Here is a 144179-nt window from a genome sequence, read left to right as displayed (position 1 = left end):
CACTTTAAATCAAAAGCTAGACATGATGAAGCTTAGCGAGGAAGGCCTGTCGAAAGCCCAGCTGGGCCGAAAGCTGGGCTTCTTGTGCGAGCAGTCAGCCACGCTGTGAAGGCAAAGGACAAGTTCTGGAGGAAATTACCGGTGCTTCTCCAATGAACACACGAATGGTAAGAAAGCAAAACAGGCTTATTGTTGATGTGCAGAAAGTTTCAGTAGTCTGGATAGAAGAACAAACCAGCCACAACATTCCCTTCAGCCAGAGCCTCATCCAAAGCAAGGCCCCAACTCTCTGCAATTCTATAAAGGCTGAGAGAGGGGCAGAAGCTGCAGAGGAAATGTGTGAAGGTAGCAGACTTGGTTCGTGGGGTTTAAGGAAAGAAGCCGTCTCCATAGCATCAAAGTGGAAGGGGAAGCAGCCAGTGCTGATGTAGAAGCTGCAGCAAGTTACCCAGAAGATCTAGCTGAGATAATTGGTGATTTTCAATGTGGATGAAACAGGCTTCATGGGAAGAAGATGCCACCTAGGACTTTCATAGCGAGAGAGAAGTCAGTGCCCGGCTTCAGTGCCTCAGAGGACAGGCAGACTCTCTTGTTAGGGGCTAATGCAGCTGGTGACTTCAAGTTGAACCTAGGACTGAGTTATCATTCCAAAAATCCTAGGACCCCTAAGAATTATGCTAAATTGGCTCTGCTTATGCTCTGTTAATGGAACAACAGAACTTGGGTGACAGCACATCTGTTTACGTGGTTTACTGAATATTTTAAGCCCACTGTTGAGACCTACCGTTCAGAAAAAAAAGATCCCTTTCAAAATGTTACTGCTCACTGACAATGCACTTGGTCACCCAAGAGCTCTGATGGAGTTGGACAATGGGATTAATGTTGTTTTCATGCCTGACAACACAACATCCTTTCTGCAGCCCACAGATCAAGAAGTAATTTGGATTTTCAAGTCTTATTATTTAAGAAATACACTTTGTTAGGTTGTAGCTGCCATAGACAGTGATTCCTCTGATGGATTTGAGCAAAGTAAATTGAAAACCTTCTGGAAAGGATTCACCATTCTAGATGGCATTAAGAACATTTGCGGGACTTCCCTGGCGGTCCGGTGGTTAAGACTGCGTGCTTCCAGTGCAGGGGGCGCGGGTCCGATCCCTGGTCGGGGAACTAAGATCCCACGTGCCTCACGCGCATGGCGTGGCCAATAAAAATTAAGAAAAAAAAAAAGAACACTTGTGATTCATGGGAAGAGGTCAAAATATCCAAATTAAGAGGAGTTTGGAAGAAGCTGATTCCAGCCCTCCTGGATGACTTTGAGGGGTTCGAGACTTCATGGAGGAAGGACTGCAGACGTGGTGGGAACAGCAGGGGAACCAGAACTAGAAGTGGAGCCTGAAGATGGGACTGAATTGCTGCCATCTTGCGATGAAACTTGGGAACGGATGAGGGGCTGCTTCTTATGGATGAGCAAAGAGAGTGGTTTCTTAACACGGAATCTACTCCTAGTGAAGAGGCTGTGAAGATAGTTTCTGACACCCTCTGTACACCCTCGTCTCTTTGACACCAGCACTACAATTAGGATTGCTCAACCATTATTTCACTTCTAGCATGCTTCAGTTTTGCAGTGAGAGAAGAAAAACAAGTCCACGGAGAGTGAGTGAGGTGCATAGTCCCAGGGGCTGTACAAACCCTGCTGCCTGGCCACTTACTGTCTTACTTCGGGGTCCTCCTGGACATCCCTCTTCACCACGTTTCCATCATCCTCCTGGAGGTGTGAGGGCTGAGGCTCACACCCATCGTGTTCATAATGAGGGCACCTCTCGCCAGAATTACCTGGGAAAGAACTTCAACCTTTCTTTCTTCCTTGAGGTGGTCTACCACCATCACTGTATTCTGAAAAGAGGAGCAAAAATACAAGTTTGCAGACACATCTGTGGTCCACTTACCACGTACCATGTTTTAGGCTAACAGCATGGTAGGGCAGGCAAAGTGCCAACCTGGCCTAAGGGACCAGTCCCACAAGCCTCAGAAAGGACACTCTTCTGCCTGCCCAGAGAGGACAGCCTTATCCGACAGATGGCACTATCAGGGGAAGAATCGAGGAGGAGCAGGATGAGGAAGAGGACGACAAGGAGGACAAAGAGGGAGGAGGGAGGAGAGGACAACCACGCTGAAACTTTTAAAACAGTGGAGCAGGACTGATAAAGAACCGAGGTGTATGCGTCCATGGGTTAGACTGGACACCAGTCATATAGATACCAGGAAGGCACCCGAATCTTGCCTTCTCTCAGGACTTTCCAGCAACCACACCAATACCTCTCTCATGCTTCCCAAATCCAATGAGCCACCAAACCGATTCCACTAACAACCAGCAAGCTAGCTGGACTTCCTTTGCCAGTGCACTTGGAGCTTTAATGTCAGGTGGCACTGATGTAACGGGCTCCTGAACTGTCTCCCTCTCTCCAGCCTTGCCCTGAACAATACGCTGTTTGAAAGAGCCAGAGTGAGCTCTCTATTGGGCCAGCCTGAAATGCCTTTCAGCTCAGCAGGCAACTCTTCCTAACTTCAGCCCTTCTATAACAAGGGTGTGAATGATAACCTGGAATGATGTTTCAACCACCATTTCCAAGTGTTTAGGGATTCTTCTTTTTGCTTTCTACAACTGGTTTCTAATTTGATTCCATCGTGGACAGGTAACACTCTGTGAGATTTCAATTCTTCTTTTTTTCTTTTTTATTTTATTTATTTATTTTATTTTTAATTTAATTTTTTTTTTTGCGATACGCGGGCCTCTCACTGTTGTGGCCTCTCCCGTTGTGGAGCACAGGCTCCGGATGCGCAGGCTCAGCATCCATGGTTCACAGGTCCAGCCGGTCCACGGCATGTGGGATCTTCCCGGATTGGGGCACGAACCCGTGTCCCCTGCATTGGCAGGCAGACTCTCAACCACTGGGCCACAAGCGCAGCCCCTATTTTTATATTTTTTAAATAAATTTATTTCTTTATTTATGGCTGCATTGGATCTTTGTTGCTGCACACGGGCTTTCTCTACTTGTGGCTAGCGGGGGCTACTCTTCGTTGCGGTGCACGGGCTTCTTGTTGTGGTGGCTTATCTTATTGCAGAGCATGGGCTCTAGGCATGCGGGCTTCAGTAGTTGTGGCACGTGGGCTCTAGAGCGCAGGCTCAGTAGTTGAGGTGCACGGGCTTAGCTGCTCCACGGCATGTGGGATCTTCTTGACCAGGGCTTGAACGTGTGTTTCCTGCAATGGCAGGCGGATTCTTAACCACTGCGCCACCAGGGAAGTCCCTCAATTCTTTTTGAATTTACTGACGCTTGTCTGATGGTCGAGGAGATGGTCTAACTTGGTGAATGTTACAGAGACCCTCGGGGAAAAAACTGTACTCTGCTGTTGTTGCGCAGACTGTTCTCTTTATGTCATGCAGATCTCATTAGTTTACTGTGTTAATCAGGTCTCCTATATCCTTGCTGATTTTCTCTCTAGTAATTCTGTCACTTGCTAAGGGGGAGGTGGGTGTGGAAGGCCCCCACTATAAATATAGATCTGGCTCTTTCTCCTTTCAGCTCCACCAGTTTTTCCTTCATGTACTTTGAGGCTCTGTTGTTTGGTGCGTACACATTTAGGAACTTTATGTCTCCCTGGTGTCCTGATCCTTTCATCATTCTGTAAGGCCTCTCTTTGGCTCTTGCTCATTTTCTTTACTCTGACATCTACTGTACTGGATACTGAAGCTACAGCCACGCTTAGAAAGTGTCCTGGGTATACCTCACCTTGTATTCACTCCTAGCAGTTGTGTTGCTGTTCACCCCTCCACCCACAAATTCTCCCCTCCAGCATATCTAATTCACCATGTCAAAAGATTTGGAAGTTTTTCCACACCTGCAAAAATAAGATTGTGTCAATTCTCTTCCCCATGGGTGGATTCACTAAGGGTATTTTATTTTTAACGCATTCCACTGAAAGAGTGAACCAGCAGATAATCATACTAGTGGCTTGTGGGGAGGGAGGATTATGGTAATTACACTGTTAGAAACCAGCTTCCGTTGGGTTGTAATACTTAAAGTCCTCTAGGTTTGTGTGCTGTGCCTTTTGTACATTAACTATTCCATGTTGTCTCAGGGCACGCTTATGAGTAAAGATCCGCCCACTGCTGATCACTCCACGATGGACTGATTACGACCAGGCCTCAGATGAACTCCTCTGGGGAGCCCTTGTTTTCCCTGTGTGGCCCGCTGTCAGGGCAATCCTGCTACTCACAACCTTGGGACTTTCCGTGTGTGGCACTGAAAGTGAAAGGAAACACAGATAGGGCATTTGACCCACAAATGCCACTTGCTCAGTCCCCAAACCTCGGAGGGGGCCTGGCGTGCTCTCTTTCTCCCACACTCCACATCCAACTGGTCAGGAGATTCTCTCGGCCCCTCTCTCAAAGTATGTCCAGAAGCCAGCCACTTCTCACCACCTTCATTACCACCACCCTGGCCAAGATACCAACAGCTACCTCCTGGACTGTACTGCTGTCCAGCTGGCCCCTCTGCTTTCATCCTGGCTCCCTTACCTGTCTCTTTTCAACCCAGCAGCAGAGAGCAAATCAAATCATTTCACTCCTCTGCTCAACACCACATAACGATGGTTTGAAGCCCACCAACATGTTCAAAAGCCAGGAGTTCATAATGACACTCATCAACAATAACAACAACAAAGAGGAACCTTACTGGTGACCTTTGGAGAATGCCGGGCAACCAACTCGTTTTCAGGAAAATCCAGCAATGAAAGGGAAAAATTCACATTTTAAAGGGAGCAGTAAGGGCATGTGGTCTACGTACGGTGTATAGGAAGAGTCAGAGTCATTTGTAAGAACCCACTTTCCTTCCGAAATAACGTTGCCGAGGGGAAAGCGTAAAAGGGAGCTATATAACAGCTACCGCAGTCCCCCGGCTGACCAACTACGTCGGGTGCCTGAACAGGGCTAGAGACCTCCCTCATCAAGGTGATTCAGACATAGGAATCTCAGGCATTGCCTTGTTTTGGAACTCTTCCAGGAGAGTGGGTATGTGATCAAAAGCCACAGAGGGGTCATCACACACACACACGCGCCCACACACACGCTCACATGAACACGCATACGTTCACTTACTGAACATTTGCAACTCAGTCTGATTCCTGTCTCACAGTCGTGCTGCCAGAATCAAAGGTGATCTCAGGAGTATTTTAAAGCAACTAGTGCCTTCCGCTCAGGCTGCCTGGGTTGCCCCTCAGCCTCTACCACTTACGCGCTGATCCTCCCACGACGAAATAGTCGTTAGTATCCTTTATGACATCATGTGTATTCATATGGTGACTTCCTGTGTCGTTTTGGAATTCTACCTACATCATGGCTATGCCACTGAGTACATGGCAACAGCATCCCCACTATGGTAGGGAGAGAACACGGTGAGAAGCAAGCCAACACTTGCCCAGCAGCAACCAATGTTTGCTCAGTGATGGGCAGACTCACTAGATTTCTTTGACCTCTTCACAAACACCCCATGACAATTGTATCCACGGTCCCTTCTCAGGCTCACAGGGGTTAGATACAATAAATTTTCCATGATTCTCAGCCAAGTAAGTGGCAGAAGGGGGATTGTGTCCTCACCTATCAGTCTCCCTCCACATCCTAAGTATTCCTCCAGCTACTGCACTGGTTCTCCTTTAGTGGTGAGCTTTCAGGTCTCGGGGACAGATTTCTGTGAGCAGACCTGGGATGATGTTTTGTGACCAGGTGCTAGTTGCTCCTACTTGGGTGGGTCCAGGTACTTCAGACCAAGTGGAGATATCTGTCTTGAAGTAGAGGAGAAATCTCTCTAGATCACAGGGTTTGCAGGTTAGAAATCCCTTTGGGCTGGCAATACCTGGCATAGAATAACAACTAATTAATATCTGTTAAATGAATGTGTGTAATGGCGACTTGTGATCATCAACAAAGCCACATTTGAGAATCTGCAGATCTCAACCATTTCCACCCACATCTATTTATTTCAGACAAAAAAAAAAAGAAAAACTGGGCTGCAAATCTGTTTCATAACCTGCTTGTAAAACTAGCATGTGTTGATTCTTGCTTTTGCAAAATTAATATTTTTCATTCATGTACAGTTAGAAATAGAGCTAAGCCCCTCCCTGTTGACTAACACTAATACTACAGCTTTTCTGATCACAGGAAGGGAGGCTTTTGCAAACAGTGGGGACACAGAAACAAGGAGAAACTTTCCTTGAATCCAGCAGACACAGCTTCTTCCAGAATATCTGGTGGGTGGGGGAAGAAAGTTCCAGACCCACAGGCATGACTGTGGGTGCTCAGCTTTGTGACAGACAGTAAGCATGGCTTATTTCTCAGAGGAAGAGAAAAGTGTGAGTGTGCATGGGTGTGTGTTAACATTTTGCATTATAAGCTTTTATAACTAGGTTACAGATACATGTATTCCAAATCATGTTGGTAAATGCACTGCCCTCCAAACTGGATCCTACTCTACATTTTCTGGATCTCACTGTATTACATATGACCAGTGTTTGCTCCTTGGTCTTAGTCTTAATATGCTCTTTAATGAGTCTTTTCATATTTGTGTTTGACTGATTTCTTTAAATTACGCAAGTACTGTGATAGAGTTCTGTGTACCAAAAAAAAAAAAAAAAAAAGGAACAATACCCATGGGTTGACCAGGGTTATAGAGCATCCCGAGTGGTGGAGCCCAAAGAACCCAGTGGAGCACAGCTTGGGCTTCAGGGTAGGTCCAGGACTTTAGTCCCTGCTCTTCAGCTTCCCAGAAGAACCACACCAATAGTTTTCAATGTAAGACATAGTTTTCTAAGGACGTGTGATGATAGTTACAGCAATATGCCTTTCCGCTAACAGTGTATGAGAGCCAAATTGCCTACAGTATGCTTAAACCATTCAGAAGTCATTCTTATACTTTGACCCAGACATTTCCCTTTTTGAATTTATCATACAAAATATTTCCTGCCTAAATATTTACCTACAGCTACATGGCTGTGCTTTACAGGCTCTTTGGCACAGAAGGACGATGAGACCAGAGTGACTGCTATTGTCAGAAGAGGGGTAGAAATGATTGTCATTGGAATCAAGCACAGGTGGAAAAGAAGGGACGTGAGTACCTGACATACAGAGAGTAAAGGCCAAAGGATGGATGTAGGGGCCAGAAAAATGAGGGTGAGCACTGGGAAGAGAATGAAACACACATGAAAAATGTCTCTAAGGACTGAATTCATCCTGGCCATATGCACACACCCTCTGGAAACCTTCCTTTCTTTCCATGTGTAGCTTGTCTGTCTCTGTTACTTCACCTTCAGTTTGAACACCAGAGAAACAGTTCCCACACAGTCTGAGAAAGGAGAGACAGTACAGGGCAACAGCGTGCAGCGATAGGCCTCTCAGACAGAAGGCTGGAGTTCAGGGCACCTTGGTCCCAGACCCCACACTCATCACTGCCTACCTGACTTTGTGAGTCCCATCCCAGTGCTCATTTCCGTCTGAACACAGAGTCACACATTAATGATTATGGGCAAAAGATTTGAGGTAAGATCGATCAGAGTTTGAATACTGGTGCTAAATTCTATGGTCCAAGGCAAGTAACTTTGACCTTACGGTGACTCAGTTCCTCTGCCCCCCTGCCCCGCCAAAGTGAAGACAGTAATAGTTTCTACCTCATCAGGTAATTGTGAGAATTGAGTTGGTATATGGAAATACATGGAAAGCCCCTGGAGAAGTGCCTGTGACCTAATGAGCACTACAAATAAGTTAGGTATTCCTAGGTCAGGTACTTAACACAGTATCTGGTGTTCAGTAAGGGGTGAATGTGTATGAGTAGCATTTGTTGTTATGAAAAGGAAGATGGACGGCTGTATGGGGGCAGGTTGCAGTGTCAGCTACTAATGTATCTTGTAAAGTGGCAATAGTAAAACCGGGCAGCCCCAGTGGGAAGCAACTTGACATACTGTTTAAGGGGACCAAAATTAAAAGTTCAGAGCCTGAAAAAGGCATGTGGAAGGATTAATGTGGGGGGGGGGGGCTGAAGTTCCCATTTCCAAATGCTGCTCAAAAAAAGAAAAAGCATCATTGTTCAAGAAACAGTTTGGGTTTAAGTGTTAGGTTACAAAAAGCAAGATAGAATATTCCTGACACCGCATGATACAATGTGAAAAAAAAAAGTCAGGGTATAAAACTGTATATTACAGTATGGTTCCTCAGAAGAAGATATTAATGAATGTTAATGTTTTTATGGTTCCTCAGAAGAAGATATTAATGAATGCTTATGTTTTTATGTGTAATTATAAACATTAAGAAGTCAAGGCAAAGGAACGCATGAGAGTGTCAACTATGTTTATAAATGGGTGACTGGAATGCAGAATTGTTATTTGTTCACATGTATGCTTTGCTTGTATAAAAGGATGTTTGTGTCTGGGTCAGCGTCTTCCCAGGTGCTTAGGGTGAAGCACTATACCTGTTGGCTCCTTACGCAGCATAACAAGGACAATTTATCATTGATAAGCAGATATGAGTATCTCCTCACTGATTAATAAGCTGCAACACTTTACATGACTCACCCAACTTTTCCTGATCCGTGGTTCCTTACATGTAAGAATCAGGGGTTAGGGCTAACCGCCAGCTTAATCAAGATATAGAACACATACCACACTCCCTAAAGGTTCCCAGTTAATCTCTTCTTCTTCCTCTGGCCCCATGCAAACTTTGATCTGCTATCCATTTCCATACATTAGCTTTTCCTGCTCTAGAATTCAGTATAAATGGAATCACACATCCTGTACTCCTTTGTGTCTGGCTTCTTTAACTTAGCATAATTTTTTTTCTAGAGATCCACCCGTGTTCTTGCCTTTTTATTGCTGGGTAATATACCATTGTATTGATTTGTTTACCTTTAATGTTGTTTCAATCAAGTTTCAGGAGGTAGTGAAAGTCCAACCTCGTGTTCAATCAGCCATCTTCCTGGTCAGTGTTCTTTTCTTATACAATGGATATAATTTCAACCTTTACCACTCCATTATCTCTCTAGAGAAATACTATCTTTAGGTCTTTTCCAGCCTTTTCTCTTTTTCCTATTCCCTCATTACCAATCACTCCATGTGTTGCGTTTGTTCTGTCCCTTCCACGCTTACCCTGTGTTGTGACCGTCTCCTGAAGAGAAGACTTCACTGTCGAGTCAGCCCTGGGCTCCTGGTTGCTTGGCTTTAACCCATACCTGGCTCTGGGCTCATCAGTGGTTTAGCCTTCCTCCCTGACCCTAGCACTGGGGGCCCCTGCCTTACCGCTGTGTTTTCCCATTCCCTCCCTCCCTCGCTCACTCCCTCCCTCCCTCGTTCCTTCCCTTCCTTCTTTCCTTCCTTGAAGGAGAGCATTCTCTGTTTATTACATGGAAATTCTTATTTCATACTTTCCACCACAGTTATGTATTTATTATGATTGGAATATTCTATGTATTCATTATTGGAATGTTATTTTTCCATAACCACAATTATAAGATTTTTAAACTAAATATTGTAAAATACTTGCACCCTCATCATTTAAATTGTTCAGGCAGTTCTCAACCTCGTTTACACACTAGAGTCACTTGGAAAGATTGAAAAAGTCACTAGCGCCAGCCTACACCCACAACAATTAAAACAAATTTGGGGGCAGAACCAAGCAATCACATTTTTAAAACTCGTCATGTGATTGCAGTGTGCAACCAAGGTTGAAAACCACTATGTTAAAAGGCATCGACTTTGGGGTTATGCTTGGCAGAAGACCTTAGGAATGCCTGCCACCTCACTTTGCTGACTTCCCACTCAGTGCTCTTTTTGGGGACCTAGTGATTCCATTAGCTTACAGTGGGGATTGGTAAACTGTGGTCCACGAGCCTGTTTCTGTATGACCTGCAAGCTAAGAATGTTTTTCCATAGTTGAATGGTTAAAATAATCCAAAGAAGAATGTATTTCCCGGCATGTGAAAAGTATTTGAAATTCACATGTCCCTGTCCGTATATAAAGTTTTATAGGAAGACAGCCATGCTGTGTCTGTGGCAGCTTTTGCTCTACAATGCAGATCTGAATAGCTCCATCGGAAACTGAAAGGCCTGCAAAGCCTCAAATATTGGTCATCTGGCCCTTTCCAGGGAAAGTTTTTTGAGCTCTGGCTTAAGAGCATGTGTCCTTAAAGCAAATGCACAGTAACAGCAGTAAATGGCTGACTGTCCCTTTGGCTAAGCCTGTGAAGAAAATTTACTGTAGCTACTTGCGACTTCACTGTAGGGTCCTTCCTTAGTAGTCCACTCATTCATCGTGTTCTGGGTCAAGTGTGGGAATTGAGTAAGGGACTACCATTCGCCATCACGATAGCTCGAGTCACCAAATCTATAGCTTGATTTATTTATTTTTATATTCTTATATTTTATTATAAATACTTATCTATATTTTATTTATTTTTACACTGATCAAATGCAACTTTGGAGTATGTTCAGATATTTCAAGATCCAAGGGATCTGTTGATCAATTAGCCACCTTCAACGATTGCTGTAGGTCAAACCAATGTGACTACCCTTCCAGCCTTGCTGCTTATTAAGGTAAACAGCACTCACCTTGAGGCAGGAGGTTAAGTGCTCCTACTGGGCCTGCAACTCCAGGACCACAACATCCCCACTGAAATGAGGGGATCTCCCATCTCATCTGTGGCCTACACAAGTCAGCCACTTCAGAACACTTCGAAGATGAAGATGCCCTCTGCACTAATGTGTTTCTCAGTGCTGTGGGGAAGGGAGCATCCTGTGAGTCCCTAACAGCATCTGTTTGGTCCACCGACACATTGACTTCAAAGGCATTTCATTCAAGTGACCACAGGCAACAACTCCTGCAACTGTTTCACCATTGTGTGCCATGGAACACCAATATTTCATCCTCTAATGTCACTTGGATCCTTACTGTCTTCAGATCCACCTAAGCCAAATACCTTTTCTCAGATTCCCACTTCCTTCAGGGCCCTTGGCTTGCAACCAATTTTGGTGTCAAGTACTCTTTCAATCAAAGTTCCCACTTGCCTATGCCAGCTATTCGTTCTAATAGCTATTTTATAAAAATAAGACGCTCTTAATAAAATATATTCCATAGCTGACAAAAACTCTGTGAGGGCCAGAAAAGCCGGCTTGGATGCTATGCAGCCAGGGGAAGTCCACTCACGCTTTGGGACTGCTATAGCTGAAACACCACTGCTGCCTGTGTGCTAACTGACATGTATGCATTCCAGGCACTCTGCTGTGACTGCTCCATAAGAACCAGAGATCCCTCCCATCATACACAGTTGACCATGTCACTGAGCCATACACGGCTCCCATGTCATTCAGTTATGCCTCCAAGTCTCAGGATGGTGCATATGCTTGAAACCACCGATATCCCATTTAGAACCCGAGCTGTAAGGGGTTCTGGTTAATGTGTACACACACACACACACACACACACACACTGGTTTCATGTTTTTAGCTTTTTGGTCACTAAAGAACAGGAAAGCTTATGAGTGTTCATGTATGTCAGAAGAGTTGCCAATGGAATCCGATTCATAGTTGATTTTATAGAACGTTATAATTTTTGCTTCTGTAAATGGTATATTCCGAATGGAAATGGTACTTTCTATTTGTTACAATTATCTTGTGTATATTAGTCTTATACTCAACAAACTTATTAATCTCTATCATTAATCTTAGTTTCCTTAGCGTCTCTTGAATTTGCATGAAGGTAACTATGTTATCTTGACAGCTTTATTTTCCCTTGTACACATTTATTAATTCCCATGTGTATAGATGCATATATACATTCTGGCTCACTGTACTGCCTAGGAGATGTAGTATGATGCTAAAACAAAGTGGTCATGTAAGTCATCTTTGTCTCTCTTCTGATTTTAAAGGGAATGCTTCCAACATTTCGCTATTAAGTATGATGTTTGATGTAGTTTACCCTATTTTTAATATCTGTTGTCAGTCTAAAGAAACATCTTTCAATTTATGAATTGCTGAGAATTCCTGTTATTGTCAGTTTTACTGCTGATTGGTTGTTTCAATTTTTGTAGGCCTTTTTTTACTGAATATTTTGTGATAATCCTCCTTCCTTTATTTCACTAATGGGCTAAATTAACTTCACAGATCTCCTAATGTTAAACCAATGTGGCATGCTTGGGATTAAACACGACTTTGTCATACTGTGTTTCCTGTCTTCGCCGTGGCAGGATTTAGCTTGCTATTAATTTATGTATACGTTTTGCATTTGTGTAACTAACTGAGATTGGCTAATAATTTTGCCTTCTCGTGTATTCTTTGTCAAGAATACGTTTAATAATATTAAGATTTTCTGTTTCTTTAGCATGGAAAATCGTGTTATTCTCTGGGATTGATCTGTTTTCTCTAAATTTTAAATTTATCAGCATATTTTTTCCATAACACTGTTGTATCTTTTGAATCTTTGCTGAAACTGAAAGTGTGGCAGCTTTTCTCATTTCAGAGTGGCTTCTCCGTGCCATATCTCTAATTTTCTTGACCCTTGTTGCCAGATGTTTCCTTATTGTCTTGTCTCTCTAAAGTGCTTGCAGCTGGCATTTTTATATTGTTGTTGGTCTCTGTCATATCTGTTATCAGTTCCGTTCATTTCTGTTCTTATTTTTATTATTTTTCCTTGAAAAGGGTGGAAAGACAGATTAATTTTTATAAAGTAAATGATCCATGAACAGGCTTTTCATCTACCACCATGCTTTATTTTCTAATTTTTATGTTTGAATATAATGAACACTCAAGTATCCAATCCATTCATCTGTTTGAAAGAGGCCCACAGCTTTGCAGTGCTGCCACTGCCACCACGTGTATTCAGTTCCACTGTTGGCACATCAGATGTTTAAGGAAGAGGGAACTGGAGCACTACTGCTAAGCACAGCTGACCCTGGAACAACAGGGTTTGAACTGCGTGGGTCTGCTTATACGTGCATTTTTTTTCAACAAAGGTATAAAAAAGTACTCGTGTAGAACATGGTGTACAAGACAGGTATTGAAGTGGATAGCCTATCCTTACACAGGCATAAGGTGAGTGATATTTAATAAAAAATTAATGACGTGTTAGTTTTCTTACTGTTTTATAACTTTGCTTTCAAAGAATTACATACCAGTGCAGTACGTCTCTCTGTCTCTCTGTCTCTCTCTGTCTCTGTCTCATAATTGGAGAAACTACACATCAGCCTATCATCACCACTGGTATGTGTTTTTTTAGTATAACAATGTTTCCAATGCTGTATCATGAAGATGACTGTGATACTGTATGCCATAAAAGTTTTATAATGATTCATTCATTAGTGTATGGTCTAGGCTAGCATGAAGCAATGGTATCCATCACACTAGACAACCATAAAGCAATCATATTGCTGCTTCTTTGTTATCAATGCACGGATCCCGATACCTGTAAAAAAATATGAATTTCTTTGTCACACGATCTTTCTACTTTTGGTGTCTAGTGTTAGTAGTACGTGTAACATCTACCATGTTTTGTATCACATAAGACAGTATTGATATAGGTACTGACGGACAGACGATTCAATTTGTAAGCAGATGATGCAAACTTACGGTATCAATAAATACAGCACAGTACTGTAAATGTATTTTCTCTTCCTTATGATTTTCTTAATAACATTTTCTTTCCTCTGACTTACTTTATTGCAAGAATACACTATATAACACATATAACACACAAAATATGTGTTAATCCACTGTTTATGTTATCGGGAAGGCTTCCAGTCAACAGTAGGCTATTAGTAGTTACATTTTGGGGGGACTCAAAAGTTATCTGCAGAGTTTTGACTGTGCAGGGGGTCGGCGTCCCCAACCCCCGCGTTTTTCAGGGGTCAAGAGTATACACGTATTTCATTTAAGAGAATAGCATACAATTCAGAAAAGAGTATGTAAAGAACATCGACTTTGAAAACATACCTGCCTGGATTCAAATCCTGCTCTGTCCCATACTGCCCATGTGACTTTACGCAAGTACTCAATCTCTCCGCATTTCAGTTGCGTCATACAGCAGTCAGTGGTCCTGTTTGCCAAGTGTTTCCATTTCTCCCCTGTTCCAGGCCCCTGGAAGAACTGCACTTGTTGCTTTATCCCCTTTGTTTGGGCAGGGCCATAAATGTGAGTAGTTCTGGCTAATGGGTTTGAGTGATATGTGAAATAATTCTGGGCCACAACATATGGTTGTTGGTGTGAGACCTACCTCCAGGCCCAGGGCCCTCTACCCCTCAGGCACAGCGAATGACAACTTTCTAGATGGTGGCTGCTCTGTCGGGTTCAGTCTCCAAGTCATTCTAGTAAGAAGAGATCAGATCTCCGACATCCACCATCCTGTGATGGACGTGCACCTGCCATGGACATGTAGTGGGAGTGAGGAATAAGCCAGTGATATTTGGGGATTGTCTATGATCACAGCATAGCTCAGCCTCTCCTGACTCACGAATCTCATCTGCCAACTGAAATAACACCCTCTCAGAATTTTTCTGAGGGTGAAATGACTTAACTTACATGACGAGGTTATCACAGTGCTTGACATATAATAGGGACTCAAAACATGGCAGCTTTAATTATTACATAATAATAAAACTGTTTTCGAAAACTGTAGGATATTTGTATAAAATGAGAGGTATTGTGTCTGCTTATCCTGACAGGTAAGTTGTACTTTTCTTTCCAGAGCGGGGCAGTATATTTGTTGCTATAGAGAAGACTGCTTAATGATGTGCACTTACGCACTTGTCTTTGCCACCACGCTAGCAGACATATGTTTAGAAATTGAGGTTACCTCTGAAGACTAAAAAGTGAATAGATTTAAGCAGGAGGGAGACTGGCTGATGAGATAAGATAAAATGCATTTCAGAGCAATAAGTAATTTCTTAAAGAGAAGAAGAATAGATTATAATAATTATATACATACATTCTCTTGCTCTTAGTAAGCAAAAGCACAAGGTTTTAAAGTGGTAGGAGATTTAGTGTGGACAGGTCTTCCCAGAATATTTTCTGGCAACACTCGTTCCTCCGATGCTCTGTGGAAAAATGTATCATCCCCGCATAAGTTGGGGAAACTATCCTTGCCTTTGACATTCATATTGCATATTAGCATATTATCTAAAAAACATCCTATGGTATGGAAATTCATTTACCTCTAGTCCTGTATGTTCCACACGTCTCTGAAGTAGAGTCCAATTTCGTTGTTGCTGTTTTTTGTGGCCCTAGTGTTTTGCAGAACAAGCTTGGAAATGCTGAAGTGAGAGAAAAATAAAGTGGATTATTTAAGCATCATGTAATATAAATTATCACAAGTGACAATATTCTTGAGCCATGTATCAAGAAGTATTTCTCCCCAATAAATGTAAACACAATCTCACTATCTGCTCAACTTGACTCATTCAATACCGCTTTCATGACGGACCAGGACCCTGCTGCTGAGAGATGACATCCAAGTCCATGAACCCCAGCCACCCCGTCCACGGCCGCCCCACCCACCCAGGCCAGGCCATTCTCCTCCTCCACTTCACTCTCTACCAGTAGCTGCTCCCGTAAGTCCAGGTTCAGGTCGCACACACCCACAGGCTTTCTCTGCCAGCTGTACAACAGTTAGGCCGTATCCAGAAGCCCCCTCCCGCCCCCCACCTCCGTCCAACACTCTCTCTCGGGCCCTTGGCTCTTTGCCGGACCTCGATCTGACATTGCTTGGGCGCCTCTAAAAGCCCAGTTCCCTGAGTAAACTTCTAGTATCGGCGGGGGCACCTCCTACCCGAGTACCACCCACCGCGGCAGGATATAAAAGTTGGTGGAAAGGTTGGGATCTGAGCCAGAGTCTCCTCAAAGTCCCCCCTCAGCCAGAGCGCCCACCACAGCTCTAAAGGTCTTCTGCTCCTATGGGTCTGACTCTTCTGGAGGTTAAGCCGAACTGCAGTTGAATAGACCCTCCCCACTCTTAAAGAGCAGACCCTCCTGCACGACCGTAGGTGATCACATGATTTTGGGGACCACCTGAACCACCGAACTGAGGAGCCCTCAATCTTCACGTGACTGAGGGGGCTGAGTCTCACGTGACCGCATGCTGGCACATGTCCATAAGGTCCACTTGACCAACAGCGAGTGGTTCAGAAGCTGCAGAGCTGACATGAGTGGAAGAACTTTGGGTGCCACGTGTGGTAGGAGACACACTGTTGCCCATACATGGATATACAGCGTTTAGTAGCCCACAACCTTCACGTGATGGAGATTGCTGAACTTGACATGTACCCTGCTGGGAAGGGTACCAGATCATAGCATCCACATAACCGTAAGCAGTAGATCACATCAGCTGAGGTTACCACATGCTCGTAGCTAGTCAGGGTCACATGAGAGAAGGAGCCACATGACACACAGGGTTCAGGAGTCCACCATGCTCTAGTGACTTGAAGGGCTGGAGCTACCACAGGGTCATGGCGGCAACAGGGCCAAAGAGACCACATGCCCTTTGGGTTTAAGGGCCTAGGGTTCTGACCGGACAGGAAGGGCTGGGCCTGTCAGGTAACTATTGTCCACAGGATGGCAGCAGCCACATGATCCGCAGCTTTAGGATCCCACAAATCTCATGTGCCTGGGAGGGCTGAGTCAGCTTTCTGACAGTAGGGTCCAATGACAGTAGGGTCCAATGACAGTAGGGTTCTACTTGGTCTGCAAGTTTCAGGGGAACATTACCTTCGGGAGAACAGGAGATCTGAGATTGCCCACATTCCTCATCTGCTCTGTGATGTTGGTGCCTCCGAGTGACCTTCTAAGCGCACAAGCTTGGGCTTTACGTACACCCACCCCACTCTAACGTGTTAATTTTATGTGCTTTTTTTCCCGCCCCATAGCACATGAAATTTAACACATAACAAATTAACACATGAGGATGAAATAAGTCCTCCCCCAAACCACAGTCCTGGGCATGCTGTAGAAAGTACTGTTAAGAGCCTAAGCAGTGGGTACAGGTAAGCGCTGTTGACTTCCGTTTCAGGCAGGGCTAAAGGAAATTAAACCAAATCTAATGAGTTGTAGTTGTTAATTTCGGAGGCAAAGTGTATAGTGATTACTGCGGGCCATGCACTTGAGAAGGATAACTCATTTAAGAGAGGTAACTCTATAGATTACGTACTGTTACAGAACTTTCCAGATGCGAACACTGAAGTCCAGAGGTATTAAATCAATCACCTGACTAAGAGGTCACGGATATTGCAGGTGGCACACCAGGACTGGCCCACAGGCCGTCTGGCTCCAGACTCTGTGTTCTGCTCACCCACCAGGTTCCTCACCAGAAGGTAACATTGGGTACACCCTAACTACTTCAGAAAATCTGGCAAATCAGCCCCACTTACTGAAAAGTTGAGATCTTGAGAGAGCTCTTTGGGATGCCACGCTAATTAGACCCAGTCAAATTTGAGTCTATTTCATGGCCTCTATTTAAGGTTTGTGTATAGATATAAACGTATCTCTAATATGTGAAATATGTGTATATGAGTTGTTTATGAATTGCTTGATGATAGCTGAAAACATTTCCTTCTTTTAAATAAACACTGAAAAGAAGGTATCATAAAGTTTAGTCACCATACTCCCCGTGCCTGAATTACAACAATTACAAATGAGTGGAATCTGAATTCATTAGATTTTACAGTGCATATTCCGTCTGTGTCTCCACAGAAAGAACAGAGAAAGGAGGACAATATATATCGTAGGGGTTTTTTTAATTGCAAATCCAGAAACACCTATTTTGCTGATTTGTGTGGGAAGCTGCAGGATCATCAGTATGTCCAAAATAAGTGTGATCTGATCTTTCTGGTTTGCTGGCCTCGGTAAACGATGCTTTACATTGTTTGGATTATTTTGCTAGGTTCCTGCAATGTGGCATGGATGCATAAATAAGCTGAAGAAAATGCAACAGGTCAAATTTTCCACTGTGGTTAAAGTTGAGGTATTAAGAAAGACAAGAGACTCTGTGGTTCTAGGCCTACTGAAAAATGTCCTAGTTTGGTGTAAAGAATTGTAAGAGAAGACAGTTATTCGTGCAGGTCACTGTGTCTCATGTAACTGTGGAGAATTATTTGTGGGACACATAAATTCAAGAGACAAAAAAGGAGGCATATCTTTATTTAAAATAGAGCCTATTATGAAACTTTACGCTGGATTTAGGAAACATCTCCATGTAGTCATAGGATGGAATCTGATACCAAGACCTGATATAGTTGTTATAATTAGATACAGATGAGCAGATCAACAGTGCAAGATGCAGAACAATTTTATCGAGCCTATCTATGCTCACCTGATGGTGATTGGGGTCAACTTTTTTGACCAAAAGTCCAATTCTGGCCTCCTCATTATCCCTCTTAAGTCAGATTTTGCTCCTGTCAGACCTGATAACTCAAATCAATCATTCTTTCTCTGAGATGACGATCCGGAGTTCCTCAGGACCTTTTGAAAACATTTAGCTACATCAGTGGGGCCCTGTCACCACGCTCTACTATATATCACGGGGGCGGGGAAGAAACTCTATGGTTAAAGGTCTGTGTATCTGGGGTCCAGTTTAGGCATTACATTTATCAGGCACTGTGTTTAGGCAGCATGATAAACCATTTCTCTTGCATGTGATTTGGCAGGATTTCACGGGAACAAATTTTCCTTCTTTTATCTTTTTTGTTTTGAGGTGGCCACTTTGGGAGTTGGTGCCAGTGGTTTTAGGAGGAGGAGTGGCTTTATCTAACACAGAGAATTGGGAAAGGGGAGCAACAGAACAGTTGTGATGCTGTTTACCTAAAGGTAAATACTCAAATTCTTCTTGTTCTAACACACATATGTACAACTAAACTAGATGTCGTATGTGACTTTACTTTCAGAAAGCAAAGTTGACTTACCTAGCAACAGTACACAGGAGATAGCGTCAGATGGGGCTGTATCATTATGGAAACTGCATTCAGAACCTCTTTTTCTTTGTTTCTTTGTGAAATTCGTTAAGATATATGGACGTAAGTTTACTGTCAGTGGTTTTTTTGTTTGTTTTTTTAACATCTTTATTGGAGCACAGTTGCTTTAGAATGGTGTGCCAGCCTCCGCCCTACAACAAGGTGAACCAGCCACACATACAAACACGTTCCCATATCTCCTCCCTCTTTTGTCTCCCTCCCTCCCACCCTCCCTATCCCACCCCTCCAGGCAGTCACAAAGCACGGAGCTGATCTCCCTGTGCTATGTGGCTGCTTCCCACTAGCTAGCTATTTTACGTTTGGTAGTGTATATATGTCCATGCCACTCTCTCACTTTGTCACAGCTTACCCTTCCCCCTCCCCATATCTTCGAGTCCATTCTCTAGTAGGTCTGTGTCTTTATTCTCATCTTACCTGTAGGTCCTTCATGACGTTTTTTTTTTTTCTTAATTCCATATATATGTGTTAGCATACGGTATTTGTTTTTCTCTTTCTGACTTACTTCACTCTGTATGACAGACTCTAGGTCCATCCACCTCGAAAGAAGAGAAACGGTTGCAGTTACTGTGCTGTGGCGTAGAGTTGAATATCCCTACCCACCAACCATCATGATGTAAAATTCTACAGCCCTAGGTTGAATATAATAGGTCGAATAAGAGGCTTATCCTGTGAGGATTACCATAGCATGGAAATAGGAAATTACATCCACAATTAAAATTTCTTCTGGGCAAAGGATGGAGAGAAGTGAGAAGATAAGGATTCTGTACAGGGTGCTTATTCATAAGCTGTGTCTTTTGTCATGATATGACTCTCCAGTACAATTCGGAAGCCCCATCCACGTGAAAACCATTGAAAATAAAATTGTGGTTCATAGATTTTCATAGTCCTAGTCGAGAATGAACTTTTTCCTGGGCTGCTTCTTTTTATCCACTCAAACATTTTTCCATTCAAATCATAGTTCTAGAGTGTGACGTCAGGAAGTTGGCAGAATAGGAGTCTCCAAGTAAACATTTTGCCTAATCAGCCATGGGTGAGAGTGTTTTTGTGGGAGCCCCAGTATCAAGTGAGGAAGCCCCAACACCCTGATCCTTTAAAAAAAAATTCCAAGAACAGACACGTTGAAGAGAGTAGGAAGAACAGCTTCACCCTACCAATATCAAACTTCCCGCAAGGCTACACATATGAATGCCTAGATAGATGCACTAGGCCTGCAATTCCTCCCATGGGAGATAATGAGAATGTGGTGAGCATCTGAATACCCAGTGGTGCTAGACGCTGCCCAGGAATCCCACTTCTTTCTTGCCCAAACCCAGAACCCAGAGGTGATGAGCATGGCTGAATAGTCTTGGGATAGCAAGGAGAAGGGGAAAGGGCAAAGGCTCACAGCAAACAGGGCACCAAGCTCAAGAAAGGGCTGCAGTTCTACTAACTGCCTCACAGACTGTACCTTACAAACCTCATAGGACCCATCACCTACAGAAGCCTCAGTTTGCCCACGAGCACATCCAGCACTCTATATGCCGGTCCCCCTCAGAACCGGCATTCCGTGGACACCCCTGCAGAAGGTGCACTCATGCCTCAACAGATCATGCACATGTGCATAAAGAGAACTGGCACCACTCTGCTGGATGGTGAGAACAGACATACCTTAAACACTTCAGGGTACCGAAATGGGGAAAATAAACAGGAGGCTGTCAGCATGTGTCCTGGCTTTGTGCAATTGAGAAAAGGCGTGTATCATCCAAACACTTCCTTCACAAGATGGAGCAAGAGGGGCAGAGCTGGTGAATCCACAGAAAAGGCCTCAGGGAACCCCCAGTATCCCTAGCTTGGCTGAGTGTTGCAGGTGTTTCTCTCCTCATAAAGGTCAGTAAAGGCTGATGGAGGAGATTCCTTCCTTAAATGTGAAGACACCAACACGAGATTTTCAGGGGCAGGAAAAATATAGGAAGCCCAATACCCCACAAATGATACAAGATAATTTCCCAGTAACTGACCCCATAGAAATGGAGGTCCATGAATTGCCTGACAAGGAATTCAACATGATTGTTTTAAAGATGCCCAGCCAGCTACAATACAACTCAATGAAATCAGAAAAGCAATACCTGAACAAAATAAAAAAGTCAACAAGGATAGAGAACTCATGAAAAGGAGCCAAAAGGAAATTATGGAGCTGAAGAATACAATGGATGAATTTAGAAATATAACAGAGAGCTATAACAACAGACTTCATCAAGCAGAAGAAAAAAATGTATGAACTCAAAAAGAAGTAATTTGAAGTTATCTAATCAGAGGAGAAAAAAAAAGAATGAAAAATATTGGGGAAAATCTATGGGATTTTTAAAACACCATTAAGTGGACTCATATATGGATGATGGGGACCCTGGAGGAGGAGGAAGGGAGAGAGAGAGAGGCGGGGGGGATTTTATTTATAGAAATAATGGCTGAAAACCACCCAACTTGTGGGAGCAACATGGACCCCCAAGTTCACGAAACTCAAAAGTCCTCGAACAGTTTCATCTCATAGGAGGTTATATGAAGACACATTATAATAAAAATATCAAAGACAAGGAAAGAATTGTTTTTCTTTTCTTAACTGTCTTTATATTTTACTTATTTATTTTGAATACTTACAACAATCTAGAATTTTTGTCATTTCTATTAAAAGTTAATTTTTATTGGAGTATAGTTGCTTTACAATATTGTGTTAATTTCTGCTCAACAACAAAGTGAATCAGCCATATATATATATATACACACACATACATATATCCCCTCTCTTGTGGATGTCTTTCCTATTTGGGTCACCACAGAGCATTGAGTAGAGTTCCCTGAGCTATACAGTAGGTTCTCATTCGTTATCTATTTTATATATAGTAGTGTATATATGTCAATCCCAATCTCCCATTTCAACCCACCCCCCCTTCCCACCCTGGTATCCATATGACTGTCCTCTACATCCGTGTCTCTATTTCTGCTTTGCAAATAAGTTCATCTGTATCATTTTTCTAGATTCCACATATAAGGTATATATTATGATATTTGTTTTTCTCTTTCTGAATTACTTCACTCTGTATGACAGTCTCTAGGTCCATCCACATCTGTGCAAATGGCACAATTTCATTCCTTTTTATGTCTGAGTAATGTTCTATTGTATATGTGTACCACACCTTCTTTATCCATTCTTCTGTTGATGGACATTTAGGTTGCTTCCATGTCCTGGCTCTTGTAAATAGTGCTACAATGAACATTGGGGTGCATGTACTTTTTGAATTATGGTTTTCTCAGGGTATATGCCCAGGTGTGGTGTTGCTGGGTCATATGGTAGTTCTGTTTTTAATTTTTTAAGGAACCTCCATACTTTTCTCCATAGTGGCTGTATCAATTTTCATTCCCACCAACAGTGTAAGAGGGTTCCCTTTTCAAGGAGAGAATTGTAAAGTCTGTAAGAGAAATGCCACTTGTCATATACCAGGGAACAGCATAAGGCTATCAGATTTCTGAAAAGAAACCTTGCAGTCCAGGAAAGAGTGGGATTACACATTCAAAGTGCTGAAAGAAAACAACCGACAACCAAGAATACTCTATTCAGAAAAGCCGTCCTTCAGAAATGAAAGATAGATGATGACATTCCCAGACAAGCAAACGCTGAGGGAGTTATTCACCACTTGACCTGCCTTACAAAAATGCTAAAGAGAGTTCTTTGAGTGAAAACAAAAAATTAACAACATGAAAACCTACGAAAGCATATAACTCATACGTAAAAGTAAGCATATAGTCAAATTCAGAACACTCCAACATTGTAATGGTGGTGGATAAAACACTTTTAACTTTAGTATAAAAACGGAAAGACAAAAGTATTAAAAATAAATACAGTTGCACTAATTCATTAGTGCTCACAATATAAAAGATACAAACTGGGACAACAATAACATAAAATGAGGTGGGAAGAGGTAAAAGTGTAGCGATTTTGCATATGATCAAAGTTAAGCTGTTATCATCTTAAAGCAGACTGGCATAACTAATGATGTTTTATGTAAGCATGGTGCTAACCACCATGGTTAATTAGTTTTCTTTTTTTTTTTTTTTGGTAAGTCTTTGAAATGCAGTGCATTATCTCAATATGTAAGCAATATGAACATATTATTAAATAATTTTGTATTCTTTCTCTTCTTTTAATTGGAATATAGTTGATTTACAATACTATATTAGTTTTAGGTGTACAGCAGAGTGATCCAGCATTTTTTCAGATTATACTCCACTACAAGTTATTATCAGATAATGCCTATAATTCCCTGTGCTATACAGTATATCATTGTTGCTTTCCCATTTTATACATAGTAGTTGTATCTCTTAATCCCATGCCCCTAATTTGATTTGTCCCTCCTACCTTCCCTCTCCCTTTTGGTAACCAAAAATTTGTTTTCTATATCTGCGAGTCTGTTTCCATTGTGCATATGCATTCACTTGTATTAGTTTTTAGATTCCACATACAAGTGGTATCATACAGTATTTGTCTTTCTATATCTGACATTTCACTAAGCATAATATTGTCTAGGTCCATCCATATTGCAGCAAATAGAATTTCATTCTTTTTATGGCTGAGTAATATTCCATTGTGTGTGTATATATGCCATATTTTTCTATCAATTTGTCTGTTGATGGGCACTTGGGTTGCTTCCATATCTTTGTTATTGTAAATAGTGTTGCTATGAACCTTTCAAATCAACACTTTTGTTATTTTTCTGTAAATGTATCCAGGAGTGGAATTGCTGGATCATATGGTAGTTTTATTTTTAGTTTTTAAGGGAGCTCCATATTGTTTTCCATAGTGGCTGCACCAATTTACATTCCCACCAACAGCATACAAAGATTCCCTTTTCTCCACATCCTCTCCAATATTTGTTATTTGTAGACTTTTTGATGATTGCCATTCTGACAGGTGCGAGATGATAAGTCATTGTTGTTGTGATTTGCATTTCTCTAAATATGAGCGATGCTGAGCATCTTTTCATGTGCCTGTTAACCACGTGTACATCTTCTTTGGAAAAATGTCTATTCAGGTCTTCTGCCCATTTATCATTGGGTTGTTTGTTGTTTTGACATTGAGTTCTATGAGCTGTTTATATATTTTGGATATTAACCCCTTGTTGGTCACATCATTTGCAAATATTTTTTCCCAATCTTGGGTTTTCTTTTCATTTTTGTTGATGGTTTCCTTTCCTGTGCAAATGCTTTTAAGTTTAATTAGGTCTCGTTAGATTATTTTTGTTTTTATTCCTTTTGCTTTAGGAGATTTATCCAAAGGAATATTGGTATGATTTTTATCAAAGAGTGTTCTGCTTATGTTCTCTTCTAGGAGTTTTATGTTTTGAGGTCTTTCATTTAGGTGTTTAAACCATTTTATTTTTGTGTATGGTGTGAGGGAATGTTCTAATCTTTGTTTTACATGTAGATGACCAGTTTTCCCAACACCACTGATTGAAGAAACTGCCTTTTCTCCATTGTATATTCTTGCCTCCTTTTCTGTAGATTAATTGACCATACGTGCATGGGTTTATTTCTGGACTGTCTATTCTATTCCATTGATCGATGTGTCTGTTTTTGCGCCAGGCCCATGCTGTTTTGATTAGCTTTGTTTCATAGTCCGAAGTCTGGGAGGGTTATACCTCCAGCTTCATTCCTTTTTTTTCTCAAGATTGCTTTGGCAATTTGGGGTCTTTTGTGGTTCCATATGAATTTTTGGATTCTTGGTTCTAGTTCTGTGAAAAATGGCATGGGTATATGATAGTGATTGCATTAAATCTGTAGATTACTTTGGGAAGTATGGACATTTTAACAATATTAATTCTTCCAATCCCACAGCATGGGATCTCTTTCCATTTCTTTGTTCATCTTCAGTTTCCTGCATCAGTGTTTCATAGTTTTCAGATAGGACTTTCACGTCCCTGGTTAGGTTTACTCCTAGGTGTTTTATTCTTTTCAATGTGATTTTAAACTGAGTTTAGACTTGAGGATATGGGGAGGGGGAAGGGTAAACTGTGACACCACATAGCACAGGGAGATCAGCTCGGTGCCTGGTGACCACCTAGAAGGGTGGGATAGGGAGGGTGGGATAGGGAGGATAGGGAGACGCAAGAGGGAAGAGATATGGGAACATATGTATATGTATAACGGATTCACTTTGTTAGAAAGCAGAAAGTAACACACCATTGTAAAGCAATTATACTCCAATAAAAATGAAAAAGAAAAACTTTCATTTTGTGATATTTCATTATTAGTGTATAGAAATGCAACAGATTTCTGTATGTTAATCTTGGATCCTGAAAGTTTGCTTAATTCATTCATTAGTTCTAATAGTTTTTGAGTGGAGGCTTTAGAACTTTCTATACAAAGTATCATGTCATCCGCAAAGAGTAACAGTTTTACCTTGTCCCTTCCAGTGTGGGTACCTTTTATTTCTTTTTTCATCTGATTGCTGTGGTTAGGACTTCCAATACTATGTTAAATATAAGTGGTGAGAGTGGGCATCCTTACCTTGTTCCTGAATTTAGTGGAAAGTCTTTCAGCTTTTCGCCATTCACTATGATGTTGGCTGTGGGTTTGTCGTAAATGCCCTTATCATGTTGGGACATGTTCCCTCTATACACACTTTGTTGAGAGTTGTTGTCATGAATGGATGTTCAATTGTGTCAAAAGAGTTTCCTGCCTCTATTGAGATAATCATGTGATTTTTATCTTTCATTTTGTTGATGTGGTGTCTCACACTGATTGATTGGCAAATGTTGAATCTTCCTTGTGACCCTGGAATAAATCCTACGTGATTTATGGTGTATGGTCCTTTTGATATACTGTTGGATTTGTTTTGCTAATATTTTGTCCAGGACCTTTTCATTTGTATTAATCGAAGATATTGCCCTCTCATTTCCTTTTTCTGTAGTGTCTTTGTCTGGCTTTGGTGTCAGGGTATTGGTGGCCTTGTTGCATTCTTATTTTATGATGTCTTTGAAATGCCATGTGTTATCATTTCAACAAAGCAACAACATATACAATTCATTTAACATGTTTATCTTTCTAAGTCAGAAATGCAGTAGCAAAATGGAAGTAACAACAAGTCATTAACTATTTTTATTAATTATTAATTAAGTTTTACATTATTTTCTCTGTTTTTGAAATGCAGTTTATCACTTCAACATGTAAGCAATAAGAAAAAATAATTGTAAAAAATTTTTTACTGAGTCTTTAAAATGTGTGTGTTATCATTTCAACAAGGAAACAATGTAAACAACACTCATTACTTTTACATTCTTCTTTCTTACTAAGTCTTTAAACTACAATCTGTTTTCACATCAACAATGAAAATGCAATCTGTTTTCATTTCAACAAGGAAACACTATACACAAAATACTGATTATTTTTTCCATTCTTTTCTGTTATCGTTGACATTTTCTATGTTACCATTTCAACATATAAACAGTAGGAACAACCTATTAATTAACTTTATTTTCTCTCAATTAGTCTTTGGAATGCAATGTTTTATCACGTTGATATGTAAACATATAAACACGTAATTATTATAACATTTTTCTTACTAAGTCTTTGAAATATAATGCTATCATTCTAACATGTAAGTATATAAAGAATTTAATTTACATTCTTTTATCTTTACTGTCTTTGATATGGAGTATGTTATTATTTCATCATGTAAACAATACACGTAAATTATCAATTAGTTATTCTACATCCTTTGTTTCTTACTAACTCTTGGATACACAGAGTGCATTCAACACCTAGGGTACATCACATTTGAGATTAGCCAAATTTCTAGAGTTCAGAAGCCACATATGGTTAGTGGGCACCATACTGAGCAGTGCAACTCTAGTGGAGGGGCAGACGGAGCAAATACATATGCAACAATGTGTACCATGAAGGAAATATACATGGTACCTTAAGCAAAAGCAGCAGCAGAATAAATCTGCTTAAATGGGGAAGTAAGAGAAAACCTATCTGAGGAGGTAACATTTAAGCCATGACCTGAGGCCTGAGCAGCTACCCAACAGCATAAAAAGACCAATGTCATTTGAGCAGACTATGTGAGGGGAAAAAGTGAGAAAAATACTGTGTTATGGGGGAATAAATAATTTCCCAAGTATTCCAAGAAAGAGTAGAGAAACTGATAAATCATAGGAATGTCTACACTCTGAGTGAGATCAGGGACTTTATCTTTCTTAGCACCTGGAAAAGTACCTAAATCATAACAGATACTTGCTGAATGTGTGTGGAATAAGGAATAACTGAGCCAGGGGTCTGAGACCTGGGAAATTAGGCAGCAATATGCTGATGAAGATACCAGTAGGTAGTGGGCATAGTTTGTTTCCTTTTAGTTGCATACGGTTTCTCATAAGCCACCTGAGGAAATCAGAAATACAAGAAGTTTGCAGGTCCCTAGAGGGTAAAATTATTCAACAACTACCACCTCTAGGAAGAGTTTCAATTGATCTGACTTGTGTCAAGTGCCCATAAATGGATAAGTGAACCAATCAGTGTGGATAAGGAAATGATGTACCATGACTGGGTCAGCTTACGTCACATACCCAACACTGTGGATAGTAACCAGAAAATGTAGAGGGCAGTGGGCAAGAGATCCAGTGGACATTTCAAATTCCTCTATTTCCTTTTTAAAGTTCCTCTTTTATAGAGATCAGTTTACATATCCAGTGTTCCTAACCCCAGTTTCCTAGAACAGTAGAACTTTATATATGTGTCTCTACAAACTTGGGTTTCAGGGGAAAAAAAAAAAAAAAAGTGAACACTTTCATGGCCACACATCGTGTTGAAACACCTCCCTGTGCTGTGGAAATCACTCTGAACAACTGACCCATTTCATGTCGTTCCTCTGTGCCCCGTGCAGCATCGCTTCCAACTGAGCCTGAACTTCAGCAAGTTTCTGTCGGTCCAAACGGTCATGAAAAATCCATTCCTCGTAGCAATGGACAGGGACAGGATAAATCACATGCTTCAGCTTCATCAAGGAAGTCAAGTGCTGCAGAAGGCTCTTGAGCACAGGCATTGTAATGGGATTGAAGGCAAAGCTAAGGACACGGAGGTGAGTACAGTGGCTCAGGGCTGGGATGACGGCAGAGAGAGTAGAATCAGTTATCATACAATTGTTTATCACCAGATGTTGCAGGGTGCTTGAGACCTTCTCCAGCAGAGCCTGGAAGGGCTCATAAACTTCTGAGAAGATGTGGTTGTTACTGAGACTCAATACCCTTAGGTGGGTGGCCTGAGAGCTCTGGGACAGGACAGTGACATCTCTGTGAGAAAGCTGACAGTGAGGTAGATACAGTGAATCCAACTGAGGTGGCACAACTCTACAGAGAGAAAAATGTAAGGTTATTTCAGAAGAATGAGGGCAATGAGCCCCAAATTTTAGGTACCTAAGGCTCTAGAATAAACTACTGTGTTCATGGTTTGCAATAAGTGGTTAACAATGTGGACTTTGGGATCAGACTTTATAGATTTGTGACCCTGAGAAAGTTACTTTACCACTCTGAGGTACAGGGTTTTAATCTTGAAAACGTGCACAGCAGTCATTATTATACAGAACTGCGGGAAAGATTAAGTGAAGAAATTGCATGCACTTAGTATATACGACATAATCAGTGTTGGATCTGATTCACTTATTTGGCGAGGATGGGTCTGGGAAAACAGCCAACTGAGGGTTTCCTTTGACTAGTACCAGATGACAAGCTCTCCATTCAGGGTGTAAGCCTGGGGGGAAATACAGGAGCAATATTATCTGGCAGTGTTAACTATTGGGGCCCATCCATGGACATGTGCATTAGTCCTATAGCTTAATGCTTCTCCATCTGAATGCCTCCCCTTCCTCTCTAGAGATCTGTAAAGTCCAATAGGAGAAGGACTGAGTCTTTTTCACCAATATATTTACAGACTTCTTTTAGGATCTGCCCACGGTCACTGAATGAATGAATGAATGAATGAGCACAGCTTCCTTTTCTAACCTCATCTGCTGCTCAGCATAAGGTACCCCTCTCTCCCCCAGCTATGTTCAAACTCCCAGCAGTGCCTATGCTGAGGCAAAGAGAGAAATGGGTTACAAGGAGCTTAGGAAGATCCAAGCATGGTCTCTTCTGTGTTAACAATGAGGTGATCAGGAAACCCAGGTTCCTCCCCACCCCCTCACCTGAGCAGTTTGTGCAGTTGATCTGTGAGGCAGAAGAAAGACAAGCTGAGCTCCTGGAGATGGTCCAGCCGCCCAAGGCAGAGGAGAAAAGATCTGAATTTCCTTCTATTATAAGTTTTAAAGGGGATGTTACACAGAGTAAGGCTGTTCAGGTGGATCACCTGAGCCAAAAGGGTGATGACTTCACTCAGATTAGCCTGATCCACTTCCAGGTTCTCAATGCACCCCAGATCCAGAAACTGCAGGATACTTTTGTGCCCAGACATTCTATCGATTTGCAAATCTCTGCAGCAGACGTGCAAGGACCCAACATTCTGCTGAATCTTACTACAAAGGAAAGAGAGGAATTGTTCTGTTCTCAAGGTACTATTGAGGGAAATATCCACTAGTAATTCCATGGGTTCCTGAGCTGACTGAGGCTCAGACCCGGAATTACCAATCCTGAGGCACCTGACTCTATGCTGAGCTTCTATCTTAAGGATAGAGTGCTGAGAGTAAATGCATGACTGAAAACAGAAAGGGAATGCGGTCCCAATCTCAGAGCATATTGTCTTACAGACCAGATCACTCCTTAAATCTAGGATCCTCAGTTTGGGCCCCCTGTAAGGAAAGGAAGAGACAGAACACATGAGAGATAGCTGATTTTAATATAACCCAGCAAGATCAATGATGAGAAGCAGGGACAGAACACTTTAACCCTGGTTTTCACTTCATTGCCATTCACCAAGAAGTTCTTTCCACACAAATGCAGCGTCTTTCATCCTTTCCCCACCCCCTCCTTCACCTCCGGTCTTTCCCTGTCTCAATGCCCATACTCCACTTCTGTGTAATCGCACTCAAATCCATTCATAGTATCCTCAAACACCTCTACTCTATAATCAACTCTATAAGGCAATAGAGTCCCGAAGGACCAACAGCTCTGCAAAGACTGCAGTATTCACCACTGGCTACTATTGGGAGACTGTTAGGTATTCCCCTGCCCCAGGCTACAGCATACACTCCTGCTGACTCCCTGTGTCTCTACTGGTCATAGTCTTACCAAGAGAAAGAGTTCTGGGCAGGGAGGATCTGCAGACCATCAATCATGGCTTCCAAGATGTCATAGTATGATTCCCGTGTGGTCAATGACCCAATATGGAGACAGCGAAAAGGCCAAACCTTCACCATTGCCTTTAGGATCGTCTTATGCCCACCGGAGAAGGCAGCGTTGAACAATGGAACAAAGAGGTCTCTTGGGATTTCGTCCAGGGCATGGATAGCTGCAGGCTCATTATTCAGCAGACTCTTTGCAGCAAGCTCAAGGAGGGTGACTGTGGTCTTTTGGTCCATCTTCAAAAACCTGCTTCAGAGTGGAGAATTTTTAGAAATCCTGAGAAGGTATCTATAGTCACTTGTTTGCTTCCAGGGTTAGCTGTGGACAAAATACTTATTGAATAAGTATGTGGTGAACCATAGGGCCAACTCAAGTGACCACTACTATAGGAATAGAATGAAAATGGACTTGTGTGCACGCATGCATGCACACACACACACACACACACACAGACACACACTTCCATGAGATAAAATGCCATTAGAAATCAGAGGTAAGTTAGCAGAAGACAATGCTGACCACCTAGCTGCCTTCCTCAAATTATTTCCTCCTGAGGAGCTTCCAGATGGCAGAAGAGTAAGAAGTGGAGATCACCTTCCTGCCCACAAATACATCAGAAATACATCTACATGTGGAACAACTCCTACAGAACACGTACTGAATGCTGCCAGAAGTCCTCAGACCTCCCAAAAGGCAAGAAACTCCCCAAGGACCTGGGTAGGGTAAAAGAAAAAATAAAAAACAGAGACAAAAGGATAGGGATGGGACCTGCAGCAGTGGGAGGGAGCTGTGAAGAAGGAAAGGTTTCCACACACTAGGAAGCCCCTTCGTGGGCGGAGACTGCAGGTGGCGGAGGGGGGAAGCTTTGGAGCCGCAGAGGAGAGCGCAGCAACAGGGGTGTGGAGGGCAAAGCGGAGAGATTCCCACACAGGGGATTGGTGCTGACCAGCACTCACCAGCCTGAGAGGCTTGTCTGCTCACCCGCCGAGGTGGGCGGAGCCTGGGACCTGAGGCTCGGGCTTCAGAGGTCAGATACCAGGGAAAAGACTGGGGTTGGCTACATGAACACAGCCTGAAGGGGGCTAGTGTGCCACGGCTAGCAGAGAGGGACTCCAGGAAAAAGTCTGGAGCTGCCAAAGAGACAAGAGACTTTTTCTTGCCTCTCTGTTTCCTGGTGCACCAGGAGAGGGGATTAAGAGCGCTGCTTAAAGGAGCTCCAGAGAAGGATGTGAGGAAATAGTTAATCAAGTGCAGGAAGCACAGAGAGTCCCATAGAGGATAAATCCAAGGAGAAACACGCCAAGACACATATTAATCAAACTATCAAAAATTAAACACAAAGAAAAAATATTAAAAGCAGCAAGGGAAAAACGACAAGTAACACATAAGGGAATCCCCATAAGATAACCAGCTGATCTTTCAACAGAAACTCTGAAAGACAGAAGGGACTGGCAGGACATATTTAAAGGGATGAAAGAAAAAACCTACAACCAAGATTACTCTAACCAACAAGGATCTCATTCAGATGTGAAGGAGAAATTAAAAGCTTTACAGACAAGCAAAAGCTAAGAGAATTCAGCACCACCAAACAGCTTTACAACAAATGCTAAAAGAACTTCTCTGGGCAAGAAACACAAGAGAGGGAAAAGACCTACAATAAAAAAAACCCCAAAACAATTAACAAAATGGTAACAGGAACATACATATCGATAATTACCTTAAATGTAAATGGATTAAATGCTCCAACCAAAAGACATAGATTGGCTGAATGGATGTAAAAACAAGACCCATATATATGCTGTCTACAAGAGACCCTCTTCAGACCTAGGGACACATACAGACTGAAAGTGAGAGGATGGAAAAAGATACTCCATGCAAATGTAAATCAAAAGAAAGTTGGAGTAGCAATTCTCATATCAGACAAAATAGACTTTAAAACAGACTATTACAAGAGACAAAGAAGGACACTACATAATGATCAAGGGATCTATCCAAGAAGAAGATATAACAATTGTAAATATTTACGCACCCAACATAGGAGCACCTCACTACATAAGTCAAATACTAACAGCCATAAAAGGGGAAATCAACAGTAACCCAATCATAGTAGTGAACTTTAACACCCCACTTTCACCAATAGACAGATCATCCAAAATGAAAATAAATAAAGAAAAACAAGCTTTAAATGATATATTAAACAAGATGGACTTAATTGATATTTATAGGACATCCCAACCAAAAACAACAGAATACACATTCTTCTCAAGTGCTCAAGGAAAATTCTCCAGGATAGATCATATCTTGGGTCACAAATCAAGCCTTGGTAAATTTAAGAAATTTAAAATCGTATCAAGTATCTTTTCTGACCACAATGCTATGAGACTAGATAGCAATTACAGAAAAAAATGTGTAAGAAATACAAACACATGGAGGCTAAACAATACACTACTAAATAACCAAGAGATCACTGAAGAAATCAAAGAGGAAATCAAAAATTACCTAGAAACAAATGACAATGGAGACACGACGACCCAAACCTATGGGATGCAGCATACGCAGTTCTAGGAGGGAAGCTTATAGCAATACAATCCTACCTCAAGAAACAAGAAACATCTCAAATAAACAACCTAACCTTACACATAAAGCAATAGAAAAAGAAGAACAAAAAAAATCCCCACAATTAGCAGAAGGAAATAAATCATAAAAATCAGATCAGAAATAAAGGAAAAAGAAATGAAGGAAACGATAGCAAAGATCAATAAAACTAAAAGCTGGTTCTTTGAGAAGATAAACAAAATTGATAAACCATTAGCCAGACCCATCAAGAAAAAAATGGGAGAAGACTCAAATCAATAGAATTAGAAATGAAAAAGGAGAAGTAACAACTGACACTGCAGAAATACAAAGGATCATCAGAGATTACTACAAGCAACTCTATGCCAATAAAATGGACAACCTGGAAGAAATGGACAAATTCTTAGAAATGCACAACGTTCTGAGGCTGAACCAGGAAGAAATAGAAAATATGAACAAACCAATCACAAGCACTGAAATTGAAACTGTGATTAAAAATCTTCCAACAAACAAAAACCCAGGACCGGATGGATTCCCAGGCAAATTATATCAAACATTTAGAGAAGAGCTAACACCTATCCTTCTCAAACTCTTCCAAAATATAGCAGAGGGAGGAACACTCCCAAACTCCTTCTACGAGGCCACCATCACCTTGATACCAAAACCAGACAAGGATGTCACAAAGAAAGAAAACTACAGGCCAATATCACTGATGAACATAGATGCAAAAATCCTCAACAAAATACTAGCAAACAGAATCCAACAGCACATTAAAAGGATCATACACCATGATCAAGTGGGGTTTATTCCAGGAATGCAAGGATTCTTCAATATACGCAAATCTATCAATGTGATAAACCATATTAACAAATTGAAGGAGAAAAACCATATGATCATCTCAATAGATGCAGAGAAAGGTTTCGAGAAAATTCAACACGTATTTATGAAAAAAACCCTCCAGAAAGTAGGCATAGAAGGAACTTTCCTCAACATAACAAAGGCCATATATGACAGATCCACAGCCAACATCGTCCTCAATGGTGAAAAACTGAAAGCATTTCCACTAAGATCAGGAACAAGACAAGGTTGCCCACTCACACCACTATTATTCAACATAGCTTTGGAAGTTTTAGCCATAGCAATCAGAGAAGAAAAAGAAATAAAAGGAATCCAAATTGGAAAAGAAGAAGTAAAGCTGTCACTGTTGGTAGATGACATGATACTATACATAGAGAATCCTAAAGATGCTACCAGAAAACTACTAGAGCTAATCAATGAATTTGGTAAAGTATCAGGATACAAAATGAATGCACAGAAATCTCTGGCATTCCTATACACTAATGATGAAAAATCTGAAAGAGAAATTAATGAAACACTCCTATTTTCCATTGCTACAAAAAGAATAAAATATCTAGGAACAAACCTACCTAAGGAGACAAAAGACTTGTATGCAGAAAATTATAAGACACTGATGAAAGAAATTAAAGATGATAGAAATAGATGGAGAGATATACCATGTTCTTGGATTGGAAGAATCAACATTGTGAAAATGACTCTACTACCCAAAGCAATCTACAGATTCAATGCAATCCCTATCAAACTATCACTGGTATTTTTTACAGAACTAGAACAAAAAACTTCACAATTTGTATGGGAACACAAATGACACCGAATAGCCAAAGCAATCTTGAGAACAAAAATTGGAGCTGGAGGAATCAGGCTCCCTGACTTCAGACTATACTACAGAGCTACAGTAATCAAGACAGTATGGTACTGGCACGAAAACAGAAATATAGATCAATGGAACAGGACCGAAAGCCGAGAGATAAACCCACGCACATATGGTCACCTTATCTTTGATAAAGGAGGCAGGAATGTACAATGTAGAAAGGATAGACTCTTCAATATGTGGTGCTGGGAAAACTGGACAGGTACATGTAAAAGTATGAAATTAGAACACTCCCTAACACAAAAATAAACTCAAAAGGGATTAAAGACTTAAATGTAAGGCCAGAAACTATAAAACAGTTGGGAGAAAATAGGCAGAATGTTCTATGACATACATCACAGCAAGATCCTTTTTGACCCACCTCCTAGAGAAATGGAAATAAAAACAAAAATAAACAAATGGGACCTAATGAAACTTAAAAGCTTTTGCACAGCAAAGGAAACCAAAAACAAGATGAAAAGAGAACCCTCAGAATGGGAGAAAATATTTGCAAATGAAGCAACTGACAAAGGATTAATTTCCAAAATTTACAAGCAGCTCATGCAGCTCAATAACAAAAAAAACCCAATCCAATGCATAAATGGGCAGAAGACCTAAATAGACATTTCTCCAGAGAAGATATACAGATTGCCAACCAACACATGAAAGAATGCTCAACGTCATTAATCATTAGAGAAATGCAAATCAAAACTACAATGTGATATCATCTCACACCGGTCAGAATGGCCATCATCAAAAAATCTACAAACAATAAATGCTGGAGAGGGTGAGGAGGAAAGGGAAAACTCTTGCACTATTGGTGGGAATGAGAAATGATGCAGCCACTATGGAGAACAGTATGGAGGTTCCTTAAAAAACTAAAAATAGAACTACCATACGACCCAGCAATCCCACTACTGGGCATACCCTGAGAAAAGGTCATGAAGTACCTAGGGGTAAGACGGGAATAAAGACACAGACCTACGAGAGCATGGAGTTTAGGATATAGGGAGGGGGAATGGTAAACTGTTACAAAGTGAGAGAATGGCATGGACATATATACTCTACCAAACGTAAAATAGGTAGCTAGTGGGAAGCAGCTGCGTAGCACAGGGAGATCAGCTAGGTGGTCTATGACCACCTAGAGGGGAGGGATAGGGAGGCTGGGAGGGAGAGAGATGCAAGAGGGTAAAGATATGGGAACATATGTATATGTATAACTGATTCACTTTGTTATAAAGCAGAAACTAACACACCATTGTAAAGCAATTGTACTCCAATAAAGATGTTAAAATAAATTTAAAAAAATAAAATAAATTAAAATATAGGGGCAAAACCAGATTTGACACACACAGAAAAGGAAATGTCAATGTGACCACACAGGCAGAGGTTGTTTTGATGTGACCACACGCCAAAGGATGCTGGCAGCCACAAGAAGCTGGAAGAAGCAAGAATGGATTCTCTCCTGGAGCCTCCAGAAGGAAAACAGCCCTGCCAACACATTGATTTCAGCTCAGTGATATTGATTTCAGACTTGGCTTCCAGAGCTATGAAAGAATAAATTTCTGCCATTTTAAGCCACCAAAAAAATATAAAATAAAATAGAAAAAGAAAAAAAAAAGAAAATGGTCAGAGAACCTCGGTGTAAGACGGGAATAAAGATGCAGACCTACTAGAGGCTGGACTTGAGGATACGGGGAGGGGGAAGGGCGAGCTGGGATAAAGTGAATGTCAGGGACATATATACACTACCTAACGTAAAATAGATCGCTAGTTAGAAGCAGCCCTATAGCACAAAGAGATCAGCTCGGCACTTTGTGACCACCTAGAGGGGTGGGATAGGGAGGGTGGGAGGGAGGGAGATGAAAGAGGCAAGAGATATGGGGACATATGTGTATGTATAGCTGATTCACTTCGTTATAAGGCAGAAACTGACAAACCATTGTAAAGCAATTATACTCTAATAAAGACGTTAAAAATATTATTTTCTCCCAAAAGGATACAAACCAATAAGAAGGAAAATGTACATCTACACAAAAGCCACACCCTCATCAGTATTTTAAAATGGAGAAGGCCAAAAATTCAAAAGTATTGTGAGTAAAAAAAGAAAAATCATGAATCCTGGCATAAGATTTGTCACACTCCCATCACTAGGCTTTGTGGAAAACAAAAAGACAGACCAAGAAAAGCTGCCAAGAGAGAGGAAAGATGGAAAAGGGCTGAAAGCTGATCTAAAACTACAGCAGAAGGACTAAGCCCAGAATAAATCTAAAAATACCAAAAATGTGTCCTAGAATATGAGAGCCTGGACTACAGGGAAGGCACTCCAAAATCGGAGCTTATGAAGGGACAGAGATGATTTAAAGTGCAGTCTTTGAAAGATATAACTCTTAGGGAAGAAGAAAGGCAAAGAGTTAGGGAGAAGCATCCGTTGGCGCTTGGGTAATGATGGAGAAAATAAACAAAAGGGGAAAATTAAGGATCTTGCAAGACATAAGAGAACCGCAAAATCAGAGCACTCAGGACTTCTCCCTTCATCACCAAAACAAACAAACAAAATAAAAAAGGATCTGGTCTTTGCTATACTAACAAAATTTCACATTATTAAACTAGGAATCTTGTCGAAAAAACCAGTATCATACAGATGAACAGAATGAAGGGAATTCCATACAAAGCTTTGTAAAAAAAAAAAAAATAGATGAGGGAACAAAAGTGCATACATATTAAACAACCATGAAGGAGAAAAAGAGTGGAAGTCAACACTCCAAACAAAATTAATTATACTCAAGCAAGCATTGGAGGATATGAAACCCACCTTAAATAGAATATTTAAAAAAATCAAAAGACAGAGATTGACTAAAAAGAAAGGCTGAAGCATAGATTTCATAACCAACTTGGGTGTCCTTTAAATATCACAGCCTACAGAAAAAGCTTTTGAACTTGCAGAAACTTAGGAAATTCTGCACCCCTCAGCCCTTCCTAAGGAAGCTACTAGAGCAGGGGTCTGCAAACTGGCCCACTGAACCAAATTCAGCCCACTGCTTGATTTTGTAAATGAAGTTTTATTGGATCAAAGCCATGATCAATCATTTATGTATTGACTATGAATGCTTTTGCACTACAGTAGCAAAGTTGAGTAGAGAGACAGCGACACTGTGACCCAGGAACTTACAATATTTCCTATACTTCTCTTTACAGAATGTTTGCCAAGTAATCTAAAAGAGGAACTGGGATTGTGATCCCACTGCGATGAGAAGGAAAACTTCACCAAAATACCCAATGGTGAGTATTTTACATACAATAGTAAAATGAAGGTGGGGGAAAGGGGAGAAGGCTAATGTACAAAAGTTTTATGCTGTGAAAAAAACCCACAGAAACTCTGCAACTAAAAATGAGAGAAGGTAGAGAAGTAGAAGAAAATACAACAAACTTTTTATCATAATGCAGTAGGTGAGTGTTAAATGATACTGGAGGAAAAAATGCATAGACCAGAGAGTAAAGTTAAGAAAACAGGTGGTTCAGGATGATTTTAAGAAAGCATTAAACGTGACCAAAAACATGTCTTAATGATAAAAGCCAAAACTCACAATGAAGATATAACCCTTAGGAATATTTATGAACCAATAACAAACAAACACCTTTATAAAGCGAAAATGCAAGGAGACGTAGATAAAATAATAATAATAACAGGAAACAGTAACACTAGGAGATTTAATACACCAAACTCAGTCTAAGGCTGATCAAGTCATATAAAAAAAGAGAAAGCTAATCAATAATGTTATATAGGGAATATATTCTTGTCAAAAATGGATCATAATTATCTCACAGAGATTAGATAATTAATTTCTATAAAGTAGAAATAGTACAAACAATCCTCTCTAACCCCAATGCTATAAAAGTTAGTAACAAAAATTGAAAACAGAAAGGCCTTTCCACCTGAAAAAAATTTTTAAAGCTTCTCTTAAAAACTGTTGAATATAAGAAGAGATGCAAACTGAAATTGTAAAGAAATTTTTTAAAAGATTGACTGAAAAACTACATATTGGCATCTATGGGATACATTTAGAGCAGTGATCTGAGGCAAATTCACACAGTAGACACTTTTATAAGTAAAAATGGAAGAATGAAGATTAATTAAAGTATCGCCTCAAAAAATGAAAAAACAAAAGCAACTAGGTAAAAAAGAACAATTAAAGAAAGCAAAACATAAAAGCAGAAATGAATGAGATACAAAATAGAAAAATGAAATCTTGTTTTTCAAAATGGACAAACCCCTAGCTGGCTTGATGAAGGAAGAAAGGGAGAGATCACACATACACAAAATAATAGACAAAGGAGAAATAATCATTGAAACAGAGAAAAGAGGAGATTACTTTGCCAACCTCTATGCAAATAAACTTGAAAATCTATATGAAATAGGTAACTTCCTATATAAATACAAATTACCAAAATTCTGATTCTAGTGTTAGAAAGCTTAAATTAGGCAATTTTCATAGAAGAAATAAAGTTATTACAGCAATACCCTCAAGAAGCACCTTGCTCAGATGGTTTTACAGGTGAATCCTAGTAAACCATCAAAGATCAAATAGTACCAAAGCTCTATGAGTTATGTAAGAACATTAGAAAGGAAGGAAACTTCCCTAACTTCTTATATGAAGCCAGTAGGATGCTAACAGGTAAAAGGTAGATACCAAAATACTAAATAGAATATTAGCAAACATCCAACAATACATTTAGAAACTAATATACTGTGATCAAGTGCAATTTATTCCATTAATACAAGGCTGGCTCTATATTAGGAATTCCATTGATATCATTCACCATCGTCATATAATTAAGGACAAATATCATATGATTAAAACCACAGATGCCAAACAAATCTTTGGGAAACTTCAACACCCATTCATGTTAAGAAAAGAAAAACCTCAAGAAGTGGGAAAGAGGGACGCATTCTTAACATGATAAAAGATATATAATTAATTCCTCATGCAAGTATTTTATTTAGTGGGGGACTACCAGAGGTTTTCCAATAAGCTCAGGAATAAGAAAAGTATGCCCATTATATCATTCCTGTTCAGTCTTCAACTACAAGCATTAGTCAGTTGACTAGAGAAATCAATTAGATTTCTGAGAATGAATAACAAGAAGTAAAGCCACCTCTGTGTGCAGATATTACCGTACACCTGAAAAGCCCTATAGAAACAATGACAGATTGAGTAAAACAATAAGAGAAATCATCAAGGTAGTAGGATATAGAGTTACATACAAAAGTCAATGGTCTTTGTGTGCGCACACACACACAGCTGGAGGACACTTTAGTAGAGAAAATTCCATATACAATAGCAAAAACAAAGCTTAAATGCATAGAAATAAACTTAATAAGAGCAGCTATGCAAGGACAATTTTTAGACACTCCTGAACGACATAGAAGGAAACTTGAATAAGTACAAAGACATTGGTCAATGTTCTTGGATAGAATAACACAACATTAAGAAGATGTCAGTTCTCCCTAAACTAATGTATAAATTTAATATAATCTCAAAAATACCAGCAAATGTTTCTATGGAGTTAGATCAATGGATAATAAAATTAATATATTTTTTAAAAATCATGCAAGAATAGCCAGGATATAAGTGAAAAAGAAAACCTGTAAATGGGGAGTAATGATACCAGACATTAAAGCATGCTATAAAGCCTCGGTAATTATAACACTGTGGTACTGGTACATGAGTAGACAAATAGTCCAGTGAAACAGAATAGAAAACCCAGAAAAACAAGAATAATATATGGAAATTTCAGTATATGATGAAAGGGCATTTAAAATCACTGAGGCAAAGATGGATGTTCAATAAATGATGCTGGAACAACTGAGACATTTGGGAAAAGAATCAGTGTAGATCCATATCACACACCATACACAGAAATAAACTGTAAACGGGTTAGGAATCTAAACAAATGAAACCATAACAAAATCTTTAAGAAAATATGGCAGGACTCTGCTTTAACCTCAGCGTAGGGAAAGGCTTTCTAACTGTGACTCAAATTTCCAGAGGCAATGAAAGAAAACAATGATCTATGTGCCTACGAAGGATTTTTTTAATGTACGGCAAACACATCATAACTAAGTCAAAAGGCAATTGACAAACTGAGATAAAGTGTTTGCACATGCCTCACGGACAAATGAATAATAGTCCAAGTATATACAGAACTCTGAAGTATTGAAGGACAAAAGGCTAATATTTCTACAGAAAAATGGGAAAAGATATGAACAGATAATTCACAAAAAATATATAAAACAGTCCTCAAAATATAGAGTCACACTTTCTCATAATTAGACAAGTGCATACTAAGACAATGCCGAGATATCATTTCTCACCTACCACATCAACAAAGGTCACAAAAGTAGGGCAACATGTTCTGTTAGTGAGTCTGTGGGGAAAGAGTCACAGTAGCTAGTGGGAGTGAAAACCAGTACAACCCTTCTGGAGAGAAATATGGAAATACCTAACAGAAATACACATGCACTTAACTTTTGGCCCAACAATACTACTGCTGGGAATAAAACTTGAAGATCCATTTCCACCAACACAAAAATACTTATGCCTAAGGTTATTCACTGCAGCATTGTTTGTAGTTGCAGAATGTTGAAAACCAGTTAAAAGCCCCTACATATGTCAGCGGAGTCCAATGCAGCTGTATAAAAAGAGAAACAAAAACAAAGAAACAATGAAGCCCTCTATGGCATAAAGAGTTTTTTTATGGGATGCTGTTAACTGAAAAAGGAAAAGTGCAAAGGAGCATTATAAAATGCCATCCTTCATTTAATAAACAAGGGAATATAAGAACACATATATGTATCAGTTCATTTGTGCAGAGTAAATACAGGAAAGATTAAACCAGAAGCTAACGAGATTGGTTATCTACAGGGGGAGTGTGGGAAATAAGTGGCGAATGGGAGGGGCTTAGAAGGCATGAGGAAAGAGTGACACTTGTCTAATAGATGTTTCTGTGCAGCCCTGACTCTTTGAATCACAGTAATATTTCACATACCCCAGAATTAAATAAAAAATTAAAATCAACTAAGATGTGGGGGGGAGGCAAAGTCAAATACAAACACCAACAAATTAACCTAACTATATTACAAATGAATGTCTTAACCACAGCTGAAGAGGTGAGAAAGAAAATAGCTAAGCTAAGCAACTTAGGGAAATAGTAGTTCTTTGACTGCATCCTCTGAGGCCTAAGACATAAAGAACTGTACACAAACACAAGTTATCAAATCTGTTTCTAATAGGCGTATTGGGTAGCCTTTCTGCAAGTACTTCATGTATATATCAGGAATGAACAAGTAAGTAAATATTGAAGATAAGGAGAGCCAGGTGAGACAAAGAAGTACAAACAAGGCTACAATGGATTAAAATAAGAAGTATCAGTATGAGCTCCTGGCTTTCAATATCTATACATATAGGTAGAGAAATTGAGAAGTATCTGTAAGCATGAGTATATACATACAATATATTTCCTTCATTTGTGGATGGAGAGGGAGGACTTAGCAGCAGTGAAACCGCAATAGCAATGAACACACACTGAGATATTGGTTTCTAAATGTCATTTTCCAAGAAAAGGAAACATGGCTCTTTGCAGAAGTGTTTTGATTTCAGGGCCGTGGTGGGGACAAAAACACAAGATGAACAGGAATACCTTACAATGCCAGCAAGGAAGTACACAAAAAAGGATCAGGTCATGCTGAAAGAACACAGACCCCACCAAAAGGAGCTTGCAGTCACCAAAGCTGGAACAATTCAAGAAACTAAATAATGATTTAATTTGATTATAAGTCACAATATAACATAGTTATTCATGATTCAATACTGACAAATAATTTGATTAGCTATTTGATTCAATAATTTGAAATAAAACAAGTTTTATAAACAACTTGAAAATTTATAAATAAATAAATGGGGGAGAAAAGACAGTTCTTCAGAATTCCAGTGAACCAATGTAGTAGGAATAAGGAAATAGAAAGTCACCATTAAGTCATAATTGTTGTAGGCAAGATCAACAGATGGATTTTAAAAGTCGTGAATAACAGTCTGAGAAGAAATAGGATATTTTCATAGTCTGAAAGTATTTCCTACACGATATTTATTACTTACAAATAGGAAAACAGTACTATTACAATGGAGCAACACAGTTGTCCCTACCTTAATCAAGTGTTGCAAATGAATATCATCATTAATACAACATATGGACATCATGTACCCCCTCACATGATGCTTGGAGCAAGGAACAGAATTGCTTTTGCAGCGCCGTGGTATAAGACCTAAAATTAAGGCACAGTGACATGTATGCCTTGACATTTGGGGGAAAACCCAGAGGGTCTCAAATGGACTAACCACAAGTTCCCATTCCCCTTTTGTGCTGCCGGGAAGAAGGTCCCCTAGCCAAAGAACCAGCCTTATCATGGGAACTAGCCACAGTGCCTGCTCGCCCCTGACTATCAGGTTTCAGTTCCCTACCAGCTCACAGAAGTATTCAAACAAGCCAATCACATCCTCCCATGTGAACCAAGGGTCACCTCGTCCTCTTGCTACTACAGACTGCCCCCCACAGCCCCTGCTTGTTCACTCTCTTCCAGAGAATGACTCCTGTGGGGCTCTACCTGGCCAGTGGTGTCCTCCTCCCCAGGCCGTGAGTAAACGTTACTAATAAGCTGCTCTGGATAGTATCTGTCCAGTGTCAGGTGTCGTGTGTTCAGCCACCCCCATAACACTAGGGTGGAAATTCCTCCATCACCAATGGGATGAAGGGGAGGAGAATAAAACAGGTATTGTTGCCAAAAATGTATAAGTTCAATCAAATCACAAGAACACATCAGACAAACCCAAGTTGACACACATTCTATAAAATACCTGACCAGTATCTTCAAAAGCGTCAAGATTGGGAAACACCCAGAAAGCTTAAGGAACTGTCAGCCTGGAGGAGACTAAGGAGAAATGATGGCCAAATGCAATGTGGTATCCAGAATGGGATGCTGGAATAGAAAAATGAGATTACTGGGACAAATGGTGAAATTCAAATAAAGTATGTAGATTAGTTAATAGTACTGCATCAATGTTAATTTCCTAATTTTGATAGTTTTTCTTTGGCTGTATAAGATGTTAACATTAGGGAAATCTGGGTGAAGGCTTTCTATACTATTTGCAAAGTTTCTGTGAACCTAAAATTATTTTAAAATAAAGAATTAAAAAAATCACTGGTTAAAGGAATGGTTATTGTATAAACGACATTGTTTAATAAGAGTTTAACTAATTGAAATACAGTTAGGAGGATGGATAAATGCTCATGCCGCATCATCCATTGAAAAACTATTTAAAACTGCTTTAGAGAGCCCATTAAAATAAATAAAAGTGCAGTCATCTCCAAGATGTAGATGAGTATTTATCTGCTCTTCAGAAGATAACCATTTTAAGTATAAAAGAAATGAAATACCATATATATATATACAGAGAGAGAGAGAGAGAGAGACCAGAGAGAGACAGAGAGGTGGGGGAGGGGGGAGAGAGAGACATACATTTCAATACGTACAACTTAAAGTATGGGATATCAAAACAAACCGCAAACAAAACTGAGGTGCAAAGGAGAAATACAATTTTTTTTTTTCCCGGTACGCGGGCCTCTCACTGTTGTGGCCTCTCCAGTCACAGAGTACAGGCTCCGGACGTGCCGGCTCAGCGGCCATGGCTCACGGGCCCAGCCGCTCCATGGCATGTGGGATCTTCCCTGACCGGGACACGAACCCCTGTGCCCTGCATCGGCAGGCGGACTCTCAACCACTGCGCCACCAGGGAAGCCCCAACTTTTTTTTTAAGAAGCAGAAGGCTGATCGAGGGAGTTTAAACAGAGAGCAGGAAATGATTAGCCACACAACTGAAGCGAATCACACCTGAGGAAAGAGGAACGCACGGAGAATGGACAGGACAGTGGACCCAGCAATCCGTTCGATTGCCTGTCTTATTAACCCCCAAACCTTGATCCTGGGTAATTTAATTTAGGTCAATAGAGGCGTAATTTATAGAAAGAATGCTGTTGTAATTTACCTGATTGGAACAAGAGTTGGAAAAAACTTGAGCTGTCCAAGACCCCAGCAGTAGGAGCAGGTTCCTCCCTCTCCAGAGCTCGGAGCGGAGAAGCCTCAGTGTTTCCGGAACTGGGCGTCTTAACGGTTCCCTCTCAACGTTAAGCTCACCGGAAGAGGACTTGGATTGGTGCAGCTCAGGTCACGTGACCCCCTATCACTCAATCTACTCTGTACTGGGAGGAGGGGCCAGATTCCCGACCCCACCCAGAGGGCCGAGGGGAGAGAGCCTTATGCAGGAGAGGGTTCCTCTCAGGCGCCAGCGCCACCCTCCTACATCTCCTTGGCACAGTGTCTCTCTTTGTCACCTGGGCACCGCCTGGCCAGGGTTACTGCGAGGCCGGGTCTCAAACCTAGAGAACTGACGTCCAAATTGATAGTCTACACAACAGAGGGTGTGAACTTAAAAACGAGTGGCGGGCTTCCCTTGTGGCGCAGTGGTTGAGAGTCCACCAGCCGATGCAGGGGACATGGGTTCATGCCCTGGTCTGGGAAGATCCCACGTGCCGTGGAGCGGCTGGGCGTGTGAGCCATGGCCGCTGAGCCTGCGCATCCCGAGCCTGTGCTCCGCAGCGGGAGAGGCCACACCACTGAGAGGCCTGCATACCGCAAAAAAAAAAAAAGTAAAAGAAAAAAACACGAGTGGCCAATGATGACAAAAAGCCATCAGACTTTAGTGTCCCTGGGGCTCCACTATATTAAACAAGCAGTCGAGTCCCCACCAAAACATAGGAAAAATGTATTCTTGCCTCTGTGCAGTAAAGCCAGCATAGCATTTACATTGATATTTGACAAAAGCAACGTAATGGAGAAAACTGCCACCCACTAATAACTCTACTATCAATTGCAAGGATAGCTAATAGTATTTGTTTCCAACCCTCTCCCTGGACTCTTGCTTCCACTTCTTCCCTGTCTGCTTCCTTTTCTGATCCCAATTGTTTACCACCTTTTGGAATACAATACACTTTATCCATATGCAATTTTGTAAATTGGCCATCTCACTTGATGGAAAAATATAAATTCCAGGAGGGCAGGAATCTTTGTTGGTTTGTTCATTAACATATCCTAAGTGCCTATAGTAATGCCTGGTTCAGTGGATACTTGAATATTTGTTGAATGAATTTTTCTCCAGCCACACTAGCCTCTTTTCTGTGCCTCTAACCCTAACTCACCAAACATGTTCTCCTACAATTATGTGTTTTCCTGTAACAGCCTGCCCCAGATAGCCCTATAACACCTTCCTTACTAAACTCACATCTCTGTCAACTTATCAGACAAGCCTTACTTTTCTTCATGACACTTAGCATTTGATCATAGCTTTTCTGGGTTTTTCGTTTGTTTATTTGTTTTCTTTTTTGTTTTTATTTTGCTTTTGTTTACTTTTGTTTTTCCTGTTTCCTTTCTTCAACACTTTTTCTTTTTGTTTTAATTTATTTTTGGCTGTGTTGGGTCTTTGGTGCTGCGCGTGGACTCCCTCTAGTTGCAGCAAGTGGGGGCTACTCTGCATTGCGGTGCACAGGTTTATCATTGCAGTGGCTTCTCTTGTTGCGGAGCATGGGCACTAGGTGTGCGGGCTTCAGTAGCTGTGGCACACGGGCTCAGTAATTGTGGCTCACGCGCTCTAGAGCACAGGCTCAGTAGTTGTGTCGCATGGGTTTAGTTGCTCCGTGGCTTTGGGATATTCTCAGACCAGGGCTTGAACCTGTGTCCCCTGCATTGGCAGGCAGATTCTTAACCCTTGCGCCACCAGGGAAGACGAACATTTTTTTCTTATACTCTAATTGTAGATAAAGAATTAGACCAGCCATGGCCATTTTAATTTTTGCAGTACAATGTCATCTGTCAGTAGATGGGGTAATGACATCAAATAACTTAAGACTGGATCCCTGGTTTTATGGCTCTACCACTTAGTGGTACCACAAGTTGCATGACCTTGGCCAGGCACATCAACTCTTCCAAGATTTCATTATCCATATTCAAAAGGGGAACGGCAATATATTTTTTAAAATTTATTTATTTTCAGCAGGTCCTTATTACTTATCTATTTTATACATATCAGTGTATACATGTCAATCCCAATCTCCCAATTCATCCCACGACCACCCACAACGCCCAACCGCACCTTCTCCCCTTGGCGTCCATACATTTGTTCTCTACATCAGTTTCTCTATTTCTGCCTTGCAAACCAGTTCATCTGCATTATTTTTCTAGATTCCGCATATATGTGTTAATCTATGATATTTGTTTTTCACTTTCTGGCTTACTTCACTTTGTATGACAGTCTCTAGGTCCATGTACGTCTCTACAAATGACCCAATTTTGTTCCTTTTTATGGCTGAGTAATATTCCATTGTATATGTGTACCACGTCTTCTTTATCCATTCATCTGTCGATGGGCATTTACGTTGCTTCCATGACCTGGCTGTTGTAAATAGTGCTGCATTGGTGTGCGTGTGTCTTTTTGAATTATGGTTTTCTCTGGGTATATGCCCAGTAGTGGGATTGCGGGGTCATATGGTAATTCTATTTTTAGTTTTTTAAGGAACCTCCATACTGTTCTCCCTAGTGGCTATACCAATTTACATTCGCACCAGCAGTGCAAGAGGGTTCCCTTTTCTCCACACCGTCTCCAGCATTTGTTGTTTGTAGATTTTCTGATGATGCCCATTCTAACTGGTGTGAGGTGATACCTCATTGAAGTTTTGATTTGCATTTCTCTAATAATTAGTGATGTTCAGCAGATTTTCATGTGCCTCTTGGCCATCTGTATGTCTTCTTTGGAGAAATGTCTATTTAGGTCTTCTGCCCATTTCTTAATTGGGTTGTTCCTTTTTTTAATATTGAGCTGCATATGCTGTTTATATATATTGGAGATTGATCCTTTGTCTGTTGATTCGCTTGCAAATACTCTCTCCTATTCTGAGGGTTGTCTTTTTGTCTTGTTTATAGTTTCCTTTGCTGTGCAAAAGCTTTTAGGTTTCATTAGGTCCCATTTGTTTATTTTTGTTTTTATTTCCATTACTGTAGGAGGTGGATAAAAAAGATCTTGTTGTGATTTATGTCAAAGAGTGTTCCTCTGATGTTTTCCTTTAAGAGTTTTATAGTGTTCGGTCTTACATTTAGGTCTCTAATCCATTTTGAGTTTATTTTTGTGTATGGTGTTAGGGAGTGTTCTAATTTCATTCTTTTACATGTAGCTGTCCGGTTCTCCCAGCACAACTTATTGAAGAGACTGTCTTTTCTCCATTGTATATCCTTGCCTCCTTTGGCATACATTAGTTGACCATAGGTGTATGGGTTTATCTCTGGGCTTTCTATCCTCTTCCATCGATCTATATTTCTGTTTTTGTGCCAGTATCATATTGTCTTGACTACTGTAGATTTGTAGTATAGTCTGAAGTCAGGGAGTCTGATTCCTCCAGCTCCGGTTTTTTTCCCTCAGGATTGCACTGACTATTCAGGGTCTTTTTTGTCTCCATATAACTTTTAAGACTTTTTGTTCTAGTTCTGTAAAAAATGCCATTGGTAATTTGTTAGGCATTTCATTGAATCTGTAGATTGCTTACGGTTGTATAATCATTTTCACAATGTTGATTCTTCCAGTCCAAGAACATGGTACATCTCTCCATCTGTTTTTGTTATCTTTGATTTCTTTCATCAATGACTTATAGTCTCTTGAGTATAGGACTTTTACGTCCTTAGGTAGGTTATTCCTAGGTATTTTATTCTTTTTGTTGCAGCGGTAAATGGGAATGTTTCCTTAATTTATCTTTCTGATTTTTGTTGTTAGTGTATAGGAATGCAAGAGATTTCTGTGCATTTATTTTGTATCCTGCTACTTTACCAAATTCATTGATTAGCTCTGGTAGATTTCTGGTGGCATCTTTACGATTATCTATGTAGAGTATCATGTCATCTGCAGACAGTGACAGTTTTACTTCTTCTTTTCCAATTTAGGTTCCATTTATTTCTTTTTCTTCTCTGATTGCCTTGGCTAGGACTTTCAAAACTATGTTGAATAATAGTGGTGAGACTGGACATCCTTGTCTTCTTCCTGATCTTAGAGGAAATGCTTTCAGTTTTTCACCATTGAGAATGATGTTTGTGGTGGGTTTGTCGTATATGGCCTTTATTGTGTTGAGCACATGCCACGGAGCAGCTAAGCCCGTGCACCACAACTACTGGGCCTGCATGACACAACTTATGAAACTCGCGCATCTGGAGCCCATGGTCCGCAAAAAGAAAAGCCACTGCAACGAGAAGTCCGTGCACTGCAAAGAAGAGTAGCCCCCGCTAGCCGCAAGTAGAGAAAACCCATGTGCAGCAACGAAGACCCAACGCAGCCATAAATAAAGAAATAAATATATTAAAAAAATAAAAATAGGGGCTTCCCTGGTGGCCCAGTGGTTGAGAGTCCACCTGCCGATGCAGGGGACTCGGGTTCGTGCCCCAGTCCGGGAAGATCCCACATGCCGTGGACCGGCTGGGCCCGTGAACCATGGCTGCTGAGCCTGCACATCCGGTGCCTGTGCTCCGCAATGGGAGAGGCCACAACAGTGAGAAGCCCGCGTACCGCAAAAAAAAAAAAAAATTAAAAATAAAATAAAGTAATTAATTAAATAAATAAAAAAAGAAGAATTGAAATATTGCAGAGTGTGTTTCCTGGCCACAATGGAATCAAATTAGAAACCAGTAATAGAAAGCAAAAAGAAGAATCCCTAAACACTTCTTCAAGGGCTCTTTAAAAGTCAAGACTCAGTAGCAGGGGCTGGCTGAGCCTTAGGGCTAAGGCAGGCACTGTGGAAAGGTGTTTTTCATTCTTTCTCCTAATGAGAATATACATATCTTTATGAAGGAAGCAAATCTCTCTCTGGTATGCCTTGAGTTCAAAGTTTTAAAGACAGATTTTGCCATTTTACATGCACTCATTTGTGTGTTAGAACGCCTGTGCATAATACTTATATATATCATACCATGCACTTTTACCAGCTATGTAGGTGTTCTAACTATCACCACAAACAAGATCAAAAACTGTTTCATCACCACACATTTCCCTCATGTTAGCCTTTATAGCCACACCCACATACTTCCTGATCCCACATCCCTAAACTCTGTCAAACATTATTATAATTTCCTAAATGTCATAGAAATGGAATCATTTAGGAATGGATTTCTTTCACTCAGCATAGTTCTCCTGAGATCCATCCAAGTTCTAAAGTGTGTCTATCATCTGTTCCCTTTTATTGCTGAATAGGATTCCACGGTGTGAATGTACCACAGTTTGCTTACCCATTCCCCCGATGAAAGACATCTGGGCTATTTCCACTTTTTAACTATTGTGAGTAACACTGTGATGAACTTCATGTAAAGGTTTTTGTGTAAACATAAATTTTCATTTCTCTGGGTAAATTGCCCAGAGTGCAACGGCTGTATCATTTGGTAATCGCATGTTTTGTTTTGAAAAACCTGCCAAATTGTTTTCCAGACGGCCTGTACCATTTTGCATTCCCTTTGGCAATGTGTGAGTGACTCAGTTTATCCAGTGTTGCCTGCATTTGGTTTTGTCACTTTTTTTCAGCCATTCTAATAGGTGGGTTTAAAATTTCATTGTGCTTTTAATTTGCATTTGCATGATGGCTACAGATGTTGAATAGCTTTTCCTAAGCCTATTTGCCCTCTGTTCATGTCTTTCATCCATTTTATAATTGGATTAAGAGGCAAGAAGTTACCTCTAGAGAGCTGCCCTGGCTCTGGCTAACAGGCAGAGTAAGAGAATGTGAGGCCCCTCGAGACTCACTTTTCTTGACAGGGAGGGCAGAAGTGGGGCTGAAGCTATTAAATGTTCCTCAAATTAGGACTGAACTTGGATATGGAACAGGATTAAGAGATGGGGGCATCTCTGGGTCCATCTGTGGAGATCTGGATAGGGCAGAAAAAGAAGGAGGATATGGGGTAGAGGAAAAACAGTGGAAGGAGAGAGATACTGGGGGATGCCTTCTAAATGATGCTAGATTCACCTCTCTCAGCCTGCTCAATGGAGTGCAAAAAACTATTCTCCTAGACATGTGGTTTTCAACTCTGGATATCCATTAGGATCCCCTCGAATGCTCAGATTCAACCAGCTGAATCAGAGCCTCTAGGGATAAGCCTAGTCATCAGTAACTTTAAGGTTCACCCCAGTTGTTTCTAATGAGCTGTCAAACTTGAAAACCTTATCGGATGGTGTATTAGGTTGCTATGGCTGCCATAACAAGACACCACAGGCTGAGTAGCTTAAACAACAGAAATTTATTTCTCACAGTTTTAAAGGTTGGAAGTCCAAGATCCAGGTGTCCACAGGTTTGGTTTCTTCTGAGGCCTCTCTCCTTGGCTTGCAAATGGCCTCCTTCTTACTCCTTCTTCACATGGCTGTCCCTCTGTGCATACACACCCTGGTATCTCTTTATGTGTCCTAAACTCTTCTTATAAGGAAACCAATCATATTGTATTAGTGTCTACCCTAATGGCCTCATTTTAATTTAATCACCTCTTTAAAGGCCCTATCTTCAAACACAGTCACATTCTGAGGTACTGGGGGTAAAGCTTCAGCATATGAATTTGGGTAGGACACAGTTCAGTCCACAACAGATGGTATGAGAAATACCTTGGTCTGAGAAATTCATCTCCCTTTTAGCCACCTTCCTGGAACTACTATACAACACTTCTGCCATCACCTCAATAGGTAGAAGTCGGTCATGTGACCATCCTTGGCTGCAAAGGAGGCTATAAATGTGGTCTTTTACTGGAAACATTACTGTCCCAAACAAATTTGGGATTCTTTTATTAGGAAAGAAGGAGAATAGGTATAGAACATATGCTACACTTTCATACCCAAGGCAGCTAGAAGCACTACCTCAATTATCATGTCCTTTCTACCCAGTTTTCCAACCACAGTTTTCATGGGTTCAAACAAAACTGCTGCTTCAGAGACACCTGAGCTCACTCTCCCATCCTCCCAAATCCCGTGTCCCAGAATATGCCTGAGTCCTCACAACTTAGCATGCTTAATCTACGTCATTCACTCACTCAGTCATTCATTCAACAAATATTTATTGGTTACCAATGATATGTGAGGCACTGTGATAGGCACTGGAGATAAATCAGAGAACCTGACAGACAGGGTCATGGTTCTCATGGAGCTCACATTCTACAGGGGTTGATACACTCAGGATTTGAGAGCCATTAAGAAAATAATATGGGAAAATGTGACAGAGAATGACTAGGGTGGGGAAGGCAAGGAAGGATTTTCTGAAGACGTAACTTAGATTTAATATTGAAATAACAACAAGTACACAGTCAGCAGTGGGAAGATATAGGAGCTGAGCCCTTGAGGCAGAGGGAAGAGCAAGCCGAAAGGCCCTAAGATATGGGCAAGCTTGGCAGTTTTAAGGAACAGTTTGTATGCAGTGTGTATTGGGAGGACAGTGTTAGAAAATGAGGTGAGAATGGTAGGAGGGGCCCAATAACAGAAGGTCCTGTGAGCCATGGGAAGGACTCTGGGTTTTGTTCTTATTATGATGGAGCCATTGGGTGCTTTCTGAAAGGAAGGGAATTATTATTATAATCTACCTCATTAAAGCTCATTCTAAATGTTCCTTGGAGGACAGACGGAAATAGAGCAACTGTAAGATCAAGAGACAAGATTAGGAGGCTACTACACACATGACAGTGAGAGGTTACAGTCTCGTAGACCACAGTCATAGCAATGGAAGGGGTGAGATGGGGTTTGAAATGAGATGTATCTTGGAAGTACTGAACTTGTTGATGAAGTCCACGTTTGTGGTAAGGATAGAGAGGAATTAAGTGTGTCTCTTGGAATGTGGATTTTTGCAGCTGGGTTAGGGCGGTTTTCTTCGATGGGGAAATGAATGGAGGACCAGCTTTGGTGCAATGCCAGGAAACTAACCGTTCAGTTTTGACCATGTCGTTTGTGGAGCCTATGAAAAATCTGGGTGGGGAGCATGTGGTTGGATGTATAAGTCAGGAGATCCTGAGAATATTCTTGGCTGTGGCAAAAAAACCCCAAAAGAAACAAAAAAAACAAGCATGCAAGCAAGCAAACGAAAAACCCAACTGTACAGTTCAATCTGAAAATACAGGTTGATTCCACATATGAGCATGACACAGCTCTAGATTCTGGAAGGGATACAAAGACATATTAAATCCAACTTCACTGAGCTATAATTTGTGTTCAACATAATGCATCCATCTCTTTTTATTATTTTATTTTTTGGCTGTGCTGCCTGGCTTGCAGGATCTCAGTTCCCCATCCGGGAATCGAACCTGGGCCCCTTGCAGTGAGAGCACCGAGTCCTAACCACTGGACTTAGTTGTAAGCCTAAGGCTCTGACCTGCCAGGGGCTACGAACTGTCAGACAAGAAAGATATATGTGTGGAATATAAATATCATTCATCCACCTATTCATTCATTCATGTACCTAGTGCATGTCAAGCGAAGTGCTAAGAAGGGAAGATAGGACCAGGAAAAAATTCAGACAGTGTCTCTGTCTTCTGGAAGATTAGGAGTCAAAATAGGGAACTGCACGTGGCTCTGGTTGCTAAATAGTAAGGGAGGTATTTGGTGAGATAATTGGGGCCCCAAAAGGTCTAACCCCAGTGCACAGACGCAACTCTTCCCCTTCTGCATGTCTCATTGACAATGCTGTGGCATGACCTAGAACATAGAGCTGTTAGAATAGAATGAGCCTGAACATTCTGTGCATAAATGGCTGAGGAAACAGCTTTCCAAACCTTCCACCCAGCAATCAGCCCTGATTATGTGCAGAAGTAGATCTCAATTTCATTTAATTCTCACAGTTGGAGTTGTATGACTAATTATTTTGTCTCTGTATCTAATTAAGAAGCTGAGGATAAGAAGGGTGAACTATCTTGAAAGAAAATAGCAGATCTATTGATAGGAAATCTAGGAAAGTGTTAGATTTTATGCTGTGAGCTATTAACAAGTGTGGAATACTAGTTCCCATCCTTTAGGTCCAGGCTGAGGTAGTAGCAATGCAAATTTCTCAGTCAAATGCCTGGGATTCATTGGCCATTCGAGAATTTTAGGAACTGGAGAAGCTATAGGAAAATGAAAGCCTAACATACCATCCTCCTGCCTGCTCCACATCATTGTTCCTGCCTCTGCTCTCTTGTTTTCTATGATAACATCATCTTAACATTAGGTTTTGTTATTGACTGAACTGTGTTCTCCCAAAATTCATATCCTGAAGCCCTAATTACCAGTGCCTCAGAATGTGACTGGATTTGGAGATAGGGCCTTTAAACGGTGATTAAGTGAATTTAAGGCTGTTAGGGGATACATTAATCCCATCTGACTGGTGTGCTTATAAGAAGAGGAGTTTAGGACACACAGAGAGACAGCAGAAGTGTGTATACAAAGAGGGACAACAAATTTCTGTTGTTAAGCCACTTAGTCTGTGGTATTTTTGTTGTGGCAGTCTAAACAGTCTAATACAGGCATTATGAACGTGTTTCAGTAGTTCATGAAGCAGGTAGAGTAGACTGTCAGAAAGGATGAAAATAAAGTGATGGTAAAAAATACCAATGATCAGTAAAACTGAAAGAAACGTGGTTAATTTGTATTACTATCAGGCAAAATAGACATCAAGCGATTGCAACCAAGAAGGCTACTATCAAATCATAAAAGAAAATGTATTAAGAAGATAACAAATTCTGAACTTACATTCACCTGATAACATATCTTCAAAAACATATATAGCAGTAAGTAACAAAGTTACAAGTAATAGAAAGTAAAATCCACTTTTGTGTATACGATAAGGAAAGATACTTGCTTATATAACTGAGAGCCCAGAGGTAGAGGAGACTTTAGGTTAGTTGATCCAGTGGCTCAAAGATATAAAGACTCAGGCCCAATCTTGAACCAATGACTGTGACTAGGGACATAGGATTATTGCGTGAGATCTAGAGTAACTCTGGTCTCACCCTTGGAACTAGCAGGCAAATTCCCCCCAAACATGTGACTGTATGAGGGAGGAAATGCACTAATGAAAGTTTGAGACCACTTAGGAAGATGAGGAATGTATATTGCGTAGGTAAAGAAAAATATTCACCTTCAGGCACCATTTGAAAGCACAATTATCAGTATGAGCATAATACCCACAGTACTCAAGCTCAAATGGTTTTCAACTACTATGTCTTTCCAGGTAACAAATACTTCTATTCAGGAAATACCTACATTGAATTAGCGAATGGGTAGCTACAAAGCACTAGAGCTCTCACCCCTGCAGTAAGTTTAGGAAGGACCACAAAGGCATCCATGGTAGCGTACTGAAATCTCTTTTTCTTTCTCAAATTTTTGGCAAAGCTTTCTCTTTACTATCGTACTTTGATATTATTGTGTCAGGATAGCTTGACTAGAAGGGAATGGATTCTTTATAGTTACAATTTCATCAAGTATTACCATTCTGTACACATACAACACAGAGTTCATAAAGGTATGAAAGGTGAGAAGCAAGAAAATTGTCAACATTTATGATCAGCAACAATTTTCTTTAAAGAGCACCATTAAATTTCAATATGGAATATCTTTAAAAGCTTCAAGCTTTTAGAAGAAATTCAGTCTCATGAAAATGTAATAAAATTAAAGAACATCTTCTGTTAATGTACATATTTGTAAATATGCAAAAAGGAATATTCCTCTGGGAACACTAGCCCAAGAACCACCGCAGCCCTGCCGCCTGGCATTCCAGGACCCAGCCCATAACACCAACAGGCTGGCACCAGCTCTTCACGTGTAAGTGGTCTTCACGTGGATGGGATTTTCAAAGTGTATCAGAGAATCATACCATCACAAATGACATAGTTTATGAGCAAAAACCCTGTAAGGAATCCCTGCCTTCTCGCCCCTTTCCATTCTTTGTCCTCAAAAGAAGTTTTCACGGTGGATGTAATTTTCTGTTTCCAGGCTGTGGTACTCCCCAGGAATGGGCTCATCACCTAGAGCTGTTAAAATTTACACTGTGCTGGGGGAAGGGAGCACACTGAGTACTCTGACAGGGAGCACTACCTACAATTGTTTCTCTTCTTTCCCATTGCTTGACACTGACAGTAAAGTCACTTCTGGTTAATTAATGAGCTTCTTAAAGGAACAAAGAAAAACATGTTTCGATTACCATTTCTATAAAGGCACAGCAATATCTCATAAGTTCTCTTGGATAATGTTACCAGATTAAGTCAATTTTACTTTCTGAAAGTAAATTCACATAGGATCTCTACTTGAGTTGTACATATTTGTGTTTGAACCAAAAGCATTTGAGTATTTGTGTTTAATTTAGCAGCATCACAAATGTCTGCTATTCTCTTTTCCCAAGTCTCTGTGTTAAACAAAGCCACTAGCACTGACCTCCAAAACGTCCACCCCAAAACAGAAATATAAAAGAGTAAAAGTTGTTCCCAGTAAACCTTGCCAAACAACATTCAAGAAGAATAGCTTATCAGCCTGACTCACCTAAACAGACACAGCACCTGATACATGCAGTGAGTGCCGAAACTGCCTAGCTCACATAAGCTGTGTTCATACAGGTGTTTACCCATAGCCTTAGCGTCCCTTCCCCAATGTATGTTATAAAGAGCTGACAGGCACCCACTGGTGTAACTAAATATATTTTTTAATCCTAAAATAACGCCTGGTAATCATCGCAGGGAAAGAATAAATGATACGACCATTAGTTCTGGCAGGAGAATATCTGACCCTTCCCAAGAAAAGTTATAATTAGAACTCCAGGGTTTGCCTTTTGGTTAAAGAAGTTGACCTCAATCACCATTAGTGGATTTGTCCATTAGAGAAACTACAGTTGGGACAGACATCAGGTCTTGATGTCGGATTCCATCCAGTGATTGTATACAGATGCTTCCTAAATGCATCTTGAGGTTTCATAATAGGCTCTACTGTAAACACGTGGCTCCATTTTCATACCGTGTATTTACATGTGTCCCATAAATAATTTTCCAAAATTATCCAAGTAACAGCAATGTGCCCAAACAGAGTCACTCCAAAAAATCACTACTTCCTTCAACAGGCTTAGAACTACAAACACAGTCTGTTATCGTTACTAGTATATTCAAATTTAACGATGGTGCAAAATTTGGTCTGCTGTATTTTCTTCAGGTTATTTATGTAGCCATGCCACGTTGCAGGGTGCCGGCATAATAATCCCACTGCTTGTATAGCATTAAGTTTGCCTAAGCCAGCAAATGGGCAAGATCACATCAAATCTCTTTTGGATATACAGACAGATCTTCAGTTTTCCGCACCAATCAGCAAAAGAGGCGTTTCTAAAACTGCAATTAAAAAAAAACCCTAAAACTATATTGTATATTCTCCTTTCTCTGTCCTTTCTAGGAAGATTCAAACAAAATATAAGTGCAGTAATATCTAATTCAGATTCTGCTCATTTTTGACCTTTGAATTCCGTTAAGAGCCATAAAGTCTGCAATATTTCTCTTAGAATGTTTAAAAATAAAAGAAGGAAATGTTTTCAAAAAACGTATAACATTTTATACCACCTTTTATATACACAAATACTTCACTTATTAAGGATAAGTTTATATTTATACCTTAAAATGAATCCGAGGGCCTTAACTGGCTTCTGCTTTGATTAGTGAAAACTGGAATAATAATCATAGTAACTAGTCTATAGAATTGCCAGTATTAAAGGAGTTGATGTTTTAAAGTGCCTGACACATAGTAATCATTATATACATTTGTTTTTCAAATTAACAGCTAAAATTCACTTATTGAGTTTGCTTTCATTTCTCTTAGACTTGCATGAAATTACGGCAACAAAGCTTACCTGTACCCACCGCTTAGGTTTTTGAAGCGGTCCCTAAAATATGGCAATGGTTATGGATTTAGGGAGGACCTAGTCCATTGCTATGTGTTAATTTATGTGTTAAATTTCACGTGTTATAGGGAAACAGAATTAGCACACGAAAGAAGCACATTAGCACATTAAAAGGGGGCTGGGGCAGGTGAAGCCAGCCTGTGTTCTGAGGAAGATCATCGGGAGGCACCACCATCAACGGGAAGCCCAGGAATGTGGGCAATCTCAGGTCTCCAGGTCTCGTGAAGAGAACGGCCTCCTGAAACATGCAGCCGGGAGAACCCTGCTGTCACTATCCTACACTCAGGAGGCTGACCCAGCTTTTGAGCACCGTGGGCTCCTAAGGCTATGGTCACGCGGATGCGGCCATCAAGTGGCAGGCCCTGACAGATATGTGGCAGGCCCAGACCTACTGGCCATGTCAGCACCATGAGCCCTTAAACCCTGAGCTCGTGTAGTCTCTCTGGACCTATTGCCACTATGATCATGTGGTAGATCCAGCTTTTCAAGTCGCTAGAGCATGGCAGACTCCTAAACCCTGCCCATCATGTGGATTCATCCTGTCATGTGGCCCTCACTAGCTAGTGGCATGTGGAAGCCTCAGCCCTCCAAGTCACACAGGTGACCTGCTTCTGAGAGTCGTATGGATGCTATGGTCAGTCACACATCCCCCTTGGTCACACATCAGGCTCAGCCATCTCTGTCTCGTGAAGATTGCTGGCTACCAGAATCTTCAGATCCCTGAGTCAACACGGATGTGGCCGCTACCATCACATGGCAGGCAAAGCGCCTGCCGTCATGTGAACACCGCACCTACCCTTCGGCTGTTGGTTGTGTATATTCTACGGTCATGGGACATGCTGTGGTCTCCTGAGGCTCACTTCTCTCGGTCACAGTTCACGATAGAGGGCTCCTGAACCCTGAGGTCACCTGCGTCCTTCTACTCTGTGGCCTCCGCCAGCCAAGCCCCTGGAAGTCAGGTAGGGCCCCACAGCGGCGCGTTGCGTTACGTTACGTCAGTCCCGCAGTCACGTGACGCCGTAAGGTCGCGACCGAGGGGGGCGCCCTTTCAGCGTGTGGAGAGCCTGCCGAACGGTGGGTAGCTCGGCTTAGCCTTCTGAGGAGTCAGACCGAGAGGTGAAGAAGACCTTTAGAATTAAGGTACTTGTCCTGGCTGAGGGGGAACTTTGATGAGGCTCTGGCTCCGATGCCAACCTTTCCACTGACTTTCATATTCTGCCACGGTAGGCGGTAGACGGTAGGCGGTAGTCGGGGAGGAGGGGCGCCCGTCGGTACTAGAGGTTTACTCAGAATTGGCGGGACAGCGGGCGGCAGGCGTTCATGGGCTGCTCTCGGCAGCTAGGCTCGGGAAACTGGGTGGACCCCTCCCTTCCCCCTTCCTTCCCAACCCCCACATTAAAGCCCTACTCTTATCTCTCTTCCATATTCGTATTCACTGCCTGCCATGTGATGGCGTCCTCTGCGCTCCTCAGACCACGTTTGTTATTAGGGACACCAGAGAACTCCTAGATGCCAGTTCGTATCAATGATTTAAAATCTGATCTGAATTTCTGTCTCTTAATTTGTTCTGTAGAGAGAGGCAAGGAGAGAGACTTTGTTTAATTTGATATTTTTTCAGTAAAAGTGTGAAAGTAGCCAGCACGTTAAGGTTCAGAATTTGTTTTCTGTCTTTACTTTGCCGATCAGTAGCTTTGCAAAGTGTGTGGGGGGTGGGATGCCATAATCTTTTTCTGCTTGGACTCTCTAAATGGCTTAAATTAGTCCAGCCAGACACTATTGGCTTCTGATTTTCCTCCTGATTTTCTAACCCTTCCTTGTTACATTCCTTGAAAGCTCTCCCCTTTCCTTCATGTGGGAAAAAACAGTGAATTTATTTAAGAAAACCATATTAAGTAAAATTATAGATGATACATTTCATAAAAATCACGTAGATGGTACTTAATGAGTAAAATGCAGCAAGTAAAAGATGGTGTTTACATTTGTGAGGGGTTTAAATATGGTTTGAGAGATAGTTAAAGGGGTGATATATATATTTTTTCTTATATAATATCCATTTCTTTCCTCTCATTTCAGCACTTTCAGGTTTGCTCTACAAGACACTATGTCTGAGAGACAGCAGCAACAAAAATGTTTTTATCCATTGAAGAAATATGGGACATACAATAATGAAGGTACAAAGGATTTCTGTATTGTCATATTTTTAAGATAATATGCCACTTGAATCTGAAAGAATAGGGTAGTGTCTTAGCTTGTTCAGGCTGCTGTAGTAGAACACCATGGACCGGGTGGCTTACAAATTACAAGAATTTATTTTTCATGGTTCTGGAGTCTGTGAAGTCCAAAATCAAGGCACCAGTAGGTTCAGTGTCTGGTGAGAGCCTGCTTCCTGGTTCATAAAGGGCTGTCTTCACGCTGTATCCTCACATGGCAGAAAGGGCAAGGGAGCTCTCTGGGTCCTCTTTTGTAAAGGCACTAATCCCATTCATGACAGCACCTCCCTCATGACCTAATCACCTACCAAAGACTTTACCTGCAAATACTGTCACCTTGGAGACTAGGTTGGTACATAAACATTCAGTCTGTAGCAGGTAGTTTCCTTAAGCTATATGGGAATGGAACATTTTTCAACAGACCACTGTGGAAAGTACTAGTGTTCCTCAGGAAACATTTTGGGAAAGCCTGTTCAAAGTAAATCTCTTCTGCCACATTAATACCTTGTACCTTTGTTTACTAAGAAGAATGTATGCTTACTAATAATTATAATCTGTTCTTCTCATTAAGAAACCACTTATTGCTAACTCATTTTATCTTATGTCATTAGTCATTCTCTCTTTTGCTTAATCTTTCCAGTTTTTCATTCTTTACATATAACCTCAATTTATGTTTCTGATATCATGACGGCAAGCAATAAGTGCATATGTGCTAGTCATTAGGAAGTCTTAAAAATAAAATAAAATGCCCCACTCTTGAAGCGATGACACAACTTACCCGTAAGGATGAGTGGATGAAATAGCTCTCATTTTATACCAATTTTCCACACTTTTTCAAAACTAGTTTGTTATTATTATTTAATCATTATAGCTGCCATTTTTTGAGTTCCTGTTTTATGTCAAGCACTGTGGCAACCTTGTCATACCAGTTTTCTCATTTAATCCTCAGAAAAATCCTGAGAGGATGTTATTTTAATTCACAGATAAGATACAAGAGTCAAGATAGGCTAGATTATGCTGTGGTAATAGACAGTCCCCGTATCTCAGGGGCTTATTCCTCACTTCGACTACATGTCCATGGCAGGTGCATGCCCCTCACAGGATGGTGGACTTTGGGGGTCTGAGCCATTCTTACTGGAATGACTTGGAGACCCAAACTGACAGAGCAGCCATCATCTAGAAAGTTGTCAGTCTCTGTGCCTGAGGGGAAGAGGACCCTGCAAGGTCTCAATCCAACAAGCATATGTTCTGGCCCAGAAATAGCACATGTCACTCACAACCCATTAGCCAGAACCAGTCACATACACAGCCCTGCCCAAACAAAGGAGGTCAAGAAGTACAGCTCTTCCAGGTCGCCGGAACAGGGACAAATGGAAACACATGGCAAACAGCACTACCGCACGATGGAACTGAGGCTCAGAGAGGTAAAATACTCGCCTAAAATCACATACGCAGTAAGTGACAGAGCTTCACTGGATTATTCTATCAAATACTTGACAAGTCGATGTCTGAGATTGCTTGTGTTTGAATCACCTTGATGAGGGAGGTCTCTAGCCCTGTTCAGGCACCCGACGTAGTTGGTCAGCCGGGGGACTGCGGTAGCTGTTATATAGCTCCCTTTTACGCTTTCCCCTCGGCAACGTTACTTCGGAAGGAAAGTGGGTTCTTACAAATGACTCTGACTCTTCCTATACACCGTACGTAGACCACATGCCCTTACTGCTCCCTTTAAAATGTGAATTTTTCCCTTTCATTGCTGGATTTTCCTGAAAACGCGTTGGTTGCCCGGCATTCTCCAAAGGTCACCAGTAAGGGTCCTCTTTGTTGTTGTTATTGTTGATGAGTGTCATTATGAACTCCTGGCTTTTGAACATGTTGGTGGGCTTCAAACCATCGTTATGTGGTGTTGAGCAGAGGAGTGAAATGATTTGACTTGCTGTCTGCTGCTGGGTTGAAAAGAGACAGGTAAGGGAGCCAGGATGAAAGCAGAGGGGCCAGCTGGACAGCAGTACAGTCCAGGAGGTAGCTGTTGGTATCTTGGCCAGGGTGGTGGTAATGAAGGTGGTGAGAAGTGGCCGGCTTCTGGACATACTTTGAGAGAGGGGCCGAGAGAATCTCCTGACCAGTTGGATGTGGAGTGTGGGAGAAAGAGAGCACGCCAGGCCCCCTCCGAGGTTTGGGGACTGAGCAAGTGGCATTTGTGGGTCAAATGCCCTATCTGTGTTTCCTTTCACTTCCAGTGCCACACAGGGAAAGTCCCAAGGTTGTGAGTAGCAGGATTGTCCTGACAGCGGGCCACACAGGGAAAGCAAGGGCTCCCCAGAGGAGTTCATCTGAGGCCTGGTCGTAATCAGTCCATCGTGGAGTGATCAGCAGTGGGCGGATCTTTACTCATAAGCGTGCCCTGAGACAACATGGAATAGTTAATGTACAAAAGGCACAGCACACAAACCTAGAGAACCTTAAGTATTACAACCCAACGGAAGCTGGTTTCTAACAGTGTAATTACCATAATCCTCCCTCCCCACAAGCCACTAGTATGATTATCTGCTGGTTCACTGTTTCAGTGGAATGTGTTAAAAATAAAATACCCTTAGTGAATCCACCCATGGGGAAGAGAATTGACACGATCTTATTTTGCAGGTGCGGAAAAACTTCCAAATCTTTTGACATGGTGAATTAGATATGCTGGAGGGGAGAATTTGTGGGTGGAGGGGTGAACAGCAACACAACTGCTAGGAGTGAATACAAGGTGAGGTATACCCAGGACACTTTCTAAGCGTGGCTGTAGCTTCAGTATCCAGTACAGTAGATGTCAGAGTAAAGAAAATGAGCAAGAGCCAAAGAGAGGCCTTACAGAATGATGAAAGGATCAGGACACCAGGGAGACATAAAGATCCTAAATGTGTACGCACCAAACAACAGAGCCTCAAAGTACACGAAGGAAAAACTGGTGGAGCTGAAAGGAGAAAGAGCCAGATCTGTATTTATAGTGGGGGCCTTCCACACCCACCTCCTCCTTAGCAAGTGACAGAATTACTAGAGAGAAAATCAGCAAGGATATAGGAGTCCTGAATAACACAGTAAACTAACGAGATCTGCATGACATAAAGAGAACAGTCCGCCCACCAACAGCAGAGAAGAGGTTTTTCCCCGAGGGTCTCTGTAACATTCACCAAGTTAGACCATCTCCTCGACCATCAGACAAGCATCAGTAAACTCAGAAAGAATTGAGGGACTTCCCTGGTGGTGTGCTGGTTAAGAATCTGCCTGCCAGTGCAGGGGACAGAGGTTCGAGTCCCGGTCAGGAAGATCCCACATGCCGCGGAGCAGCTAAGCCCGTGCACTTCAACTACTGAACCTGCGCTCTAGAGCCCTCGAGCCACAACTACTGAGCCCGCGTGCCACAACTACTGAAGCCCGCGTGCCTAGAGCCCAAGCTCCGCAACAAGAGAAGCCGCCGCAACGGGAAGCCCGTGCGCCACAACGAAGAGTAACCCCCGCTCGCCGCAAGTAGAGAAAACCCGTGTGCAGCAACGAAGACCCAACGAAGCCATAAATAAAGAAATAAAATTATTAAAAAAAAAAAAAACAACACTTGAAATCTCCCAGAGTGTGTTCCCTGGCCATGATGGAATCAAATTAGCCACCAGTAATAGAAAGCCAAAAGAAGAATCCCTAAACACTGGGAAATGGTGGTTGACACATCATTCCAGGTTATCATTCACACCCTTGTTATAAAAGGGCTGAAGTTAGGAAGAGTTGCCTGCTGAGCTGAAAGGCATTTCAGGCTGGCCCAATAGAGAGGTCACTCTGGCTCTTTCCAACAGAGTATTGTTCAGGGCAAGGCTGGAGGGAGGGAGACAGTTCAGGAGGCCGTTACATCAGTGCCACCTGACATTAAAGCTCCAAGTGCACTGGCAAAGGAAGTCCAGCTAGCTTGCTGGTTGTTAGTGGAATCGGTTTGGTGGCTCATTGGATTTGGGAAGCACGAGAGAGGTATTGGTGTGGTTGCTGGAAAGTCCTCAGAGAAGGCAAGATTCGGGTGCCTTCCTGGTATATATGACTGGTGTCCAGTCTAGCCCATGGACACATACACCTCGGTTCTTTATCAGTCCTGCTCCACTGTTTTAAAAGTTTCAGTGCAGTTGTCCTCTCCTCCTTCCTCCCTCTTTGTCCTCCTTGTCGTCCTCTTCCTCATCCTGCTCCTCCTCGATTCTTCCCCTGATAGTGCCATCTGTCGAATAAGGCTGTCCTCTCTGGACAGGCAGAAAAGTGTCCTTTCTGAGGCTTGTGGGACTGGTCCCTTAGGCCACGTTGGCACTTTGCCTGCCCTACCATGCTGTTAGCCTAAGACATGGTACGTGGTAAGTGGACCACAGATGTGTCTGCAAACTTGTATTTTTGTTCCTCTTTTCAGAATACAGTGATGGTGGTAGATCACCTCAAGGAAGAAAGAAAGGTTGGAGTTCTTTCCCAGGTAATTCTGGCGAGAGGAGCCCTCGTTATGAACACGATGGGTGTGAGCCTCAGCCCTCACACCTCCAGAAGGATGATGGAAACGTGGTGAAGAGGGATGTCCAGGAGGACCCCGAAGTAAGACAGTAAGTGGCCAGGCAGCAGGGTTTGTGCACAGCAGTCCCTGGGACTATGCACCTCTCTCACGCTCCGTGGACTTGTTTTTCTTCTCTCACTGCAAAACTGAAGCATGCTAGAAGTGAAATAATGGTTGAGCAATCCTAATTGTAGTGCTGGTGTCAAAGAGACGAGGGTGTACAGAAGACTTTCTTAGCACTTATGGCCACTCACCGTCCTTCTCTCCACATCCCCCCTGCAGCTCTCCCTGTACCATCCGAGGCAACAAGAGAGGAGTGAGATGGCACAGTGAAGGCCACATGCATACTACTGTGTGGAGAAACAGAAAACCTCTGGAGAGAGAAATGGGGGAGAACACACAAGGAGGAACCCCAGGGAGCTGGTTCAGGGTCACAGTGAGTATCCTGAAAAATGTATGGAATGTGCAGGAGAGAAAACGCAGGGGGAGCTGTGTTGGTCTCATGTAGAGATGCTGGTTTCTTTCACTGGGGACAGTTTGTAATCTGTCCTTTTTATTACCAGGAGTTAACAGTCTTGTTCATCTAAGGGCAGGTTCAGAGAAGCAATGTACAGGGAGCAGGCTGACCGTGAGGAGAACGGAGGAGCCTGTCTCAAAGCAAAGATGGAAACTACTGCCAAGGATATGGAGCGACTCCACATTGGAGGTCTCAGCTTGGCAAGCTGAGTGTGGGAGACAGAGGGTCGAGCCTCTGGAGACCTTGTCTGAGGGGCAAGCAGTGTGTGCGCTGGGTAGGATCTCCTGGAAATTGATAAAAGGAAGATCATCTCTGACACCTTGATTATGTGGAAGAGAGTTTGACTGGAGAGAAAGAGTACTTAGGAAATCCATATTACGCACACCCGTAAGAAATCATGCCAGTGGTCCCTTCTTTACAAGCCCTTTCAAGCTCAGTAGAAGGCCGGGAAAGAACAGGAAAAGGTTCGTCCTCCAGCCTAAATTCCCTGTTGTCTGTCCTCTCTCCCATGCCTTCTTTTCATCCTTAGATTCCTTGTGGGATAAAGTATGACAAGACATGGCTAATGAAGTCAATCCAGAGCCATTGCAGTGTCCCGTTCACTCCAGTGGACGTAAGAGAGGATGCCGAAGCCAGACGCGTGGGCACAGGGAAGGGGGAGAGAGAGACCTGGTTCAGCAGGGTCTGTTGGCTTCTGATTCTATTGCTGTTGTATTCAATCCCTGTAGTTCCACTTTATGCAAAATGGGGCTCGGTTCTTTGTCCAGGAAGCTAGCACTGCCTCTGCATTGATGGATGTCAGCTACAAGATTCGTGACGAGGAGAGCCGAAAGGTGTGTGTCGAGGGCGTTACGTGTACCTCATCCTGAGGAAGGAGTACAGGCCAGGGGCTGGTTGTCTTCTTTGGAACTAGAGTTCCTGGTGCTTACCCCACCTCTTCTTCCTGCAGATACCTGTCTTTGTCAGCCCCTCCGCTGTTCCCTACTCTGTGCGGGATAAGTTGAAGCCAGAAGAAATGGAGCAACTAAAGGTAATGGAGACTCACGGCGAGTAGTGTGCCAGCGCTCAGACCCACCTCTCCTTCTTCCAGTCCCCCGTCCTGCTCGCCCCCGATTTCCCTGCCACCACCACAGCCTCAGAGCGGCTCTCTCCATCTCTCTCTCCGCAGCTGACCTTGAGCAAACGATTTGATGTCTCCCAGCAAGCTCTTGACCTCCAGAGGCTCCGCCTTGACCCAGGTACGGCTGACAGCAGTAATTCTAGGGCGGGTGAGGGCAGAGGGGTCTTCCTGGAGGGAGAACTTAGGGATGGTAACATGGGGAGGGGCCGGTGCTGGCCCCACACCCCACTCAGCCATCCTATTCCCTCCCCTCTCCTTCCTGAAGACTTGGTGGGCTATGATATTGATATATTTCTGAATCGAAGAAGCTGCATGGCTGCCACCCTGCAGGTCATCGAAAAGTATTTCCCTGAGGTAAGGCTGTAGGCCCAGTGCTGGTATTAGGGTAGGGGGTGGAACAGATGGGGAGGAGGGCAGATTTGTCTCCAAGGTCCTAGATAGTAACCTTCACTCTACCTCTTCTTGCCCCAAAGCTGTTGTCCTTGAACTTGAGCAGCAACAAACTGTACCAGCTGGATGGCCTGTCTGACATTATACAGATGGCCCCCACGGTCAAGATCCTGAACCTCTCCAAAAATGAGGTGAGAAGAGGGAGCCAGGTCAAAGTTGGGTTGAGAGTGGGGGGTGGGGCATGTTAGTGGCCATCAGAGTGATGACAGGAGGCAAGTGAAGGTACCTGTGTGGGAGGGAGGGGTCTGGGGGTGCAGGGATCCAGATGTCCCTCTTTCCCTGGGATTCCTTTTCCCACTTCTGCCCCATATTTCTCAGCTGACGTCTGTGTGGGAGTTGAACAAGATGCAAGGGCTGAAGCTTGAAGAGCTGTGGCTGCAAGGGAACCCATTGTGTGACACTTTCCCAGACCAGTCCACCTATGTAAGGTCAGTGTGAACACCCTGTCACCCTTCTTGGTGACCTTCACCCATGGGAGCCTAGACTATCTGTGACAGTGCCCCTTTGCCAAAGGTGGCAGCCCTGGTCTTCTGGGAGGATCACAGGCCCCACCTTCTGCTTTCTCTGTGCCTATCACCGGTGAGGAGTTTCCTTCCCCTGACCTGCTCACCTCTGCAGGCGCTCTGGGGTCTGTTTCCAGCTCTCTGTGCCCAGATATATTCCAGCAAGACCTCCCAAGAGTGTGCCCCAGGAAGCAGGGCTTCTCCTCCTCACCAGGACCAGGAGCGACCATCCTTGATCCAGATGCTGGCGCCCTGGACTGAGAAGGGTCCTCCAGTCCAGGGCCTCTTGCTGAGAGAAGCCTTCCTTCTTCGTGCTGAGATGGGGTTTGCCTCCCCCGTTCTGAGAGGGGCCCTCTTCCTCTTCCTCCAAAGGGATCCCCCCTCCTCTCCCATGTTGACATGGGGGCTTTCCTGTGCCATGCTGAGGGCTGAGGCCATGGGTGGCTGCTGTCATGTCATCCATTCTGCTGGCCCAGTGCCAGGAGCTGGACCCTCCTTGGGAAAAAGCAGGGCTCCCTGAGTCAGGGGCCAGACGTGGGCCCCCGCCAGTGATCAGAGGGCTTCCTGAGGCAGGAGTGGAAGGCAGAGGGCAGAGGTGGTAGAGGAGACCGAAGGACAGGCCTCTGAGGGGCACTTCCCATCCCTCCCTGCACACGTCACATCATCCCGCCTGGTCCTTCACAAGAGCCCTGGGCAGCCTGAGACAGGTATGATTCCTCAGATAAAGAACCAACTCAGAGAGGTGCAGGGGTCATCGGGAGAGAAGACGGTGATCATCAGAGGGGGCCACGGATCCTCAGCCCCATACTGAGCTGGGACCTGACCCTTTCCTCTTTCTGGGGAAGATCTGCCCCCATGGCTGCTCGGTTTCCCATGCCCAAGTCTGGCTGAGCTCACACAGGTGACAGAGTTTCAGCCAGCATCCAGTGGGCCCCCAGCCCAACACGTGCATATTTTCCATTCCTACCTGGTGTGTCTGGGCGATTCTGGGGCAGGTGAAGAGCCGCAACAAGTGTGCCGTTTCCCCTTTCTTCTCTCTTCTTCCCGGACCCCGACCACGGGAGAGCTTCTTTCCCTTCCCTTTGTTGTCTCTCTCTCCCCGTCTCTGTGCCCCTATGTCTCTCTCATCTCTCCCTTCCTACCTTCACTCCCTTTCTGTCTTCATCCCCTCCATCTCCCTCCCTGAGCCCCACCTCACTCACCTCGCTGGCCCAGCATCCTGGGCCATCCCTGGGGGGTGTCGGGGTCTTGCCAGAGTGCTGGACCCCCAGTGAGGTAGCAGAGCCCCGGGCTCCCACTCCATCCCCTCTTCTCCCCACAGCCTTCAGTGGGGCCCTGGAGGAAGGGAGGGAGGAGAAGGAAGCCCTGCAGCATGGGTTTGAAATGCTGGTCCCTGTGGCACTGGAGAAGGGAGTCCGAGTAGTCTGGGTGGGAGCTACCTAGGCGAAGGAGAGGAAGGGAGGGAGGGAAGGAATATTAAAGTGAAGGTACTGAGAGAGATGAGGAGACAGTGCCTTTCAGACAGTAAGATGACAGATGCTCAGTGCTCAACAGGCAAGTGGACCGAAAACCCTTAAAATCAGGAGCAGAGGTGGGCAAAGGGTGCTGCTGGATTGGCCAGAACACACTGATCTCTGTTTATGGTATTACTGTTTTAACTCAAAGGAAGCATTGCAACCTTGAACTATCAACCACCTCTTCTCTATTTTTGGTTTTGGACAGGGCCATCAGAGAATGTTTCCCGAAGTTGTTACGCCTGGTAAGTGCCTACGTAAATCATTGTCTCTTACGAATGTCGGTGGCCTCTGCACCTGCCCTCAAGCCCTTTGGGTCTTGCCTAGATCACATATTAGCATCAGAACCTTAACCATTTTGGGGGACATGGACTCCTGAAAATGACATGGATATACTTGCTGGAAAAATGCCCATAAATACACACACGCATGCACACAAGTTGAATATAACACTAGAGACTTCCAGGACCTCATGATGAAGACATCCACTGTAAGCTTTCCCATGGAATTTCCAGGGCCCTTTCACACCTGACCTCTGACCCTTACCCTCCTGGGCCCATCCTTTTCCCGGATCATCCAGGGCCACTCCCCTGGTCTCCACTCCTGACTTCCTCTTCCCTTCTCCAGGATGGCCAGGAGTTACAGTCACCAGTGACCGTTGACGTTGACACTCCCTACATAGTAAAGCTCTGCAAGGTGAGGAAAAGGATCAAACAACATTTGGGGTGTTGCAGGGAGGCTTTATCTACTGCATAGTCTCAAGTGCCATTTGATTCCAGGGAAGCTACTTTGGATCTGATGAGCTGAAGAGCCTAGTCCTGCAATTCCTGCAGCAGTAAGTACCTCAGGGAAGCTGAGCAACGGGGGGAGGGCTAGGACAGGTGAGGCCACCTGAGCACAGGTCTGCTCAGGGGAGTTTTCAAGTCTCATTTGAGGTCCAGACCACAGAGATAGACTGTCTTCATTGCTCCTCCTTAGGTACTACTTGATCCATGACTATGGAGACAGACAGGTTCTCGCGGGTGCTTATCACGAGGAGGCCTGCTTCTCCCTGACGATTCCCTTCCACCCCGAGGACCCAGCCCCGTGAGTATCACAGCACAGGCTGTGCTCCTGGGCTGTGTGGCTCCCCAGCAGACACAGGCAGCTCCTGCAAACACCCACCACCCACTGTTGCTCTTTGTCTCCTAGAAGCAGCTTGTGCGAGTATTTCAAGGACAGCAGGAATATGAAGAAGCTCAAGGACCCCTGTGAGTGTGTGATGGGAAGACTGGGTGGGAAAGGGCGGTGAAGGGGTCAATCATAGGGCCCAGGGCGTGGCAGCCCCTGACCTTCGCTCGCTTCCCCTCCCCTCACAGATCTGCGGGTCCAGCTGCTGAAGCCCACAAAACGTGTCATTGTGCACACTCTCTGTGTGTTGCCCAATACTCAGCATGACTTCAGCTCCTTAGTGGTGGACACGTGGTTCCAGACGGTGAGCGCCTGCTTTCTCCCTCGGGCGGGCCCAGGAAGCCGCAGGTGGGTGGGAGGTGGAGGTGGTGACTGGGCGCCTGGGCTCTTCCCTTTCAGGAAACGATGCTCTGCTTCTCCGTCAGTGGGGTGTTCGAGGCAGGTGAGTGTGTGTAGACCCCCAGCGCAGATGCCCCACTGCTGCCTCCCCCTGGCCAGGCTCACTCCCAGAACCACCTAGCTTCCCTGACCCCTTCCCTTCCCTTCCCCCTCTCTTCTCTTCCCTTCCCCTCCCCCTCCTGTCCCTTCCCTTCCCTTCCCTGCATTCCACCCCTCCCCTCCCCACCTGCCCTCCCCCACCTCCCCTCCCCTCCTCTCCCCTCCCCTTCCCCACTGTGTTCTCCTGCCCTCAGGCTTCCCACAGACAACCCAGGTCTGAGCTGTGTCCATGCCTGTCTGCCCTGCACACCCTGGGCGTTGGGGACACAGGCTGTGAATTTTGGTGGCTCTCATCCCAGATCCTTACTCTGAGAACTTGGGCCATTACTGAACCTCTCGGTTTCCTCATTTGCAAAACAGGGTAGTAGTATCCACCTCCTGGGCGGCTGTGAAAAATGCATCCCGTGAACTTGGGCAGTGGTCGTCAGGGGTCCTGTCACTGGGTGCAGACTGCTCCTATAGTTGCCCTCCCCATTCCCGACACCCTGGCCCCCGTGAACAACTGCCCTCTCAGCATGAGTGTCCAGTCACACCCTGACTGGGGACCGCTGTGTGAGCGTGTACAGCACGTGCAGCTGTAAGGGGTACTGTTGTTTGTTTGCTGTTGAAGTGGAAGGAAGTTCTCAGCGCTGTGTGCGTTCCTTCGCCCGGACCTTCATCGCTACCCCTGCCCACGACTGCAGGTGAGAGCCCTGTTGTGGGTGGGAATGCCCATCCCCGCCTGGGCTCAGGGGCGTGGGAATGTGGTGGCAAAGACCTTAGGTTTACTTAGTATTGTGGAAAGCCAGCAGGGAGATCCCAGGAGCAGTGTAGCCTAGTGGTTAAGAAGAGTATGGGCCTGGAATTGGCCTATGCGTTCACTCCTTGACCCAACACTCACTCGCTGTGTGACCTTGGTCACTTCCCATGACCTCAGTGTCTTCTTCTGAGAATGGGGATCAGACTGTCCACCCCTTGCACTGTGGTAAATGGTAAATGCGAAATTGCCCCTGGGTTGGGGATGAACCTATAAATCAAGTGAAGGTGGTAGACAGTCTCTCCAAAGGTGGGCTCTGTAGGGAGGGGCAGAGGTACCAGTCAAGGAACCTGGGAGACAGACACAGGAGGGACGTGGAAGGAATCTGGTTGCTGAGTGCCAGTGGGAGCAGAGTCAGTTTTGGGGGTGTGGGTGTGCATCCACCAGTTGTCTGAGGGCCCATTTTTCCTTCAGTCTGTGCATCGTGAATGACGAGCTGTTTGTGAGGGATGCCGACCCCAGTGAGACCCAGAGTTTGTTCTCCATCCCACTGTCTACACCCACCTCCAGCTCCATGCACCCCTCTCCCAGCAGCAGCAGGACATCATGCAGGCATCCTCCACCCCATCTGAGGTGAACCTCTAGTGGTCTCAGAAGTGAGTGCTGGGGTTGCATGGGGATAGGAGGGAGCTGGGAGGAGTAGAGGAGTGATTAATGGGAATTTTCAGGTAATTATTTTAAATCTATTTTTTCTTACAAACGTTTACTTGTGAGAAATACCCTAATTTCATACTAATACATTTCCATGTATTATAAAATACAGGTATCCTATCTTATATACTGTTTTGAAACTTCTTTTATTATTAGTGCCAGCATAGTTTCTTCTCAGTATATGTGACGCTACATTATTCTTTCTAAGATCAATATATTAAACAATTGAATTCCAGGAAGCCATAAGCTATTATTGATAGGCATTTAGCTTTTCGCCTCTTTTTCAGCATTACATGCAGTGGCATCTGCTCATTCTGGTACATACATGTTGGTAAACTTGAAGGCTTGCTGTTGCAGCATAGATGTAGCAGTGAAGTTGTGTGGTCAAGTGTCTCCAGTTTGGTCCTAAGGGAGGTCATCTATCCTCCCCCACTAGAGGTGCTTTCAGTACAATGACTAGACTATACCAGAACTAAAAATTTCTTTACTCATCAAAAAGTGAATTCTGAGAATTCAGAGATAAGAAGAAATAGACCTCTAGGCTTTCAGGAAGGTGAAGGTGGACAGAAGTCAGGTGCCCTGGGGTTGACACTCACGGCTGCTGGCTCTGCTGACATCCCAATTCTTTCTCTTTACTTTCTTCAGTCCACGGGCAAAATTCCACATGTGACCCTCATCCACTGACCTGGGATCTTGAGAACAAAACTCTGCAAATGAGCCTTTAGATGTCATTTTCATCCTCATCATATTTGTCACCTCTCTTCTCTTAACTGAAGCCATATCCATGACTAAGCTTGCAGTCCAGCTAATCAGGAAGCCGAAGTTTACCGTGTAGGCCTGCCCGTTGTTTTATATTTTTCCAACGCATGATCCTTGTTTATCTTTATATTAAAGAGTAACATTGCACATTGCATGTTGTGTGTCTTGGATTGCTCTTCCCTTGACCCAACCATGAGTTAGTGGGGCCAGGACCAAAAGGTCCCATCTCCCACATCATCCCTGGTAGTCTCTAGCATTTATATCCGACCTACACAGTGCTTGAAAATTATAGAGTAAGGACTCCATTCCTGGACAACCCTAAAATCCAAGCTTTGCCTCCCGATAACCTTCTCCCCACCACTTCAGTATTCACAAGTTGCGACCGTTCTGATGTTCACTTCTATAAACAAATATAACGTATTTAGCAAGTAAAGTACCATATTTACTCCATTAATTATGGATTTCTTAATTATTTAACAGGTCTAAAACTGTGTTAACATATTTATTAGGTTCTTAGGTTCTGTACCTAAGAGTATTTTCCCCACAACTCCAGTGTTTGTTTAACTATTTTATTTTGAAATAATTATTGATTTACCAAAAGTTGCAAAAAAATGTGTAGAGAGGTCATGTATACCCATCACTCACCTTCTCCTAATGATAACACCTTGTATTACTTTAGTACAGCGTCGAAACTAAGAAATGGACATTGGTACAATCCACTGAGCTTACCACAGTTTCGCCATTTTACATGCACTCATTTGTGTGTTAGAACACTTGTGTACACTTATATATATAATTTCATGCACTTTTACCAGCAGTGTAGGTGTTCTAACTATCACCACAAACAAGATCAAAAACTGTTTCATCACCACACGTTTCCCTCATGTTAGCCTTTATAGCCACACCCACCTTCTTCCTGATCCCACATCCCTAAACTCTGTCAAACACTATTATAATTTCCTAAATGTCATAGAAATGGAATCATATAGTACACTACTGTTAGGAATGGATTTCTTTCACTCAGCATAATTCTCCTGAGATCCATCCAAGTTGTAAAGTGTGTCTATCGTCTGTTCCTTTTTATTGCTGAATAGGATTCCACGGTGTGAATGTACCACAGTTTGCTTACCCATCCCCCCGCTGAAAGACATCTGGGCTATTTCCAATTTTTACCTATTGTGAGTAAAACTGTGATGAACTCCATGTAAAGGTTTTTGTGTAAACATAAATTTTCATTTCTGTGGGTAAATTGCCCAGAGTGCAACTGCTGTATCATTTGGTAATCTCATGTTTCGTTTTGAAAAACCTGCCAAATTGTTTTCCAGACGGCCTGTACCATTTTACATTCCCTTTAGCAATGTGTGAGTGACTCAGTTTATCCAGTGTTGCCTACATTTGGTTTTGTCCATTTTTTTCAGCCATTCTGATAGGTGGGTTTAACATTTCAAGGTGCCTTTAATTTGCATTTGCATGATGGCTAAAGATGTTGAATAGCTTTTCCTAAGCCTGTTTGCCCTTTGTTCATGTCTTTCATCCATTTTATAATTGGATTAAGAGGCAAGAAGTTACCTCTAGAGAGCTGCCCTGGCTCTGGCTAACAGGCAGAGTAAGAGAATGTGAGGCCCCTCGAGACTCACTTTTCTTGACAGGGAGGGCAGAAGTGGGGCTGAAGCTATTAAATGTTCCTTAAATTAGGACTGAACTTGGATATGGAACAGGATTAAGAGGTGGGGGCATCTCTGGGTCCATCTGTGGAGATCTGGATAGGGCAGAAGAAGAAGGGGGGTATGGGGTAGAGGAAAAACAGTGGAAGGAGGGAGATACGGGGGGATGCCTTCTAAATGATGCTAGATTCATCACTCTCAGCCTGCTCAATGGAGTGCAAAAAACTATTCTCCTAGACGTGTGGTTTTCAACTCTGGATATCCATTAGGATCCCCTCTAATGCTCAGATTCAACCAACTGAATCAGAGCCTCTAGGGATAAGCCCAGTCATCAGTATCTTTAAGGTTCACCTCAGTTGTTTCTAATGAGCTGTCAAACTTGAAAACCTTATCGGATGGTGTATTAGGTTGCTATGGCTGCCATAACAAGACACCACAGGCTGAGTAGCTTAAACAACAGAAATTTATTTCTCACAGTTTTAAAGGTTGGAAGTCCAAGATCCAGGTGTCCACAGGTTTGGTTTCTTCTGAGGCCTCTCTCCTTGGCTTGCAAATGGCCTCCTTCTTACTCCTTCTTCACATGGCTGTCCCTCTGTGCACACACCCTGGTATCTCTTTATGTGTCCTAAACTCCTCTTATAAGGAAACCAATCATATTGGATTAGTGTCTACCCTAACAGCCTCATTTTAATTTAATCACCTCTTTAAAGGCCCTATCTTCAAACACAGTCACATTCTGAGGTACTGGGGGTTAAAGCTTCAACATATGAATTTGGGTAGGACACAGTTCAGTCCACAACAGATGGTATGAGAAATACCTTGGTCTGAGAAATTCATCTCCCTTTTAGCCACCTTCCTGGAACTACTATACAACACTTCTGCCATCACCTCAATAGGTAGAAGTCGGTCATGTGACCATCCTTGGCTGCAAAGGAGGCTATAAATGTCGTCTTTTACTGGAAACATTACTGTCGCAAATAAATTTGGGATTCTTTTATTAGGAAAGAAGGAGAATAGGTATAGAACATATGCTACACTTTCATACCCAAGGCAGCTAGAAGCACTACCTCAATTATCATGTCCTTTCTACCCAGTTTTCCAACCACAGTTTTCATGGGTTTAAACAAAACTGCTGCTTCAGAGACACCTGAGCTCACTCTCCCATCCTCCCAAATCCCATGTCCCAGACTATGCCTGAGTCCTCACTACTTAGCATACTTAATCTACATCATTCACTCACTCAGTCATTCATTCAACAAATATTTATTGGTTACCAGTGATATGTGAGGCACTGTGATAGGCACTGGAGATAAATCAGAGAACCTGACAGACAGGGTCATGGTTCTCATGGAGCTCACATTCTACAGGGGTTGATACACTCAAGATTTGAGAGCCATTAAGAAAATAATATGGGAAAATGTGACAGAGAATGACTAGGGTGGGGAAGGCAAGGAAGGATTTTCTGAAGACGTAACTTAGATTTAATATTGAAATAACAACAAGTACACAGTCAGCAGTGGGAAGATATAGGAGCTGAGCCCTTGAGGCAGAGGGAAGAGCAAGACGAAAGGCCCTAAGATATGGGCAACCTTGGCAGTTTTAAGGAACAGTTTGTATGCCAGTGTGTATTGGGAGGACAGTGTTAGAAAATGAGGTGAGAATGGTAGGAGGGGCCCAATAACAGAAGGTCCTGTGGGCCATGGGAAGGACTCTGGGTTTTGTTCTTATTATGATGGAGCCACTGGGTGCTTTCTGAAAGGAAGGGAATTATTATTATAATCTACCTCATTAAAGCTCATTCTAAATGTTCCTTGGAGGACAGACGGAAATAGAGCAACTGTAAGATCAAGAGACAAGATTAGGAGGCTACTACACACATGACAGTGAGAGGTTACAGTCTCGTAGACCACAGTCATAGCAATGGAAGGGGTGAGATGGGGTTTGAAATGAGATGTATCTTGGAAGTACTGAACTTGTTGATGAAGTCCACGTTTGTGGTAAGGATAGAGAGGAATTAAGTGTGTCTCTTGGAATGTGGATTTTTGCAGCTGGGTTAGGGCGGTTTTCTTCGATGGGGAAATGAATGGAGGACCAGCTTCGGTGTAATGCCAGGAAACTGACCGTTCTGTTTTGACCATGTCGTTTGTGGAGCCTATGAAAAATCTGGGTGGGGAGCATGTGGTTGGATGTATAAGTCAGGAGATCCTGAGAATATTCTTGGCTGTGGCAAAAAAAAAACCCAAAAGAAACAAAAAAAACAAGCATGCAAGCAAGCAAACGAAAAACCCAACTGTACAGTTCAATCTGAAAATACAGGTTGATTCCACATATGAGCATGACACAGCTCTAGATTCTGGAAGGGATACAAAGACATATTAAACACCAACTTCACTGAGCTATAATTTGTGTTCAACATAATGCATCCATCTTTTTTTCTTTTTTTTTTTGGCTGTGCTGCGCACCTTGCAGGATCTTAGTTCCCCAACCGGGGATCGAATCTAGGCCCCTTGCAGTGAGAGCACCGAGTCCTAACCACTGGACTTAGCTGTAAGCCTAAGGCTCTGACCTGCCAGGGGCTACGAACTGTCAGACAAGAAAGATATATGTGTGGAATATAACTATCATTCATCCACTTATTCATTCATTCATGCACCTAGTGCATGTCAAGCGAAGTGCTAAGAAGGGAAGATAGGACCATGAACAAATTCAGACAATATCTCTGTCTTAATGGAAGATTAGGAGTCGAAATAGGGAACTGCACGTGGCTCTGGTTGCTAAATAGTAAGGGAGGTATTTGGAGATAATTGGGGCCCCAAAAGGTCTAACCCCAGTGCACAGACGCAACTCTTCCCCTTCTGCATGTCTCATTGACAATGCTGTGGCATGACCTAGAATATAAAGCTGTTAGAATAGAATGAGCCTGAATATTCTGTGCATAAATGGCTGAGGAATCAGCTTTCCAAACCTTCCACCCAGCAATCAGCCCTGATTATGTGCAGAAGTAGATCTCAATTTCATTTAATTCTCACAGTTGGAGTTGTATGACTAATTATTTTGTCTCTGTATCTAATTAAGAAGCTGAGGATAAGAAGGGTGAAGTATCTTGGAAGAAAATAGCAGATCTATTGATAATAGGAAAGTGTTAGATTTTAAGCTGTGAGCTACTAGCTACTGTGGAATACTAGTTCCCATCCTTTAGGTCCAGGCTGAGGTAGTAGCAATGCAAATTTCTCAGTCAAATGCCTGGGATTCATTGGCCATTCGAGAATTTTAGGAACTGGAGAAGCTATAGGAAAATGAAAGCCTAACATACAGTCCTCGTGCTTCCTCCGCATCATTGTTCCTGCCTCTGCTCTCTTGTTTTCTATGATAACGTCATCTTAATATTAGGTTTTGTTATTGACTGAACTGTGTTCTCCCAAAATTCATATCCTGAAGCCCTAATTACCAGTGCCTCAGAATGTGACTGGATTTGGAGATAGGGCTTTTAAACGGTGATTAAGTGAATTTAAGGCTGTTAGGGGATACGTTAATCCCACCTGACTGGTGTGCTTATAAGAAGAGGAGTATAGGACACACAGAGAGACAGCAGAAGTGTGTATACAAAGAGGGACAACCATGTGAAAAAGCAGCAAGAAGATGGCCATCTCCAAGCCAAGGAGAGAGGCCTTAGAAGAAATCACCCCTGCTCACACCTTGATCTTGTACTTCTAGCCTCCAGCACTGTGAGAAACAAATTTCTGTTGTTAAGCCACTTAGTCTGTGGTATTTTTGTTGTGGCAGTCTGAACAGTCTAATACAGGCATTATGAACGTGTTTCAGTAGTTCATGAAGCAGGTAGAGTAGACTGTCAGAAAGGATGAAAATAAAGTGATGGTAAAAAATACCAATGATCAGTAAAACTGAAAGAAACGTGGTTAATTTGTATTACTATCAGGCAAAATAGACATCAAGCGATTGCAACCAAGAAGGCTACTATCAAATCATAAAAGAAAATGTATTAAGAAGATAACAAATTCTGAACTTACATTCACCTGATAACATATCTTCAAAAACATATATAGCAGTAAGTAACAAAGTTACAAGTAATAGAAAGTAAAATCCACTTTTGTGTATACGATAAGGAAAGATACTGGCTTATATAACTGAGAGCCCAGAGGTAGAGGAGACTTTAGGTTAGTTGATCCAGTGGCTCAAAGATATAAAGACTCAGGCCCAATCTTGAACCAATGACTGTGACTAGGGACATAGGATTATTGCGTGAGATCTAGAGTAACTCTGGTCTCACCCTTGGAACTAGCAGGCAAATTCCCCCCAAACATGTGACTGTATGAGGGAGGAAATGCACTAATGAAAGTTTGAGACCACTTAGGAATGTATATTGCATAGGTAAAGAAAAATATTCACCTTCAGGCACCATTTGAAAGCACAATTATCAGTATGAGCATAATACCCACAGTACTCAAGCTCAAATGGTTTTCAACTACTATGTCTTTCCAGGTAACAAATACTTCTATTCAGGAAATACCTACATTGAATTAGCGAATGGGTAGCTACAAAGCACTAGAGCTCTCACCCCTGCAGTAAGTTTAGGAAGGACCACAAAGGCATCCATGGTAGCGTACTGAAATCTCTTTTTCTTTCTCAAATTTTTGGCAAAGCTTTCTCTTTACTATCTTACTTTGGTATTATTGTGTCAGGATAGTTTGACTAGAAGGGAATGGATTCTTTATAGTTACAATTTTATCAAGTATTACCATTCTGTACACATACAACACAGAGTTCATAAAGGTATGAAAGGTGAGAAGCAAGAAAATTGTCAACATTTATGATCAGCAACAATTTTCTTTAAAGAGCACCATTAAATTTCAATATGGAATATCTTTAAAAGCTTCAAGCTTTTAGAAGAAATTCAGTCTCATGAAAATGTAATAAAATTAAAGAACATCTTCTGTTAATGTACATATTTGTAAATATGCAAAAAGGAATATTCCTCTGGGAACACTAGCCCAAGAACCACCGCAGCCCTGCCGCCTGGCATACCAGGACCCAGCCCATAACACCAACAGGCTGGCACCAGCTCTGGGACACATTGGGCCCCTCACCCAGCTGCTCCTGGATCTGGCCCCACTCACCAGTGGGATGGTGCCAGCTTTGGGACACCCCATACCCAGCCATGTCAGGAACTGGCCCCACACACCAGCAAACCGGCACTAGCTTCAGGACTCCAAGGCCCTGCAGCCAGAGACCCAGGGACCTGGCTCTGCCCACCAGCGAGCCAGCACTAGCTCCAGGACTCCCTGGGCCACAGCCCCACCCACCAGCAGGCCAACACCAGTTCCAAGACACCCCTCAGCCAGCTGTCCTGGGATCCAGCCCCACTCAACAGTGGGCCAACACCAGCTTTTGGACACCCCCAAACCCGGAAGCCAGCCATGTGGAGCTGGCCCTGCCCACCAGCAGGCTGACACTAGATACAGGACCTCTAGCCCCACCACCACCCACTGCAGAGCCTAGCACCACCCACCAGTGGGCCAGCGCTAATCCCAGGACTTCATGGGGCACTTCAGCCAGCAGCCTCATGACCCAGCCTCACTCGCCAGTGGCCACCAGCCTCTGCACAAGGCAGGGCCTGGCAACCCACTGGACCAGGGGCCAGCCACACCTACCACACCACCCACAGTAGTGTGCCGGTCACAACAGAAGGACACATGCAGCCCTAACAGGGGGCACCCTTAGAGCATATAGCTCTGGTGACCAGAGAGGAGAGCTCGGCTGGGACACACAGCACGTCTCCTACAACAAGCCACTTCTCTACGGTTGGGAAATGGAGCCAACCTAACAGACACAGAGAAATAAAATAGCAAATTGGACAAAATGAGGCAACAGAGGAATCTATTCCAAACAAAGGAACATGATAAAACCCCAGAAGAAGAACAAAGTGAAGTGGAGATAGGCGATCTACCTGATAAAGAGTTCAGGGTAATGATCATAAAGATGTTCAAAGAACTCAGGAGATGATTGGATGAACAGAGTGAGAAGTTTTTAACAAAGATTTAGAAAATATGAAGAAGAACCACACAGAGAAGAATACAATAACAGAAATGAAAAATACACTACACGGAATCAACAGTAAATGAAATGATGCAGAGGAATGGACGAGCAAGCTGGAAGACTGAGTAGTAGATATAACTGAAGCAGAATTGGAATAAAGAAAAAAGAGAAAAAGAAATAGGACAGTTTAAGAGACCTCTGGGACAACAGCAAGTGTACTAACATTTGCATTATAGGGGTCTGAGAAGGAGAAGAGAAAGAGAAAGAGAAAGAGAAAGGAGCAGAGAACATATTTGAAGACGTGATAGCTGAAAACATCCCTAACCTGGGAAAGGAAAGAGATATCCAGGTTTAGTAAGCACAGAGAGTCCCAAACAGGGTCAAGCCAAAGGAGACCACACCAAGACACACTGTAGTTAAAATGGCAAAAATTAAAGGTATCAGAGCAATTGGAATGAATCCAACTGGATCACAGAGTATGATCCTTTTTAATGTAGCGTTGGATTCAGTTTGCTAATATGTGGCTGAGGATTTTTGCATCTATATTCTTCACAGATATTGGCCTGTAATTATCTTTTTTGGTAGTATCTTTGTCTGCTTTTGGTATCACGGTGATGGTGCCTTCATGGAATGAATTTGGGACTGTTCCCTCCTCTTCAATCTTTTGGAAGAGTTTGAGAAGTATAGGTGTAATTTCTATGTATGTTTGGTAGAATTTACTTGTGAAGCTGTCTGGTACTGGACTTTTGTTTGCAGTGAGGTTTTTTTGTTTTGTTTTAATAACAGATTCTATTTCACTTCTAGTGATTGGTCTGTTCAAATTATCTGTTTCTTCTTGACTCAAATTTGGCAGGCTGTATATTTCTAGACACTTGTCCATTTCTTCTTGGTTGTCTAATTTGTTGGCATGACACTGTTCATAGTATTCTCTTATGTGTTTTGGTTTTTGTGGCTTTTTTTTTGTTTTTTTGTGGTATTGGTTGTTGCTTCTGTTTCATTTCTTATTTTGTTTATTTGGGCCCTTTCTCTTATTTTCTTGGTGAGCCTGGCTAGAAGTTTGTCGATTTTGTTTGTCTTTTCAAAAATCTAGCCCTTGGTTTTATTGATCTTTTCTATTTTTATCTCTATTTTATTTCTTTCCCTCTGATCTTTCCCAAAGAAGTGACTTTGGGATTTTTTTGGTTCTTCCTTTTCTAATTCTTTTTCTCTTTCTGTTTATTTGAGATTTTTCTTGTTCCTTGAGGAAGGCCTGAATCGCCATGTACTTCCCTATGAGAACTGCTTTTGCTGCATCACATAGATTTTGGACGGTTGTGTTTTCATTGTCATTTGTTTTGAGGTATTTCCTGATTTCTTTGATTTCATCATTGACCCACTGGTTTTTTGGTGGCATGTTGTGCAGTCTCCATGTATTCGTTGTTTTCCCATTTGTCTTTCTGTGGTTGATTTCTAGTTTCATAACACTGTGGTTATAAAAGATGCTTGAAGTCATTTCTATCCTCTTAATTGTGTTGAGGTTTGTTTTTTGACCTAGTATGTGGCCTCTCCTAGAGATCGTTCCTTGAACGCTTGAAAAGAATGTGTATTCTGTTTATGGGGGTGATGTAGTGTCCTGTAGATATAAATTAAGTCCAAGTGGTCTACTGTGTCATTTAGGGTCTCTGTTGCTGTGTTGATTTTCTGTCTGGAAGATGTGTCCATTGATGTCAGTGAGGTGTTAAAGTCTCCTAGTATCATAGTATTCCTGTTAATTTCTCCCTTTATGTTTGTAACTATTTGTTTTATATATTTAGGTGCTCCTATATTGGCTGTATATATGCCAACTAGTGTAATATCCTCTTCTTTATTGATCCCTTTATCATTATATAATGTCCTTCTTTGTCTTTGTTTTAAGTCTATTTTGTCTGATATCTGTACTGCTAAGCCCGCTTTCTTGTTTCCATTTGCATGAAATAGCTTTCCATCTCCTCACTTTCAATGTGTCTGTGCCTTGTGCCCTGAAGTGAGTCTCTTATAGGCAGCATATTGTACATTCTTGTTTTGTTTTGTTTTTTTATCCATTCAGCCACTCTGTCTTTTGATGGGAGCACTTAGTCCACTGATATTTAAAGTAATTATTGATAAGTATGTACTTACTGCCATTTTAAACCTTGTTTTCCAGTTGACTTTGTAGTTCTCTATATCTTTCACTTTGGCCATTTTAATTATGCTACGTCTTGGTGTCACTCTATTTGGGTTCTTCTTGTGTGGGACCCTCTGTGCTTCCTGTACCTGGATATCGGTTTTCTTCTTTAGGTTTGGGAAGTTTTCAGCCATAATTTCTTCAAATACTTTTTCTATCCCCTTTGCTCTCTCCTCTTCTTCTGGTACCCCTATTATGCATAGGACTGTGCACATTATGCATATGATTATGCATATTACGCATGCTTTATATTATCCTATAGATCTCATATGTTTTCTTCATTTTTTAAAATTTGTCTTTCTGTCTGCTGTTCTGATTTGGTGATTTCCATTATTCTGTCTTCCAGATCACTTATTTATTCTTCTGCTTTGGTTAGTCTGCTATTTATTGCTTTTAGTTTGTTTTTTATCTCGGCAATTGAGTTGTCTAGTTTTGATTGATTTCTCTTTAGAGTTTCTAGTTCCTTGTTGCAGGGATCTGCATTTCTATCAATAATCTTTCTTAATTTCTTTAGCCTTTTTCTTACCTCCTTTCTGAATCTGGGGACTAGTAGACTGGTGAGGTCTCTTTCATTATTTGTTCCTTCAGGGGATTTCTCTTGTTCTTTTTGTTGGGAAGAGTTCTCTGTTTTTCATTCCACTTAACTTTCTTTCTCTCTGAATTTAGGAGAAGCATGAATCTACTGTGTTCTTGAAGGGGTGTTTTTAGGTTGGAGGATCCCTGTGTAGACGGTATGAGTCCAATATTTTTTGTGCAAGGGCTGGTTTTGGTGTGGGTGCGTGCCATGTATTTCCTTAAAGTGTGCTGGCCCTTGTTCCCTTGATAGAGGGTGTGTTTGAAGTTGTGTTGACCAGAGCCTGCACTGGTTGTTGGCTGGGGCCTCCTCTTTGCTCGATGGGTGTCACAGCCCTGTTGGGGCTGGGGTCTGCTTCCCAGCTGTTGGAGTAGAAGCCCTGAGGTTCAGGTTCAGTCAGGTTCCCTTGCCCCTGAGCACATGCCCTGATGCAAAGAGGTGACCACTGAAGCTAATGAGGTCCGTGTGGTCACCGCAAACCTATGTGCCTCCCCTGCAGGCATCTATCTATGGTCCTGCCCAGAAGCAGCCCAAGGTTGCATCCCTTTCTCTGTTGTGTTTTCATCCCAGACCTAGTGCTGGGCTGTGGTGTGGAGTAGGCTGGTGCTGGCGGCCGCGGCCCTGTGGCTGCAGGAATTGAGGTGGTTGTGCCGCTGCCTGGAACCTGGGCTGCCTCTGTGGCAGACCTCTCCCAGGACCTGTCAGCTCCAGATCTGGCTCCAAGCTATGGTGTAGTGTGAGCGGAGCCAGTGTGCTCCCACCGTGAAATGAACGGCTGCATACTCCTGCACAGAGCCCGTCCAACCGAGATGCAGTGCCCAGCTGCTGTGCCGTTCCATGGTGCCATCTGGTGCATGTGCTGGCAAAGTCCACCACGGCCAGACCTGCCCCCACTGTGTGCACACTGACAATGGGCACTGTGGCAGGACCTGCCCCCACTATGTGCGGGCTCACCATGGGCTCCTTGGTTGGCCCAGACTGTACCCCAGGCCCTCCGGGCTGTCTCCACACATCTAGATCAAGTCCTCTCCCTGGACCTGTGTACCTAAGATTCAATGCTCAGCTGCTGTGTGCATCTGAGGCCCCACCACCTTGTGTGTGCTTTGGGTTGGGAAGTGCAGCAAGGCAACAGCCGCCAGTGCCAGTCTCTCTCTGCCCTGATTGTTAGCAAGCCAGCATCCATGCATTCCTTGTGAGTAGAATTTAGGCTTTTGCAGCCCTTCCAACTACCCCAGCGGCTTTTCCAGCAGGCAAGGGGGATCCCCAGGGCAAGTGTCTGCCTATGTGTATCTTTCCTCCTTTACAGATCTCTCCCAGGGGTGCCAGGACCGTCCTCATGCCTTTAAAATTATTTTCTGTCCTTCCTGGATACGTAGAGATATTCCTTGCAGCTTTGGTTGTGTAGGAGATCTTCTGCCAGTTTCCAGTTGGCTTTCTGTGAGAACTGCCTCACGTGTAGGGGTATTTTTATTGCGTTTGTGGGGAGAGGTGAGCTCCACATACTCCTACTCCACCATCTTGATACCCCTCCCTATTTGGGAGACTTTGAATTGCATCAAAGTGTCCCATATAAAAACAGATACACTAGACTAAATTAGAATTTCAGAATCCAGTGATAGTCAACTATTGCAAGTGCCTGTCAGTTTTTAGAGAGCACAGGATATGCCATGTTTTTCCAGATTTTGTGGGGGAAAAAAGGTAGAGCATCATGTACATTTTAGATTATCACTGGCCCCAAACAGGCTACATGAAGTAGATAATTAAAAATCATCTGGTGATGTTATGGAAATGCAAAGTTCATTGATAGAACTTAGTCCTCAAAGCCTGCTTTTATTCTAAAGAAAACTGGCAAAGGTCACTCATTTACATCATATGGGAACATATCCACCAGCAGTAGATGGCAGTGTGATATCGTAACAAGAAAACAATGTGGCTGTTTATGTAAAAACCCATCTCACAATACTTTCAAAGACTATAGTTAGAATTATTTTGGGGGTTTGGAAAAAATAGTTACAATGAGTGGATAACAAGAGCCAAGCTAGGACCACTTCAATTCTCCCTGTCTAATGATTTTTAAAGCCTTGAAACACACTTATTTAATTTTTAAGTGGTCTTCACGCGGATGCGATTTTCAAACTGTACCAGAGAATCATACCATCACAAATGACATAGTTTATGAGCAAAAATCGTGTAAGGAATCCCTGTCTTCTCGCCCCTTTTCATTCTTTGTCCTCAAAAGAAGTTTTCACGGTGGATGTAATTTTCTGTTTCCAGGCTGTGGTAGTCCCCAGGAATGGGCTCATCACCTAGAGCTGCTAAAATTTACACTGTGCTGGGGGAAGGGAGCACACTGAGTACTCTGACAGGGAGCACTACCTACAATTGTTTCTCTTCTTTCCCATTGCTTGACACTGACAGTAAAGTCACTTCTAGTTAATTAATGAGCTTCTTAAAGGAACAAAGAAAAACATGTTTCGATTACCATTTCTATAAAGGCACAGCAATATCTCATAAGTTCTCTTGGATAATGTTACCAGATTAAGTCAATTTTACTTTCTGAAAGTAAATTCACATAGGATCTCTACTTGAGTTGTACATATTTGTGTTTGAACCAAAAGCATTTGAGTATTTGTGTTTAATTTAGCAGCATCACAAATGTCTGTTATTCTCCTTTCCCATTTCTCTGTGTTAAACAAAGCCACTAGCACTGACCTCCTAACCGTCCACCCCAAAACAGAAATATAAAAGAAGTAAAAGTTGTTCCCAGTAAACCTTGCCAAACAACATTCAAGAAGAATAGCTTATCAGCCTGCCTCACCTAAACAGACACAGCACCTGATACATGCAGTGCCTAAACTGCCTAGCTTATATAAGCTGTGTTCATACAGGTGTTTACCCATAGCCTTAGCGTCCCTTCCCCAATGTATGTTACAAAGAGCTGACGGGCACCCACTGGTGTAACTAAATATATTTTTAAATCCTAAAATAACTCCTGGTAATCATCACAGGGAAAGAATAAATGATACGACCTTTAGTTCTGACAGGAGAATATCTGACCCTTCCCAAGTAAAGTTATAATTAGAACTCCAGGGTTTGCCTTTTGGTGAAAGAAGTTGACCTCAATCACCATTAGTGGATTTGTCCATTACAGAAGCTACAGTTGGGACAGACATCAGGTCTTGATGTCGGATTCCATCCAGTGATTGTATACAGATGCTTCCTAAATGCATCTTGAGGTTTCATAATAGGCTCTATTGTAAACACGTGGCTCCGTTTTCATACCCTGCATTTACATGTGTCCCATAAATAATTTTCCAAAATTATCTAAGTAACAGCAATGTGCCCAAACAGAGTCACTCCAAAAAATCACTGCTTCCTTCAACAGGCTTAGAACTACAAACACAGTCTATTATCCTTACTAGTATGTTCAAATTTAACCATGGTACAAAATTTGGTCTGTTGTATTTTCTTCAGGTTATTTATGTAGCCATGCCACGTTGCAGGGTGCCGGCAAAATAATCCCACTGCTTGTATAGCATTAAGTTTGCCTAAGCCAGCAAACAGGCAAGATCACATCAAATCTCTTTTGGATATACAGACAGATCTTCAGTTTTCCGTACAAATCAGCAAAAGAGGTGTTTGTAAAGCTGCAATAAGAAAAAAAACACCAAAACTATATTGTATATTCTCCTTTCCCTTTCGCTGTCCTTTCTAGGAAGATGCAAACAAAATATAAATGCAGTAATATCTAATTCAGATTCTCCTCACTTTTAACTTTTGGAATTCTGTAAAGAGCCATGAAGTCTGCACTTTTTCTCTTTAGAGAAAAAGAGCCATAAAGTCTGCAATATTTCTCTTTAGAGTGTTTAAAAATAAAAGAAGGAAACGTTTTCAACTAACGTCTAGCATTTTATACCAACTTCTAGATACAGAAATACTTCACTTATTAAGGATAAGTTTATATTTATACCTTAAAATGAATTCGAGGGCCTTACCTGGCTTCAGCTTGGATTCGTTCTAATTACTGGTAGTACTGGAAATTATTTAAATGGCACTTTAAAGAGGTCCTCTATGATCTCAACTTTTCAGTAACTGCGGATGGCTTTCCAGTTAGTCTGAATAAGGAAGGCTGAATTATTCTTAATTTTCTTTGGAGACTCTTGTGGGTGATCAAAACACAAAGTCTGGAGCCAGGGTGCCTGGGAGTAAACCCTGGTTTGGCACCTATAGGTTCAGTTACCTCTTAGGCAAGTGACTTAACACATCTGTGCTTCCACTTTCTCATCTTTGAAAACTGGAATAATCATCATAGTACCTCGTTTATAGAATTGCCGGTATTAAAGGAGTTGATGTTTTAAAGTGCCTGACACATAGTAATCATTATATACATTTGTTTTTCAAATTAACAGCTAAAATTCACTTATTGAGTTTGCTTTCATTTCTCTTAGACTTGCATGAAATTACGGCAACAAAGCTTACCTGTACCCACCGCTTAGGTTTTTGAAGCGGTCCCTAAAATATGGCAATGGTTATGGATTTAGGGAGGACCTAGTCCATTGCTATGTGTTAATTTATGTGTTAAATTTCACGTGTTATAGGGAAACAGAATTAGCACACGAAAGAAGCACATTAGCACATTAAAAGGGGGCTGGGGCAGGTGAAGCCAGCCTGTGTTCTGAGGAAGATCATCGGGAGGCACCACCATCAACGGGAAGCCCAGGAATGTGGGCAATCTCAGGTCTCCAGGTCTCGTGAAGAGAACGGCCTCCTGAAACATGCAGCCGGGAGAACCCTGCTGTCACTATCCTACACTCAGGAGGCTGACCCAGCTTTTGAGCACCGTGGGCTCCTAAGGCTATGGTCACGCGGATGCGGCCATCAAGTGGCAGGCCCTGACAGATATGTGGCAGGCCCAGACCTACTGGCCATGTCAGCACCATGAGCCCTTAAACCCTGAGCTCGTGTAGTCTCTCTGGACCTATTGCCACTATGATCATGTGGTAGATCCAGCTTTTCAAGTCGCTAGAGCATGGCAGACTCCTAAACCCTGCCCATCATGTGGATTCATCCTGTCATGTGGCCCTCACTAGCTAGTGGCATGTGGAAGCCTCAGCCCTCCAAGTCACACAGGTGACCTGCTTCTGAGAGTCGTATGGATGCTATGGTCAGTCACACATCCCCCTTGGTCACACATCAGGCTCAGCCATCTCTGTCTCGTGAAGATTGCTGGCTACCAGAATCTTCAGATCCCTGAGTCAACACGGATGTGGCCGCTACCATCACATGGCAGGCAAAGCGCCTGCCGTCATGTGAACACCGCACCTACCCTTCGGCTGTTGGTTGTGTATATTCTACGGTCATGGGACATGCTGTGGTCTCCTGAGGCTCACTTCTCTCGGTCACAGTTCACGATAGAGGGCTCCTGAACCCTGAGGTCACCTGCGTCCTTCTACTCTGTGGCCTCCGCCAGCCAAGCCCCTGGAAGTCAGGTAGGGCCCCACAGCGGCGCGTTGCGTTACGTTACGTCAGTCCCGCAGTCACGTGACGCCGTAAGGTCGCGACCGAGGGGGGCGCCCTTTCAGCGTGTGGAGAGCCTGCCGAACGGTGGGTAGCTCGGCTTAGCCTTCTGAGGAGTCAGACCGAGAGGTGAAGAAGACCTTTAGAATTAAGGTACTTGTCCTGGCTGAGGGGGAACTTTGATGAGGCTCTGGCTCCGATGCCAACCTTTCCACCGACTTTCATATTCTGCCACGGTAGGCGGTAGACGGTAGGCGGTAGTCGGGTAGGAGGGGCACCCGCCGGTACTAGAGGTTTACTCAGAATTGGCGGGACAGCGGGCGGCAGGCGTTCATGGGCTGCTCTCGGCAGCTAGGCTCGGGAAACTGGGTGGACCCCTCCCTTCCCCCTTCCTTCCCAACCCCCACATTAAAGCCCTACTCTTGCTTATCTCTCTTCCATATTCGTATTCACTGCCTGCCATGTGATGGCGTCCTCTGCGCTCCTCAGACCACGTTTGTTATTAGGGACACCGGAGAACTCCTAGATGCCAGTTCGTATCGATGATTTAAAATATGATCTTAACTTCTGTCTCTTAATTTGTTCTGTAGAGAGAGCAAGGGGAGAGACTTTTTCTAATTTGGTATTCTTTCAGTAAAAGTGTGAAAGTAGCCAGCACGTTAAGGTTCAGAATTTGTTTTCTGTATTTACTTTGCCGATCAGTAGCTTTTCAAAGTGTGTGGGGGTTGGGATGCCATAATCTTTTCCTGCTTGGACTCTCTAAACGGCTTAAATTAGTCCAGACAGACACTATTGGCTTCTGATTTTCCTCCTTATTTTCTAACCCTTCCTTGTTACATTCCTTGAAAGCTCTCCCCTTTCCTTCATGTGGGAAAAAACAGTGAATTTATTTAAGAAAACCATATTAAGTAAAATTATAGATGATACATTTCATAAAAATCACGTAGATGGTACTTAATGAGTAAAATGCAGCAAGTAAAAGATGGTGTTTACATTTGTGAGGGATTTAAATATGGTTTGAGAGATGGTTAAAGGGGTGATATGTATATTTTGTCTTATATAATAGCCATTTCTTCCCTCTCATTTCAGCACTTTCAGGTTTGCTCTACAAGACACTATGTCTGAGAGACAGCAACAACAAAAATGTTTTTATCCATTGAAGAAATATGGGACATACAAAAATGAAGGTAAAAAGAATTTCTATATTGTCATATTTTTAAGATAATATGCCACTTGAATCTCAAAGAATAGGGTGGTGTCTTAGCCTGTGGTACTTCTCTCCACATGCTCCCTGCAGCTCTCCCTGTACCATCCGAGGCAACGAGAGAGGAGTGAGATGGCAGAGTGAAGGCCATATGCATACTACTGTTTCAAAGTTTTACAAATTATTAGACAGGGAGAATTGAAGTGGTCCTAGCTTGGCTCTTGTTATCCACTCATTGTAACTATTTTTTTCCAAACCCCCAAAATAATTCTAACTATAGTCTTTGAAAGTATTGTGAGATGGGTTTTTACATAAACAGCCACATTGTTTTCTTGTTACGATATCACACTGCCATCTACTGCTGGTGGATATGTTCCCATATGATGTAAATGAGTGACCTTTGCCAGTTTTCTTTAGAATAAAAGCAGGCTTTGAGGACTAAGTTCTATCAATGAACTTTGCATTTCCATAACATCACCAGATGATTTTTAATTATCTACTTCATGTAGCCTGTTTGGGGCCAGTGATAATCTAAAATGTACATGATGCTCTACCTTTTTTCCCCCACAAAATCTGGAAAAACATGGCATATCCTGTGCTCTCTAAAAACTGACAGGCACTTGCAATAGTTGACTATCACTGGATTCTGAAATTCTAATTTAGTCTAGTGTATCTGTTTTTATATGGGACACTTTGATGCAATTCAAAGTCTCCCAAATAGGGAGGGGTATCAAGATGGTGGAGTAGGAGTATGTGGAGCTCACCTCTCCCCACAAACGCAATAAAAATACCCCTACACGTGAGGCAGTTCTCACAGAAAGCCAACTGGAAACTGGCAGAAGATCTCCTACACAACCAAAGCTGCAAGGAATATCTCTACGTATCCAGGAAGGACAGAAAATAATTTTAAAGGCATGAGGACGGTCCTGGCACCCCTGGGAGAGATCTGTAAAGGAGGAAAGATACACATAGGCAGACACTTGCCCTGGGGATCCCCCTTGCCTGCTGGAAAAGCCGCTGGGGTAGTTGGAAGGGCTGCAAAAGCCTAAATTCTACTCACAAGGAATGCATGGATGCTGGCTTGCTAACAATCAGGGCAGAGAGAGACTGGCACTGGCGGCTGTTGCCTTGCTGCACTTCCCAACCCAAAGCACACACAAGGTGGTGGGGCCTCAGATGCACACAGCAGCTGAGCATTGAATCTTAGGTACACAGGTCCAGGGAGAGGACTTGATCTAGATGTGTGGAGACAGCCCGGAGGGCCTGGGGTACAGTCTGGGCCAACCAAGGAGCCCATGGTGAGCCCGCACATAGTGGGGGCAGGTCCTGCCACAGTGCCCATTGTCAGTGTGCACACAGTGGGGGCAGGTCTGGCCGTGGTGGACTTTGCCAGCACATGCACCAGATGGCACCATGGAACGGCACAGCAGCTGGGCACTGCATCTCGGTTGGACGGGCTCTGTGCAGGAGTATGCAGCCGTTCATTTCACGGTGGGAGCACACTGGCTCCGCTCACACTACACCATAGCTTGGAGCCAGATCTGGAGCTGACAGGTCCTGGGAGAGGTCTGCCACAGAGGCAGCCCAGGTTCCAGGCAGCGGCACAACCACCTCAATTCCTGCAGCCACAGGGCCGCGGCCGCCAGCACCAGCCTACTCCACACCACAGCCCAGCACTAGGTCTGGGATGAAAACACAACAGAGAAAGGGATGCAACCTTGGGCTGCTTCTGGGCAGGACCATAGATAGATGCCTGCAGGGGAGGCACATAGGTTTGCGGTGACCACACGGACCTCATTAGCTTCAGTGGTCACCTCTTTGCATCAGGGCATGTGCTCAGGGGCAAGGGAACCTGACTGAACCTGAACCTCAGGGCTTCTACTCCAACAGCTGGGAAGCAGACCCCAGCCCCAACAGGGCTGTGACACCCATCGAGCAAAGAGGAGGCCCCAGCCAACAACCAGTGCAGGCTCTGGTCAACACAACTTCAAACACACCCTCTATCAAGGGAACAAGGGCCAGCACACTTTAAGGAAATACATGGCACGCACCCACACCAAAACCAGCCCTTGCACAAAAAATATTGGACTCATACCGTCTACACAGGGATCCTCCAACCTAAAAACACCCCTTCAAGAACACAGTAGATTCATGCTTCTCCTAAATTCAGAGAGAAAGAAAGTTAAGTGGAATGAAAAACAGAGAACTCTTCCCAACAAAAAGAACAAGAGAAATCCCCTGAAGGAACAAATAATGAAAGAGACCTCACCAGTCTACTAGTCCCCAGATTCAGAAAGGAGGTAAGAAAAAGGCTAAAGAAATTAAGAAAGATTATTGATAGAAATGCAGATCCCTGCAACAAGGAACTAGAAACTCTAAAGAGAAATCAATCAAAACTAGACAACTCAATTGCCGAGATAAAAAACAAACTAAAAGCAATAAATAGCAGACTAACCAAAGCAGAAGAATAAATAAGTGATCTGGAAGACAGAATAATGGAAATCACCAAATCAGAACAGCAGACAGAAAGACAAATTTTAAAAAATGAAGAAAACATATGAGATCTATAGGATAATATAAAGCATGCGTAATATGCATAATCATATGCATAATGTGCACAGTCCTATGCATAATAGGGGTACCAGAAGAAGAGGAGAGAGCAAAGGGGATAGAAAAAGTATTTGAAGAAATTATGGCTGAAAACTTCCCAAACCTAAAGAAGAAAACCGATATCCAGGTACAGGAAGCACAGAGGGTCCCACACAAGAAGAACCCAAATAGAGTGACACCAAGACGTAGCATAATTAAAATGGCCAAAGTGAAAGATATAGAGAACTACAAAGTCAACTGGAAAACAAGGTTTAAAATGGCAGTAAGTACATACTTATCAATAATTACTTTAAATATCAGTGGACTAAGTGCTCCCATCAAAAGACAGAGTGGCTGAATGGATAAAAAAACAAAACAAAACAAGAATGTACAATATGCTGCCTATAAGAGACTCACTTCAGGGCACAAGGCACAGACACATTGAAAGTGAGGAGATGGAAAGCTATTTCATGCAAATGGAAACAAGAAAGCGGGCTTAGCAGTACAGATATCAGACAAAATAGACTTAAAACAAAGACAAAGAAGGACATTATATAATGATAAAGGGATCAATAAAGAAGAGGATATTACACTAGTTGGCATATATACAGCCAATATAGGAGCACCTAAATATATAAAACAAATAGTTACAAACATAAAGGGAGAAATTAACAGGAATACTATGATACTAGGAGACTTTAACACCTCACTGACATCAATGGACACATCTTCCAGACAGAAAATCAACACAGCAACAGAGACCCTAAATGACACAGTAGACCACTTGGACTTAATTTATATCTACAGGACACTACATCACCCCCATAAACAGAATACACATTCTTTTCAAGCGTTCAAGGAACGATCTCTAGGAGAGGCCACATACTAGGTCAAAAAACAAACCTCAACACATTTAAGAGGATAGAAATGTCATTCCCAGGTCTGTGTTTTCTGTGTCCTAATCTCCTCCTTTAAGGAGACCAGCTATATTGGTTTAGGGCCCTTCCATATGAACTTATTTTACCTTAATAACCTTTTTAAAGGCCATATCTCCTCAAACAGCCACATTCTGAGGTACTAGGGGTTAGGATTTCAACATGAATTTTGGGGAGATACAATTCAGTCCATAACTCTCTCCTTATAGTCTCCATGTATGCATAAGTAATGCATAGACATTACATTTGGGTCTCATCTATCTGGAGACTCAACATTTGCTAAAGATCATGAAACCAGTAATTAAATGTGCCCAAGTTTTCCCCCCACTCTAACCATTGGGCTATGCAATGTTTTTCTGTTAGGGCTGAGACCAGACAGGGAAAATGATTATCCATGGTCCTGTAGGCAAAAACCAATCTGATATTTGGGACTCAAGTCTCCTGTTTTCAGTCTATTGTACAGCAGACCCATCCTTATACTCCGTTATTGTCCTTTCTCCTTTCTGGGGATTAATGGGAGGCTGCTATTCCAATGTCAAAATGAAAGGTAAAAAAGATCAGCACCCATCAAATAAAAAGTAATGATATCTGATAAGGGGTTAATATCCAAAATATTTAAGCAACTCATACAACTCAACAGCAAAAATATCCCAAACGACCTGATTTAAAAAAAAGGATCTGAAAAGAAAATTTTCCAAAGAAGACATAGAGAAGGTAACAAGTACATGAAAAGATGCTTAGCATCATTAATTATTAAGGAAATGCAAATCAAAACCACAATGATATATCACCTCACACCTGTCAGAATGGCGATTATCAAAAAGACAAGTAATAACAAGTACCGGCGAGGGTGGGAGAAAAGGGAACCCTTGGGTGCTGTTGATGGGAATGTTAATTGGTGCACATACTATGGAAAACATCATGGAAGTTCCTCCAAAAATTAAAAATAGAATTATCACATGTTCCAGCAATTCCACTTTCTTGGGATATTTATCCCAAGAGAATGAACACACTGACTTAAAAAGATATCTGCACTACCATGTTAACCTGCAGTATTATTTACAATACGCAAGACATAGAAACAATCTAAGTGTCCATCGATGGGTGAATGGATAAAGAAACTGTTTACATACAACGGAAAATTACTCAGCTTTAAAAAAGGACGAAATCTTGCCATTTGGGACAAAATTGATAGACCGTGAGGGCATCATGCTGAATGAAATAAATCAGATAGAGAAATACAGATACCATAAGAACTCTGTTATATATGGAATGTGAAAAACAAAAAATGAAAACAAAAAGCAAGCAAACCAACAAACCTGAGCTCATGGATATAGAGAACAGATTGGTGGTTGCCTGAGGTTGGGGGTGGGGATGGGTGAAATGGTTGAAGGGGGTCAAAAGGTACAAACTTTCAGTTGTGAAATAAGTAAGTCAGGGGATGTAATGTACAACATGAAGACTACAGTTAAAAATACTGTATTGCATATTTGAAAGTTGCTAAAGAGAATGGATCTTGAAAGTCCCTATCACAAGAAAAGAAATTGTAACTATGTTCAGTTGATGGATGTTAACTAGACTTATGTTGTGATCATTTCACGATATATATATATATATATATATATATATATATATATATATTGAATCATTATATTGTACATACACACAAAATAATGAGGGGATGATTTGCTTCTTCCTCACCATAATTAGCTAACTCATCTACAAAGAAATGGCACAGAAGCTAATCAATCATATAAATATGTATACATTTCTTTTCCTGCTACTGCAAATCCCAATGATCTCTATGAATTGTTCATGTGTAAGTCATCTCTTTTGTTGGGGGAGAACACAGGAGAAACCATACATACATTTGTTGAAGTTTTACATTAGTATGTGTTAGATATCATCTGTTGGGTTTTTTTTGAAGTATAATTGATTTACATTATTATGTTAGTTTCAGGTGTACATCAAAGTGATTCAGTTATATATATATATATATATATATATATATATATTCTTTTTCTTTACATTCTTTTCCATTACAGGTTATTACAAGATATTGAATATAGTTCCCTGTGCTATACAGTAGGTCTTTGTTGTTTATCTATTTTATATAGAGTAGTGTGTATCTGTATCTGTTAATGCCAAACTCCTACTTGCTTTCTCCCCCCGCTTCCCCTTTGGTAACCACCAGTCTGTTCTCTATGTCTGTGAGTCTGTTTCTGTTTCATAGATAAGTTCATTTGTGTCATATTTTAGATTCCACATATAAGTGATGTTATGTGATATTTGTCTTTGTCTGACTTCACTTACTATGATAATCTCTAGATCATCCATGTTGCCATAAATGGTGTTAATTTATTCGTTTTTATGGCTGAGTAGTATTCCACTGTATATATACCACATTTTTTAACACCTTTATTAGATTATAATTGCTCTACAATGGTGTGTTAGTTTCTGCTTTATAACAAAGTGAATCAGCTATACATGTACATATATCCCCATATCACCTCCCTCTTGTGTCTCCCTCCCACCCTCCCTATCCCACCCCACTAGGTGGTCACAAAGCACTGAGCTGATCTCCCTGTGCTATGAGCCTGCTTCCCACTAGCTATCGGTTTTACGTTTGGTAGTGTATATATGTCCGTGCCACTCTCTCACTTCATCCCAGCTTCCCCTTCCCCTTCCCCATATCCTCAAGTCCATTCTCTAGTAGGTCTGTGTCTTTATTCCCGTCTTGCCCTTAGGTTCTTCATGACAAGAAGGAAATAAAAACAAATAATAATAAAACAACAACAAAACAAACAAAACATTAAAAACTAGTAATAATTTTATTTTCCTGGGGTCTCAGCTGTCAGTATCCTTGCCCCTACCATGAGTCACAGCCACCCTCCACCTCCCTACGAGGCCCTCCAAAACCTCTAGGTAGGTGTCTGGTCCCTCTGTGGGCACTGTAGGGGCAGCTCAGACTCTGACCTGGCCCATCTCCTGTGTGTACTAGTCCCCAAAGCCCACAGCTGCTAGAACTAGACCGGTTTCAGTTTGGGGAACACTCATTGTCCATTCAGATATTCCATAGATGCAGGGTTTACCAAGCTGATCATGGGGATTTAATCTGTGGTTTGTGCAGCTTCATGGAAAGATTTTTGTTCCTCTTCCTTAATCACCCTGCCCCTGGGGCTCAGCTGTGTTTTTTGCCCCACCTCTGCCTGTGGGCTACCCACATTATTCTGCTCCCGAGGCTTCCCTGGAGCACTCAGGTCTGCCCCGGCAAGGGCAGGGTGTGGAGATGGCACAACTGCCTGGGTCGCAGGGGCCCCGGTGGCGACAGCTGCGTGAGAAAGCCAGCGGCCACGTGTGCGAGAGATCCAGCCCTAGTGGGAGCCTTTCCTAGTGCCTGGCAGCAGGTGTGAGAAGGCCCGCCCTGGTGGGAGCTTTTCCTAGCACCTGGGGGGGAGGGGTCGGTGCGTGGAGAAAGAGGCTGCAATGGTGACTCCACCCCCTGCGTGTCATTCAACAGTGGAGCCTTGCTTCTATGGCAGTCTGGGTTTCCTCCACAAGCATTCCCGGTTGTGGATTTCCTCCCTCCCATCCCCTCAGGCTGTCTCCTCACAGGCAACAGCAGTCCTCCCCACAGTTTGCTCTCCAATCCCCAGGTTCCAGCTCTCAGACCCCATGTACGGTGGACACACATCCCAGTCTGGGGCGCACAGGGCTGTGGCACGGACCATCTGTGTAAGTCTCACTCTGTCCTGTCTTCCATAGACCGGCTGTTTCACCCTTCTCCAGCAGCCTCAGATGCTCCCCCTTCTGTCCCAACTGATTTCCCCATTGGTGAGGGGGCTTCCTCGGATGCAGGAACCTCCCCTCTGCTTTAGCTCCCACCCCCCTAGGGGTGCAGATCCCATCCTGCCTCCTCTCCTCTTCTTTTTCCCTTCTTTCTTTCATCTTACCCAGTTATGCAGGGATCTCTCTTGTCCTTTCCAGTGTCCAAGGTCTTTTGCTAGTGTTCAGCTGATGTTCTGTGAGAATTGTTTAATCTGTAGATGTATTCTTGATGCATTTGTGGGGAGAGATGAACTCCACATCCCCCTACTCCTCTGCCATCTTGGTTTCCTTCATGATTACTGTTTTTGATACCATATTTTACACTTAAGTGTTTTGTGTAGCCCTTAACTGCTTATTGTGGATACAGATGATTTTAATACTTTTGTCTTTTAACCTCCCTACTAACTTTGTGTGTGTGGATGATTTCCTACCTTTACTGTATGTTTGCCTTTGCCAGTGAGCTTTTCCATTCCATAATTTTCTTGTTTCTAGTCGTGACCTTTTCTTTTTCACCTAGAGATGTTCCTTTAACATTTGTTATAAAGGTGGTTTGGTGGTACTGAATTATTTTACCTTTTGCTTATCTGTAAAACTTTTGATTTCTTCACTAAATCTGAATGAGTGCCTTGCTGGGTAGAGTATTCTTGGTTGTAGGCTTTCCCTTTCATCACTTTAAATATTGCACCACTCCCTTCTGGCCTGCAGAGTTTCTGCTGAAAAATCAGCTGATAGCCTTATGGGAGTTCCCTTGTATGTTACTTGTGACTTTTCCCTTGCTGCTTTTAGTCTTCTCTCTTTATCTTCAATTTCTGTCATTTTGATTACAATGTGTCTTGTTGTGTTCCTCTTTGGGTTAATCCTGTATGGGCCTCTTTGGGCTTCCAGGACTTGGGTGACTATTTCCTTTCCCAGATTAGGGAGGTTTTTGGCTACTATCTCTTCAAATAGTTTCTTGGGACCTTTCTCTTTCTCTTCTCCTTCTGAAACCCCTATAATGTAAATGTTAGTGTGCTTGATGTTGTCCCAGAGGTCTCTTAAACTGTCCTCATTTCTTTTCATTCTCTTTTCTTTTTTATGTTTTTCAGCAGTGATTTCCACAACTCTGTCTTCCTGCTCACTGATCCGTTTATCTGAATCATTTAGTCTACTTTTGAGTCCTTCTAGTGTATTTTTCATTTCATTTATTATATTCTTCATCTCTGTTTGGTTGTTCTTTATATTTTTCTAACACTTTATTAAAACCTTCTAACTTCTCACTCTGTGCATCCATTCTCCTCCCAAGTTCTTTGATCATCTTTACAATCATTACTCTGAACTCTTTCTCAGGTAGATTGCCTATCTCCACTTCATTTAGTTCTTCCAGGGTTTTAACTTTATCCTTTGTCTGGAACATATTCCTCTGCAGCCTCATTTTGTCTAAGTTGCTATTTGTATTTTTATGTATCTGGTAGGTTAGTTATGTTTCTCAGCCTTGGAGAATTCACCCTCTGTAGGAGGCATCCTATGTGTCCCAGCAGTGCACTCCCCTCTCATCACCCAACATATATGCTCTAGGGGTTCCCCCTAAGAGGGATGTATGGGTCCTTTTGTTGTGGTGGGCTGACTTTGTGGGTGGCCTGGTAGGCCTGGTTGGCCCTAGTCTGGTTGGTTGCCAGATCCTGCCTTGTACTGATGCTGCTGGCTGCTGTTTAGCAGGGTCCGATCATGAGGTGGCTCACTGAGGAATCCTAGGGGGCCCCAGGGCTAGTGCTGGCTCACTGGTGGGTGAAGCCAGTGTCCCAAAGCCTCTGGGGCTATTGCTCACCCATTGGCAGGTGAAGCTAGATCCTGGGGTTAGTGCCACACTAGTGGCAGGCAGAGGTGGTTTCTGGAGTCTGGCTGCAGGGCCCAGGGATCCCAGAACTTGTTTCAGATCATTGATGGGGGAGGGTGGTTCCTGACACAGTTGGGTATGGGGTCCGGGGTGTCCTGAAGGTTGCGTAGGCCTGTTAGCATGCAGGGTCAGGGCCCAGCTGGTACTGGGGTAGGGTCTGGCCTGCATGGTGGGATTGTAGTTTTCTTACTTCTGCTGTCTACCCCCTGGTGGTTGAGGATGGTCTAGAGGTTTGTGTAGGCTTCCTGGTGGGAGGGTCTGATGCCTGTCCACTGCTCAGTGGAGCTTGATCTTGGCACTCTGGTGGGCTAGGCTGTGTCTAGGGGTGTGTCCAGAGGTGGCTATGGGCTCTTTATCCTTTAGGCAGCCTGTCTGCTGATGGATGGCACTGTGTCCTGACCCAGTTGGATATTTGGCCTGAGGTATCCCCGCACTGTAGCCTATAGGCTGTTGGTTGACACCAGGTCTTGGAACTAATGAGCCAATATATCAGCTGCCAGGAGTGTTCACAGGGTTGAATATTCCCCAGTATGTCTGACACCATGTCCATGTCCCCAGGGTGAGCCACAGCCACTCCCCCCCCCACCTCTACAGGAGACTCTCCAAGCCTAGCAGGTAGGTCTGGCCTAGGCTCCTATCAAATCAATGCTTTTGTCCTGGCCCCGGCACGTGTGAGATTGTGTGCGTCCTTTAAGACTGAAACCTCTATTTCTGCCAGCCCTGTGGGGCTCCTGCAATTAAGTCCCATTGGCTTACAAAGACAAATTCTGGGGACTTGTCTTCCTGGTGCCAGACCCACAGGATGGGGAGCCAGACGTGGGGCTCAGAACTCTCACTCCTGTGGGAGAACCTCTGCAGTATAATTATTCTCCAGTTTGTGGGTACCCACCCATGGGGTATGGGATTTGATTATATTGTGAATACGCCCCTCCTACCCATCTTGTTGTGGTTCCTTATGTCTTTAGTTGTAGAAGATCTTTTCTGGTAGGTTCCATTTTTTTTTCATTGATGTTTTTTCTGCAGATAGTTGTGATTTCGGTGTGCTTATGAGAGGAGGTGAGCTCAGGGTCTTTCTACTCCACCATCTTGGGTGCTCTACTCCACTCTGGGTTGTTTCTATGTCTTGCCTATTGTAAATAATGAACAATGTACTATGGACATTGGGGTACATGTATCTTTTCGAATTAGTGTTTTATTTTTTCTGGATATATATCTAGGAGCAGAATTGCTGTATCATATAGTAGTTCTATTTTTAGTTTTTAAGGAACTTCCATATTATCGACCATAGTGGCTACACCAATTTATATTCCCAGCAACAGTGTATGAGGGCTCCCTTTTCTTATTGGTTTGTTAATTTCTCCTCACAACAGACCTGCGAGGTAGGTATCAATGTACCATTTTATAGATGACCCACTATAGTGTCACACACATCTACTTAGAGGCTGTTGTGTAATCCCACTGCTCCTTGAAGAATTCATGTGTATAAAAAGAATGAAAGGACATATAGGTAGCTTTCACTTCCTGCTTACTCCTGCATCTGCATCTCATTTCTTTATTAAATGTGAATTATGTGTCTACTGTGTACCAGGCATGGTCAGTCCAATTCCACATCTGCATCCCATACCTTCCCCCTCCTGATCAGTAGATCTGGGTAACTGGAGACATCCACAGGCAGCAAGGTGGATGCTAGTGCGCACACCATGTGGTGGTGAGGTATGACCTCAAAGGGACTCCATTCCAAACAAGTTTAGTCCAAGCTTCACCCTGAGTCCAGGAAACCTGGCATCTAAACAGGAAATAATGCTGTTGAGAGGGGAGAGGTTGTACTTGGGAAACCGAGGCAACTCATAACCCACACCTTTGTTCTCTTGAAGAGCCCTAAGAGGCTACTACATTCTCCTGACAAGACTTCCCTCCCAGAAGGACAGTGAATGTCAAGGTAATAACACTGTGTGGTTTCAGTCTTGGTTCTGTCATGGGTGCAAGCTAGAGGGTTATTTTCTCTTAGCTCTTGGCCAGGTTGCATGATAGATTTCGAGAGTGATTTTGTGTCTGTCTTATCTCTAGGAGGGTGGTCCCTCCCATTTAGTTATCTGAGGGGCCCATCAGAGGTGACATGGAGTTTCTGCTTCATTTAGGACCTTGTCTCCCAGTGGTGGGGGCCTGGACCCAGATCCACAGGAGACAGAAAGCATAGAGACCAAGTTCTCAAAGACAAGCCCAGACCGGGACCCTGATCTGCACATCTAAGTCTCCTGATTTAGTGGATAGTTTTCACAGATTTCTCACAAGATGGACCTCCCCTCTGGGTTGCTCTTATGCCTGACATGTCCACCAACAGAGGGCTGGATGATCACCTATGGTCCATCTACATCTGGTGGATTATGCAGTTATAGAAGCAATGAGGACTCCCTCTCTGTACTGCTACAGAGTCATCTCCAGGATATATTGTTCAGTGAAAAACCAAGGTGCACAAAATTGTGTAGAGCTGCTGCTGTCTAATACAGTAGCCACTAGCCATACTTAACTATTTACAATTTAACTAGATTAAATTAAATAATTTAAAAATTAGTTCCTCAGTCACAGTAGACACATTTTAGGAGCTCAGCCTCTTAAGTAGCCAGTGGCTACTGTGTGGGACACACAGATACACAGCATTTTCATTTCTGCAGAAATTTCTATTGCACAGCACTGGAGTATAATATGCCACCTTTTATGTATGAAAAGGGGAGAAAACTAATATACATGTTATAATTGATTATATTTTTTGGAAAGGTTAAAACAAAACTGATATGAATGATTTCTTATAGGTGACAGAAGAGCAGCCCAGGATGGAAGGACATGATACATAGTTTCATAACAAATATAATACATATTTACCAGCTCCATGCACTTAAAGGACAAGAAACAAGAACAACCCAGTAGCAATGAGCAACTCTTGTCCCAGACTGAATGTTATAAAAACATTTCCCACTAAAAGGAACCAGGTTTCCTTAGAGAAATGGCTGATACCAGGTCTGGATAGGGATTGTACCAGATGAGTCTAGACCAGATTCCATTACCAGAAAGTATGTCAAGGACACAAAAGACACAAACAATGGGGGTTACAGAGACTGAGGAAGGAAGAATTTGAACACCAAAAACATTAATGACTGCAATGTATTAAAACATGAAATATATGAACATCTATGAAAGAACAAATAAAACCAACTCGCTGTTCACCTTTGGAGGATCCCAGGGAAACAAATCACTATTTTTGAAAGTGGAAATACTGTAAAAGAATTAAACATTCATCGTTCCCTTCTGTGTGGACCAGACCTCAAGGTAACCTTGTGGTTAAGGAGGGGAAGTTTGTTTTATAGAAGAATTCTAGCTAATAAATTATAAAATTAAAACATCATCCTTTACAACCACTAATGAAATGTAGATCTAGGCCATAATTTTTAGGGGGCTACAAAAGCCATGAGTTAAAAGGCAGATGGGAAATTTCATAATGGGTGGACCAGGCTGATAGCACCTGGACCCAGTGATCAGTCTCAAGGGCACAGGAGGAGAGACAGCCTGACATGATGAGGCTCCTGACGTAGGGCTATAAGAAGTACACCACTTCTCAGGTACTCTTTCCACAAATCTGAATCTGAACAAGCCTCTATATGTACAGTAATTACCAATTTAAAGGAAATAGGATGGGCCAGAGGAACAGAACAAACAGCACAATAGAGATACAATCAGCATAATTCAGAATGCAAACTTTCACATGAAAAAGATCCAGTTGAAGTAAATAAATGGAGATTAAAAGAAGAGGAGGGTATTTGGATGTAAAGAGACTTAAGATTTTAGAGAACTTAAACTTTAAACCACATAATATTCCACCACGTTCCTACAAGAACAAAAACAACTGAGAAAGACGGAAAATAGCAAGTGTTGGCAAGGCTATGGAGCAGAAGAACTCTCACACACTGCTGGTTGGAATATTTTTTTTAATTATTATTTTTTTACATCTTTATTGGAGTATAATTGCTTTACAATGGTGTGGTAGTTTCTGCTTTACAAGAAAGTGAATCAGTTATACATATACATATGTCCCCATATCTCTTTACTCTTGCATCTCCCTCCCTCCCACCCTCCCTATCCCACCCCTCTAGGTGGTCAAAAAGCACCGAGCTGATCTCCCTGTGCTATGCAGCTGCTTCCCACCAGCTATCTATTTTACGTTTGGTACTGTATATATATCCATGTCACTCTCTCTCTTTGTCACATCTTACCCTTCCCCCACCCCATATCCTCAAGTCCATTCTCTAGTAGGTCTGTGTCTTTATTCCTGTCTTACACCTAGGTTCTTCATGACATTTTTCTTTCTTAAATTCCATATATATGTGTTAGCATATGGTATTTGTCTTTCTCTTTCTGACTTACTTCACTCTGTATGACAGACTCTAGGTCCATCCACCTCATTACAAATAGCTCAATTTCATTTCTTTTTATGACTGAGTAATATTCCATTGTATATATGTGCCACATCTTCTTTATCCATTCATCCGATGATGGACACTTAGGTTGTTTCCATCTCCGGGCTATTGTAAATAGAGCTGCAATGAACATTGTGGTACATGACTCTGTTTGAATTACGGTTTGCTCAGGGTATATGCCCAGTAGTGGGATTGCTGGGTCATGTGGTAGTTCTATTTGTCGATTTTTAAGGAACCTCCATACTGTTCTCCATAGTGGCTGAACCAATTCACATTCCCACCAGCAGTGCAAGAGTGTTCCCTTTTCTCCACACCCTCTCCAGCAATTATGGTTTCTAGATTTTTTGATGATGGCCATTCTGACTGGTGTGAGATGATATCTCATTGTAGTTTTGATTTGCATTTCTCTAATGATTAATGACGTTGAGCATTCTGTCATGTGTTTGTTGGCAGTCTGTATATCTTCTTTGGAGAAATGTCTATTTAGGTCTTCTGCCCATTTTTGGATTGGGTTGTTTGTTTTTTATAATTGAGCTGCATGAGCTGCTTTTAAATTTTGGAGATTAATCCTTTGTCAGTTGCTTCATTTGCAAATATTTTCTCCCATTCTGAGGGTTGTCTTTTGGTCTTCTTTATGGTTTCCTTTGCTGTGCAAAAGCTTTGAAGTTTCATTAGGTCCCATTTGTTTATTTTTGTTTTTACTTTCATTTCTCTAGGAGGTGGGTCAAAAAGGATCTTGCTGTGATTTATATAATAGAGTGTTCTGCTTATGTTTTCCTCTAAGAGTTTGATAGTTTCTGGCCTTACATTTAGGTCTTTAATCGATTTTGAGCTTATTTTTGTGTATGGTGTTAGGGAGTGATCTAATATCATACTTCTACATGTACCTGTCCAGTTTTCCCAGCACCACTTATTGAAGAGGCGCTCCTTTCTCCACTGTACATTCCTGCCTCCTTTATCAAAGATAAGGTGACGATATGTGTGTGGGTGTATCTCTGGGCTTTCTATACTGTTCCATTGATCTATATTTCTGTTTTTGTGTCAGTACCATACTGTCTTGATTACTGTAGCTGTGTATAGTCTGAAGTCAGGGAGCCTAATTCCTCCAGCTCCGTTTTTCGTTCTCAAGATTGCTCTGGCTATTCGGGGTCTTTTGAGTTTCCATAGACATTGTGAAATTTGTTGTTCTAGTTCTGTGAAAAATGCCAGTGGTAGTTTGATAGGGATTGCATTGAATCTGTAGATTGCTTTGGGTAGTAGAGTCATTTTCACAATGTTGATTCTTCCAATCCAAGAACATGGTATACCTCTCCATCTGTTTGTATCATCTTTAATTTCTTTCATCAGTGTCTTATAATTTTCTGCATACAGGTCTTTTGTCTCCTTAGGTAGGTTTATTCCTAGATATTTTATTCTTTTTGTTGCAGTGGTAAATGGGAGTGTTTTCTTGATTTCACTTTCAGATTTTTCATCCTTAGTATATAGGAATGCCAGAGATTTCTGTGCATTCATTTTGTATCCTGCAACTTTACCAAATTCACTGATTAGCTCTAGTAGTTTTCTGGTAGCATCTTTAGGATTCTCTATGTATGGTATCATGTCATCTGCAAACAGTGACAGCTTTACTTCTTCTTTTCTGATTTGGATTCCTTTTATTTCCTTTTCTTCTCTGATTGCTGTGGCTAAAACTTGCAAAACTATCTTGAATAAGAGTGGTGAGAGTGGGCAACCTTGTCTTGTTCTTGATCTTAGTGGAAATGCTTTCAGTTTTTCACCATTGAGGACGATGTTGGCTGTGGCTTTGTCATATATGGCCTTTATTACGTTGAGGAAGGTTCCCTCTATGCCTACTTTCTGGAGGGTTTTTATCATAAATGGGTGTTGAATTTTGTCGAAAGCTTTCTCTGCATCTATTGAGATGATCATATGGTTTTTCTCCTTCAGTTTGTTAATATGGTGTATCACATTGATTGATTTGTGTATATTGAAGAATCCTTGCATTCCTGGAATAAACCCCACTTGATTATGGGGTATGATGCTTTTAACGTGTTGCTCGATTCTGTTTGCTAGTATTTTGTTGAGGATTTTTGCACCTATGTTCGTCAGTGATATTGGCCTGTAGTTTTCTTTCTTTGTGACATCCTTGTCTGCTTTTGGTATCAAGGTGATGGTGGCCTCGTAGAATGAGTCGGGGAGTGTTCCTTTCTCTGCTATATAGTGGGAGAGTTTGAGAAGGATAGGTGTTAGCTCTTCTCTAAATGTTTGATAGAATTCGCCTGTGAAGCCATGTGGTCCTGGGCTTTTGTTTGTTGGAAGATTTTTAATCAGAGTTTCAATTTCAGTGCTTGCGATTGGTCTGTTCATATTTTCTATTTCTTCCTGATTCAGTCTTGGCAGGTTGTGCATTTCTAAGAATTTGTCCATTTCTTCCAGGTTGTCCATTTTATTGGTATAGAGTTGCTTGTAGTAATCTCTCATGATCTTTTGTATTTCTGCAGTGTCAGTTGTTACTTCTTCTTTTTCCTTTCTAATTCTATTGATTTGAGTCTTCTCCCTCTTTTTTCTGATGAGTCTGGCTAATGGTTTATCAATTTTGTTTATCTTCTCAATGAACCAGCTTTTAGTTTTATTGATCTTTGCTATCATTTCCTTCATTTATTTCTGATCTGATTTTTATGATTTCTTTCCTTCTGCTAACTTTGGGGTTTTTTGTTCTTCTTTCTCTCATTGCCTTAGGTGCAAGGTTAGGCTGTTTATTGGAGATGTTTCCTGTTTCTTAAGGTAGGATTGTATTGCTATAAACTTCCCTCTTAAAACTGCTTTTGCTGCATCCCATAGGTTTTGGGTCATCGTGTCTCCGTTGTCATTTGTTTCTAGGTATTTTTTGATTTCCTCTTTGATTTTTTCAGTGATCATTTCGTTATTAAGTAGTGTGTTGTTTAGCCTCCATGTGTTTGTATTTTTTACAGATCTTTCCTGTACTTGATATCTAGTCTCATGCCATTGTGGCCGGAAAAGATACTTGATACAATTTCAATTTTCTTAAATTTACCAAGGCTTGATTTGTGACCCGTGATATGATCTATCCTGGAGAATGTTCCATGAGCACTTGAGAAAAATGTGTATTCTGTTGTTTTTGGATGGAATGTCCTATAAATATCAATTAAGTCCATCTTGTTTAATGTATCATTTAAAGCTTGTGTTTCCTTATTTATTTTCATTTTGGATGATCTGTCCATTGGTGAAAGTGGGGTGTTAAAGTCACCTACTATGAATGTGTTACTGTTGATTTCCCCTTTTATGGCTGTTAGTATTTGCTTTATATGTTGAGGTGCTCCTATGTTGGGTGCATAAATATTTACAATTGTTATATCTTCCTCTTTGATCGATCCCTTGATCATTATGTAGTGTCCTTTGTCTCTTCTAATGGTCTTTATTTTAAAGTCTGTTTTATCTAATATGAGAATTGCTACTCCAGCTTTCTTTTGGTTTTCATTTGCATGGAATATCTTTCCATCCCCTTACTTTCACTCTGTATGTGTCTCTAGGTCTGAAGTGGGTCTCTTTTTTTTTTTTTTTTAAACATCTTTATTGGAGCATAGTTGCTTTACAATGGTATGTTAGTTTCAGCTTCACAACAAAATGAATCAGTTATATATATACATATGTTCCCATATCTCTTCCCGCTTGCGTCACCCTCCCTCCCGCCCTCCCTATCCCACCCCTCCAGGCAGTCACACAGCACCGAGCTGATCTCCCTGTGCTATGCGGCTGCTTCCCACTAGCTATCTACCTTACGTTTGGTAGTGTATACATGTCCATGCCTCTTTATTGCTTTGTCACCGTTTACCCTTCCCCCTCCCCATAGCCTCAAGTCCATTCTCTAGTAAGTCTGTGTCTTTATTCCTGTTTCACCCCTAGGTTTTTCATGACATTATTTTTTTCTTAAATTCCATATATATGTGTTGGCATACGGTATTTGTCTCTCTCTTTCTGACTTACTTCACTCTGTATGACAGACTCTAGGTCTATCCACCTCATTACAAATAGCTCAATTTCGTCTCTTTTTATGGCTGAGTAATACTCCATTGTATATATGTGCCACATCTTCTTTATCCATTCATCCGATGATGGACACTTAGGTTGTTTCCATCTCTGGGCTATTGTAAATAGAGCTGCAATGAACATTTTGGTACATGACTCTTTTTGAATTATGGTTTTCTCAGGGTATATGCCCAGTAGTGGGATTGCTGGGTCATATGGTAGTTCTATTTGTAGCTTTTTAAGGAACCTCCATACTGTTCTCCACAGTGGCTGTATCAATTTACATTCCCACCAACAGTGTAAGAGGGTTCCCTTTTCTCCACACCCTCTCCAGCATTTATTGTTTCTAGATTTTTTGATGATGGCCATTCTGACTGGTGTGAGATGATATCTCATTGTAGTTTTGATTTGCATTTCTCTAATGATTAGTGATGTTGAGCATTCTTTCATGTGTTTGTTGGCACTCTGTATATCTTCTTTGGAGAAATGTCTATTTAGGTCTTCTGCCCATTTTTGGATTGGGTGGTTTGTTCTTTTGTTATTAAGCTGCATGAGCTGCTTATAAATTTTGGAGATTAATCCTTTGTCAGTTGCTTCATTTGCAAATATTTTCTCCCATTCTGAGGGTTGTCTTTTGGTCTTCTTTATGGTTTCCTTTGCTGCGCAAAAGCTTTTAAGTTTCATTAGGTCCCATTTGTTTACTTTTGTTTTTATTTCCATTTCTCTAGGAGGTGGGTCAAAAAGGATCTTGCTGTGATTTATGTCATAGAGTGTTCTGCCTATGTTTTCCTCTAAGAGTTTGATAGTTTCTGGCCTTACATTTAGGTCTTTAATCGATTTTGAGCTTATTTTTGTGTATGGTGTTAGGGAGTGCTCTAATCTCATACTTTTACATGTAGCTGTCCAGTTTTCCCAGCACCACTTATTGAATAGGCTGTCCTTTCTCCACTGTACATTTCTGCCTCCTTTGTCAAAGATAAGGTGACCATATGTGCGTGGGTTTATCTCTGGGCTTTCTATCCTGTTCCATTGATCTATATTTCTGTTTTTGTGCCAGTACCATACTGTCTTGATTACTGTAGCTTTGTAGTATAGTCTGAAGTCAGGAAGCCTGATTCCTCCAGCTCCATTTTTCATTCTCAAAATTGCTTTGGCTATTCGGGGTCTTTTGTGTTTCCATACAAATTGTGAGATTTTTTGTTCTAGTTCTGTGAAAAATGCCAGTGGTAGTTTCATAGGGATTGCATTGAATCTGTAGATTGCTTTGGGTAGTAGAGTCATTTTCACAATGTTGATTCTTCCAATCCAAGAACATGGTATATCTCTCCATCTATTTGTATCATTTTTAATTTCTTTCATCAGTGTCTTATAATTTTCTGCATACAGGTCTTTTGTCTCCTTAGGTAGGTTTATTCCTAGGTATTTTATTCTTTTTGTTGCAATGGTAAATGGGAGTGTTTTCTTGATTTCACTTTCAGATTTTTCATCCTTAGTGTATAGGAATGCCAGAGATTTCTGTGCATTAATTTTGTATCCTGCTACTTTACCAAATTCATTGACTAGCTCTAGTAGTTTTCTGGTAGCATCTTTAGGGTTCTGTATGTATAGTATCATGTCATCTGCAAACAGTGACAGCTTTACTTCTTCTTTTCCGATTTGGATTCCTTTTATTTCCTTTTCTTCTCTGATTGCTGTGGCTAAAACTTCCAAAACTATGTTGAATAAGAGTGGTGAGAGTGGGCAACCTTGTCTTGTTCCTGATCTTAGTGGAAATGCTTTCAGTTTTTCACCATTGAGGACGATGTTGGCTGTGGCTTTGTCATATATGGCCTTTATTATGTTGAGGAAAGTTCCCTCTATGCCTACTTTCTGCAGGGTTTTTATCATAAATGGGTGTTGAATTTTGTCAAAAGCTTTCTCTGCATCTATTGAGATGATCGTATGGTTTTTCTCCTTCAATTTGTTAATATGGTGTATCACGTTGATTGATTTGCGTATATTGAAGAATCCTTGCATTCCTGGAATAAACCCCACTTGATCATGGTGTATGATCCGTTTAATGTGCTGTTGGATTCTGTTTGCTAGTATTTTGTTGAGGATCTTTGCATCTATGTTCATCAGTGATATTGGCCTGTAGTTTTCTTTCTTTGTGACATCCTTGTCTGGTTTTGGTATCAGGGTGATGGTGGCCTCGTAGAATGAGTTGGGGAGTGTTCCTCCCTCTGCTATATTTTGGAAGAGTCTGAGAAGGATAGGTGATAGCTCTTCTCTAAATGTTTGATAGAATTCGCCTGTGAAGCCATCTGGTCCTGGGCTTTTGCTTGTTGGAAGATTTTTAATCACAGTTTCAATTTCAGTGCTTGTGATTGGTCTGTTCATATTTTCTATTTCTTCCTGATTCAGTCTTGGCAGGTTGTGCCTTTCTAAGAATTTGTCCATTTCTTCCAGGTTGTCCATTTTATTGGCATAGAGTTGCTTGTAGTAATCTCTCATGATCTTTTGTATTTCTGCAGTGTCAGTCGTTACTTCTCCTTTTTCATTTCTAATTCTATTGATTTGAGTCTTCTCCCTTTTTTTCTTGATGAGTCTGGCTAATGGTTTATCAATTTTGTTTATCCTTTCAAAGAACCAGCTTTTAGTTTTATTGATCTTTGCTATCGTTTCCTTCATTTCTTTTTCATTTATTTCTGATCTGATTTTTATGATTTCTTTCCTCCTGCTAACTTTGGGGTTTTTTTGTTCTTCTTTCTCTAATTGCTTGAGGTGCAAGGTTAGGTTGTTTATTCGAGATGTTTCCTGTTTCTTAAGGTAAGATTGTATTGCTATAAACTTCCCTCTTAGAACTGCTTTTGCTGCATCCCATAGATTTTGAGTCGTCGTGTCTCCATTGTCATTTGTTTCTAGGTATTTTTTGATTTCCCCTTTGATTTTTTCAGTGATCACTTCGTTATTAAGTAGTGTATTGTTTAGCCTCCATGTGTTTGTATTTTTTACAGATCTTCTCCTGTGATTGATATCGAGTCTCATAGCGTTGTGGTCAGAAAAGATACTTGATACAATTTCAATTTTCTTAAATTTACCAAGGCTTGATTTGTGACCCAAGATATGATCTATCCTGGAGAATGTTCCATGAGCACTTGAGAAAAATGTGTATTCTGTTGTTTTTGGATGGAGTGTCCTATAAATATCAATTAAGTCCATCTTGTTTAATGTATCATTTAAAGCTTGTGTTTCCTTATTTATTTTCATTTTGGATGTTCTGTCCATTGGTGAAAGTGGGGTGTTAAAGTCCCCTACTATGAATGTGTTACTGTCGATTTCCCCTTTTATGGTTGTCAGTATTTGCCTTATGTATTGAGGTGCACCTATGTTGGGTGCATAAATATTTACAATTGTTATTTCTTCCTCTTGGATCGATCCCTTGATCATTATGTAGTGTCCTTCTTTGTCTCTTCTAATAGTCTTTGTTTTAAAGTCTATTTTGTCTGGTATGAGAATTGCTACTCCAGCTTTCTTTTGGTTTCCATTTGCATGAAATACCTTTTTCCATCCCCTTACTTTCAGTCTGTATGTGTCTCTAGGTCTGAAGTGGGTCTCTTGTAGACAGCATATATATGGGTCTTACTTTTGTATTCATTCGTCCAGTCTGTGTCTTTTGGTTGGAGCATTTAATCCATTTACATTTAAGGTAATTATTGATATGTATGTTCCTATTCCCATTTTCTTAATTGTTTTGGGTTCGTTATTGTAGGTCTTTTCCTTCTCTTGTGTTTCTTGCCTAGAGAAGTTCCTTTAGCATTTGTTGTAAAGCTGGTTTGGTGGTGCTGAACTCTCTCAGCTTTTGCTTGTCTGTAAAGGTTTTAATTTCTCCATCAAATTTGAATGAGATCAATGCTGGGTAGAGGAATCTTGCTTGTAGGTTTCTCTCCTTCATCACTTTAAATATGTCCTGCCAGTCCCTTCTGGCTTGCAGAGTTCCTGCTGAAAGATCAGCTGTTAACCTTATGGGGAATCACTTGTGTGTTATTTGTTGTTTTTCTCTTGCTGCTTTTTTTTTTAATTTTTTTTTTTGTGACCTTGCTGCTTTTAATATGTTTTCTTTGTATTTAATTTTTGACAGTTTGATTAATATGTTTCTTGGTGTGTTTCTCCTCGGATTTATTCTGTATGGGACTCTCTGTGATTCCTGGACTTGATTAACTATTTCCTTTCCCATATTAGGGAAGTTTTCAACTATAATCTCTTCAAATATTTTCTCAGTCCCTTTCGTTTTCTCTTCTTCTTCTGGAACCCCTATAATTTGAATGTTGGTGCATTTACTGTTGTCCCAGAAGTCTCTGAGACTGTCCTCAGTTCTTTTCATTCTTTTTTCTTTATTCTGCTCTGCAGTAGTTATTTCCACTATTTTATCTTCCAGGTCACTTATCCGTTCTTCTGCCTCAGTTATTCTGCTATTGATCCCTTCTAGAGTATTTTTAATTTCATTTATTGTGTTGTTCATCGTTGCTTGTTTCATCTTTAGTTCTTCTAGGTCCTTGTTAAATGTTTCTTGCATTTTGTCTATTCTATTTCCAAGATTTTGGATCATCTTTACTATCATTATTCTGAATTCTTTTTCAGGTAGACTGCCTATTTCCTCTTCATTTGTTAGGTCTGGTGGGTTTTTATCTTGCTCCTTCACCTGCTGTGTGTTTTTCTGTCTTCTCATTTTGCTTATCTTCCTGTGTTTGAGGTCTCCTTTTTGCAGGCTGCAGGTTTGTAGTTCCCACTGTTTTTGCTGTCTGTCCCCAGTGACTAAAGTTGTTTCAGTGGGTTGTGTAGGCTTCCTGGTGGAGGGGACTCGTACCTGTGTTCTGGTGGATGAGGCTGGATCTTGTCTTTCTGGTGGGCAGGTCTACGTCTGGTGGTGTGTTTTGGGGTGTCTGTGGCTTATTATGACTTTAGGCAGCCTCTGTGCTAATGGGTGGGGTTGTGTTCCTGTCTTTCTAGTTGTTTGGCATAGGGTGTCCAGCACTGTAGCTTGCTGGTCGTTGAGTGAAGCTGGGTGCTGGTGTTGAGATGGAGATATCTGGGAGATTTTCGCCGTTTGATATTATGTGGAGCTGGGAGGTCTCTTGTGGACCAGTGTCCTGAAGTTGGCTCTCCACCTCAGAGGCACAGCACTGACTCCTGGCTGCAGCACCAAGAGCCTTTCATCCACACAGCTCAGAATAAAAGGGAGAAAAAGTAGAAAGAAAGAAAGAAAGAAAGGAAGGAAGAGAGAGAGAGAGAGAGAGAGAGAGAGGATAAAGTAAAATAAGATAAAATAAAGTTATTAAAAAATTATTAATAAGAAAAAAATTTTTTTAAGAAAAAAATGGACAGATAGAACCCTAGGACAAATGGTGGAAGCAAAGCTATACAGACAAAATCTCACACAGAAGTATACACATACACACTCACAAAAAGAGGAAAAGGGAAAAAATAATAAATATTGCTCTCAAAGTCTACCTCCTCAATTTGGGATGATTCATTGTCTATTCATATATTCCTCAGATGCAGGGTACATCAAGTTGATTGTGGAGCTTTAATCTGCTGCTTCTGAGGCTGCTGGGAGAGATTTCCCTTTCTTTTCTTTGTTCGCACAGCTCCTGGTGTTCAGCTTTGGATTTGGCCCCGCCTCTGCGTGTAGGTCGCCGGAGGGCGTCTCTTCTTCGCTCAGATAGGACGGTGTTAAAGGAGCAGCTGCTTGGGGGGCTCTGGCTCACTCAGGCCAGGGGGAGGGAGGGGTACGGAGTGCAGGGCAAGCTTGCAGCAGCAGAGGCTGGCATGACATTGCACCAGCCTGAGGTGCGCCATGCGATCTCCCAGGGAAGGTGTCCCTGGATCCCGGGACCCAGGCAGTGGCGGGCTGCACAGGCTCCCCGGAAGGGAGGTGTGGATAGTGACCTGTGCTCACACATAGGCTTCTTGGTGGCAGAAGCAGCAGCCTTAGCGTCTCATGCCCGTCTCTAGGGTCCGCGCCGTTAGCCGCGGCTCGCACCCGTCTCTGGAGCTCCTTTAAGCAGTGCTCTTAATCCCCTCTCCTTGCGCACCAGGAAACAAAGAGGGAAGAAAAAGTCTCTTGCCTCTTTGGCAGGTCCAGACATTTCCCCGGACTCCCTCCCGCCTAGCTGTGGTGCACTAACCCCCTGCAGGCTGTGTTCACGCCGCCAACCCCAGTCCTCTCCCTGCGCTCTGAGCAAAGCCCGAGCCTCAGTTCCCAGCCCTCTTGGACTGGTGAGTGCCGGTCGGCACCGATCCTCTGTGCGGGAATCTCCCCGCTTTGCCCTCCCCACCCCTGTTGCTGTGCTCTCCTCCGTGGCTCCGAAGTTTCCCCCCTCCGCCACCCGCAGTCTCCACCCGCGAAGGGGCTTCCTAGTGTGTGGAAACTTTTCCACCTTCACAGCTCCCTCCCACTGGTGCAGGTCCCGTCCTTATTCTTTTGTCTCTGTTTATTCTTTTTTATTTTGCCCTACCCAGGTACATGGGGAGTTTCTTGCCTTTTGGGAGGTCTGAGGTCTTCTGCCAGCATTCAGTAGGTGTTCTGTAGGAGTTGTTCCACGTGTAGATGTATTTCTGGTGTATCTGTGGGGAGGAAGGTGATCTCCTCGTCTTACTCTTCCGCCATCTTCCCCCCAGGCTTCTATTGGTCCTGTTTCTGGCTAATACAGATTTTGGTACCAAAAGTGGTTCTAAAGGAAGAGAAATTTAAGCATGAGTTTTGTGAATTGACCTTGGATTTCTGGAATTGGCTCTCTAATCTGATCAGATTTAAAGGTGCTATGGACTGTATTTCCAGTAGTAAAGAGAGCTCTGATAGTCCATGGTGTGATCTGGGAATAGATTTTACCCAAATGTCTCCACTGTAGACACCTAATCAACCACTTATAAGAAGAAAGGATGTGGGGTGACTGTGTATATGATACTTTCAAAAAGTTTTGCAAAATAACAAATGAGATTGGCTGATTGCTCCTAATGTCACTAGACGAAATGGAGAAAGAAAAGGATGCACTCAGGGATTGGAACTCCCAGCTCAAGCACTTCATAAATGATCTGTAAGCTTCCATATTTGCCCTGAAGGCAACCATTATTTCCTGTAGCCACAAGGTGAGATTGCTGAAAATCAAATGCAAAACCTCATCCTGCGAAAAGGCAAGCCACTGACTGAAGGAAAATATTTGTAAATCATGTATCTGATAAAGGACTTGTACACAGAGTAAAGAATCAAAAGTTGATAAGAAGAATACAGACACACTCACAGATAAATTGACAAAGGATTTCAAGAGATACTTCAACAGAGAAGATATAGTCATGGCAAAGAAACACATGAAAATATGCTCATCATTATCATCATTGAGGAACTATAATTGAAAACTACAATTAGGTACCACTACACCTGACAGGGAATGGTCACGAGGAAAAAGACTGACCAAATCAAGTTTTGGCAAGGTTGTGGGGAATGGAACTCTCACACACTAATGGTGGCAATGAAAATTGTGTGACCACCTTGGAAAACAGTTTGTTTCTTACAATGTTAATCTTTCATCTACCATATGATCCAGCTGTTGCACTGGTAAGGATGTATTCTAGAGGAAGAAGGCATATGTCCATGCCAAGACTTACACACCAGTGTTCACAGCGGCTTTATTTAAGAGAAACCCAATTTGGAAACAACCCAAATGTCCCTCAAGAGGTGAATGAATAAAGCAAATGTGGCATATCCATATACTGGATTACTACCCAGCAATAAAAAAAAAAAAAACTATTGACACATGCAACAAAATAGATAAATCAAAAAATAAATAGGTGTCCAGTTTCTAGCCTGACGTGTAAGGAGCTTCAAAGTCGGCACTCCATCCTAACAAGTAAAACGCCAAACAAACTGAAAAATCAACTCTTCGCAGATCTATCAGAGACATGAGGTCACAAGGCGAATTTGTCTCCAAAATTGAATACAGAGAATACAACCTACCAGAGCAAAAACTCATCAGCAGAGACCTCCGTGGGAACCAGTATCAGTGTAGGAAAACCCAAAATGTAAATGTTGGGGTCTCCTGGAAGCCACTGCCTTTAAACCTGGAGTAGAAGCTCCAGCAGCCATCAGAACACAGATCCTCAGAACCTGCCTCCTTCAGACACCTGCTATGAGCTCAGAACACAGATCCTCAGAACCTGCCTCCTTCAGACACCTGCTATGAGACACTGGCATGAGGAGCTGCACAGGGAGAGACAGATTCAGCACATGTTATAATGTCCTTCTCACAAGGCCCATTTCTTCTCCTTTCCTTGTTTGTACCCTAAGAACAAAGTGGAAAACGAATAAGAAGTGGCCTGAATCCATGCAGACATTCATGAGCCTGGAATAACGATAAGGCCATCAGCTTACTCACGTGTTATCATTCAATGTTCTCAGCAATCCTGTGGGTAAAGCATTCTTCTCCCCATTTTACAGAGGGGGGAAGCTGAGGCTTAGAGAGCGTTATTACCTGTGTCAACTACAAATTGGCACTTGCCATCTACCTCTATAAGGATTAAATCAGTTGCCGCTGCAGCTGATTACCTTCAACACCCCCTGAAAGGAATTCAGGGTGGAGATCAGGAATGCAGCACTCTGTGCTCTGAGAAAAACTGGGAGAACAGGTCTTCAGATAGTTAGGTATTTTCAGGAGCTGATTTTATGAGCCCAATTCTTGCATCTCCTCATATCTAGAAAAGCACTAAATTCCTTAATGGTGACCTCTGCTCCTCGTGACTAGCAGTAACCCTCGCGAGACCTGCAAAGAAACCAAATATGTGCTTTATTGCATGTACTCCCCCTTTACCAAAATCACATATATACTGACCTTCACCCCGCCTACCTCTTTAGAGTAGTTTCTCAGAGCTATCTGAAATGCCGTCTCCCGGGCTATAGTCCTCATTTTCCCCCAAATAAAACTTAACTTGCAACTCTCACGTTGTGCACCTTAAAAGGGGTGCACAACGTGAGAGTGCACAACTGACAAGTGCCCAACTTGTCAGTTGGTGGGCAGGCAAAGGGCAGACACAACGGTATCTCACCTCCTGTGCCCCTCCTTTAGAAAGAAAGTGGCTCCCGGACACCCCTGGAGCAGGACACCACACTCACTGGGGCCAGGAGGGACCGCAATGGCTTTACCTACGAGACAGCAGAGGCACCAAGCCCCAAAGCGGGAAAGAGGTGACCTGGATGTGGATCCCTTTGTCTCCCCACACACCAGCATGGTCCAGCCCCCACCAGGGACCCACACCCTCAGATGAGTCCCAAACACCTGAAGGTGGGAGCTGCTCTTTTCCCCAGTTTATATCTGTCTCCCTTAAAAAGTCGTCACGGTTGCCACCATGACGTTAGGTTTCCACAGCAACTGCGATGCGCAGCCCTGTCCTCCACACTGAAATGCCTCCTATGTTGTGGCCATCATTTGCAGTCTTGAGAGGCTGCATCCTCTCAGCCACACAACACCACGGGTTCTGTCATCTGCATGAGGAGCTCTGCACTGGGACATAAAAATCTGTGAATACCCAGCACATGTTTGACACATCCTCATCCATCCATCTATTCATCCAGTTAACAGGCATTAAGACCAAACTTTACACGATCTCTTTGGTTGAGTTTTAGGCTTCTCCAGAATGGAAACAAGGAATTAAAGTGTGGAAAGGCAGGAGTGGTAAGCTCAGTTGTTAAATCTAGGAAGAGATGGCTCCTTCCCATTAAGATTTCAACCTGCTCAAGTTTCTTATAATTGATGATTTTAAAATATGCTTCAAGCCCTATCCCCCCTCCACATCTCTAGTTACTGTCCTCTTTACATAGATTCTCCCCTCGCACCGAAGTTCTACCAAGAATTCTGCACACTCAGTTCACATCTCCCTGCACCTCCCTCCCAACTCTGTCTTCATCCCTCATCTAACAGGGCTGTGTTCCCCGACGCTTCCACTGACATTACACTTGCCAATTCAACCACCACTTATTTGTCACACTTATACTGTAGATCCAGAATGTGGAAATAAGTTTTCAAATAGAGACAGATAGGTATTTCCTCAAGAGGAAAGGATTTCCCTTCCACAGGGCAGAATTCAAATACTTGGGTACAGACAAGGAATTACATTACAGGGCAATCAGTTACCGAAAAGTTCAAGCTGTAACATACCTTCCATGGAGTTAGAGTTAGATAACATGAAGGCTGTGCTTTTGACAATTGGCTTTCAAATGACGCACACATTTTCTCGGACATATCTCATAATTTTACTTCATTGAAATGGATTTTGCAAATATGTTAAGTGAAAGTTAGCAATAATTATTTTTATGGTCACTTCAATAACCTTTGTTTTATCTGTTTCTTTCTTTCTCAAGGGATTACCAAGTATGGAATAAAATTGTCTGAAATTATATTGTTGTTCCAGGCTCTGCCATGAAAATATATTGTCTGAAAGCACTGTGTGATATGCCATATTTGGACAATATATTGGTAGGTATAGGGAACTATTTTGCAGTTTCCTGACTGATAAGTCAAAATTCTCTTACTGCATTGTAGAAATTATGATGCTTGACTTTCTTTTGGGATGTATCCATTAAGTAAGAAAAAAAAACAACCTACAGAATCCATATACATCAATCCATGTGGATATCAATAAATGTTTGAATTAATAAAGAAATGGGTGATGAGAGTAACTGTGTTTATCAAACAATTCCAAATAATACATGGTGATAGCCTGCCTCTGTGAAGTGAACCTGAAATCTGCCTTCCACCTCTGAGAGTAGGGCAGACTTAGTGACTCACTTCTGAAGAACAGAGGAGGAAAATGGAAAACAGTTACTGTACACTGGAGAAACTGGGCAAACAGCACCTTAACCCACTGATGAAGGTCGACATCTCCAGTGACCCAGTGATGTCACGTGTGTACCATGTCCTCCCAGATATGATGTGACGGGAAGGGCACTTCAACTCTGTGGTATTCTTTCTCAAAACCCACAACCACAGGCTAATCACAAGAAAAATAAGACGCTATGCCTGTACTCCTCAAGACTGTCAGGGTCATGAAAACAGTGTGGCAGTTCCTCAGATGGTTAAACAGAGAGTCACCATATGACCCAGCAATTCCACTCCTAGGTACACAGCTAAGAGCAATGACAACATATTTTTACATAAAAACCTGCACACAAATGTATGTAGCATCATTATTCACAGCAGCCAAAAGTGGAAACAATCCAAATGTCCACCAATTAAAGAATGGGTAAATAAAATGTGGTGTACTATTTGGTAATAAAAAGGAATGAAGTACTGATACATGCCATAACATAGATGAACATTGAAAACATTATGCCAAGTGAAGGAAGCCAAATATGCAAAAGACCGCATAGTATATGATTCTATCTATATGCAATGTCCAGAAAAAGGCAATTAGTATAGCTGTACCCAAGGAATTCCCCGCTTTACACCCAGACTTCCAAAAGGCTCTTTGTTGTGGCTTTTTGCCACAGCCCCTCCCTCCCACTTTCCTGTCCTGCAATGTTCGAGTTGCAGTTCAGGCTTCTGTCACCAGGTGGCACTAAACCGCCATTTGCAAATTTCTTACAAATAAGTTTATTCAAACAGCAACGAAAAATACAGTACCTTCCCTTAACATTCAGCCTATGAATATATGTACAGAATGATTCTAATTCTGTCTGAAAACACTGGTAGGTGTAAATGAAGATTGTGAAAGCATATACTCCAGAGCTTGCACACGATGGAACACCAAGTGGCAGCAGCGAAACTTGTCAGTTGGTGGGCAGGCAAAGGGCAGGAAGGAGGTGACTGAGAGAGGATGGGGCTTTGGATCGTGGTGTGGGCAGCCTGCACAGTAGTGTTCTGTGTCCTGACAGGGGATGACAGAGTGTGTGAGACAAGGACTAGGCAGCCTGTACAGCCTGTAGGGTTATGGGGGTTAACACGTGTTCGCTGGTAGGAACCCTCTGTAGAGTCCACAAAGTACATCAGCAGACATTAATGAGGGAAGAGATAAATCAGTGCACGCGACATAGATTTGCAGTCAACAGCAGATGGAACTGCTTCAACATAAATAGAAATTCTCCGAATAGAACTGTTATCATAGTAAACAGTTTCATATTTTACTCTTTCCAAATACACGCTTTTTCACTTAAAAAGAACAAAAATGGAGGTGGATATGATGCCACCTGACATCTGTCATCTTCCTCACCCAGAAGGGTTGCTGAGTGAGTACCCGCGGGGCCACAATAGCAGGGAATGTGATCCGACCATTTCTCCAGCCCTGGAAGCCCATCTTCTAAAAGGGAGGCTGCTCTGTGTCCTCTAGGGCGGGTGAGGGCAGGAGCCTCATCCCGTCCTGCCACTTACTGGACAGGTGACCTAGGCTCTGTCAGCCTGAGCTTGGGCATCTGTGACAGGGGACTCACGATACCTGTGTCACAGAGCTGTCCTGAGGGGTGAATGAGAAAACCTGCCCAAAGTATATGGCATACTGTAGAACTTCAAAGGCTCTTTAAAAAAGTCAACACTCAGTAGCAGGGGCTGGCTGAGCCTTAGGGCTAAGGCAGGCACTGTGGAAAGGTGTTTTTCATTGTTTCTCCTAATGAGCATATAGATATCTTTATGAAGGAAGCAAATCTCTCTCTGGTATGCCTTGAGTTCAAAGTTTTAAAGACAGAAGGATCTCTAGCTTCTTGGGAGACTCAGAAGCTCCTAAGAGCTGCCCAACATCGTGCCTCTGAGCAGACCCTAACCCAGTTCCCCACGCTGGGAAGACAGGCTTGCCTTTGACTCACCTGGTGAGCTCAGTGAGAGATGGCACCAGGGCAGCAAGCCGTAGTGTTTGCCTAACTGCTGCTCCTGGACTGCTGCGCATGTTAATACGTTTATAGGAAAATTCTGAATCCGACCCACAGCCACCAGGACAGGAGTCCTCAGATCATGTCACCCCAGAATTTCAGCCACCCGCTGCCTCCCTGAGAGGCAAAAATCCAAGAAGTACTAGCGTTGTTGGACACAATTGTCCATTCTTTAACTATTAATAACTAAAAATTTATATTATAAACCATCCTGTTTATTGAAAGTGTTTCATTAACTCTATTGTGAAATAAGAAGGTAAGAAGACAAGGAAGGAAATGAACATGTAGGAAAATTCAAGGGTTAAATCTGAGATGAGATTGCTCCTTCGTATTAAATTTTAAACTTGCTCAAACTTCATGGCGTTGAAGATTCAACAACAACAACAACAACAACAACAACAAAACCCTCTTAGGGCCCCTAATCCTTATGCAGACACAGGTGTCTCTCTGTCCTTCTCTCTCTCTCCCTCTTCCCCTTCAAAGTATAAGTTCCACAAAGAGAAATGATTAAGCTTAGCGAGGAAGGCATGTCAAAAGGCAAGACAGGGCAAAAACTAGGCCTTTTGTACCACACAGTTAGTCAAATTGTGAATTAAAACGAAAACTTCTTGAGGGAAATTAAAAGTGCTACTCCAGTGAACACACAAAGGACAAGAAAGGAAACCAACCTTATTGCGGATGTGGGGAGAGTTTTAGTACTCAGGAGAGAAGATGAAAACAGTCACAACATTCCCTTAAACCAAAGCCTAATCCAGAGTGAGGCTTTAATTCTCTGCAATTCTATGAAGGCTGAGAGAGGTGAGGAAGCTGCAGAAGAAAAGTTTCAAGCTAGAATAGGTTGGTTCATGAGGTTTAGGGAAAGGAGCCATCTCCATAACACCAAAGTGTGAGGTACAGCAGCAAGTGCTGATGTAAAAGCTGCAGCAAGTTATCCAGAAGATCTAGCTAAGATAATTAATGAAGGTGCCTACACTAAACAACAGATTTTCCATGTAGACAAAACAGCCTTATATTGGAAGAGGATGCCATCTAGGAATTTCATAGCTGGAGAGGAGAAGTCAATGCCTGGCTTCAAAGCTTCAAAGGACAGGTTGGCTCTCTTGTAATGGGCTAATTCAGCTGGTGACTTTAAATAGAAGTCAACGCTCATTTACCATTCTTAAAATCCTAGGGCCCTTAAGAATTATGCTAAATCTACTCTGTGCTCTGTAAATGGAGCAACAAAGACTGAATGACCGCACATCTGTTTACAACATGGTTTACTGAATATTTTATGTCCACTGTTGGGGACCTACTGATCAGAAAAATAAAGAATTATTTCAAAATATTACTGCTCATAGACAACTCACATGCTCACCCAAGAGTTCTGATGTAGAGGTATAGTGAGACTAATGTTTTCATGCCTGCTAAAATTACATCCATGCTGCAACCCATAGATCAAGGAGTAGTTTTAACCCTCATGTATTGTTATTTAAGAAATACATTTCATAAGGCTATAGCTGCCATAGACAGTGATTCCTTTGATGGATCTGGGCAAAGTAAATTGAGAATCTTCTGGAAAGGATTGACCATTCTAGATGTCATTAAGAACATTACTGGTTCATTGAAAGATGTCAAAATATCCACATTAACAGGAGTTTGAAAGAAGTTGATGGATGACTTTGAGGGATGCAGGACTTTAGTGGAAGAAGTAACTGCAGATGTGGTGGAAAGAGCAAGAGAATTAGAATTAGAAGAGGAGCCTGAATACGTGATTGAATTGCTGCAATCTCATGATGAAACTTTAACCGACGAGGAGCTGTTTCTTATGGATGAGCGAAGAAAGTGGTTTCTTGAGGTGGAATCTACCCCTGGTGAAGATGCTGTGAAGATTGTTGAAATGACAACAAAGGATTTAGAATATTACATAAACTTAGTTGATAAAAAAAGTGGCAGGCTTTGAGAGGACAGACCCAATTTTTTTTTAAACATGTTTATTGGAGTATAATTGCTTTACAATGGTGTGTTAGTTTCTGCTGTGTAACAGTGAATCAGCTATACATATACATATATCCCCATATCTCCTCCCACGTGCATCTCCCTCCCACCCTCCCTATCCCAGCCCTCTTGGTGGACAAAAGCACCGAGCTGATCTCCCTGTGCTATGCGGCTGCTTCCCACTAGCTATCTATCTTACATTTGGGAGTGTATATATGTCCATACCACTCTCTCACTTCGGCCCAGCTTACCCTTCCCCCTCCCCGTGTCCTCAAGTCCATTCTCCACGTCTGCGTCTTTATTCCTGTCCTGCCCCTAGGTTCTTCATGACCTTTTTTTTTTTCTTTTAGATTCCATATATATGTGTTAGCATACGGTATTTGTTTTTCTCTTTCTGACTTACTTCACTCTGTAGGACAGACTCTAGGTCCATTCACCTCACTACAAATAACTCAATTTCGTTTCTTTTTATGGCTGGGTAAATATTCCATTGTATATATGTGCCACATCTACTTTATCCATTCATCAGTCGATGGACACCTAGGTTGCTTCCATGTCCTGGCTATTGTAAATAGAGCTGCAATGAACACTGTGGTCCATGACTCTTTTTGAACTATGGTTTTCTCAGGGTATATGCCCAGTAGTGGGATTGCTGGGTCATATGGTAGCTCTATTTTTAGTTTCTTAAGGAACGTCCATACTGTTCTCCATAGTGACTGTATCAATTTACATTCCCACCAACAGTGCAAGAGGGTTCCCTTTCCTCCACACCCTCTCCAGCATTTAGTGTTTGTAGATTGTTTGATGATGGCCATTCTGACTGGTGTGAGATGATATCTCATTGTAGTTTGGATTTGCATTTCTCTAATGATTAGTGATGTTGAGCATCCTTTCGTGTGTTTGTTGGCAATCTGTCTATCTTCTTTGGAGAAATGTCTATTTAGCAGACCCCAATTTTGAAAGAAGTTCTACTGTGGGTAAAATGCTTTCAAACAACAGTGCATAGAAATCGTTTCTGCCAAGGAGAGTCCATTGATGCAGCACACTTCACTGTTGTCTCATCTTAAGAAACTGCCACAGCCACCCCAACCTTCAACCACCACCACCCTAATCAGTCAGCAGCCATCAAAACTGACACAAGACCCTCCAACAGCAAAAAGATTATGGCTCACTGAAGTTTCAGATGATTGGTAGCAACTTTCAGCAATAAAGTATTTTTTAATTAAGGTATGTACATTGTTTTTTAGACTTCATGCTATTGTACACTTAATAGTCTACAGTATAGTGTAACCATAACTTTTATAAGAAATGGGAAACCAAAGCACTTGTTTGATTCACTTTATTGCAATATTTGCTATGTTGCTGTGGTCTGCAACCAAGGTCACAATATTTCCAAAGTATACCCGTATCTATAATTGAGGCAAGGCTGAGTGAATCAGTAGGAAGAGTAAAGGCCTCGGGTTCAGAAGACGTGGGTTCCAGTCTGGAATCAGCCAATGAGTAGGAGCATGACATGGGGCAGTGTGGGACATTAAGGTCCCAAACCTCAGGTTCCCCATCCCGGGAGTGAGGATTCTTCCCCTCATAGTGTCCTTGTCAGGATTTATTGAAATCACAAGACAGTGAAGGTCACAAAAGTGCCTTAGTCTCAGCCAGGCCTGAAATCTGAGGCTCGGTTTCCTTATCAGTAAAGAATGAGTCACAATATGGAGTTTGTAGTCATGTCAAAAGGATTAAGTGTTATGTGTAGATTAAAAGATAAGCCAGTGTCCTATTATGCACATAATTAATGAGAATATAAAAATGATGATAACTCATCCTGGGTTAATGGAACGTTTTGCTTCCTTCCTTAATTTTTCTTTTACTATTTTCCAAATTCATTTAAATGTTTTGAAATATATTTAAGAGTATTCCATGCAGCAAATTATTCAAAAACTTTCAAACCTGGAATTTTACCTCTGGAAGGTTCATTTGGTCTTTGCCATGCAAAACTATGCCTGCTAAAAATCACAGCCTCTCGTTGTAGTACTCTCATGGGCTCTTGTAGAGGAAGGAGCATCAATCCACAGCCTCCTCAGTTTCTCTGAACTGCACGTTCCAATTGCTGTCTGTGGAAGAACTCTGCATTTCCGTTGCTGAACTGACCTGTGTCCCCAGCATCCCTCTCAAAAGTGGCAGAGAGAATCTGAGGCAACTCTTCAGACAAGATATTTGAAAATTTCAGCATCTTAAGTCCACTGTGTGATGCTACAGCCTATGAAACATTGTGAGCTCACAGTCTTTGGTCCCCTTTCACATGAAACATGTGTCTGGAGATGGTAAAGGTGGTGGAGTTACTAGATGCCTCGTGGTAATCACACCAGTAGGGTATGTCTGAGACTTCTCACGTGAAGTGAAGTTTAAGCTGAGATCTGAGCCTAAGGAGGCTTTAGCCAGCAGAAGAGGAGAGAGTGGAGACTAGCCAGATATAACAGGAAGGAAATACCCTGTAACCTGGTTCATCCATTTGGAAAATCCAGAGTGGCAATCCCTTACCCAGAAGTTTGTCACGCTGGGAGAAACTTTGTGAAACTTAACAGGACAGTTGTAGAAAGTACCTGAACCCCTTCTGCCCTCCTTGCTCCCACCTCAGGCCTTTACTGACCACCAGCCCTCTAAGAGGAGTCCTATATTATTACTATGATTTCTATCTGTGAAACCATGGAGAAGAAGAAAGTCGTTAGGTAAAACAATTTGAGTATGATTTTATTTTACGTGTTCTTCCACCACTCACTATGCAAGCAACTTTTAATAAATTTTTCTTTCCTCTTCCCAAATTTTCCACTGGAGGAAATTCAGAAATTGGCGGTCCATGATAACTGGTGAACATATTGTCAACCAAGAAATGCAGAAGGCTGCAGATAAGAAAAATAGCTTTTACTTAGGGTCTTATGAATTATAATTTGTGAGGCACCGATTTGAGTAGCAACTCAAATGTGCTCATAGGGAAACAAAAATGGCAAGAGTTTATAAAGGTGACATATAAAGACATTCCAGAGAAGTTATATAGGTTATCTTTACAGAACTATGATTGGTGCTGGCAGGCATTCAGTCACTTGAGGCACCAGATTGGTCGCCATGCTCTGGTCTCCAGGGAATAACGAAAACAAGTTCCAGTCGGTCTCAGGTTGGCCAGGTCAAAGGTTTATGTTGCATTTGGGGGTAGAAATATGTAAGTCCTACTTCCTTACTAGCCTCCTGGCTCCATTTTCAATCCCTTTGACTTAAGTAACCACATTTTGTTGTCCATGGTCCACGTGTCTAGAATTGCAGCTTAGACATCACTCAGCAGGAATCTTTGGAAGGATGGAGGGAGCCAGTTCTCATTCAGAGTGACATTTCTGGAAGATTTTGTGGCAAATGAAGCATTAAGGGTAGCCCACGTACATTAAAACTAGTGGCAAAAACATTTCTTCTGCCTCTCCCTCCCAACTATGATGGGCAACCTATATGTGTGTAATTGAGAGACAAAAGTAATGTGAAAAAGCATATAGATGTAGAAATATACCGTTAATCCACACACCTATTATTTTTGTAGTGAAATTCCCAACCAGGTATGTACTACTATGCTATAAAATTTTACATCAGTTATTTTTCTGATTTCAAACTGCTATCTTTATAAACTAATGAAGTGCAAGAATGTGTATTAGAAAAAATATTTTTCTATATTATTTTCATCTTGTTACAGAGCAAGATGTACATCCTTGATAGTTTAGTTTATATTCCCCAGATATATTTCTCTGTGTACAGTACTATATAAACAGGTTTACATGATATATATATTCTTCCAAATTTTTCTCACAGTATGTATACACTTTTCCTCATGTTATGTATGTTTATGTGCATATGTAAATATATGTACACACTTACATATTTTTGTAATTGTTTTTTTACTTGTTTAATCTTTATATGTTTGTGATGTATAGATCTTACTTAATTTTTTTCAATAGACTTTGAAAGACACTCTTACTACTAATCAGATTTATTTATGTACGTGAATATTAAACATTTGCCTATAAAATATTTTTCCTATAATTTGCATTCCTTTCTATGTGACATGTTTGTTTGGGATTGACAAGGTTTTCTTTTTCTAACTTCCCTTCAATTTCTCAAATAAATTTGTAACAGATAAAAGGTTTTTTGGGTCACATATGCAGTTTTGAATTCCCCTGGTGTCAATGCCACGCAGATAGGGTACTCAAACAACCCTCTCACCCATGTCTTGGTCTTGGAAGTTCATGATGGAGATAAAATACCCTCCCTTAAGCCTGGAGTGCCACAGGGATTGAACTGTCTGGGGGCGGGTGTGCTGGGCATGTGGGGCCCAGGTAGAAGCAGAGGAAAGTTAACCTCCATGGAGGGGAGAAAATGATCCCCTCCATGGGATCCCCTCCATGGGAGGGAGAGGCAGAAGAAATGTTTTTGCCACTAGTTTTAATGTACGTGGGCTGCCCTTAATGCTTCATTTGCCACAAAATCTTCATTTGCCACAAAATGATGACTTACAGAATTATTTTAGGCCAGAAGCACTTTACATGGTATCTCCTATAAGCAAACATATGTTCACATATTTTGGTCTAAAGCCCTTTTCCATTGTGCCCTGAAACTCTCAAGGATTTTTTTTTTTTTCGGTACGCAGGCCTCTCACTGTTGTGGCCTCTCCCGTTGCGGAGCACAGGCTCCAGACACGCAGGCTCAGCGGCCATGGCTCACGGGCCTAGCCGCTCCGCGGCATGTGGGATCTTCCCGGACCGGGGCACGAACCCATGTCCCCTGCATCAGCAGGCGGACTCTCAACCACTGCACCACCAGGGAAGCCTTGTTTGTAGATTTTTTGATGATGGCCATTCTGACTGGTGTGAGGTGATACTGTCATTTGCTCTTTGCCATCTGTATGTCTTCTCTTTTTTTTTTTGCGGTACGCGGGCCTCTCACTGTTGTGGCCACTCCCGTTGGGGAGCACAGGCTCCGGACGCGCAGGCTCAGCGGCCATGGCTCACGGGCCCAGCCGCTCCACGGCATGTGGGATCTTCCTGGACCGGGGCACGAACCCGTGTCCCCTGCATCGGCAGGCGGACTCTCAACCACTGCGCCACCAGGGAAGCCCACCCTCAAGGCTTTGAATCTAGAATTCCCAGTGGGCTAGAATTCCCAGTGGACTAGTATTTGATGCTACCCTATGTATTTCTCATTTTCTTTTCTGTCGTAGCTGCATTATTTTAAAGTAAAAAAATCCATGAAAATTAAAGCAATTTCTGTACTGTCAAAAGAAAAAAACTAAAAGCCTGGAAATTTGGGAGACAACATTTCAAACATTATTACAGATTTTGTACTCATGTGCAAGAACCAAAATGATTTCTGTTAATCAGTAGAGAAAGGGACAAAAAATTGCAAATAATTCGCCTAAGAAGCAAAATGCTTCTCCAATAACCTCTGGAAAGATGACAAACTATTAACTGAGGAAATGAAAATCTGAAGATGTCATAATAAGTGAAAAAATGAATTTGCATAAAATTACTTATGTAATTGCAAACTTTAAAAAGAATATGTATAGAACTACATAACTACACAAATGCTTTAAGTCAGGTATTCACATCACCTAAAGGGAAACACATCTGGAAAATGTGCACCAATCCTCTTACATTGGATATCTTGGGTATTTGTGAGTCAGGGCGAGGGGATCATGTAGATGGAAGGCGCAGAATGATTTTATTTTCTAAGTATACATTTTTAATGTTTAATATTTTGTGATTAGGCTAATTTGTTGAGAGGAACACTCGAAAATATCGAATAAGCAACTAACAAAAAAGTTCACATATATTTACCATGTTATCAAAGAGTTCACATGACACTGTTTCATAAAAAATAAAAAAATTTCAATTTTTTTTTTTTTTTTTTTGCAGTATGCGGGCCTCTCACTGGTGTGGCCTCTCCCGTTGCGGAGCACAGGCTCCGGACACGCAGGCTCAGCAGCCATGGCTCACGGGCCCAGCCGCTCCGCGGCATGTGGGATCTTCCCGGACCGGGGCACGAACCCGTGTCCCCTGCATCGGCAGGCGGACTCTCAACCACTGCGCCACCAGGGAAGCCCCAAAATTTCAATTTTTGACTTGACAGTTTATCTGTGTGGTATGTGCATTTCTGTCTTACACTTCTTTTACCCCCAAATGTTCACACACTTATGTGCAGATTTTTCTTCACCTCTCTCAGTGGCTGGACTTTTCTCAGGGCATAGAGATCCAGGAAGGGATTGTGGACATGGTGTGGAAAATTCCAGAAAGTAGTGGAAAATTCCAGAAATGTCTAACTGATGCACTGGAGCCCAATCTCCTCTCTCCTTCCCTCTGCCTTGAAACCTCTCTGGTCTGGAACTTTCAGAGCTACAATTCCGGCTCTGACCACTAGGAGTATCTATCTACATTGAGGACATTTTTTTTTTTTAAAGGAAAATACATGATTTGTTTTCTTTTACTGTCATTACAGTGACCCACAAAACTCTGCTTGCTATTTCGATTATAGTTTTCAGGTCTGTTCTTTGTTGTTTGGTTCTTGTATTTTTTTTGTTTGTTTGTTTTTTGGTATTATCTCTCTGAGGTGGGCTGAGGTTAATTCCAGCCATTTGACTATTTTCAGAAAATTCTGTTACTTTGTACTAACTTAAGACAATCTCCCACACTACAGCAATAACTTAGTAAATCTGTGCTTGGAGAAGTCATCTTCCATTCCGTGGAGCTCAATTTCAGTCTCTCTTCCCCCAGGTAGCATCTGAATGACCCTAGACAAGCTCCAGCACCTCAGTAAGCCTCAGCAACCTTGGAAAGTTGGTGATTCTGATATCAGAGTCCCCTTGTGAGGAATTCATGAAAGAACAGAGGCAATGTAGCAAGTACAGAGTCTGGTCTACAGCTGGCATACAGAGTTATCTGGGTTTGCAGAATGAAGGAACACAATGTAGTGTAGCTGATCCAGAGTCTGGCATACAGAGCTCCCTGTGTTTGTAACCAGAAGTATCAAGGTCCCCTAAGCCTCCTGATTCCAGATGGCCTCCTCTGCAAGGGTGGTACAGTTGGAGAGAGTGCCCTGGGTGTTAGGCTGGTAGCAAACTCAGGGGGCAGTAATTACAGGAAGTTAAGTCTCCTCTGGCCCCCAGGGCTCTCCTCCTCTGTGCCCTTGGGGAAGGGACTTCCTGTTAGGACTCCATCTTGTTTGTGTGGCTCTGACAAAGTGGTTTGGGGCTTGCACTCTCCTTCTTCAGAAGCCCTTCCTGATATTCTCCAAACCTCCAGCTCCAGACCCACAGATTCTCTTCACGAGCAGCCTGTGAGGAGGGTGGTGACAGATCACTGCCTTCAGGCCACCCCATGGGTGAGTTGGTCAGCATGAGACCTTGTCCTCAGATCCCCACAGGGCAGGAGGGGTTCTGGGTTCCCTCCCTAACCCCAACCCACAGGACCCCCAACAAGCTGACCCCCCCTTTAGAGAAGGCATGCAGAGGGCTCAGGCTCACTATTTCCCACTCTCTTGAGGAAATGGGCCAGGTGGGCTCTGACACACCCGTCCTGATTCCATGTGGAAAACCTCCCCTCTTATGGAAATGGCCATGGCTGAGGTGAATTATTTCCCCTGGCTGAGAAAAAGGCACAAGTCATGTGATCTTCTCAGGTCTAGGATTTGGAGAGTAGGGAGGGTCACCTAGGTGGGCGTGGGATTGTGTAAACTAATATCCCTTGGATTTATACGAGGTGGGGGAGGGGCAGAAAACCCACCATTACCACTGACTATTACATTAACTAGTCAGGGTAAATTGTATTAGTCCATAGAAGCTTACTGAGGCTTGCTTTGTTGCCCAGCATATGATCTATTCTGGAATGTTCGATGAGTAGTTGTTATGTGCATTGTTCTATGTCAATTAAATACATTTGTTAACTTAAGTAACATTTTGAAACCTTCTCCCTCTAGCTGAGTTTTTGTCTGCCATTTTGTGCATCACTCAGTGAGCTGTGTTAAAATTTCCCACTGTGACTGTGAATTTGACCATGCTCTATTTCTGTTAGATTTTGCTTTGCATATTTTGGCTCTATTTTAGGACATGCATACAAATTTAGAATTTTATATTAATATCTCCTTATTGCATTGAACCTGTTATCACAAAGAAATCTCCTTCTTTCTCTAGTGATGCTTTTTTCTTTAAAGTGTACCTTTTCTTTTACTAATAGGGTTATACAAGCTTTCTGTAGGTTACTGTGGAAAAGGTATACATTTTGCCATTTTTTTTATTTTCAACTTTTCTAGATGATTAAAATTTGCATGTGTCTCTTTTCAGGAGCATTTGATGGAAGGTTTCTTGTCCAGTCTGATAATAGCTGTCTTTCTGTTTGGAATACTAATCTGAAATTTTTAATGTAAAAGTAGATGTAATTTGGTTTATATATACTATCTTACTGTATGTTTATTTTTGCCCCTTCTCAGTTCTTTTGCCTTTCCTCTCCTTTGAAATGATTAACATTTTATAACTATTAAATTGTTACCTCATGTGGCTAGGTAAACATTCTTTTGCCATTCTTGTAGTGTTTACCCTTCAGATTACAATGTACATTTTTGCCGTTTCAGTCTAATGTTAGTTAATTAGTTCTTTAAAACTCCTCAGACAATTAGGGGACCTTGAGACACTTTGATTCCATATACCCTCCAAATTTATTGTCATGCATTTTCCTTCTCTCTGTATTTAAATCCCCAGAAGAAATTACTATCATTGTGTTATATAGTCAACACTCATTTAAATTTGCCTACGTAGTCACAAATGTCATTAGTCTTTCTTTCCTGTATCTATGTGCCTCCACCTGGGAGGATATTTCTTCTGCCCAAAGAAGAGCCTGTAACATTTCTTTGAGTTTGAGTCTTCTGGTCACATATTTTCCGAGTTTTTCTTACATGATGATGAAATGAATGCATATTTTAGGACTGTTTTTCCTTAAAGCATACTTTATCTCCTATTACAATAATACTGTTACACTGAGTTGATATCTTGTTACTTTTGGAAACTTCTCAACCAAGATCTCTTCAAATACCACTTCTCCACTCTTCCCTCCCGTTCTTTCCGGGACTCACATTAACCATGTGTTAGGTATGTTCACTGCATCTCCTTTAATTATCTCCCCCTCGCTTTTGGTATTCTCCATGTTATGTCTCTCCAGGCTCCATTCTGGATCTTTTCATCGGACCTATCCTTCATATGTCTAATTCTTCTGTCAGGCAGGGAGGTCACCTTTGACCCTTGAACCATCACACCAGGGTAGATTTCAGGGTAGGTTTTATTGTGTCCCAAGAGCCGGGCAGAGAAGAGAGACTTAGAGATGAAAAGCCACTTGTCCCAGGTCACATAACCGGATCCAAGCAGAGCAGGGACTAACATCACAGACTAAACCCTGGGTCCAGATCCTTTCCTCTGAGCTTGTTTTCTTCTTGGCTGTGAATGCTGCCCACCTCTCATTTCCTGAGAAGCAGAAATACAGTGAAGTTTCTAAGCCTTTTTTAGCACTGTGATACATTTCTCTTTAGATTATAAAGCCAGTGATATTTCTTCATTAGCCGTGAGAACCTTCCCAGGAATTTTTCTGGTACTGGGCCCATTGATGTGTTGTTCTCAATTTCAGAGAACATTGATCAAGTGAACACTTTACAAAGAAAAGCAAGATGCCGGGGTATTTACCAAAGGAGACACAACTATTGGTCTCAACAGGCCACTTCCCAGCAGCAGCAATATAGAGAATCACTAAGAAGTGATGCTCACGTGGACATCCAAGCAAGATAGTAAGTGACGAGGCAGCATGGCTGACCAGTATCAACCAGTGAAAAACAAAACCTTGTAGTTAAATATGTCATTCTTCTCTCTAACCTGGAAGAGTGAGGAATGATGGGATCAGGTTAACGGTTGAGCAGTCTTTATTGTAGCTCTGCTATCATTGGCGAAAATGTAGGGAAGACTTCCCAAGACTATACGGACCACATTCTTCTCTCCACTTCCCCACAGTGCTCCCTATGCCATTCCATCCTGTCATCGGAGAGGCAATTTTCAGGAACAAGACGAAACCCATGTTAGCAAGGAGACAGAGCAAAAGCCTCCAGAGAGAAGAATGGAGAGAAGCAGGCAGGATGAGACCTTGGGGAGCTGGTTCAAGATCAGAGTGAGTGTGCTGGCTAAATGGACCTAACATGTAGAAGAAGATGACAGAGAGAGTCATGTTGGGCGCGTGTAGAGATGCTGGGAACTTTTCCTCTCGTGGCAGTGGAGTTGGTAATCTGTCTTGTTATTCCTAGGAGTTAACTTCCTAGATCATGTGAGGGCAGGTTCAGAGAAGCAATATAAAGGGAGCAGACTGACTGCAGGGAGCATGGGAGAGGCTGTCTAAAAGCAAAGGAGGAAACTACTGCCAAGGAGATGGAGCAACTCCACACCAGAAGACACAGTTTGGCTCAAGCTGAGTGCGGGAGGAGGTTGAGTCTCTGGGGTCCTCGTCAGAGGGGCGGGCCAAGTCTGCCTTAGGTAGGATCTCTTAGAACTTTATAAAAGTAAGCACATGTGAAAGATATGAAGTCGATTATTTCAGGAAAAGTATTTAAATGGAAAGAAAGGGTATTTAGGAAGTCCTTGTCTGGTGTAAAAGTTAGCGATAACAGATATTGTCCTATCTTAAGAAAGTACCTAAAGCCTGAAAAAGGTCCTAAAGCAAGACACAGCTGGGTCTTATCTTAACCTTGGATTCCATTGTATCACTTTTCTTTCCCCAATTATTTCTTTGGCTCCTAGATTCCCTTCGGTATTAAATATGATGAGAAGTGGCTGCTGAATTTGATTCAGAAGCAATGCAGTGTCCCCTTCACCCCAGTCGAAGTAAGAGAGGACATTGAGGCCGATGAGAGGAAACGGGGTAGATGGCAGGCCCAGATGAGAAATGGCTCTGGTCTCATACTGTGCTTCTCTTGTCACTCTCCCTACAGTTTCACTATGAGAAAATGCAGGCCCAGTTCTTCGTTGAGAATGCCAACATTGCCTTCGCACTGAAGAATGTCAACGGCAAGATTTACAATGAGGCTAATGAAAGGGTATGTATCAAGGGCATGAGCAGGGCTAGCTGGGGGCAAGAGGGCAGGACAGGGGCATGGTCTTGCTTGATCCCAGGGCTCAGATTTCCTGGAGCTTACCCAGCCCCTCTTGTGTTCTCAACAGATATCTATCTTTGTTGATCCCTGTGATGCACCCCACTCTGTGCTGAAGGAGCTGAGGTCAGAAAAGGTGGAGCAGATAAAGGTAATGCAGACTCAACACAACCTGTGCACTCACAGCCAGACCCACCTATTGCCCCCGATCACCACCTCAGACTCAGAGCCCCTGAACCCCATCCCTAACTCTGCAGCTGCCCGTGAAGGAACAATATGATGCCTCCCAGCAATCTCTTGACATCCAGAGAGTCCGCTCTGACCCTGGTATGGCTACAGCAGTAATTGTAGAGCAGGTGAGGGCAGAGGGGTCTAGCTGGAAGGGATACTCAGGAATGGTAACTCGGGGAGGGGTTGGTGCTGGAGCTGTACCAGCCAGGAGCCTCTCAGTCCCCGTTTCCCTCCTTCTGTCTTCCTGGAGACTTGATGACCCGTGATACTGGAATGGCACGAAACCCTAGAACTGGCGTGGCCGCCTCCCTGCAGATCCATCCAGGGAATACGCCCAAGGTGAGGACCTTAGACCCAATGTTGGGGCAGGTGGTGATGGTGGGAGAGATTAGGTAGAAGAGGCAGATTTGTCTCAGGTGTCCCCTGCTGGGGTCCTCACTCTAACTCTTTCCTCATCATAGCTTTTGGCCTTGGACCTGAGCAATAAGAAACCCTACCAGCTGCACAGCCTGTCCAACACTATGCCGAATGCTTCCAACACCAAGAATTTGAACCTCTCCAACACTGAGGTGAGGTGTGGTACCCAGATCCGTCTTTGAAGGGAAAGTGGGAAGGCGCATGTGGTGGTGACAGAGGAAGGGAAATGGATTTGTAGGAAAAGGAAGCGACTAGGGGTGCACGGCCATCCTGGCTCTGTTTCTCTGGCCCATGTTGTTCCTCCTCATAATCACAGGTGGAGTCTGCAGGGGAGATGGACAAGGGTGAGCGGCTGGAGCCAGAAGGGATGTGTGCAGACAGAAACCCCCTGTGCACCACCTTCCCTGATATGTCAACCAACATAAGGTCAGATGCATCCTCTGTTACCCGGTGGCAGCCTGAGCTACTCCCGAAAGTGCCCGTTTGCAAGGGGCAGCTGACGTGGACCTCAGGGAGGACTACAGGCCCTATGCTCTCCTCTCTGCATCACAAAGCTGCCAAAGTTTCAACCAGCACCCAGTGGGCCCCCAGCCCAACATGTGCATATTTTACATTCTTACGTGCTGTGTCTGAGCCATTCTGGGGCAGGTGAAGAGCTGCAAATGGGGCGCCATTTCCCCTTTCTCCTCTCTTCTTCCCTTACCCCCACCACGGGAAAGCTTCTTTCCCTTCCCTTTGTTTTCTCTCTCTCCCTTGTGTCTAGGCCCATATGTCTCTCTCATCTATCCCCTCGTACCTTCACTCCCTTTCTGTCTTCATCCCCCTCCATCTCCCTCCCTGAGCCCCACCTCACTCACCTCCCTGCCCCAGGACCCTGGGCCATCCAAGGGGGAAGTCCAGGTCTTGGTCCAGGTCTTGGCAGAGTGCTGGACCGCCAGTGAGGTAGCAGAGCCTCGGGCACACACCCCATTCCCTCTTCTCTCCACAGCCTTCAGTGGGGCTCTGGAGGCAGGAAGGGAGGGGAAGGAAGCCCTGCAACATGGGTTTGAAATGCTGGTCCCTGTGGCACTGGAGAAGAGAGTCCAGGCAGTCTGCGGGGGAGCTACCCAGGGGAAGGAGAGGAAGGGAGGGAGGGAGGCGGGGAGGGAGGGAGGGCCTGCCCTCCCTCTGTGTCAGTCGATGGGGGACGTGTTCAGGGCCCTGGAAGCCTGGGACGCTGTGGTGTGGGTGTACTTGCTCCCATGAGGAAGAGGGTCACCGCCACAGTTTCACTGACTTTTCTGTTCTGTCTTGATTTTGGCAGCTCCATCCTGGAATTGTTCCCCAAGTTACTAACGTTGGTAAGTGTATTCCTTGTTCACTGACTCCTCTAACTGGCACTGACAGCACCCACATACTACTCTGAACCCCTTTAGGTCTTGCCCCAGTTACAGTTTTGAAACTGACCCTTCAAAGTCCTGGGCGGAGGGGGATGGTACAGTCCCTGTGGGAACCTGACAAACGCTCTGGATCTTCTTCAAGCACATTCTTCATAGGCTTTGGGGAATCCACGGTGATGATCCAAACTGTAGTCCTGCCCATGGAATTTCCAGGGCCCTTTCACACCTGACCTCTGACCCTCACCCTCCTGGGCCCATCCTTTTCTCTGATCATCTAGCACCACCTCCTGGTCTGCACTGCTGACATCCTCTTCTCTTCCCCAGGATGACCAGGAGACATCCCCACTGGCTAAGTGTGGTTTTGAAGCCTGCAAGCGCTTACCAAGCTGCAAGGTGAGGACAGAGGATCAAGCCGGGTTTTAAGTGGTGCCTGAGAAGGGGGTGTCAGCCATGGTCCTGAGGACTGTTTTGATTCCAGGGAAGCTACTTTGGATCTGATGAGCTGAAGAGCCTAGTCCTGCAATTCCTGAAGCAGTAAGTATCTCTGGGAAGCTGAGCAAGGGGGGCAGGTCTAGGACAGGTGAGGCCACCTGAGCACAGGTCTGCTCAGGGGAGTTTTCAAGTCTCATTTGAGGTCCAGACCACAGAGATAGACTGTCCTCATTGCTCCCCCTCAGGTACTACTTGATCTATGACTATGGAGACAGACAGGTTCTCGCAGGTGCTTATCACGAGGAGGCCTGCTTCTCCCTGACGATTCCCTTCCACCCCAAGGACCCAGCCCCGTGAGTATGACAGTACAGCCTCTGCTCCTGGGCCGTGTGGCCCCCCAGCAGACACAGGCCAGCTCCTGCAAACACCCACCACCCACTGTTGCTCTTTGTCTCCTAGAAGCAGCTTGTGCGAGTATTTCAAGGACAGCAGGAATATGAAGAAACTCAAGGACCCCTGTGAGTGTGTCATGGGAAGACTGGGTGGGAAAGGGCGGTGAAGGGGTCAATCATAGGGCCCAGGGCGTGGCAGCCCCTGACCTTCGCTCGCTTCCCCTCCCCTCACAGACCTGCGGGTCCAGCTGCTGAAGCACACAAAACGTGTCATTGTGCACACCCTCTGTGTGTTGCCCAAGACTCAGCATGCCTTCAGCTCCTTCGTGGTGGACACGTGGTTCCAGACGGTGAGCGCCTGCTTCCTCCCTCGCGTGGGCCCAGGAAGCCGCAGGTGGGTGGGAGGTGGAGGTGGTGACTGGGCGCCTGGGCTCTTCCCTTTCAGGAAACGATGCTCTGCTTCTCCGTCAGTGGGGTGTTCAAGGAAGGTGAGTGTGTGTAGACCCCCAGCGCAGATGCCCCACTGCTGCCTCCCCCTGGCCAGGCTCACACCCAGAACCACCCAGCGTCCCTGACCCCTTCCCTTCCCTTCGCTTTCATTCCCCTTCCCTTCCCTTCCCTCCCCTTGTATTCCCTTCTGTTCCCTCCCCTCCCCTCCCCTCCTCTCCCCTCCCCTTCCCCACTGTGTTCTCCTGCCCTCAGGCTTCCCACAGACAACCCAGGTCTGAGCTGTGTCCATGCCTGTCTGCCCTGCACACCCTGGGCGTTGGGGACACAGGCTGTGGATTTTGGTGGCTCTCATCCCAGATCCTTACTCTGAGAACTTGGGCCATTACTGAACCTCTCAGTTTCCTCATTTGCAAAATGGGGTAGTAGTATCCACCTCCTGGGCGGCTGTGAAAAATGCATCCCCGTGAACTTGTGTAGTGGTCGTCAGGGACCCTGTCACTGGGTGCAGACTGCTCCTATAGTTGTCCTCCCCATACCCAACACCCTGGCCCCCGTGAACAACTGCCCTCTCAGCATGAGTGTCCAGTCACACCCTGACTGGGGACCGCTGTGTGAGCGTGTACAGCACGTGCAGCTGTAAGGGGTACTGTTGTTTGTTTGCTGTTGAAGTGGAAGGAAGTTCTCAGGGCTGTGTGCATGCTTTCACCCGGACCTTCATCGCTACCCCTGCCCACGACTGCAGGTGAGAGCCCTGTGGTGGGCGTGAATGCCCATCCCCGCCTGGGCTCAGGGGCGTGGGAATGTGGTGGCAAAGACCTTAGGTTTACTCAGTATTGTGGAAAGCCAGCAGGGAGATCCCAGGAGCAGTGTAGCCTAGTGGTTAGGAAGAGCGTGGGCTCTGGAATCGGCCTATGCGTTCACTCCTTGACCCAACACTCACTCGCTGTGTGACCTTGGTCAATTCCCATGACCTCTGTGTGACTCAGTGTCTTCTTCTGAGAATGGGGATCAGACTGTCCACCCCTTGCACTGTGGTAAAGGGTAAATGCGAAATTGCCCCTGGGTTGGGGATGAACCTATAAATCAAGTGAAGGTGGTAGACAGTCTCTCCAAAGGTGGCCTCTGTGGGGAGGGGCAGAGGTACCAGTCAAGGAACCTGGGAGACAGACACAGGAGGGACGTGGAAGGAATCTGGTTGCTGAGTGCCAGTGGGAGCTGAGTCAGTATTGGGGGTGTGGGTGTCCATCCACCAGTTATCTGAGGGCCCATTTTTCCTTCAGTCTGTGCATCGTGAATGACGAGCTGTTTGTGAGGGATGCCGACCCCAGTGAGACCCAGAGTGTGTTCTCCATCCCACTGCCTATACCCACCTCAAGCTCCATGCACCCCTCTCCCAGCAGCAGCAGGACATCATGCAGGCATTCCCCACCCCATCTGGGATGAACCTCTAGTGTTCTCAGAAGTGAGTGCTGGGGTTGCATGGGGATAGGAGGGAGCTGGGAGGAGTAGAGGAGTGATTAATGGGAATTTTCAGGTAATTATTTTAAATCTATTTTTTCTTACAAACGTTTACTTGTGAGAAATACCCTAATTTCATACTAATACATTTCCATGTATTATAAAATACAGGTATCCTATCTTATATACTGTTTTGCAACTTCTTTTATTATTAGTGCCAGCATGGTTTCTTCTCAGTATATGTGACGCTACATTATTCTTTCTAAGATCAATATATTAAACAATTGAATTCCAGGAAGCCATAAGCTATTATTGATAGGCATTTAGCTTTTCGCCTCTTTTTCAGCATTACATGCAGTGGCATCTGCTCATTCTAGTACATAAATGTTGGTAAACTTGAAGGCTTGCTCTTGTAGCATAGATGTAGCAGTGAAGTTGTGTGGTCAAGTGTCTCCAGTTTGGTCCTAAGGGAGGTCATCTATCCTCCCCCACTAGAGGTGCTTTCAGTACAATGACTAGACTATACCAGAACTAAAAATTTCTTTACTCATCAAAAAGTGAATTCTGAGAATTCAGAGATAAGAAGAAATAGACCTCTAGGCTTTCAGGAAGGTGAAGGTGGACAGAAGTCAGGTGCCCTGGGGTTGACACTCACGGCTGCTGGCTCTGCTGACATCCCAATTCTTTCTCTTTACTTTCTTCAGTCCACGGGCAAAATTCCACATGTGACCCTCATCCACTGACCTGGGATCTTGAGAACAAAACTCTGCAAATGAGCCTTTAGATGTCATTTTCATCCTCATCATATTTGTCACCTCTCTTCTCTTAACTGAAGCCATATCCATGACTAAGCTTGCAGTCCAGCTAATCAGGAAGCCGAAGTTTACCGTGTAGGCCTGCCCATTGTTTTTTATTTTTCCAACGCATGATCCTTGTTTATCTTTATATTAAAGAGTAACATTGCACATTGTATATTGTGTGTCTTGGATTGCTCTTCCCTTGACCCAACCATGAGTTAGTGGGGCCAGGACCAAAAGGTCCCATCTCCCACATCATCCCTGGCAGTCTCTAGCATTTATATCCGACCTACACAGTGCTTGAAAATTATAGAGTAAGGACTCCATTCCTGGACAACCCTAAAATCCAAGCTTTGCCTCCCGATAACCTTCTCCCCACCACTTCAGTACCACAAGTTGCGACCGTTCTGATGTTCACTTCTATAAACAAATATAACGTATTTAGCAAGTAAAGTACCATATTTACTCCATTAATTATGGATTTCTTAATTATTTAACAGGTCTAAAACTGTGTTAACATATTTATTAGGTTCTTAGGTTCTGTACCTAAGAGTATTTTCCCCACAACTCCAGTGTTTTTTTAACTATTTTATTTTGAAATAATTATTGATTTACCAAAAGTTGCAAAAAAATGTGGAGAGAGGTCATGTATACCCATCACTCACCTTCTCCTAGTGATAACACCTTGTATTACTTTAGTACAGCGTCGAAACTAAGAAATGGACATTGGTACAATCCACTGAGCTTACCACAGTTTCGTCATTTTACATGCACTCATTTGTGTGTTAGAACACTTGTGCATAATACTTATATATATAATTTCATGCACTTTTACCAGCAGTGTAGGTGTTCTAACTATCACCACAAACAAGATCAAAAACTGTTTCATCACCACACGTTTCCCTCATGTTAGCCTTTATAGCCACACCCACCTTCTTCCTGATCCCACATCCCTAAACTCTGTCAAACACTATTATAATTTCCTAAATGTCATAGAAATGGAATCATATAGTACACTACCGTTAGGAATGGATTTCTTTCACTCAGCATAATTCTCCTGAGATCCATCCAAGTTCTAAAGTGTGTCTATCGTCTGTTCCTTTTTATTGCTGAATAGGATTCCACGGTGTGAATGTACCCCAGTTTGCTTACCCATTCCCCCGCTGAAAGACATCTGGGCTATTTCCACTTTTTAACTATTGTGAGTAAAACTGTGATGAACTTCATGTAAAGGTTTTTGTGTAAACATAAATTTTCATTTCTCTGGGTAAATTGCCCAGAGTGCAACTGCTGTATCATTTGGTAATCTCATGTTTCGTTTTGAAAAACCTGCCAAATTGTTTTCCAGAAGGCCTGTACCATTTTGCATTCCCTTTGGCAATGTGTGAGTGACTCAGTTTATCCAGTGTTGCCTGCATTTGGTTTTGTCACTGTTTTTTTCAGCCATTCTGATAGGTGGGTTTAACATTTCATTGTGCCTTTAATTTGCATTTGCATGATGGCTAAAGATGTTGAATAGCTTTTCCTAAGCCTGTTTGCCCTCTGTTCATGTCTTTCATCCATTTTATAATTGGATTAAGAGGCAAGAAGTTACCTCTAGAGAGCTGCCCTGGCTCTGGCTAACAGGCAGAGTAAGAGAATGTGAGGCCCCTCGAGACTCACTTTTCTTGACAGGGAGGGCAGAAGTGGGGCTGAAGCTATTAAATGTTCCTTAAATTAGGACTGAACTTGGATATGGAACAGGATTAAGAGGTGGGGGCATCTCTGGGTCCATCTGTGGAGATCTGGATAGGGCAGAAGAAGAAGGGGCATATGGGGTAGAGGAAAAACAGTGGAAGGAGGGAGATACCGGGGGATGCCTTCTAAATGATGCTAGATTCACCTCTCTCAGCCTGCTCAATGGAGTGCAAAAAACTATTCTCCTAGACATGTGGTTTTCAACTCTGGATATCCATTAGGATCCCCTCGAATGCTCAGATTCAACCAGCTGAATCAGAGCCTCTAGGGATAAGCCTAGTCATCAGTAACTTTAAGGTTCACCCCAGTTGATTCTAATGAGCTGTCAAACTTGAAAACCTTATCGGATGGTGTATTAGGTTGCTATGGCTGCCATAACAAGACACCACAGGCTGAGTAGCTTAAACAACAGAAATTTATTTCTCACAGTTTTAAAGGTTGAAAGTCCAAGATCCAGGTGTCCACAGGTTTGGTTTCTTCTGAGGCCTCTCTCCTTGGCTTGCAAATGGCCTCCTTCTTACTCCTTCTTCACATGGCTGTCCCTCTGTGCATACACACCCTGGTATCTCTTTATGTGTCCTAAACTCCTCTTATAAGGAAACCAATCATATTGGATTAGTGTCTACCCTAACAGCCTCATTTTAATATAATCACCTCTTTAAAGGCCCTATCTTCAAACACAGTCACATTCTGAGGTACTGAGGGTTAAAGCTTCAACATATGAATTTGGGTAGGACACAGTTCAGTCCACAACAGATGGTATGAGAAACACCATGGTCTGAGACATTCATCTCCCTTTTAGCCACCTTCCTGGAACTACTATACAACACTTCTGCCATCACCTCATTAGGTAGAAGTCGGTCATGTGACCATTCTTGGTTGCAAAGGAGGCTATAAATGTGGTCTTTTACTGGAAACATTACTGTCCCAAACAAATTTGGGATTCTTTTATTAAGAAAGAAGGAGAATAAGTATAGAACATATGCTACACTTTCATACCCAAGGCAGCTAGAAGCACTACCTCAATTATCATGTCCTTTCTACCCAGTTTTCCAACCACAGTTTTCATGGGTTCAAACAAAACTGCTGCTTCAGAGACACCTGAGCTCACTCTCCCATCCTCCCAAATCCCGTGTCCCAGAATATGCCTGAGTCCTCACAACTTAGCATGCTTAATCTACGTCATTCACTCACTCAGTCATTCATTAACAAATATTTATTGGTTACCAATGATATGTGAGGCACTGTGATAGGCACTGGAGATAAATCAGAGAACCTGACAGACAGGGTCATGGTTCTCATGGAGCTCACATTCTACAGGGGTTGATACACTCAAGATTTGAGAGCCATTAAGAAAATAATATGGGAAAATGTGACAGAGAATGACTAGGGTGGGGAAGGCAAGGAAGGATTTTCTGAAGACGTAACTTAGATTTAATATTGAAATAACAACAAGTACACAGTCAGCAGTGGGAAGATATAGGAGCTGAGCCCTTGAGGCAGAGGGAAGAGCAAGACGAAAGGCCCTAAGATATGGGCAACCTTGGCAGTTTTAAGGAACAGTTTGTATGCAGTGTGTATTGGGAGGACAGTGTTAGAAAATGAGGTGAGAATGGTAGGAGGGGCCCAATAACAGAAGGTCCTGTGGGCCATGGGAAGGACTCTGGGTTTTGTTCTTATTATGATGGAGCCATTGGGTGCTTTCTGAAAGGAAGGGAATTATTATTATAATCTACCTCATTAAAGCTCATTCTAAATGTTCCTTGGAGGACAGACGGAAATAGAGCAACTGTAAGATCAAGAGACAAGATTAGGAGGCTACTACACATTACAGTCTCGTAGACCACAGTCGTAGCAATGGAAGGGGTGAGATGGGGTTTGAAATGAGATGTATCTTGGAAGTACTGAACTTGTTGATGAAGTCCACGTTTGTGGTAAGGATAGAGAGGAATTAAGTGTGTCTCTTGGAATGTGGATTTTTGCAGCTGGGTTAGGGCGGTTTTCTTCGATGGGGAAATGAATGGAGGACCAGCTTTGGTGCAATGCCAGGAAACTAACCGTTCAGTTTTGACCATGTCGTTTGTGGAGCCTATGAAAAATCTGGGTGGGGAGCATGTGGTTGGATGTATAAGTCAGGAGATCCTGAGAATATTCTTGGCTGTGGCAAAAAAACCCCAAAAGAAACAAAAAAAACAAGCATGCAAGCAAGCAAACGAAAAACCCAACTGTACAGTTCAATCTGAAAATACAGGTTGATTCCACATATGAGCATGACACAGCTCTAGATTCTGGAAGGGTTACAAAGACATATTAAATCCAACTTCACTGAGCTATAATTTGTGTTCAACATAATGCATCCATCTCTTTTTATTATTTTATTTTTTGGCTGTGCTGCGTGGCTTGCAGGATCTCAGTTCCCCATCCGGGGATCGAACCTGGGCCCCTTGCAGTGAGAGCACCGAGTCCTAACCACTGGACTTAGTTGTAAGCCTAAGGCTCTGACCTGCCAGGGGCTACAAACTGTCAGACAAGAAAGATATATGTGTGGAATATAAATATCATTCATCCACTTATTCATTCATTCATGTACCTAGTGCATGTCAAGCGAAGTGCTAAGAAGGGAAGATAGGACCAGGAAAAAATTCAGACAGTGTCTCTGTCTTCTGGAAGATTAGGAGTCAAAATAGGGAACTGCACGTGGCTCTGGTTGCTAAATAGTAAGGGAGGTATTTGGTGAGATAATTGGGGCCCCAAAAGGTCTAACCCCAGTGCACAGATGCAACTCTTCCCCTTCTGCATGTCTTATTGACAATGCTGTGGCATGACCTAGAACATAGAGCTGTTAGAATAGAATAAGCCTGAACATTATGTGCCTAAATGGCTGAGGAAACAGCTTTCCAAACCTTCCACCCAGCAATCAGCCCTGATTATGTGCAGAAGTAGATCTCAATTTCATTTAATTCTCACAGTTGGAGTTGTATGACTAATTATTTTGTCTCTGTATCTAATTAAGAAGCTGAGGATAAGAAGGGTGAAGTATCTTGGAAGAAAATAGCAGATCTATTGATAATAGGAAAGTGTTAGATTTTATGCTGTGAGCTATTAACAAGTGTGGAATACTAGTTCCCATCCTTTAGGTCCAGGCTGAGGTAGTAGCAATGCAAATTTCTCAGTCAAATGCCTGGGATTCATTGGCCATTCGAGAATTTTAGGAACTGGAGAAGCTATAGGAAAATGAAAGCCTAACATACCATCCTCCTGCCTGCTCCACATCATTGTTCCTGCCTCTGCTCTCTTGTTTTCTATGATAACATCATCTTAACATTAGGTTTTGTTATTGACTGAACTGTGTTCTCCCAAAATTCATATCCTGAAGCCCTAATTACCAGTGCCTCAGAATGTGACTGGATTTGGAGATAGGGCCTTTAAACGGTGATTAAGTGAATTTAAGGCTGTTAGGGG

General features: G+C 42.7%; 2 protein-coding genes across 2 annotated transcripts; both read left to right on the top strand.

Annotated features, from left to right (window-relative positions):
• Window positions 1-64378: 64378 nt before the first annotated feature.
• Window positions 64379-138181, top strand: LOC137217321 (nuclear RNA export factor 2-like). The gene is made up of 18 exons (XM_067723981.1): window positions 64379-64503; window positions 64737-64890; window positions 65501-65584; window positions 65700-65804; window positions 65921-66001; window positions 66140-66209; window positions 66357-66445; window positions 66565-66672; window positions 66860-66969; window positions 68767-68803; window positions 69186-69254; window positions 69338-69393; window positions 136129-136236; window positions 136343-136401; window positions 136510-136625; window positions 136721-136763; window positions 137395-137467; window positions 138006-138181. The coding sequence occupies exons 2-18, from the start codon at window positions 64795-64797 to the stop codon at window positions 138166-138168; spliced, it is 1467 nt and encodes a 488-aa protein (XP_067580082.1). The 5' UTR covers window positions 64379-64503; window positions 64737-64794; the 3' UTR covers window positions 138169-138181.
• Window positions 121903-135989, top strand: LOC137217247 (nuclear RNA export factor 3-like). The gene is made up of 12 exons (XM_067723916.1): window positions 121903-122104; window positions 131921-132077; window positions 132298-132451; window positions 133075-133158; window positions 133266-133370; window positions 133495-133575; window positions 133682-133751; window positions 133906-133994; window positions 134389-134651; window positions 135376-135412; window positions 135776-135844; window positions 135930-135989. Exons 1-12 carry the CDS (start codon window positions 121903-121905, stop codon window positions 135987-135989), a joined length of 1371 nt encoding a protein of 456 aa, XP_067580017.1.
• Window positions 138182-144179: the final 5998 nt, after the last annotated feature.

This window comes from Pseudorca crassidens, chromosome X (genome assembly GCF_039906515.1).
Source record: "Pseudorca crassidens isolate mPseCra1 chromosome X, mPseCra1.hap1, whole genome shotgun sequence".
In the NCBI taxonomy this organism is placed as follows: Eukaryota; Metazoa; Chordata; class Mammalia; order Artiodactyla; family Delphinidae; genus Pseudorca; species Pseudorca crassidens.
Note: the sequence above shows the minus strand (reverse complement) of the source record. Positions and strands in the feature narration are given on the sequence as shown.

Excerpts from the sequence above, each read along its gene's own strand:
- LOC137217247 (XM_067723916.1), top strand. The coding sequence starts at position 121,903 with ATGGATGACTTTGAGGGATGCAGGACTTTAGTGGAAGAAGTAACTGCA. Across the intron at positions 132,078-132,297 it reads GTGGACATCCAAGCAAGATA|TGCTCCCTATGCCATTCCAT; the intron begins GTAAGTGACGAG and ends ACTTCCCCACAG. Across the intron at positions 135,845-135,929 it reads AGCGCTTACCAAGCTGCAAG|GGAAGCTACTTTGGATCTGA; the intron begins GTGAGGACAGAG and ends TTTTGATTCCAG.
- LOC137217321 (XM_067723981.1), top strand. The coding sequence starts at position 64,795 with ATGCATACTACTGTGTGGAGAAACAGAAAACCTCTGGAGAGAGAAATG. Across the intron at positions 66,673-66,859 it reads TGAACCTCTCCAAAAATGAG|CTGACGTCTGTGTGGGAGTT; the intron begins GTGAGAAGAGGG and ends CATATTTCTCAG. Across the intron at positions 136,237-136,342 it reads CACCCCAAGGACCCAGCCCC|AAGCAGCTTGTGCGAGTATT; the intron begins GTGAGTATGACA and ends TTTGTCTCCTAG.